This window comes from Struthio camelus, chromosome 13, assembly GCF_040807025.1.
Source record: "Struthio camelus isolate bStrCam1 chromosome 13, bStrCam1.hap1, whole genome shotgun sequence".
Lineage (NCBI taxonomy): Eukaryota > Metazoa > Chordata > Aves > Struthioniformes > Struthionidae > Struthio > Struthio camelus.
The window spans coordinates 1,350,272-1,493,997 of record NC_090954.1 but is presented as its reverse complement, the minus strand read 5'-3'; the positions used below and the strand labels follow the sequence as shown (position 1 = coordinate 1,493,997).

Genomic DNA, 143,726 nt, shown 5'->3' with positions numbered 1-143,726 from the left:
ATGCCCTTAGTCTTCCAAGCACTGGTTTAAGTAAAGCATACAAAAAATACTGGACTTACTCGAACCTACTCCAACTTGGCAGAAAAGCTAATCTTTTTCCCCTCCCACAGCTGTCTATAGACATCCTGTCTTTTTTGCAAGTCTAACATCTAATTTAATGCTTATTAAGCATTCCCAATGAGATATCATTTCTTTCATTTTAGGGGGAAAAAAGTGATATTACAAAAGCATAACTTGCTCACACTACAAAAGAATATATAGAGATATCCATTAGAAGATATTAACAGAAAATCAGTTCCCAAAGAATTTTTTTTTTTTTTTTAAATAAAGCAACCTCATATGCCATTCAGAAACATTTCAAAAGCTAAAAATAAAGCTGATGGAGGGAATCCCCATATTGAGATTAAGCAATGAACTGCTAGAAGTCCTGGAGCACTCAGTGTTTGCTCTCCAGTTCAAGAAATGCTATAGTACATACAAAACTTTATAAAGGTCTTTGATGGACTCATCTCATCTTAAAAACGGGGGACAGCAGAATGTCTTCCCTCACTGACATTACAGAACAAGCTGCCAGCTGACCTGCGGTTTCTCGCATACAGAGCCCATCTGTAAATATCGCACCCGCGGTTTCTGTTCACACGCGCCCAAGAGGAGCGAGCGAGCACGCACACAGACCTGCCGAGGAGGAGGCGCTTTACCCAAGGACCTCACGCTTCTTTATAAGCGAGCCTCTAAAATGACTTTTGCAAAGGGCAAGTAAATGGTTAAATATAATGTATAGCGCCACTACAAAGATAGCCCACTTTTCCCTGATGGATAGACTAATGGTAACTCACCAAAATGTCTCATTAGAGGCATTTAAAATGTTTCACTTCAGTTTAAATCCTTTAATTGTAACCTTTTTCCAGTCTAAATTAACTAATATTTCAAACTACATGTTACTCCCAGCATAACAGGTCATTCTGGAAAAGGTCCTTTTTTTAAAAAAAGAGGAAAAAAACTTAAATTAGAAGATTTGGGAGAGATGTATCATCTTTATGAAGAGTTCTGTTTTATAAATGAATATTTTTGAATGGAAAAGATGTCTCCAGAAGTTTTCCACGTGCTGCCATACACAAGGTAAATGTCATGATTACCGTGGTAATTAGAAACAATGACTCCTATCATACATTCCTTCAAATTCTGGTAACTGCATGCTGCTTTTCTGTATTCTCCCAATAATATTAAAGCCTGGAAGTGGGTTTTTTTTCTGCCTATTCTAAACAGCTGAGCATATATGTAAAAATATCAGAACTTCTCTCCCAAAGCGCCATAGGCAAAATCCACTATCGTGTACAAAATTTAAGTCTTGCTAGGTCCCTCAATATCAGACACAAATATAAGGCCAACATCTTTCTAGTATAACAATAGTAAGCTTGGGCTGCTTGTTATCTTACAGGACTGGAGCAGATTTAGGGAATACCTTTGCCTCCCACAACTTGGCTGAAGGCAATTCCTTGTCTGGACAAACATGGACCTCAATTCTGGCTTTGCCAGAACTCGCACTGACCAGTTTTCCTCTAGTTTTGTCCTTCCCAATTCTGCCACAATTCACACCAAGAAAGATGATAATGGCTCTTCTTAAGCAAGATTTATCTATGGCAAAAGATTTGGCCAACAGATACAACCCAGGCCTGAAATCATTCAGCCGTACCTTGCAGCTTTATTTATTAGTACTGTCTGACAGGGTAGTGATGTGATTCAGAACATTTTCTCACATCCTTCCTGCAAAGAGGTCTCTTCAGACTGCACAGTTGAACCTCAGATACCACAGTCCAACCATTCCTCCTTTGCCAACCTCTAAGATTACTGTGGTTTTATTTAGGCAGATGAATTTGTCTCATTTTCTCTCCAAAGTCTTGGGCATGCAGTGCTGTTTATTCCTGCATCTTCCCACAGGTAGCTTTGGTTTAGTGAGGTGCAACGTCATTTCTAGGTGTATTTGTTTTGGATAAAGACTTCAAATAAGTTTAAGTCATTATCATCTGAACAAGTAATTGTGTTTCCATTACTTATGGGTCATCTTTCTCCCCTGTGGAATCAAATTGGATATTTGGGTACCTTCCTGCTAGGTATGTCCAGGGCCTTAATTTCTCATTTCCTCTCCTAGAAAGGCCTCCAACTAGACTTGACTTGTTTCCTTAGAGACATCTGTGGGAGAGCTTGGGTCTCTGTTCTTTTTGCTTCAGGTATTGGTTAATTATTTTATTTACATAGCAATCTCAGCAAAAACATCTAGTAAGAGGCTAAAATTGATGGGGGCATCATACAATTACATGAAGCAAAACTTACAAGGTACATGTATACATTCATATTAACACATACTATGCAGAGATGCATAGTATGCTACAGAACATATTAGTGTAGCCTACTTAAGACATGATTGATTATAAATGCTGCTGTTGTGCTTTTCTAGTCCTCTCCACATTATCATTTTACTGTGATTAATATTGATACCAATACAGCAGCTAGTTGCAACAGCTGGATAGCTGACTTTTTTCTGAGGAAAAAACCTTCTGCACATTTCAATAGTTCTAGCTTTGCAAGCAGATATGCTGCATCTTTAGCACCACATAAAGTCTTCCCTGACAGTTCTAACAACACCCTTGTTAGTTAAATTTTGCGATGGCATTACATTCATCAGGCAGTTGGTTTTCAAAATAGTCCTAGAGGTAATATTTTCACTAAATGTTCATTTTAAATCAAGCTGATTCTCTACATTTCAATATCCATATTAGTGTCCAGCAAGTGCAATTGAGGAAAGATAGGTCATCATGCAGAGACAAGTCTTGTTCCAGAGAGCTTATACACTCTTAATAGAAAAGACTGATAGCGTAAACAGGGCAATAGTTCAAGTGGCCTCTTGGTTCAAATCTTTGGTTAGAGCATCACACTGGCTTAAATGTGTGGCGCTCTGCCATTTCCTTGGCTGTTTCTATAGCTATCCAGGACTGCAAGGTAGAGACCACTACATTATCAACCTTCTCTTGGTGCACTGAGCCCCCATACCTTATGCTGTTTTCTGTTAAAGTTAACTCTAGACAATTCTGTAAGCTAGAGGTTAGCATTTATTATCAGAATGTTTTAACAGACTAATAAATTAATAGAGAAAAATCATCTTATAGTTGAGACACAAAGCTAGTATCTCTGAAAAGTAGGTTGCATTACAAATCAGGCCACATTTTCCTTGTCATCTTTACACGACGACAAGACCCTTCTGGACAGACTTTTCAAGTGATGCTACAAATTCCCGCATTGCCACAAATGGTTGCAAAAGCTTTGGTATGTTCAGATAGAAAATGTTGAATGACTGCTTTGCAGCATGCTGTGGATACCCCAGGCTTTAAGCACTTAAAATATGAGACAGAGGATCATTCCCTTTTCTAATACAGGGAAATAAATATGGTCATTCCCCAGGCTGTTGTCAAGCAACCCAGCAAGGAGGCATTTGGGGCATCTGGAAGTTTAACAGCATAAGGCCTGGAGTCTTCCTCAGACACTTCCAGAGTCCCCGGGGGGGGGGGTTCAGATGTTTAGTTTAGCAGCACTCCTGAAAGGCCAGGAGCTCTTCCTCCCATCATGGGCTCCCAGAGCCCTCCAGCCCTAACTCAAGCTTCAGTAGCCTTGAGGAAAGGAGGTGGAAAAAACCACTTACAACCATTTACAACAAACCCTTTACTAAACAATTCATTGTAGTTTAGATTATAATATGGCTATATAGAAGGGGTAATAGGCAAACATACATCTACGTGCAGGTTTGCCAGAGTTTATGCAAACTACTTTCCTTAATGACCTGTAATTTGTGTCTTTTATCCTTAGCAAAGGAAACACTGTAAATGCATTGCCTGCTGCTCTAGCTCACCTTTACCTGAGGAGTCAACAGGTTTGAGTGTGTCTATGCCCATCCCACCTTACAGGGCTCCTTCCACAAGCAACTTCAGTTCAGGTTGTCAACAACAACCTACTCCTGCACCTCTAAAACAGGTCAGATACATGAGCTCTGTCTTGTAGCTTTCTGCCTGCTGGGCTACGGACTCCTCAGTCTGTTTCTCATCAGATGTTTTCTGAACATCCACCGCCAGGAAGGCCTTCCTCCAGACAGCCCCAGCCCTTGGACGGGGGCAGGCTACCTTGTCTGGAGTAGCATTCTGGAGGGAGAACTCCCTCTAGCTAACAATCTTTGGCTGTTAGAGGCACATATGACTGCCTTTCATCCCAAAAGAGTGATGAAAAGCAAAAAAAATGAGATAAGGGATAAAGACAGTCAATTAGAGCAGTGCTATATCTGTGGAGATGTCATCAATAGATTTCAAAACCTCATGAAGAAATCACAAGTTTTACTGTCTATTACCCCAGAATCCCAAATCCCACTATAATGAACAAAATGACTATGGAACATAAAAGGCAATTTGCTGCAGTCTCTAAAGAACAACAGAACAGATAAGATAGCGCTGGTGATGGCTCAAATGCTCATTAACAGAACCCCAAAAAAGTCCAAATCCAGAGGGGGTTCCTCATCGGGACAAACCATACAAGACAACTGCTCAGAGAGGATGAAAAAAGCAAGTTCTGCAAGCACAGCTTGACGCTACAGCACCACTGTCAGAGACTTACTTCTCTGGATTTAAAGCACTTCATACTGGGAGCAACCTCTCTCCTCCATATTTGCAGTTTTCCCACACTGTTGCAATACAAACAGCAATGACTACGGGTAGATGTTAGCTTTCAACGGCAACCACCATACACACAGATCTTAGAGTTTACTTTTAGCGTTTTGGTTAAAAGGTCAGAGTAGTGCTCAAATATTTAGAGGAGGCATGAAATTTATAGTGCCTGAAAAAAATGCGGTCTGTAGTAAACACACATGCACCCTATTTATATGTCTATATATATATATATATATATATATATATATATATAAAAAGAGAAACAGCATGACTTTGGCAGTTAATTAGTTCCTGCTGGAATGCAGGATACAAAAAATTAAACGCTCATATGCGCTGCTTCATCCTTTAATGCTCTTTGTAAGTGCCCTCATTTTGTGGCACAGGTTAAGCTAATGGATATTTCTATTTACATTATGTTTATTTAATTAAATGGCGCTTTTCATACACACATACTATTTAGTTGACACTCACAGTTCTCCCTCTGAATTGACAAAAATTTCCTTTCTGTGGCCCCTTCTCCAGATGTTTTCCTCTTACAGCAACCATGCAGGATTAATCCAGCTGTAAGAGAAGCAAGCAGTCTGCCTGAAACAAGTTACTGCATAAACCCCGAACACATCCCAAAGCATGCAAGACATGCTCCAACTCTGCACATCCCAGGCAGTGAAGGAGGCAGCAGCCCAGGCCCAGCTCTGCCCTTGGGCCAGTCCCTTCCCCCTCTTGCCAACACAGGCACTGGACACAGGCATTGCTGACCCCAAGCTGCAGAGTCGACCCTCGTGCCCCTCGCCATGCTTCGCTATCAGCAGCGAAGCCACAGGCTTTCCCCATGCTCACGTAGACCACGAGCACAGGAAGAGCAACCATTGCTTCCCAAATGGGTGCTCACTGCAGAAGAGGAGAGACCCAGCCACGAGGAAGAGCCCAGCGAGTCTCCCCTTAACTGCCAAACTTCAGAACCTCATATTATATTTCATTAGGGCAGTAAAAGTCAAGACACCTCAGCAGCGAGGGGCAGCAGGTAACCCCTCTCTCCTTGTGACCTGCACAGCCAGGGAGCTTAATCACCCAGAAATAGCAGATGTGAAACCCAGACAAATCAGGAATTTCAGTTAAGGGGGCCCCAGGAGATGTGCTGCCACCAAGTTCCATAGCAAGAGTCCCCCCCAGAACAAGAGTCGGGGACAGGCGACCGAGACCTACGGCAGGGTGCCTTGGAGCTCCACAACTAGGACTGTCAGTACTAACTGAGGGATTTCTGTCTGGGTCACTTCACAGTCCACTTAGACAAGGAAGGAAACCCTGTTCTTCAAGGGCAAGTTAATTTTCTGTTCTAGGAATATTATAGTCTAATGTCCTCCCTGTACCCTGTCTTCCTAGCAAGGGCTTTATTGCTCAGTCACACAGATATAGCTGAGGGGAACTGATTTGCCTTGCCTCGCTAGCACATTCATGAGTAACTCCATGAAAGTTTAATTATGATTAATAAAAGGATTGCAGCTGCAGCTTGGATTTGACATAATAAAACTCATTTCTCCAGTCATTCCAAGAATGACTGAAGTTCACTGTTCTTTGAAATTCAAAGTTTAGTTCAAAAGCAGCACCAAGCGGTAAGCAGTGTTCTGTTGCATCTCTTTTTCTGATAGAGCACAACATTAAGATTTTGCAATATAAAAGTGCTATAGCCAATTAGTCCACCAAAGCAAGAATGTGCTTATTATTATTACTAAGAGGAACCAATATACTCTGTTTCAAGAATCTTCTTTCACTACAGAGAGCGAGTGAAAAAGCAAAAAAGTAGAAGTTTCTGATCTCTGTTGCTATGAAATGGGGAAGGCAGCCAATTCTGGACAAACATAGCACATAAGAATAACGCAAATGGATGAAGATTACCTACAATATCACTGTGTTCATAACTACAATATATGATTTTGGGGGATTAGCCCAGTTATCTTTACTATTTGTCTATACAACAACTAGCCCAGAGGCCATATCCTTTTTAGTGTTTATAGATATAATCTTAAAACAGCTATTGCTGCTGCCCTGATTGGTACCACAAAGTATAGTTTTTAGATCTTTGCTCAGACAGATGTTTAAATTACCCTAAAGACACAGCTCCAACTGCTTTTTCCTCAAATAGGCTTTATGGATGTGCACTCAGATATGCAGCACAGACTCTCAACAGACTTAGCTGCTATTCTTTAAGCTCCAGTATGGCAGCTGCCACCATGGCTGAGCTGCCTAGGACAGAAGAGCTTTGGAGCTTCCATTGGGCAGTCTCCTCCAAATCTTGTAAAGTGCCTGACTTCTTCTAGGTTGTAATTCAAAGATAATGAAACCTTAAAAAATAAGCTTAAAAATTCTTTGTATAGAAAGCAAAGAAATTATGCATCACTGTGGCCATTTTGGCATAAATCATCTCTTGTTCTTTGCTTTATTTTTAACATTTTAGTTGCCATAACAACATAATGCATTTTTACTATATAGTATATATCAAAACAATTTTGTTCTTTCTTCTAGTGCCCAGCAGACCCCTGACTACTGTCAGGGCATCAGAGGGGATGGGTGCTCTCCGTGCTCTGCAATACTCCCGGGGTGCCCACAGCACCACTGCAGAAAGGGGACGTCCCACACACCATCAGCAAGAAGGAGAACTAAAGCTACCATAACTTGGGTATACAAAGATGCAGCTGTGCCAAAAAAGTGAATAGCTGAAGAGAAACATCAGAGTTCTCAAAACTCTGCATCACCACGTGAAAGCAAGGGACCAGTTCAAGCAGCACTTGGGAGGCAGCAGCCACCCAGACCCTCGTTTGCTGCAAGGGCTGCAGAAGGTGCGTTTAGAGGTTGTGGCACAAGCCTGCACCTGAGGCGCAGCAGGATCCTGCACCAGCCACAACAGCAGCGTATGTTTCCCCACTCCTTATCCTTAAAGCCTGCACCTCACAGGCTAGGCTTTCTAGAAACACTCAGCGGAAGAGTAGCTGGCTTTACTTGTTTTTTTTTTTTTTTTTTTTCCCTCTTTCCCTTTAAGCATCTCAGGACAACACACGCTAGACCTAGAAAGTGTTTCTAAACAAGCTCTTACCTCATCCTAATACCAGTTGCATCCTTCAGGTTTGCTCTCAGGCCAACAACCTCAGTCCAGCTGTATTCTGCATTATAGCAGTTATCACACAGGCCCAGTTCTCCAAGAAGGCCCTCTAACACACACCCCTGCTCCCCAGACAGCCCCCTACCCCAGCTCCACCAGGGAGCCCCTTACCTGCATCCAGGCCCTCCCAGCAAGCACAAAACAACTCTCAGAAAGAGGCAAAGGCCAGGATGGCTGCATGCATAAGGCACACCTGCGTGCATAAGGCACACCTGCGTGCATAAGGCACACCTGCGTGCATAAGGCACACCTGCAGCCCCTCCACCCCTTTTAAGCAACACACTGCCCAACCTTTATTTGAAGCTTCTTGGTTTGCCTCCTGCTGCTTAGAAAGCCTATGACCTGCAGGGGTTGGGGGGACAGCATAGGAGAAGAGGTGTAACCAGCCTGCTCTTCCATTCACCCTCCTTCCTCAGTTTATTTCACTCCTGGTTCTACAAATTTGGAAGTAGCCAGGAGCAGAGGAGCTCACGTGGGGTCCTCTCTGTTTGCTTGCTGACAGACCACAGCAGCCTGACAGCCAGACCCAGCAGCCATGGCAGAGCCTCCTAAGGATTAGTCATGTATACAAACTTTTCATTGTTTCAAAACATGTTTTATCTGAAACACGTTTCTTCTGCTTAAATGGTATTTTGCTTCCTAAGAGCTGCCTGGTCACCAGGTAAGTGAGAGAACAGAGCTGTGGAACAATTTTTAAATACCTGTTTCCAAACACTTACTCTCTTCTGTATATCTTTTGCACAACAAAAATGACAATACTATTTTCTAATAAAAAAAATAAACAGTAAAGGCAGTGACAGCAGGTTAATGCTTGGGGATATTCCTGCCATCTCAAATCAGCAGGCAAAAGCTTTACCAATAGCAACTCTCACAATAAAGCAGCCTTCCTCGAGGAGTCCTTGCAGGAATCAAATCCACTTAAACACAGTGTGCAGCTGAAGTAAACACATTCCATTCTCGGGCAACTGAAAGACTTTAATTAAAACCAGTGAAAAGAGTTTTAAGCATAGAAAATACTGATCTTCTCAGAAATTGTTTGCTCTGCTTGAAAGCTAACACTTTGCTCTAAGTCTATTTTTATATGTCTCTTGGACCTGAATTGTGGCATATTAATTAGGGCCAGAGGCAATGAAGAAGTGTTATTCCTTTTCAAAGAAGATGGTGAAACTCAGTTAAAAATAGATTATAAAACAGTCAGGCACAGGCCTTCTCTTGCCTCCACTGGTTTTCTACTTTTTCATAGAACAAAGTGGATTTTGCTTACAGAGCATGTATGCTTTTTATATTACTCAGCGTAATTAAGTGTAACTAGTTCAATGAGTGCAGTGACTATGAAGGTCAATAGAGCAGCCATTAACTTTTCACTGATAAGTCAGTCACTGGTCCTATAAAGAGGAAGTTGGCCAAAACATCGTTATTCTCCCTCCACCCTTTCTTTCGTGTCGTATGGAATTTTTGTCATTTGTTGGAAAGGAAGAGAAGAAGCTGTATACACATAATCACACCTGAAACACCAGAGTTAGGTGTAGGGCTGCATTAGCAATGCTGGGCAAAGCTTGTTGCAAGATCTGAATTCAAATCGAGAGCGCCACAGCCAAGTGATCCATTTATTCTTGTAGGACCTAATGTCATCTGGAGACTTTGCTGAGCTCTGTTCTATAGTAAAAGAATATAGAAACAATAAATGCCTACCACTTCCTTTGGAAGAAGAACAGTATTTCCTTTAAAAATTTAATTTAAGTCATACAACAAAGGGAAACTTTTGATATTTGTTTTGACAGAACAAAGTGAAATTTTTCTTCCTTATGCTCTGACATGATAGAGAGTATTCTCGATATAGTGTCACTACTTCAAATATCTATTTGTTGGACCCACAGTGTCACCCAACACTGCTGAAGAGGACATTGGCCTGTTGTCCCCCACCTACTTTCTCGGTCCCTCCTTGGGCCTGCACTAGTAATCGTGTGGCTCTACGGCAAGCCTAAGACCAGGAAACTGATTCAACGGAATATAACCCGACCTAGAATCTGTCCTTAGCAGGATCAGTTCCCTGGTCCAGCTCGCTGCGCCATCACACACATTCCAGAGAAGAAACAAAGGAGGAGAAAGACCCCAGAGAAAGACCAAGCAGTGGCCAAAAGTGTCAGCCAGGCTAAGGTCAGCTTTGAGCAACTATGAAATGTTGGTATGCGTGTCAGCGTGCCAGCTGGAGATTGCCACAGAAGTACAAAATACGTATTCCCTGCAGCAGGGCTCAATCCTGAAAGGAGGAAAATGCCTTTCGGCTATGCCGGTACAAGTGCTCAGTGCCCTCCCACAGCGGGACGCTCAGCGGCTGGCGTAGGGAGTCCTGTGCACCAAGTTTGATATCTGCCAGCCAGTATTAGCATTTTCTAGGAGAACCTATTCGGCAGCCTCAGGAGCAGATACCATGCTCTATCGAATATTAGAGCGTCAGGAGAAGTTGGTATATAAAGGTTGCCATCTAGTGGCAAATGGAAATGGGCATTCATAACTCCGAAGGCTCAGACAAGTTCTGCTGTGCTTTTAAGCTCTTAAAATGGTTTTACGTTTGGCAGTGACGGAGGATTTCATGAGAAGAACTGTGAGAATGGAGAACACTGACCATATCCAGAGGTTGCTGCAAGGCTGTTCTAAAATCGTCTTCCAGTTCCTTTCACCGCGTGTAATCGTGCTCCTGCCACTGTGACCAGGAGGTCAGGTTATATTTGCTCTGCTGTCTTCCTTTGTTAGTCCTGTGATTTAAATTTTCAAGATATTTGGGTTAAAGGGTAAGGCCAGAGTGACTTTGGCAATAAGTTTCTGAGCAATCTGGTAAAGGTTAATTATTGGCGCTACTTCCCCAGAGAGAAATACAGATTTGAGGTCAGGGATGCTCTGACCCTCCTCTCACCTTATTCATGGAGGAAACTCCCGCAAAGACCTCGCCAAAACCTTCCTCAGTATTGCCAGTGTGCACAAATCTGTAGGACACTGTGCTTTCTCTAGCAGTCAGCTTGAATATAGCGATGGCACTGGATCAATACCTTGCAGCCCTTGCTACCGAGCGTGACATTCCTTCTCACCTTCGACTGTCAGGCATCTCTCTGAAGGGGTCCTACCACGACAGGGTTCCCCTCCTGCAAGGAAAATTGGACGTCATGTCGCTACGTGAGCCTAGCTTGTTAAGCAGCTGATGTTCATACATCCTCCTATCAAGGGAAGAATTCATCTCACAAGTACAGAGGTCTTGTGTGTGCATCTGAATCACCCTAGCTTGCCTTTATGACCAATAAATGGTATGATTCATCTGACTTATTATAGTTGTCTACTTTAAGAAAAGTGCCTTATAGAGTCTATTTTTTCCATTGCCTATAGGGCCTCGTATCATTTGCTCATATGTCTGTATCTGTGTTACAGATATCCATGTCTGATCGGATGAACCCCACACTAGATGAGTTAAAATAAAAGCTAAGAACAGTGAGAAATATTGAGAAACCACAGCAATACAATTATGACAGAAAAAAGTGTACTGGTTGAGAAAACTATGCAGGTAATTTGTTGATAAGGATATAGGTTACTGAGCATAGAGGTAAAGATATACCCTTTTCATTCTGGTTTTGTTTTCTCAGCAGAGCAGTGGTTGCTATGACAGAGGGAACTAGACCTTAACTCTGCCTTGCCTGCTTAGTGTCCTTAAGACAAATCATTACAGTTCTCAGTATCTCAATCTCCCCCTTTGTGATATACAGATAATAATAATTAACCAACAACCTTGTACATTGGATTGACTGAGACTGGTAAAAAGGGAAAAAAAACAATTTAAAGTAAGAAAAAACTGGAGCAGATTAATAGAATTATAATCTATGAAGTTTTGTTGGCTTTCTAAGCTTTATCAAGCTACGCGTTTATGGGTTACTCTTGTGCTTGAAAGGCAACACTCTTGCCAAAATATACCATCTGAAGATTTGCTGCCTTGCTCCGCTACAGGCTGTAAATAAAAGAAACTTGATGATAATACCTGCGAGGGCCCAAGATGGGTAACTACGTCAGCTTTTTGCTTTGGATGGCCTGGGTCTGAGCCTGCCATTTGTCGGTTGCGTAAGCCACCCGTATCAAGTGATTAGAGCCGTTAATCTTCGTCTGAGCGCGGCTGGGGCCGGGGAGAGCAGGATGTGCTGTAAGCCGTGGGGAACCTGGCTGAGCTGTGTGCAGGCTCAGGCACCGAGTAATGGAGTGGGGATGACGGGGGAAAAAAATCTGCAATGAGAAATCTTGGCAGTGGTGTGGAGGCAACTGGGATACTATATAAGCTCAGGCCAACACTGTTTATACTGCCAGCGTTTCTTGGAAGAAACGAGCAGAGCATTTGCATCTAGTAAGCTCATCTCTACCCAGTGTGCTCCATATGGCATTTTCATATACCAGTTACCCAACTTCTTTCAACTGTTAGCATATTAATCAAAGGTTATATGAAAAAGAAAACAGGGGCCATAGCAACCAGACTAACATAGCTGGGTGGTATCTAAACATCAAGCCTATATACATTAGAGCGCAGTGAGTTGTTTGGGGGATTACAGTGCAGGTTTCCATGGAAAAAAACTCCCATAGAACATACTTCCAGCTGAATTACTATGTAAACCGAAGAGATGTTTCAGAGCTTCAGCTTGATGTTTTTAATGGGTATTATCAAGCTGCTGCCAGCACTTTAACTATTTAAAAAGAAGTCTTACAATTTCAAAATTTAGCTTAGCTGTATTTTCTCCAGGGTCTAGAATTATGCTATATTTGCTTTGAAAAATAATGAAGGAACAAGAAATGGCCTCTGTGATTATTCAATCATCTGCTTGGCAATCTAGAGTAAAAACAAGCAAACAAATGCTCTGGAGGTAGAAACAGGGAGAGAGCTGAATGCGAACACTTCAGAGCCACTTACAGCATGAAAACATTAGTATCTTCTCAAAAATGCTGCACCCACACACAGAGTTTGCCCACTCATATATACGAAAAAATTAGTAGCAAAGACATACGAGCAAAAATCCCCACAAGTCAATGAAGACATTTAATTTACCGGTTGTGGAAGAAAGACGGCTGTATTTTTCTTATAGATGTTTAAGATGCTTTTGAAGTGCTATAGTGGAAGAGGAATTCGTGATTAGTTAAGGCAGATGCCCTCTCTACTTAGGGATGCGTTGTCTCCTTTCACATGCTACCGGAAAGTCGTTAGCATGTTTAAAAGTAGCCTGGACTATTCACAGAAAGGAATAACTCTGCATTGGCAGGGAAATGGGCCATACGATTTTAAAGACTTCTTATTTTTTCACCCCCAGTGTATCAAACACTTCTGAGTTTCAGCTGATGAGATTCTCCAGGTCAGTAAAACGACTGTTCCCATGCAAAGCTCGATTCCAGGATAACACGGTATCGTGCTGCAGAATTGCTGTACCATTGAGAAACAATATTTTTCATATCAACTTGACACATATTTCTGGCTATGAATTGCATGTACTGTACAGCATTGCTAGGTTATGTTTTAATGACAAAATAGGAAAGTCTTCCTTGCCTTTAAAAACACGATCTGAAATAATCTAATTTGAATAGAATATTGTCATGCTGCTCAGAATTGGAGAATTTTTAATAGATTATGAATACTTACCCCATTCATACATAACTCATGATGGACGAGAGATTTTTGTAATAACATTTGTTACTTGAGAACGAAAGCGTTATGAGTGTTTGGTACGGCTACCTAACGGCTGCACAAGGTTGATAATGTTTGTTACAGCTTTTGTATTGCTTCAGCTGGAAATAACAACCCGACACAACCCGGCATGGTCTGGCGGGACCGGGGGGAGCGGACGGTGACGACGCCGGCGGAGCGCCCCGGGCCTCCGTCTGCGGGGGCGACGCCGAGGGGCCCCGACGAGACCCCAGAGCTGCGGCGTGCCCCCCGAGGCTTAGCCGCTCGGCGGGACGGGAGCTGTGAGATACGGGGGCACTCGAACACGAAACCGTCACCGGACACAAGGAAACCGCCTCCAGCGCCCACCGCTCCGCAGCAGACACGGGCGCAGGCCAGCGACCAGCTGGAGCTGCTGACGTTCAAGCCCGACACGACAGGCGGGCAGGTGAGAGAACGGCGAATTAAGAAAACGCTTTGGATTTGGGTCGTCAGCACCCAGCGGCCGGTCTTACAAACGGGAGCTGCTCTCCGGGACGGGGCCCGGAGGTCGGCGGCTGAGGGGAGGCCGCGCCGCCGCCCCGCTGGGGCCTCGCCGGCCGAGGCGAAGCGCTGCGGCGGGCGATGGCGGCGGCGGCCCGGGGGGCGTCGGGGCCGGCGGCTGGGCGCCACGCCGGGCCGAGGCGGGCGGGAGGGCGGCGCGGGGCCCGGGCGGCGCGAGGGAGCCCCGGCTGCCGGCGGCCCGGACGCGCTCGGCCCCCCTCGGCCGCGGAGACGGCGCCGACGCGGCCCCGACGGGAAGGGGGAGACGAGTCAGACCTGGCTGCAGCATGACTTCGAGTGCTCCGGTTTACAGACGCGCTCGTAGCGTGTGTGTGCGTGTATATGTATGTGCATGTATACGTATACACACGCACACACATATACAAGCGCTCTGGTTTACAAATGTGCTGATAGTGTGTGTGTGTGTGTATATGTGGTTGTATATATATTTATACACATGCATGCATATATGAGTGCTCTGGTTTACATACGTGCTGGTTGTGTGTATGTGCATGTATGTGCGTGTATATATATGTGTCTGTATATATATGTATAGACATGCACGCACGCATACATGAGCGCTCTGGATTACGGATGTCCTGGTAGTGTGTATATACACCTATATGTATATACATATAAGTATGTGTGTGTGTATGTATATACATATAGGTGTATATACATATATAGTGTGCATATATGTATACACACACACAAACCTGTGCGTCACTATACTGTGTTTTCCCTCCCCGTAGGCCATAAAGGGGCTAATAAAAATACATCCTTTCTGTATGAAACGTTGCCCTATGGTAGAATAACACAGTTCAACTGCAAAGTAAAGACCGACATCCAGCACAAACCGCACAAAGCCAGATTTCATCCGAGGCCTGTAACGGACCGTGTAGCAAGTCCGCTAACTTTTATCTGTCCACCTCTCCCTGATTGCGTCCTCCCCTTTCTCGTTTGTGACCGGCAGGAGGTAACCGCTCCACCACCCCAGCTCGATTTTAACGGCAAATGAGCGTTCTGCTCTGCTAGGCAGCGCTGCGTCGCTGCGGCTGGCGAGGCTCTGCTGCGCGAACTAACGACGGACTCTTCTTTTTTTATCCTCCGGGGTGGATGAGCACCGGAGCGGGCTGGGCACCACGTGAATCCCTGCACAGGTATTCCCCGGACTTCGGTGTGAACAAACCCGTCTGCTCACGCACCAGGGAACTCGCTACAAAACCCTCGTGCTGGCCTAAAAAATAAAATAAAATAAAAAAACTAATTAACCACATTAGAGCTAGCTTTGAAGCTAAAATGTGTCACTGCTGTAGTTCTGCCTGTAGGAAGAATTTCTCATAATTTACAGGAAAACTGCTTGAACTGGGCTGTGCAGCAGCCCGGAGCTGGCCCCGGCCCCGAGGGATGCCCTGCGTCCAGCCCTTGGCGACTCCCACGCGCGACACTCGCCGAGGGGTTCAGCTCCCTGCTGCTCTCAGGGAGACGCCGTAACTCTTCCTTCTCCGTTATCTGCTTCTCACTCCCAAATAAAAGCAACCTGCGCAAAAACTACTTGTTTTGCGTTTGTGTACATGAAAACAGAAAAGGCAGTGTTACTCTTTTAGTCCTCCATTTCTTAATTAAACCAGTTTTTTCTTTAAAAAGCAAACTTTTAAAGATATATAACTATCTGAAATAAAGCCAATACAAAGAAGAACAAGTTTTTTTCTTAACCATTTATCCTCTGTGTCTCCTTTATAGGTGTAGGCAGATGCTGGGCAGGTATGAGGCAGAAGTCTGCCTCGGACACAGTGATTCACGAATGCAAAAGGAAAGTCTTGTTATTTCTCAAGGTAAGGCTGTGCACGTTCTTAGTTTTGTCTGACTGCCCAGGCTTTGCGGTAGTGGCGGGGTCCTCTCTTTCTGTGGACACTGGGGACCGTGTCCCATTTCATTGCTCGGCCACCAAGCCTGAAAACACTTACATGTGTAACCTTATGCATAAATGTGGTCCCCGTGAGCTCAATGAAGCTATTTGTGCATACAAAACCGAGAAGGATTAAGCTCTAAAAAGCACATTCTGTAACTCTGGACAGTCATGCCGGGCTCTGTACCACAATAACTGCATTGTCTTAGCTATAGGTGAGGGGTGGAGAATGGGGCCAAGTATCTTCAGGGCAGAATTTACCACGTATCATCACATTCACTATGTACACAGTAATGATTTATTTGTACAGGGCAAAGCCAAGAAAATATTCCCGACTGAACAGTGTTCCTTGACTCTTACACTTAAACAACTTCATAGCCAGGGAATGTATTTTTCCTTTCTCTCTCTTCCTGTGTTTTTCATGATCATTTGTTAAATATATTATAACCTATTATTTACCTCACTCTGAAGCTTTGAGACCTTTTGTGGCTTATTCCCTACTGGAATTCTTTAAATAAATCACTGTATATTTGCAACAAATCTTATGAGAAATGATAGGACTAACATATGGAAAATGTAATCTTATTCCATGCATGCATATGTTTAAATGATCTGCCATAAAACTATCTTAGCAGCTAAAGCAGTACATTAGAATGGCTATACTATATCCTAAATCCTTTCATAAAAGTTTGATCCTATTAATGGAAGAATTTACTGGGTGGGAAATCTATCACTAGCTAATACGTAGACAGGAGGATCGTTTTCAAATTTAAGCAGTATATTCACTCCAGGTCTGAAACAAAAATAAGAATAGATTTGAGGCAGAATTTGGCCTTTTAAGTTCAAGTAAAGCTCAGGCAGAACATTATATATTCCTATATATCACACTTATCACATGAGTGAAAAATCACTTGATTGCAGTAAATTTATTCCAAATTAACAGCGGTGCGAAGGAGTGAAGAATTAATCCAACGGTGTGGGCTTGGACTAGTCAATCATTTATAATTGTGATCACCTTGTCTTTTGTCAATATGCATATTTAAAGTCTAATTGTAATGCTTTATTCAGGTATGACAGTGAAATCGCCAGAGATTAAGGAGTAAAATGAGAGAGGCCTGTTTAATTTTAAAAAAAAAAAAAAAACCAACAACATGCAAATCTTGACATTTAAAACAGATAATGTTATATCTATTAAATTATTTAGCATTTAAATAAACTAGCCTATGTTCTCAGAATTGTTGTCTTGATTGTGTAAACATGTGAATAAATAACGAATAATGAATAAATAAATTTCAGTATCTCAATCTAAGAGATACTGAAATTAAGTTAATATGAAACATCTGCATAGCTCAGAAAGCTGTTACTGAATATAAAGTTATACATTCTTAACCACCAGCTCAAATCTACTATAACATAATGGTAAAGTGCATCCAGTTTAGATGAAAGGATTTCAATTATAAGAATTCCAGGGGAATATAAGATAGCCAGAGATCATGTTAAAGCCAATTGTAGCTAATCAAGCCGATGTTATTGAATCGTTTCCACTAAAATCCATACTCAGGGCATTCTTTTTCCATGTAAGAGTATATTCATAGATTCTTTTTATTCTTTAAGAACACAACAATTGTTGCAACCTTTTATTTAAATGAAAGGTACTTAAATGACTTGACCCATTATTTTATTGAAGTGCATATTTTTTATGTGAAAAGCACTTAAACAATAACTTGCACAAGCAGATTCCATTCATACCAGCATACTTGCCTTGAGCCTCACGGCGTTAAAAACGTCATTACTCTGCTTTGCTTCTACTGGTTTGGTCTGCTTCAGATAAATCCTCCATACTTCTCTAAAGATTGCTCTAGCTCCAGAATTAGCAAACCCATTTTATAATTAAGGAACTGAACTCAGGCCAATTAATTCCCAGATTTGTTTAACTTAAAGTTGGCCGCTAAAATCAGCGACCTGATTTTCAGCACATTGAGCAAATATTCCCCCAAACAAAGAACAAATCAAAGTGGAACAAGGACCCTCTTCCAGTAGTTTGCATAATCCAAAAGCATTTAAAGGCACCATTTTGCGTGTATTTAAAGACTGAAGTCAATCCAAAATATTCAGTGGTGAAATTGTATGTCTGAAAGGCAATGAGAAGGTTAAAATATAGAGTATTATTTTTATAATATTTTAGTCTGATTATTTCTGCTTCTTCTATAAATAGCATCTCAAGGGCTGACGACAGAAAATGAGTCAATCAAAAAAAAATTTGATGCGTTTTCTTCTTGTAAGAAGATGAAAAACATAAGCAACCTGCCCTGCCGAGGTAAGAGGCAGGAAGAGTTAATAAGAGATCAATAAACACACTGGAAACAAGACTAACAAAAGTTTCCATGAATACATTAAAAGTAAAAACAAAGCATAAGACCATTACTTATTAGGGAAGGAAAACCACTACCACATGATGATACGGAGGTTAATGTGCCCCTTTTTACGTTAGCCCTCAAAAAAAGGCTGGCTGAGACCAGATGCTTAAACCCATAAAAGGTTAAGAATATTTTGGTAAATTGTGCATCCATGGAAGCTTATTAAATGATAGTAGGGCATTCTCAGGGAACTGGATAGAGCTATTTCTCAGCTACTTGCAGTCATCTTGAGGATGTTTATAGCAGGTAGGGGGACAGGGTTACAAACTCTGCAGTTACGGAGGTACAAATAAAGTACTTACCTTTGAAAAGGAGGACCTGAGGAACAAATGTTAATGCCTACATGGAGGCTGGAACAATGATTAAAATAATCAGCCTGTTAATACCTAGGAAAAATGAGGTGATAAGAAACAGCCAATATGGGATTGTAAGGGAGAAATCAGGTTAAGCAAATCTAGTTACCTTCTTCCACAGGTACGTAGTCTTAGTAATGAATGGGAAGCAGCAGATGTGATATCTTGACTTACAGGTTTTGGCACAGCTGTGCATGACATTTTCATAAGCCACCTTAAAGAAACAGTTCAGAAAAAATTACTATGAAGGTGAAAGATGAATGTAAATTATGAATGCTTCACTATTAAATAGGGATGATATATCCAGAGGACTACCCCATCCTCAGACTGGTACTATTGAATATTTTAATCAGGAGCTTGGATAATGAACTTTAAAGATGATACCAAAGTGGAAGACATTGCAATCACTTTAAAGAAAGGGTTAGAATTCAAATTGATATACATAAATTGGAGAAATGACCTGAATTGTTAAGATGGAATTCAGTAAAGTGCAAAATGCTATATTAAAGAAGAAAAAAATCAATGCATATAAACAAGATGGGCAACCATGGGCTCAGTAGCATTTCTTTAGAAGAGGATTTGGGGATTGCAGTGGATAGTCAAACAGGTTTTTTGCAAGAAAAGAGAAGAATGATAGGGGAAATTAGAATGAGTTCACCATTATGTAAGAGGTTGCTGCTAAAAGGAAGAGAATAAGCTGTCTTTCATGTCTATTGTGGATAGAATAGTAATAATAAAGTGCATTAAAGGGAGGAAGAAAGAAATAGGACTGACATCATGGACTATTTTCTAATCATAAAGTTAGCAAAGAACTGACAAAGTATTCAATGGAGATTGTGTCCTTTCCCTCCCATTGGCATTTTAAAGAACAGGTCAGTAATAGCTACCAGAAATGAGTTAATCTCGCCTTTATACCAGGCAATGGACTTCTCTGGGGTCCACCCAGCCTGACTTTCTACAGCTTATGGCAGTGCATTGCCCTGAAGAGGCAGCCTTCATGGGGGAAGCGACCGAGGTCACTGGGGAGGTGGCCAGAAGAAAACACTGACAGGAATCCCACAGGTGGCATTTGTACGCTGCTTTAACATCCGGAAGGGGGGTGCATTCAGCCCCACACGCCGGGTCCAGCCTGCTCTCACATGGTGGAGAAATGGTGCTGCAGGCTGGACTGCGCATGCCCCCCAGTCACAGGGTGCCTGGAGGAAGCGGCTTCCCCGATGAACTGAATCAAGTGCTCACAAAGGGTGATCAGACTAGGGGCATCCATATGATCTTCAGAGATCGGTTTTGAGGCCTGGCTTCACAACATCTGGATCCAAATTCCATTTAGTGTGGCCCCTAGACTGATCTTAGGTTACACTGAGCACAACGAGATGGAGGCTAACTAGCCAGAAGTTTGTGATTTTCACTGTGTATCCACTCTATAGAGAACCCCCATTGGCTTTCCTGGAGCAGTCTATTCCAAAAGATAAAAAACACTCTCTGTTTCCTCAAGGGAAACACTAACATTTCTCAAATCCCATATACGGTGCTTGCAGTTTATTCTGTATCTTGCAGGCTCAGGGCTTTTAAAACAGAACTAAATGGATATTTGGTAGAATTTGGCTAAGTGAGCTGGCAAGAAAGGAGAGTGGCAAGTAATTGACATCTGTTGTTGGCATTAGTGAAGTGCAGACACTGCCTTCTTTAGATCTCTTAACCTTATCTGAACTAATAATATTTAATTGGGACAACACACTGGAATGAGAAAATCATCCTGAATTTAAATGTTTCCGTCTGCAATTCAGTAAAGCAGCCACACTACCGGCAGAGCCTTGCCAAGATGCTAGATTATCTTTTCGTATTGACAATTAACATTTGAACCATCTGCTAAAACAATCAGAAGATTGACTCATATTAATAAAAGCAAAGATTAAATAAATGAAGCAAAAGGCACTAAACTCATTAAAATTCTCCGTAACTTGTTGTGAGTGCGTGGTGATGCTATTAGGACAATTTGAGCTTCAAAATTCTTAGGTGATTGACCATGAACAGGTTAATACAATACGTTTTTAAGATGTATTTTCAATCCTGCAGCTGGTACCATTTACTAATACAAAAGTCCTTTGTGAACACACTTTTCAAACTCTGTGCATTTCTGAGGTAAGAGCTGGCATCAAGCTATCAGTATTAAAATTCTTTTCTCTGTAGATGTGGCTAGCCCGGAGTGCAGAACTGGGAGGCTGGGCATTGTTTGAGCCTGACATTGATTGAAATATAGGTACTAGCCAAATGACCTAACCTGTCTGATTAGGTTTTCCTATTTGTAAATGAGAAATTTGTCCTGATTTCCCTGACGTAATTATTGGCCAAGTACTCATGTTGTTGATTCAGCTAAGTCCCCCGTTGAGCTAAATGGGAATTTTGCCTGACAAAAAGAAGCTGACACCCACCGGAGTGAATGGAATAAATCACGCCCTAAGTCAGAACCTCTGGATTTTACCTGAGGCTCAAATGGCCTTGAATTTGAATTCATAAAAACTGCTGAAGACAAGCCTTTGCTGGTGCATGCAGCTAAAGGCCTGCTGTCAACGGGCCTGGAAAGAACATGCCAAAAAATTGTAGGACCAGCATTCAGCTGAACCATTAAATTGTGTATCTCTCGTGACCTCCCTCTGAAAGCCCTACTAGTGGACAAGGAGTGTAGGAGGGAGCCATACGCAGGTCTCAGACAGAGGTGGAATATCCTCTCATCACACATTTAGCAATGAGAGATGCAAACCACACAAACTCAGACAGGAAAACACACCCCTTGCCTCAGGAACTACCGAACGCTTCGTGCAGGGGAAGAGAGAGGTTAGAGGTAGGGAATTTTCCCGACTTCTCTTTAGCGGTAAATCATTATTCTTTGGACTTGAGAAAACATGGGTAGGTAAAGAGCGTCTTTGGCAGGGTCTGGTTCGAAGCCTGATAACTTCAGGTCACTGCAGTGGTTTCCACAGTGAAAGAGAGAGGATGACGGGAAGCAGGGTACTCTGATGAGAGCACAAAATGCTTCTGCCTTTGGCTTCAGCTGCTGCATGAAGGCGGCAGAGGTACGCTCCATGACTGAAAAGCAAATAGGTCTGGTAGATCAGTAGATACGGCAGGTATCCAAGAAGACTAGATTTTCCTATGCCAAGAGCAACGGAGAAGGAATATTGGGAAAAACATCATATAAATGTATATAGTAAGAGCATTGTAATTCCAAGAATGATTTGGTGGTTTAGTGTGTAAAGAAATAGAGCAACGCCTTTCTTCTTAGAGCCATGTAATTGTAGTACAATTTTTGAAAGAGGCCAATTCCAAGACTAGTGTCTAATTTTAGACAATCTTCCACTTCATCATTTCCTGATGAGAACCAGAAAATCCTTGCTTTTTTAATCTCAGTACTTCCTGCAATAAAGCAAAAAATCATAGGGGAGGAAAAAAAACCACCTCTTAAGAGCACAATAGTTACAATTTTTCCCAAGGTATGGACTGCTGTTTGGCTAATGGCCTGCTGACTTTGATTAGGAAAGCACAAAGCTGGCAAATGGAATTGACAGACTTAACAATTACAAAATCTCCTCCCACTTTCACAGTGTGTCTCAGAGAGCCAGACAGAGAATTCATCCCCGAAGAGCCACCCCACTATGTTTTGCTGGGATAAAGACGATCAAACGCAGCTGGACTTCCCATGGGACTTTAGACAAATTACATACATCTCTTTACTTCAGTTCCTCATCTACAAAACAGGACAATGGAACTTCCCCATCTGACAGGGTGCTCAAGGATAACTGCATTAAATATCCTGAGGTCCTCACATCTTCAGGAAAGGCTTCCTGCCGCTGAGCTGTGCCAGCCCCGAGCTTGGCCTTGCAGTGCATCAGGTATGTTGCAGGCCCACCCAGTGGAGAAGCAGCAAATAGCAAGACCCTGTTACTCCATTGCTTCCTGTTTTGTTAAAGCTGCAGTGTGTAACATTAACAGAATACTCTGTGAAGCGTGTCCAGGTAAATCAACTGGCACAATGAAAAGATGCTACCTGTTTCACAAACTCTGCTTCCGTATTTGCTACCATACTCACAAGCACCAGCTGTTCTTTTAGCTAAAATGATTCCAAAAATCATAAACTTTTTAATAACGGTATTAATATGAACTAATGTTTTGTTAGTGCAGTAGTGAGCGAAGCTGTCTTATCGCTTCTTCCCACTGACTTTCTATGAGGCTGTGATCCAGCCCAGCCTCCGTGCATTACAGAGTATGTTGAGAGGAATGAGAGCCCGAGTTCCTTCACCCTTCCACTGAAAACATCCTGGTGCTGCAAACCGGAGACAACTAGCCATAAAAGCATTCCAGCTTCTTATTACAAACCCAAATGAACGGCCCCTGCAGTAACGGAGCGCAAACCTGCAAGTCTGTGGATAGTAAGATAATCACTTTGGAGAGAACCCAGTGCAGAGCACGAGGTACTGCAATTACACAGCCAGGTCGGTTCTCCGCATACAAATCCAGGAGGCGCCTCCACTCAGCAGCGACCCCTGAGAAAATCTGTCTTCTCACAAAATCCCAGATCAATTCCTGCATTCTGTTCGTTCCGGAGGTATTCATCCATCGCTAAACAAGTAATAGTCCATCAAGAACAGATGCCAATACTAGTGTAAAGATTAAAAGCATAAAAGTACAGAAAAGCATGTTTTTTAATCATGGATGCATCATAGAATCCACTGAGACTTACCGAGATGTTGCCTATAGGAACAAACTGAACTGCAGGCAACAGCTGCCTCATAACAAAACAAATGACCTGAAAAACAAAGTTGCTGTCAAAATATCACTTTTGAATGGACAAACTGGGAAAGGTAATTTTTAATTCAACTTTTGTAGAGGGGAAGTAATTTGAAGAGTGGGTGTGACAATGAAATTGATTTTAAAAAAGCAGCACCAGCATTCACGTTTGAATGCTTTAAGCTGAGTAGCATGAAAATGTCATGAGATAATGCAGGATAAGAAATGTTAATACTCATCTGAAAACTAGATGAGAATACTGATTTTCACAGACTGTGGAGGAGATTTTAGATTTAGAAGGTAAAAAAATACGTCTAACTAAATACTAAAGGTAAATGTGGGAGTAAAAGATTAAAGCATACAATCCTGTCATCCTATGGGATGGTAAGATTAAAATAGCGTGAAATGTAACTAATAGAGCTAGGACAAGACAATATTATGGAAAATTGCTGGATTTGATTTTGGAAAGACAATGAACAGAGTCAATGGAATCACATTAACTAATTTACTAGACATTTGGGATATTTAAGACTATCAGTTTAGGTATAATATTAATTTTGCTTTTATAAAGCCCTCTATAAATGTTTGACCTCTTACTCCCATCCACTTCTTTCCCCTGCTCCAAAAATTGTTCAGTTAAAAATCCACTGCTAAGCTCTCCACAATGTGAGCCGAAGAACACACAAGTACTCCTGAAACTAACTCGTCTAACTAACTTTGTTGCTCGAGTATGTAATACATGCTACTGTCAAAACAGGGACTTTGTGAACATCTGGAAGTCCCTTTAGGTATGTTCATTCCAAACTCAGTAGTTGCACTGCCAATGTAACACTAGAGCAACTTCTAAAAAACTAACCACATTTATATATATGCAAGGTAAGCTTAATTAGCATACTTCACAAAAATATAGTACTTGAGTATTAGAACGTGATGTACTAAAGAAAGTATGTGAGCTTTTATAGTTGTTATAACAATTCTGTATTTAATTAGGCCTCATTAGTAAAGGTAATCGCTGTAATTCATTTGCACAAATACAGGACGTTGTGCTCCATCAGCAGATAATGTTCTTCATTAAAAAGAGTAAGAACTTTGTGCACCAGGGCAGATGGGGCCTGCTTATGCAAATAAAATCAGAACTACAAAGTAGAGAGTAAAAATATTATACTAAATCAAGTCAACTCACCAATTTTATTTAGATGGTAATTTGCAATAAGGTATTACAGTGGAAAATTACGTCGGCTTTCAAATTCACTTCTGGAAGGAAACTGAAGTGTCTCTTTTTTTTATATATATGCATTTTAAAATTAATTATAACAGCCAGCTGTAGTATATAATGCAATTGAGATCAGTTTTGTGCATCAGTGTTTGATTCTTAAAGGCTTTACACTCATATCACACTTCCTACAACTCCAAGTGACTCAAGCAGAAGTTGGCTCTGGCCAATAAATTCGGACCTCATTGGTAACTCCTAGTGACACTAGAAAGATGTATTTTTAGGGGAAAGTGCAGAACTAAGAGAAGAGTGAACAAAAATATCTGTACTGTCCCTTCCAAATTACCACCACATATAACTTTGATGAAAGCTTACAGTGATGCAGTTTTCCAGTGAGTTTTTTTTTTTTTTAAAAAGATCTGTTCTGAACATCTAAAGGTTACCCTCTCCTTGCCCTGTACTCATGATTATCTGTCTGCATGCAGGCCGCTTCCTTAGTGTTTTCTAACATTGCACAAGGAGTCTTACCAGAAGGTGTTACCATAATGTACTTGGTCAGTGATTCAACTCTAGAAGGGATGAATAGAGAACGCCATGAATGTGACAGATGAATGCTAGACTAACTAAAGTCTGCAGTAAATTCAATGAAATGAAATCCTTCAGATTATCCTTCAGGTCTACATGTGTGACCTCTCTCCCCATTATGAGTTAAAACACTGTGTCCTTTTCTTGTGTACTAGAATTAGCAAGAGCTTATGCGGAGACCAACCATTTTTGCTTTCCCACTTCATGTTACACTTTGTTACGCTTTGTAAATCTCCTTACAACAAATTACTTTATACTTCTAACATAAGATTAAATGTTTGTGATTGAAGGAAATATCAAATTGAATTATAGTTTTAATTACTATTTTGCTCCCCTATGGAAATTTCTATTTTAAAAACTGAAGTCAATTCAAAAGAAGAATGATCAGGAAAATCAAACACCATTTTCAAAATTTAAGGAAAATTTAATCAATATGCCTTAAATTATCCTTACACTACCTGCAATTCTGGCAAGCATGACATTTTCAAAATGGTGTTTTTCTTGGGAGTATGCAAAAAATTCTACTCTTCATCTACTAATATGTGCATCATTAAGAAAAGTAACTCTAGATGAAGTCAACTTCATCAATCCAAGTTAACACATAGCTAGTTAGACATCCAAATGTATTCATGTTTCAAGTGTGACAGAATTACAGATCCCTTTGACTTCTAAGCATCTGTTTTCTAATTCATAATTTAAATATCTTAAATCCTGAAATACTATCACATCAAATGAACATGTAAGAGACCAAAGAGCTTAAGAGTGTATTTGTTACAATATAGAAAATATTCTAATTGCTTGAGTTCTTTTGTGCATTTTTTTTTTGTAAGAGGGGACAGGAAATAGGTTATTACTGCAGATTTATTCAAAGAGAGCCCAAATTTACATCTGTGGTTTTATTTACTTTTGCTGATAAAAATCTATCAAGTATATTCTAACTGCAACCCTTTTCCCTCCCGTACTCCTCCCCCTCCCCCCCGCCAAATCCTCAAATAAACAAAAGTGACTTTTCCAAAGATTTAGGAATGGGAAAGAAATTGCATTAACTTTATAAGCATGAATACTTATTAAAGCTATAGACAACTTAGGTCAATTGAAAACAGTATTCAAAGTCCTAAAAAAGTGAACACAAGACATTTGTTTCCATTGTTTCAGATAATTCAAAACAGGTCTAAGTTTCATGATAGCAATATTATATAGCTGTTTGCAGCGGTTTCTGGTCCAACTAAATGTTCCAAGTTGATGTTTTCATTTTGGCCCACTGGAGTCCAATAATTCAGACAGTCTATTCAAAACACAGAAATGAGAGCAAAGACTCCATACAATAAAGCACAGGGGTATGCTACTAGGAGTTGTTGTCCTTCCATTGCTAAGGCAGATATAAAGATTTTGGAAGCAGAAAAACTGCACCAGCCAATGATTCCAGCAGTGAGAATAATTCCTATCATTCCCCTGTAAAGATAAAAAAAAAAGTTTGTGTACATGCTTACAGGAGTCATAACTGGACTCAGTTTCTAATACCTTTTACAACTTCCAAGATAAAATTCAGCTTTGAGGATTTTACTTTTTAAATGAAATAGAATTCCAGTAAAGATTTCAAAACTATGTTATTCAATTATGCAAAAAAGTCAAAATTAGGTTTTATATTCACAAAAAGTTAAGTGCTGAATATAGAAACTGTAGTGAGTTATTCCATGTTGCTTTCCAATTCTTAACTTCATATAGCTATGAAGAATCAAACTGATTTTCTTATTTGACAAATTCGTGTCTCAACTTATAATCATTTTTTAGACTTTACAGGTACTGAGATTTGTCAGATTAAAAGCTAACTAAAAACATAACTTGACATTGTTATTTGAGTCCATGTATTCAAAAGCTGTTAATTAGCTTATAAATAAAAACAATTCATCCAGTTAAGTGTCGAAACACTGTCGATATTTGTATTTTTCCAATTACTATACATTCCTATCACACTCAAATTACAAGCAGTTTCTTCACTGAACGTGATACCAAATTATAAAGTTTATGTACTTACTGCAATGAAAACACAACTGCGAAAGTGGAAAGTAGGATCATAGGAAGAAGACAGTATCCAAGTACACTGGCAACGCAGCCAAATGAGACACCCGTCATGCTCATTAAGTTCAGGAGACAAAACATCCCTAAACATCCGATTGCACTTATTCCATATACATAACCAAACTGAATTTTACCAGCCTAAAAACAAAACAAAACACACAAGCAGATGAATTCAAGTTAGTGCCTTTGACAAACAAAAGGAATGTTTACAGATTTTTTTCTCCTTCTTTTGCCTTTTCCCCTCACAAATTCCTACGTTCAAATTCAACACACAACCTGAATTTCAGAACACTTGTACGTTCTAGACACCCAACAGGCACATTCATCCTAAGTTTACGTATTCTGATAAACGGATTATTGATCAAAGTATTCTTACTCTTTGATTTGGGCTGCAAAAGCATATTCTTTAGGTTTACTCAATTAGCTCTGCTAGCTGATATTTCTCTGAAGATTAGCTGCAGGGTTTTGTATTAGTACAATAATAGTCTTTACAGAAGTAATATTTAAAGATCAAAAAACTGTAAGTCAGGAACTTCTTGACAAATTCTGACCTAACATATTTTATTTGCAAATGGCTCCATGGAGTTATAGCACAACGTGAACTAAGAATTCCTAGAAACAGATTAAGCTGAGCTGGAAAGCACCATGCATGAACCACAGAAAACACACGTATTCTACAATCAGATCCATGCTTCCCTTATAGCAATTTTCAAAATTCACACAATGCAGTTGTATCCATCTCCACAGACACATGACTGTGAGGAGTCCAGCTACTGCAAGATATGATGGTATATAGCTTTTGAGGTCTGTCACCCAAAACTAACTTGCAAACTAAGTTTATTTATGGCCCATCTCTTCCTCGAGTGCTAGAGGAAACAATCGTATCGGCTCCAAACTTTCCTTTTCGTTAGGCTGAGCCTTTTTTCTCTCACAAAACAGGCCTGTTATTTCCTTGATCATAGTTCAGTGATTATTTAAAAGAACCTGTTTTACTTTACATGGCAAGTGACAGGGAGCACACACACTAAGTAAGGAGGTCTCACAGGGGGGAAAAAAAAACCCTAAAAGCTAGGGAAGGTAACATCTTAAAGCATTCTCTTCATAGCATGACATTTCTTAAGTACCCAGTTACATTCTTATTCAATGCTTTTCTTTAAAATAAAATACAAAAAAAATTACAGGAGAAGGTAGGAACTTCTTAGTAAGTGAACATTCAAATGTATCTATTATAAAAAAGAACATGTTCATCAATTCTACCGGCCCAGTTTCCATAATTAAAGGTCACTTACAAAAGTAGGCTTACAGTTCCCTTGGTACCAAAACACTCTTTCAAGTGTTGTGGTACTGTGAGATTTTTAGACAAAAATTAAATGCAATGCCTGAAGACATTTACAGATGAAAACTGATTAAAAATACTGACGTTTTCAGTGACAACGAAGCCTGTCTGTTCCTGTCATTTACTAATTGACACTTTTGAGTCATTAAAGCACAATCTTATTTCAATTAAGCTCAACAGAAAAAAAAGAAACAGGCTTCAGCACGTGCTGACCTATTAAGAAATACAAGCAATTTGAAAGGAGGATTACATTATAAAAAGTTTTATCAAATTGGCTCTTAACACTGAAAATCAAGCCTAATATATTAACTGTATTAGTACTTATTAAATCACTTTTTACACACTAATTTTGAACTTCCGTGCCTAGTAAGTCCTCTGGAATATCAGTCAAGGGAACAATATACAAAGAGTATAGAGCAAATAAATACAGTGAAACAAAACAGAGAGATAATCTCAAATACTAAAAAAAAATAAAAGTTAAAAAAGAAACTCCTCCTAAAGGAAGATACGGATTAAATATACAGAATGTTTAATCAGTCCATTGTTCGGATTCCTGATAATGCAGAAGCTAACAAAGACACTTGAAAAAAACAATGTGTGATTCTGAAAGTAAGACATCCCAACGTATACAAAAAGAAAAAAAAATACGGAAAAAACTTGAGAATGGGGGTGTTGCACTCAAACATTTGTGTGACAAAAAAGAGCCTTGTTCCTCAAAAGCAAAGCATAAAAAATGTACTCCACAGAAATAATCAGCACGCAAAAACCAAGCACTAAAGCTCTGATTCAAAACCCTCTGAAGAAAAGAGATAGTGACCTCACTAATTTCAATGGCTTTGTATCAAGCCCCAATGCCTCTCTCCCACTGAGCTAAAAATTCTTAGCCAGGATTTGTTTTTTATGGTCATGCTAAGAAGTTTCTTAAGATAAACCTAGAAGGTAATCTGGCTTCTTTCCAGTGTTTTTTGTAGTATTAAAAGCACAAATAGTAATATTTTGCAATCAATATCTTACCAGTAATAATGTGGCTCCAAAAGCTAGACAGAAGACCATTGGCCCAGCCAAATCAGTCTCATTCATGATGCTTCCATCTGCTACTTTTAAAGGGTGTAGCACTGTTAATGTCTTCTGCCAGATGTGGTCGAAATTGATCCCTAATTCTACAAGTTAGATGAAAAGGATTATGTCTATTTATTTCATTTTTTCCTTTCCCATTGCCCCCATTTGCTGCTTCTCTGTTACTTTTCCCTGCCCCTCCACTTGAAAACCTCCTCCAAGTACCATTCCTATGGGGACCAGAGAATTGAGTCATTCCATCTTTCCTCAAGGAGCTGAGTGTGTTGCCTCCACAGATTCCAGGTATCAAATGCTCTGAAGTGACAGGCTGATTTCTACAGGACCAGGTAAGAGCATAAGCACAGTATTCTGGGTCAGACCAAAAGTCCATTTAGCCCAGCATCCTGTCTCTGTAAGTGGCCAAAAGCAGATATGCAGGAAAGAGCGTAAGAACAAATCATGCGTATTCCCCAAGTATTCTCCAAGTCTCCACTGACTGGTGGCTCAAGGACTTCTAATTCAGACTAGTCTCTCTGTACTTAATTGCCCTCTGTGGATTTCTTTTTCATAAACTACCCATCCTCCTATTAAGTCCATTAAAAAACAAACAAACCCACCCCACACTTTTAACATCTGCAACATCTCATGACAAGGGGTTTCACAGCTCCTTGTGAGTAGATATGATTTCATGCATCCATCCATCCATACAGTTTGGCCACAGTTCTGTGTGAAAGCCTGGTCATGAATGCAGCTGCTATTTGCTCAATTCAAACATTGAGATTTTTGATGGGCATCAATAAGCAAATTAATTTTGTGAATAACACCAACAACAAAAGTGCAGCTGGGTGGAGGGAAACCATGCATACCTCTCTGTCTAACCAGTAACAGTACAGGGTTTTTTCAGTCGTTTGGTACAGAACATTGATGTATATAAGCTGCAAACTCAAACAATCAGAACATACACTCTTACTATATATCGATGCCGGCATCCCACATCGGCTGTATTCTACATAAGAATTTCTGAAGTGTTTAGCATTCCTCTTTAGCAATAAGGATTTCAGTTTCAATTGAGTACATGGTTAGAAGATCGCCAATTTATTTTATAAAAAAGGGCAGCCTTAAGCATTGCTTGCAGCAATAAAAAGATTAAGTGTTGTATGAAGTCAGGTTACTGACTTAATTCATCATCTCCTCCAACTGCTCATTGGAAGTAATAAACTACAATTCTAAAACTGCGAAAGTTCACAGGGAAACGTGTATTTCACATACAGTATACATACAGAAATACAGTATACGAAATACAATTAAATAAGAAAAGTTGAAGTAGAGAATATGTTGCCTACTACTCAACAGAAGCAGGCAATATATACCCTACTAGAGAATACATACCCATATTACTCAATTTATTGCCGAGTTGTGAGGAGTTTTGGATTTGGACTATAAAGAACAAGTTATACCTTCTAATAGAGGAGGTTCATCCTCAAAACTACTTCCATAAAAAGACTGCGCTGAAGTTGGAGTATATGTCTGCGTTGGCTGATAAATCTGCCCTGTGTAAGGCTGCTGCTGTTGCATCATTTCTGGAGGTATAAATCCACTTTGCTGAGAATATTCATAGCCTCCATATTGCCTATAAAGAATGACATCGTATTACGGACAGATACAGAATTTGTTTTAAACACCTCCCTCCCCCATAAAAACAAAGCTTATTTTTCATATAAAAGCAGGACAGCATACAGCGAACAATCCTGTCTCTCCCATACTCAGGTACAAACCTTTCAGGTGCACAACTACGTTCATCAACTAAAAACCTCACAGACAATACAGATATAACATAAACAAGAGAATTTTAGTCGCAAATACGCTAATATTTGGGGAGCAAAGGGGTATTAAGGTAAAGGCCTTCAGAAACAACAGTCTTATCAATTGACTGAATTACTGCTACAGGCTGTAGACTTGTAAAATAGTAGCAAAAATTTACATCTCAAGCCTATTCAAATATTGTCCCTTAATTAGCACTGCTGCCTTATTTGATGCCAGCATTAATTTGCTATTTAGAATATTTGCAAACTTACTATTCAAGGACAAAAGGTCTGCTTTTGTTCCCCTCCATATTTTTTTAAACTAAGCTTGTTTTTGAAAACAAAAACAACACAAAAGCCTGTTTCCCTCTTCCCTCCTGAAATACTTATGTCAGGTAGTATTACAGCCTATAACGTATAAGAAAGAATTATGACCCAGACATGAAACACATTATGACGTCTACCTCCAAGACACGCTGCGTGGGAGAAAAAAATATATATAAGAATAGATAATTTTTCAGTTTCTATTTCACATTTTCTGAATTATTTACTATCTACTTACACTATATCTAGAATACTTCCTATTATAGATTTGACATATAGAAAAAATAGTTATAGTGCATCTTTAAAAACAATTCCTCAATAGACCTATCTACTCCCATTCCTAAAGTTATTCTTGCCACTAACCATTTCCAAGCCTGACTAGAGAAATTTCAGTAAACACCTCTGCAATAATTTACCCGCAAAAGTAAGAACATAAGGAAGGAAAACCCAAAATTCACTTCTCCCTTCTTTTCATCTGTAAGTAGAGCTCAACCACATCGCAGCACTGCAATCCTTACACACATCTACCTTTTTCATATAGCATTAGGATCACACGTGGATCATATAACTTACAGAAAAATTCTCAGCCTGAGACTAGATGGGCTGAGGAGGACACAAAGGAGTCCTAAGAGCTCCCATGACCTAACAAGCCTGCCATGATGTCTTACAAACACCTAGAAATCACCATTGGCCTTGCAGGCTTGTTTATTTGGCACCGGGACTGATCTGTACTCCCTGAGCGAGTGACCGGGGAAGGACTTGTGCAACAACGCGGTTTCCTCTCTTAAGGCTTTTCTTTTCTTTCCTTTCCTCTAAGTCTTTAAAACTGAACACACCTCAGCTATGACTACGAACACAGAATCTCTATTTCAAGCTTCTAAGCTTTACCTTAAAAGGCGGGGAAAGGGGCATTCAACGCATTACTGCTTTATACCGTAAAATATCGGGTATACGCTAAGCTGTTGGTAGAACAGCTCGGCGCCGGGCCGCGCCGCCGGCCGCAGCGCCCAGCCCGGCCCGGGGCAGCGCGCCGCCTCCAAGAGAGGCCGGGCGAGGCCTGGCCCCGCCGGACGCGCGGCCGGGCCCCCGCGAGCGCCCCCGAGTTACTTGCTGTAGGGCCCCCCGCTCCCGCCGTAGTCATAGGGCTGCGCCGGGTCGTCGATGCTGTAACTCGTCTGGAAGAAGTCCGCGTTGAAGCTCTCAAACCCGGACATGGTAAGCGATCTGCAAGAGAACCGAGCAGCGGCTTTACACCTCCGCGACCCTCGCGGCTCGCCACAGAGCGGGGGGGGAGGGAACCGCCTGCGGCCTCCGCCCTTCCCGGCGCTGCGCGGCGACCCAGCCGCCGTCGGGAAGGCCCGGCCCGCCCGCTCGCCGGCCTGCGGCGAGGCTTCCGCCTGCCCCAGCCCTCTAGCCGCGGGGCCCCCGCCCGGGAGCGGCCCGGACCCACCTGGCGCCGCGGGCCCGACCCGGCCCGGCCGCTGCGACGTGTCACGGCGCGGCCGCCCCGCTTCCGGGCCACGGCGCCGCGCATGCGCCGCCACCGCCCCGCGCATGCGCCGCCGCCGCGCCAGCGCGTTGCCAGGGAGACCCGCGGGGGCTTGGGGGGACGCGAGATGGCCGCCGGCGGCCGCGCGCGCGCGGGGCCCTGACAGGGTTTCGTGACGTGGCGCTGAGGCGGTCGCTCACCCCTCGCTAACCGCCGCCGGTGCTGCAGGTGCCCGCGATTTTGCCCTGTCTTGCTGTTTTCCTCGTATTTTTTAAGCCCCGCGCTTAGAACTGGGCCTTTTGGTATTTCGTTACAGTCACCTCTCGCTGTTCTGCTTAAACTCTGAAGAGACGCAAAACAGTTGCTCGTTAATAAGTACACGTGAGGAATATAGTTTTGCCCAGGTTTCACGGTCTTCAGGGAGTGCTTCCTGAGGCAGGTTTTACAACCCGCTAAATCATCAAAATGCTCATAAAGAAAGATTTCCTGCTGCTTTCTGCTGTGTGATGCGTACTGCAGTGCATTTCTATCTCTCACCTCACCCGTTGTATGACCTGTTTAAATTTGCTTTTGGCCAGAGGAGAATGAATCCGAATTTGCAGGTGTCTGATTCATGTGTTAGTGAATTCTGATCTTTCCTGTGCTTCACTGTCAATAAAACATTGGATCAGTTAAAATCAGCATCACTGAAACTGATGCATCTTTCCAAGTTCTGTTATTTTCAAATGTAGCATGAAATTTTGTTCCTTGAGGTTATGAAAAATACAGTAAGTAGCCCAGTGCCTCAATATCTAGTAAAAGCATAGAAAATCGCAATAAAAGTACGTCTAGGGTTGATAGAGCATTTGGAAAGTATGCTTACACTGAGTTTATAAAATGTCACACACAGATTAATACCACGTCATACGTTTGTAGTGCTTCGCCCTTGAGGGAATCTCTGATGTGGGTTACTGTTTTCTGTGTTGCCTTTTAGATCCCTGCACGCTCATCCCTGCCGGAGTGAGGCTTACCCACTACTGATGCGCTGAGCTGAGAGGGGTCTCAGCCCTCACCTACTGGTACGTATCTCATCCGTAAACCTGCAAAACTCACATGAGTATCATATGTCCCTGAGAAGACAACTTCTTTTTATATTCTTACATGTTACAAAATGCTTGACCAACATGAATGAAGTTCTGCTTCGTTTGTGCACTGTTTGCATAATATGCAAACATGCTGTGTAGAAGGAGTAAAGTCTTAATAATCAGTGCCTCCTTTACTGCTTTGCATGCTAGGACAATCAGATATCCCCACTGTAAAACAGGAAGAATAATACTGATTTATCTTCAGGTGGAGCTGTAATGCACTGTGTAATTGCTAATTGTTATTTATTAATTTTACTGTTAATTTTACTATTAATTTACCTGATGCAGCCACCAAGGAAATGTAAAGATTTGAATACTGGTTTTACATTCTTCTGTCAGTAGTACCCTGTCCAAAAAACCCGCAGAAACCCAGTATGCAAATCTTGCTGTGGTCATGCAAAGCAGACATGATGGTGTAAAAAAATTGCCAGAAAACTGTTCTTTCTTTATTCAGGAAGCAAAGAAATGGAAGCAGGTGTCTGGTGATGAAAGTAATAGTTGCACATTCCTCCGGTCTCTCGTTCACTGTTGCATTTGCAATTAGTCCTTAATCAGTCTGGAAGAGCTTTTGGACAAGTCAAAGAGAGAGACTGTGGGACCTGATTTTAATGGGTAGAAATAGAGTAGAAACACAGAAATTGCTGTACTGCTCGCTGTGCTGGTACTGTGGCTATGGGAGGCAGTGGTTGAATGCATGTGCTACAGGTTCATATACTGGTTCTGGGTGAAGGGCTGATTTTACCTCCTTTGCCTTTCTCCCACTCCATTTCACTTTAGTAGAACCAGATTGTTTAGGTGAATGAGGTGAATTTCCTCCTTAGTGAGCAATATACTTGCTTTTAATTTAACTTCCTAAAAGTAAAAAAAAAAAAAAAAAAAGGCTATCAAGTTTATAGCATTTGCCTGGTTCAGTGCATCTATTTATTTATTTATGCTCACCACTGTCATCTGTTTCAGCCAGAAGCAAAATTTTGTTTTCGCTACAATTAATGTGCATAGATAACATCAGAAGGTTTTTAGAAAAGGTTTAATATTAAAGCATTTGAGGTCACAGTGGAAGTCACAGGCTGGACAAAAAATTTGCTAGAGCTATGGATGTTCTTGTCTTTAATGAAGACTAGCTGTTAGCCTGTCCCTCACAAATAAACTGCTAGAGCTGGCAATACTATAGGATGGAAGGGTGCAGTGAGGCTGACAAAAGGATGTGGATTGAGAAGGAATGACTGGGACAGACGGGGATCCATATGAAATGACTATGGACTAGGAGAGGCCTGAGGGAAAGATCTGCAAATGGCTTAGGGGCTGAACAGGAGTGAGAGGGAGACATGCCTGAAGGGGCAGGAGGGACTAACTTTGAAGAGGATGCTCTAATGTGAAGAAACAGCAGTCTAACTAGGGACTGTCTCAGGATGCAGAACACCATGGAGTTAAAGTTGCACAGGCTTTATTTGCCAGCATTACCTAGCTTTTGTGCGCCTGTTTTTTCAGTCTGATAATCTTCTGTAGCTTTGTGTGTTGATAAACATAATCAACAGAGAATATTTCTGTACATCTCCAGTGTTTGCTCAGGTTATACTGAGAGAAGTTACAGTTCCGCTCACTATGCTCAGGAACCTCCTTTCCTTTGCATTCCTTGGTCAGTCACTCCATTTATCCTTCTAGCTTCATCACTTTGCTCCCCTTTTTTCATGTAGGGCCAGGGGAAAAGGCTGTACTCAGACACTGTTAATTAGACAGGGTATTGGCATGCAGTGCAGGAAGGAGTGAGCGTTCACTGCTGACTTAGATGGGCTTTGTTGCGGACAGAGTCAGAGAAAACCCCGGCTGCGGTGGTTTAGCTGAAACTTCAAAATGAAATGAACCATAATTGCCACTTTATTGTTGCTGAATAGGTACATGGTAATGAGGTTTAGAAATGTGTTACTTGTGCACTTATAAACAGTTGCAGTCCCATGCTTGATGTAGCCTGACTCATTATATGCCTGCTGGAACTGAACACTTGCCTCTTGGGCATACATGCTTCTGCACGAGTCCCTGTTTTGAAATACGTGTACATTTTTCTTCTTTTTTTTTTCATTTTGGCTTTCATTTTTTGGGACACAGTCACAGTTACTTTATTACAAAATTCCCATGTATGTAATCTTCTTCTAGTGAGATGATTGTACTTAAATTACAGTCCTGCTGTAAGCCTTTCCTGCAAAGCATAGCTTGTGGTGCAGTGTATACTCTGACTCCTGAGAACAGCCTTCCAGAAAATACGCATGTTTGTAGAACTGAATGAAATAACAGTGGAGGAATTACAGCCACAGATAATACAGAGATCAGTAACTGTGTTACAAGCTGCTTCTTGCAAATTTATCCTTCAGGTAAATGAGCATTTGAGAGCTGAAAAGATACAGCTTTCCTGGAAGACCTGCGGAGCATGCAGACTACATCTGATGCTGATGACTTCTGCCACTTTGCTGAGCTGTGTTACCTTGCTGCAGTTCACTGGACAGTAAAATGAGACCCGTGCCCCAGTCTCGCATCCCAGCCAGTGTGCTATTTAATTGTGATTTGCTAGTGAAAAATCACAATATCTTTGGCTAGAAGTCTATTCAGATTTGCTTAGAAGTTACTGACAGCTTAAGTTTGAGCTTTCATTAATTAGCTCTCTCTATTTGCACTAGGCATCTCGCCATTACTGTAGGATATCAGTTTTCTGCTTCAGGACAGCAGGCCCAGCTCACTCTGCAGCAGCATGTAGTTCGATACAGGCCTGTGGGGACAAGGGAAGGCGAGAGTTTGCAGCTACACCACTGCTTCTTTCTTGCATGACTTAGCGAGTGCATCAAACTGAGCAGTACTATTGGGACCATCCTTTTTACACCTACTCCAGCAAATTCCTTCTGGAGCTAGGTACGTCGGAGAACCCTTCACTTTCCAGTGAAGCACCAAAGACCTGCCCACTGCCATAAGCAAGGCTAGAAGTCACCAGCTGAGGATACAAGGACTTCGAATAAGTATAAGACTTCTGCCTGGCCTTGGTCGCCAGTAACAAGGACCAGGTGCACTTTTTAGGAGTCACAAGCTCAAGTCCTTACCCAGAGGAAAATTAAATGTCCCTTATCCAGGGAAAACTAAATCAATGGTGCTCGAGGAGCTACACTTCTCCACTCGCAATGAGTCAACCAGCTTATCAAAGTGGTATCTAATTGTGGGGGAAAAGGAATGATATATAATAGACAACAGCCAACTTGTCTATTCCTGAACTGTAACAACAGTCACTTAACATCTTTTTCTCTAATTTCTTCATGAGGCAACTGCTAGGGCGGATGATCGCTGCTTCATGCTTCCTGTACCTGTTCCTCAGTAACGATTTATGGTGATTATGTCCTAGAGCATAATCTTGTCTAGGCTACGGCAGACCCGTTAATGTGCCTAGCTCACTTTAGCCAGGTGCTTCTACTTTCCTAGGCACGTCTCTTCTTTAACGATTTCTATTGCCTAGCAAATGCTCAACTAGCATACAAGACTACACAGATAACTTATTACAACAATTTTTTCTTTAACAAACTCTCCCGCCCCATTTAGAGTTTTCCTTTTGCACCTGAGAGCTGAAGTTATTGCCTTAGGATAGGGTAAGTCCTTGCTCCAGGTATGTGCAGGTATAGTTTTCACACAGCTCTTTCCCTTCTGTCTGGTGCTGATAGGGGGCTCTCCCTATTTTCCCTTGGGACACACTCATATTTGAAGCTCCTTGTGCACACCATGACTTCCAAAATCAGGATGACAGCCACTGAAGCGTGAGACAGCTCCATTTTTTTTTCATGCTAGAGAAGAGAGTCGGAACCCCCCCAAAACCTCTGCGTATAAACTGGGCTGCATATAAACAGCCTGTCTCACCGTGTTTAGTGGCATAACCTGGTCGCATGGTAAGCCACCAAACACTCTGTGGCCTCCACAAGCCCTTTATTGAGGGACCAGCTCTAGCTGCACGTGAACTTCTGGACAGGGGATGTGCTTTTGCAAGACGCCTTGAAATGGATCCAAGATGGAAGAACAAAAATGCTAAGAAAATTAGTGTATGGATTATACAGTGCCTACATTATACAAAGATACTACCCAGTGAGGAGCAAACTTTCTTTTAGCTGCAACATTAAAAACCACACTACATTGACACCAGTGTAAATAATAAGAATTTGAAAAGGACTTTTTGAAACGTGGGAAGAAGGGAAAAAGGAGGAAAAGTCTGCTGAAGCAGGGTTTGTTCCATCAAAACTTGCAAGAGAGAAAGAAAGTCCCTTACAAAAAGGGTAATAGAAAACAATTTGGCGGGGGGGGGTTAACTAATCCTAGGATTCTTATGTGAGTGCCGTTGAGGTCTCTGTCTGCCTATACATGCTAGGATGTACTGAAGTGTCATAGACCCACAGGATTGTGCTGCCGACTGTTTTGTGGAACAGCGTCCATAAAGTCCTAGAAGATTTGTCAATGTTGGATATATCAATTCCTGGTCAAAATATTATCCGATTGTTATTATTCAAATCAGTGGAACGTGACTCCACTTACTGTAAGTTTTTGAAAATCTAGGGCCCTGTGCAGTGAGTTTGCTTTGCATTTGGTGTTTGAGAATAGAAGCATATAGTTTTCTTTGCAGAAGCAGTGCCCACACCCTGTATGTTACATAATGGGAAAAAAAAATGTTTTCACGTGTCTTCTATTTGAATTGTCTGCCTTACACCATGCCCACATGCTGAGCAGCTGTAAAAGCCATTCTTCTTTGCCTTTTCTGATGAAAACTGTATAATGCTTTACTATCTATTTTTTAATAAGCCCCTACCTATGGCATTCGTTCTTTTTTTGCTAGCAGATCCTCTTTGGGGGGAGATTCTGCCATTTAGGGTTTCTGTATGCTTTTTCTTCAAAGTGAAAGATTTGTTAAGGACTTCTTATTCATACATACTGCTGGATTTCAACAGATGAATTTTCGCTCTGTGTAATTCACACTGCTGCATCAATGGATAATGTGTTAGTTTTACTCAATATCATACTTTTTCTTGCCTGGCTCAGTTCTTGGGTACAGAGTTTCCAGGGCTACCTTAGAGATGCAAGAACACGCTTCTCTAGGAGTTGGATACAACTTTTACAAAAATGTCTAGATTAAAGGGCTGCTATTCAGCAACAGCCTGGAAATTGTTCCTTCCAGGGCTCTTCTGCCATTCTGTGGTACAGATTTAGAGTGGATTGGAAGTCTGACTGGAAGTGCCAGCAAATGCCTACGGGGCTTGGTGTCTGATTCTCAGGGAAACCAATATCCCTTTGCAGTGCTCTGACAATCAGCAAGAATCGGGCCTCATACATCTTAACTCAGATATGTTGTGTTCTCTTTCTTTACCTTGCTACCTTTCGCAGTAATTGCACAGTTCTCTGTGGTTTGATGCCGTCATGTCCTGAAAACAGTGCATGAAAACGTTGGCTCAGTATTGAGATATGAGACTGCTGAGGAACGTTGCAACATTGCAGCATCTGTGGCTGAAGACTCCTTCGGTGGCACCTTGAAGTCATTTCTGAATCAAAGTGTAAGGCTAGGACTGGAAGTACTATTTTTCTTTCTTTTTCATTTTAACTATTGTGTGTAAAAATCTGTAGAGATCAAGTTCCCACTGGCCTTTAGCTGAAACCTGTCCAAAGTCCAACTTAGAATTTTTTTCTTCCCAGAATTACTCCTTCAGTTTCTGCTCAAAATTATTTCCTGCTTCTCAGAGTGCCTTAAAGTTCTGTATAGTGTGGCTAAATGCTGATAAACAGCTTCTACATTTCTCATTATATGTGGGTGACTTGCTTCATATTTATAGCCTGTGTATTTGCACTGTGAGATGCAAAGGTGATATGTATACATATCGTTGCTACTATAGACTTAGCTAAATACTACCCTTCTTTCTCATATTCATTGCTGCTTCTTTTTAGAGAGACCTTTTTTTAGCACCCACAAAATTTGATGAAGTCAGTTGTCCCATGATTTCCTGAAAGCCTGAGTGCTAATATATCACTTTGTCATAAGGAATGACCTCAAATCTGTGACTGATGTCACAGCATTAGTATATTGGATTTAAGCATAGCTCTGCTGTGATTTTTGGAACGTAAACTTTAAGCTTGGGCTAAATTTTCCTCTAGCTGCATTGAAGGTTATGCTGGCATCTGTTAAAAGTGGAACATACTTCGTCTTCCGCCTTTTGATAGATGCTGCTTTTCTTTTCCATCAGAGAACTATAGCTGGATTTCAGATGAGCTACTTTAGTTTTGCAGCTGAGTAGGTAAGATCCTTAATGTGGTCCTGACACATATTTTACATTTAGGTCACCAGTGTATTTGGCCCAGATTTTGAAGTTTCACTCTTTTCAGGCTGCATTTTGATGAATTTGGCCAATGTCTTGTATTTAGCAGGGAAGCATTTTGTGATGCTTATACTACGGAAGTCACTGCATCAAAGGAAATTATGTTATATTATGGTAAAACAGTTGGAACCTCCTGTGTAAAGAAATAAGAGTATGACTTGAATTTCTTTCATTTATTATTTGAAAAGTGCAGATGCATTTCTAAAGCTGTTGTGATTAAAATTCTGAGGTATTCGTTCTCTTCAAAGGGCAAATCTGATTATAATTTTTCAAAAAGACTTAGAGCTTAAATGCCTCAGTATTTGCTAATCACATGGTATCCATGTCACAGTGCTTCACAGAACTTTGTCAGGAATCACGATTTTTTTTACAAGACTCTCTTATCACCAAGCCATTCTGTAAGCAGCCTGAACATTAGACTTACTGTGTTGTTTCCTCTGTGCCCCCTAAACGTCTATCCCAGGTAATCTGTAATGTCCATCTTGGTGATTCAGATTTTAATCATACTATGTAATCACAAATGGCTTTCTTTGGTCCTTGTTTGTATAGGAGCAATTTTTACTGACCAGAGTGAACTGATCTAACGCTTCAGTCCTGCCAAAAAAACATTGCTGGTCTTATGAAAACTGGTCTAAATATTATTACAGCATATTAACTAGTATTAATAACTAAAATATTTGAAATTTTTCATGCAAGACTCCTTCCTCTGAATAGGGGCAGTACTAATGAGATTAAATCCCAAGGGAGGCCTATCTTTTAATCTGAGTGGTCATGGAGATGTTCAAGTCTGTTTGTCTGGACTGTACCAGACTTTTAAAAATGTACCGCAAACATCTAAATTAACATGTTCTCACATCACACCTTTAAACCCTCATTCTAGGGGTTATGGAGCACCTGTCAAGTACTTCTTCAGCTGGTCTGCAGAAACTGCAACCAAAGATGTGCAGACTTTGTCATATCTCTTTCCAAGATACAATTTGCAGCCTCTATAGTATTCCCAGCTTCTGTTGGTTTGAGAATTTTAAGTCACATCCAGACGTCAGATACAGAACCTTGACTCGGGAGCCTAGCCATTGCTTCTGAATTAATGAACTAGGTAAAAATCAAGGATTTGATTAACTGTTTAACTGTCAGGTTTGAGTTCGAAAATCTCTTACGTATACAAATTACGATTCCTCCTTTAGCCTTTAAACACTGTACTTTTAAAATTACCATGTTGCATTTTTAAAATATTTATTGTTTAATTATGCCTATGTTTTCAGAAGAATCTCACTGAAGTATGTACAACTCAAGTGCAATCAGCAAAAATTAACTGGGCATGGTAATTCCTGCACAAAAAAAAAATCACTCTTAAAACTTTGCTTTCCGGTTTTGGTTAATGTTTGAATAGAAGACTTTATTTTATCATACACTTATCACTCTGAGGAACATATTTCTGCCTAAAATTGATGTGTGCAAAACACAAAACTGGACTTTTCCAATACAAATACATTGCACCTTCACCTGGTCAGTGCAAGACGTCATCTTGTGTCGGAGGGATATTTAATCGGTTTTTATGACTTAATTTTAGCTGATGTTTTGTGTCGCGCTTATTTAACGCGAGGCATACGCCTAACGCTCTGCGGAGCAGAACCGGGCCGGGGTGCTGGGTTTAGCGGGCTGGAGCCTCACCGCCCCCGGTGCTCCCCGAGCCGCGGCTTCCCGGTTATTTTTCAGCTCCTTTTTGCGCGCAGCGCTTGGCCTGGTCAGAGCAGCTGGGAAAACCCGAGGAGGAGCCGGCGCGGACGCGAGGTGGCAGTGCCGGCGCGTCCAGGGCGCCCGGGTTGCGCGGGCGGGAGCGCGGTGCGGAGCTTCTGCCGCTGTCCCGTCCGTTCCCCCCCCCCCCCCCCGGCACAGAGCGGGACGAGGACAGAGGGGGCGCGGAGCGGGTCCGCTGCGCGCCGCGTCCGCCTGTCCGTGCCGGCGCCGCGGGCTGTTGCTGGCGGTGGGGGGCAGCGCCCCGGGCGAGCCCCTCCGCGGCGCTCCGCGGCTCTTCCGCAGCGCCCGCCGGCGCAGCCACCACCGCCGCCGGCGCGGGCGCCGTGCGCAGGCTGCGCGCAGAAGCGACGCGGCAGAAACTTGTCCGAACTTCGGGGCCGGCGCGAGGCGCTGCCGCGGGGCCGCCCCGGCCGCCGGCCCGCGCCAAGCTGCGCGCGGCCGCGCAGCGCCTCCCGCGCGACTTGCGCGGGCGGAGCGAGGCGGCGGCGGCGGCCGGGCGCGCCCCGCGGCGCCGGCCCTACTCCTTTAAGATGATGTAATCGGCGCTTCCCCGCACTGCCGGGGCCGCGCAGCGGCAGCGGCGGCCGGCGCGGGGCGCAGCGCAGCGCAGCTCGGCGGGGCGGAGCGGAGCGGAGCGGAGCGGAGCGCGGCCCTGCTCTGCCCTGCCCTGCCCTGCTCTGCTCTGCCCGCCGCCGGCATGGGCGCGCCGCCCGTCCGCCGGCCCCGCGCTTTCTGCAAGTCATCCGCGCCGGTGCCCGCCGGAGCGCCTGCCCGCGCTCGCCCCTGCCCCTCTCCTCGGGAGCCCGGCTGGATTGATCTGGGGTTCTGTGCCTTTTTTTTTTTTCCCTCCCCCATCTTGCTGTGTGTGTTGGTTTCTCTCATCACCTGCTATGGTTAACTTTCCTGTGACTCGGTTTAACTCTTCAGAGCTACATGGATGTTGCTAGAGCGCTTTCCTTGCCTTCGCTGTCCCTTGCTGGGGTTGGATTTGATACTAACTGGACTGTGTGAGCCCCTGTTTGTGTTCTGAGTGTTTTGAAATGTTGCTTTCCTTTCCAAGAGCTATGCGTTGCTTGTAACCCAGGTAAGACCCGATGCTCCCGTTCCGTCATCTGCATGTCTAAATTAGATGTTTGTTTAGAGATGAAGTAGGTATTTTCTTTAAAACTGGAGGTTTGTAGGTAGTCCCCGCATGGATTAGTACTTGTGAGAAAGAAAAAGAGAACTTGCCAAACCAGATCTATTTAGCAGGAGATCTAACTTAGGTTTCTAAACTAATCTGCTTTTTTCTGTTACAACTTTTACGATGCCTTGAAAATTAATGTATGTCTTATTTTGTTTTCCCTTTTAACAGATCTGTGAATGATCATAGGCTTGGCGTGACCTTGATTTTGATGGCTTTATTGGAAGATCTAATGATATGATTGCATTTCATGAACTGATTGCTCTCCAGCCTCTATGGCTTAGGGTGTAAGCCACTTCTGCCACTCAGTCACTCATGGACAATTCAGATTTTTTTTTAAACGAACCTTTTGGCTTTTTTTCTTTCCTCACTTCTCCTTTTCCCCCCATTTCTCCTTAATGTCAGGAGCCTTATTCTGTGCTCTGATGTGATTGATCATCCTCCTGCTCGCTGCTGCTAATTTCTTTTTTAAAGTGCAATGGCTCTAAGTGGCAACTGCAGGACTTACCTCCCTCCGAGAGAGCAGGGGACTGGTCTGCTCTCCTTCCCGGAGGTAGTGGAGCTGAATGTGGGTGGCCAGGTTTACTTCACTCGCCATTCCACCTTGGTTGGCACCCCTCACTCCCTGCTCTGGAAAATGTTCACCCCAAAGAGAGACACAGCCAACGATCTAGCCAAGGACTCCAAAGGAAGATTCTTCATCGACAGAGATGGTTTCCTTTTCCGCTATATTCTGGACTATCTCAGGGACAAGCAGGTGGTTCTGCCTGACCACTTCCCAGAGAAGGGAAGGCTCAAGAGGGAGGCTGAGTATTTCCAGCTCCCGGACTTGGTCAAACTCTTGACTCCTGATGACATCAAGCAAAGCCCTGATGATTATTACCACAGTGACTACGAAGAGGTCTCCCAAAGCAGTGACACGAGAATCTGCCCACCCTCCTCGCTCCTACCATCTGATCGGAAGTGGGGATTCATTACCATTGGGTACCGGGGGTCGTGCACTATTGGCAGGGAGAGTCAAGCAGATGCCAAATTCAGGAGGGTCCCAAGGATTTTGGTTTGTGGAAGGATTGCTCTGGTCAAAGAGGTCTTTGGAGAAAGTTTGAATGAGAGCAGAGACCCAGATAGGGCTCCGGAAAGGTACACCTCCAGGTTTTATCTCAAGTTCAAGCACCTGGAGAGGGCTTTCGACATGCTGTCCGAATGTGGATTCCACATGGTGGCCTGTAACTCCTCTGTGACGGCTTCCTTTGTCAATCAGTACACAGACGACAAGGTCTGGTCCAGCTACACTGAATACGTCTTCTACCGTAAGTACAAGAAATTTCTCAGGGAAAAATAGTTACGTGTTCCCAGTCTGTCTCCTCTGCTGTCTGAATGATTCTCAAAGCACAAACAGCCCAGATTACCTTATATCTGTGCGGACTGGAGCCTTGTTTTGATCCAGGGGGATATACTTTGGTTTAAGCTTTCAAATTGTAAACTTATGCTGAACTCAATGGCATGGTCTTGGCTAGGTGGCAGCACAGACTGCCAAAACACCCCATCCCTGAGCTGAAGGATGCCGCTGTCTTTGGCTGTGTAAATCGGCCATCTGACTGCCTTGCACGCTTCCTGAGTATGTGCTGGATGCAATGTAAGCCTTGCAAACACACTGCGGATTTAATTACAGAAAACCTTCAAATGAGATTCAATTTACAAAGGTAATGGCTGCTTGATAATAGTCAAGCACAGTCAGCCAAGCCATCTGTCAGCAAACCTGACACACTTCCACGCAGGGAAGGGAAAACAAAATCCCGTCCCCCGGCTGCTTTTCAACAGGGAGCATTCTCGGAGCCAGCCGATGTGCTCTGAAATGAAGGCTCAGTGCAGAGAGAGGCAAGTTGCTGTATCTTGTTATGCAACACGCCTATGAAAAACAAACTATCCTCATAATGTGAAGTATCTGCGCTGCTTACTGCAATCACATCAGATCACATACTGTTGTAGCAATTTTAGCTGATAGCTCTAGCAGGTTCATTAACTTTCTAAGTTGATATTCAGGTAGAGGCACTGTTACCAGTGGTAACACGAGGGTAATTTTAATTCTACAATTCTGTATCAGAAAATCATTCCACAACTGCTGTGCTTAAAGTGCTTAAATATTCAAGAGGTTTGTGAGGTTGTGTTCATCTGTTTTCATTTCAAAAGGGTGAAGGATGGAACATTTCCCAGGTCCATTTGTACAAATGGGCTTTAGCCAGCTGCTGCTTTGGACAGAGGGATTTAAAGAAGGATAATAACTGCTTTGCCTGCAGACCTGCTATGCTGTGTGCGATGGTTGCAGTTAGTATGCTCAGTAACGTGGAGAGCTGACACGAGTTTTAGATAAAAGATGTATCAGAAAATGAATAGTTTGTACGCCATCTACTTTTATGCTTAGGCTCAACAGGCAGACCTAATCTACTTATGTAATGATGCTTGAGTTAGCGTTCTGAAAAGCCATCTGTATTTTTGACATGCATAGGTTTACTTAAAATTAGTTTTCTAGCTGGACTTCTCAGCACAATAGTTCAAAGGTCTTGGATCCACAGCACAATAGTTCAAAAGTCTTGGATCCACTTATATTCACACTAAGGTGGATGATTCCTATAATTAGGCATCTTTGCAATTGTACACAAGGTATAGGGGGAGGGGAGAATTAATATATTTAAAGGAATGGACTGGAGCAAGTTGTATTTAAATTAAAATCAGAAAAAATATAAATTATTTATAGAAACAAGGGTTTAATAATTGAAGAGAGGCCCAAAATAGATGTTACATGCATGAATTAACAAGCACAGACTACTGATGTTCAAATGACTTCTTTACCATCAAGGATTGCTAGTTGCTTCCATATCATTTCAGTTAGGGTTAGATACTGAGATGAAAGGTACCTTTGAAATTTTGGAAAGAGAAAGTCTGTAGTAGGGGTCATGCAGTCTTCCTTCACCAATACAGAAAAAGCCCAATCCAATTAAAGTTCCTGGAAGGACTCTTGTCTCATTCAACAGGCTTTGAATTTGGCTTAAATCGATCTTGTGGATTTTTGACATTGATGGAGTGTCAAAGGGTCCTTCCTTAGGTAAAAACTAAACTAGTGACCGTGATGCCAGATCACTCTCCTTTATCCAGATCCAAATCTTACTGTTATGTTTTGTTCCATTTGCTCTTTGCTGTGACAGAGTCGTTGGGTTGCAGAGCTGCTACAGCTGCTTATCTGTAGCCTGGTTGCAGCCAGGCTTGATATAAAAGCAGGCACAAGACCTATCGAATTCACCAAGAGTGGAAGCAGCCCTTCTTATCAAAGCTCCAAAAGTCATTTCATTTTAAATTTTGAGGACCAGTAGAGTTGACACCTGGCTTTCTAGTGGAACATTACAACTTCTCCACAGCTGCTTAGCCATAATTTTTTGATTAGAAGCTGCTAACTGCACCTGTATAAGCATTAATTCATCAAGCTGTTGTGGTCAGGTTAATGGGCGTAGATATGAGAGGTGACTAACACAACTGGTTAGATATATGTAAAGGTGTTCTTTGTAGAGCAGCTTGGTATCTTCTGTGAAATGGATAGCTGAGGTGCTCTTCAGAGCTGGGAAAAGATAATTATTTTCAGAAAGAGGTAGGACAGAGGGAGGCAGATTTCACTGTTACACCAAATATATGGTATGCTCCAAATACTACCCAGAAGCTAAATGCCTATTGTTGGCATGAAGATAAGGAATATTCGGCGTGTGCAATCCATTTGAAAGAAGATCGAATGGACTGAAGGGAATATAATCTGTGCAGCTACTCACATGGGTACAGTGTATGCTGTTAACAAAATAGTGTGATTAATACTGTATGGCATGTTCTCCCCTTGTTCAGATGGAGGTGCTATTAAGGCTAATGGGAGATTCGTGTTCTCTGTGGAGGAAATTTTCCCGAAATGCAGGGCTCGCAGAAAGCATCCAGTACATCCCGTACAACCTGCAGCTGTTCTGCTGAGGGGGTGGTGAGATGGGCTGCAAGGCAGGTACACAGCGTGACAGTGCAGTCCTCAGCGCAGCTGGGCTCTACTCCCGTTTCAGATAGGCCAATGCAAAGGAGAGTTTGGAGACAGTCTGTGTTGATACATTAGGGCCTTAATTAAATGGTTCTGTGAAATGCAATTTCTGTATAGGGAGTAGGTGGAGTCACAGCCTATGTTCCTGCTCACAGGTAGAGTGTGAGTTGAGGTTGTGCTCATCCATTTTCTTTATTCCCTCCAGTTTCTCTTACGTCAAGGAAGATTGCTTAGATTTTATATTGGCTAAGGCTGGCTTTCTGACTTCAATATTTCTGTTTTTTTCTCTTTCCTGTTTTGATGATCTTGAAGGAGAAGCTCATCTCCAAACATTTTCGTTTTTTGAAGAGGGTGATAGCCTGTGCTTGGATCATCATTTTAAAATATTTTCAATCTTTACAATGGGATGAATCAGCATCTGTTAAATGTTGGGCTGTTTAAAGCATAAGGGCTGGATCAGCCTTTTGTCGCCTGACCCCATTTCTGACTTCACAGTGGCGGATGCATCTCCTCCACCACCTTCTGTAAGTCCAAGCCAGCGCTTTACCTTGGCTCCAGCTTTGCAGCATTGCCAGTACTGTGGGCTACAGTCTCACCCATGGACGTTGTGAGTGCCAGAGCGAGTAGTACTAAACAACAGGCTGGGAACAGAGAAGGCTTCCAAAAGTAGGTCAGCCACACCTGCTGTGTGCATGCGTCTCTTCAGAGTAGCTAGAAATTCAGGTGCAGAGGCACAGCAAAGTGGGATGGGATGCAGAAAAACAGCATCTCAACCCCTGTCTACATATTGCTATTGCCACAGAGAGCCCTGGTGTCACATTCCTCCTCTCTGCTTGTCCGTGGCTGATACTGTAATTGGCTCTCAAAACAGTTCCTAGTACAGTGGGGAGAAAATCTTGACTGTAATGTATTGTGTCAAACCCCCTTCCTTTACTCTCATGGCTCCCTGCACAGCTGTGGGTAGCACCAATACGTAGTGCAGGCAGCTTGCACCACAAGAGCAGGTTGCCCTCTGCTCAACTGGAGCAATGAAAACTAGGGGGGAGAAGAGAGCTACTGTGCAGAAAGGAACAAATATGTAAAAAGTACAGATATGAGGAAAGTTACACATGCCTTGGTGAGAAAGAGCTGGGAAAAAGGCGGAGGGAAAGACTGACAACCACACTAAGGCGCAGTGGGGGAGAATTTGTTAGGTATGTCAAGCGTTCGATTTATCCCAAATATTTTCCCACAACAACCGGGTTGAGAGGGGTTGACAAAGCACCTTCAAGTTCACTAACAGAAAAGAATACAGAGATTTGGACAGGCAGCTGTCCCTACAACTGTCCCTACTGGTCCTAAAGTCATGTTTCAAAGTTTGGGCAAGTGTAGGAAAATCAGGCGAATTTCCTTAAGCTTTGCCATGTGCCAGCCACTTCGTAGCTGCACGCTTGGAGCTGCTCAAGCGCCTAAAGTTCAGAGGAAACTTTGAGGCAGTCCTGGCACTGTATGTCTGTAAGCCGAAAATTAAGTGACCAGCTTCTTGCTCCTGACGGACGTGCTCTGCCTCCACTCACTGTAGTGACGGCTGTAAATTCTGGCCATGTTCTCACCTTACTCTTTCAAGAAAATGCTGGTTGACTGTGGTTTTCACTTGCTGGTAGGAGCCTGATCTGCCGAGGTGGTTGAGAAGTAGACTTCAGATTATCCTGGGGAAAACAGAGTGGGGCTATGCAGGAGAAAAGATAAATCCCAAATGATGCCTTCTACGAATGCACGCTTGATGGCCTTTCATGGGAAATGCATATCTGGGATCATCCCTGTGTCTCTCGTACAGCATGTTCTACCTGAGATCACTGTAACCTGCTGAAGCCTGACACTTCGTACTTGTGAACAGAGCTAAAAGATCCCATACTAATGTACATAGCGCTGACTCATAAGTGAATTGTATGGTAGAAGTTTGACTAGGAAAATGGAATGTTCTTGCTCGGTGACACCTACAGCTGTGCTGTCAAACGAGTTAGATGATACAGAAGATAAATTTTACCTATTTTTTTCTCCCTTTATACTGATACTGTTGTATTTTCTAATAGTTTCTCCTGTCTGATTTTAAATCAGTGAAGATCAGAATGACCCAAAAGATTAAAAAAAAATCAAATCCAAAGAATAATACAGTATTCGGTTCCTGTTGACGCGAGATGTTCTTGTTTACAGCGAGTTTTTGTCATCACCAATGAATCTGGTCCATCATGCTGAATAAAAATCTCCCTAAACTCTCTAAAGTTTCTCTCCTGCACTTAGTCAGGGTGGAGAGTAATTAGCCCTGTCTGTTAGCATACTCATGCGAGTCACGAGGACCTTGCTCATAGGTCTTTTGATCAGACTTGGGTGATGGTTGAATTTTTTTCCAGTTCGTCATGCCACACTGAAAAGCTTGCAGAGGTTGATTAGAGGCATTCCGCAGATGACCAAAGCTATTGTTGATTAGAAACCAATAGTGTCAAATCTGATTATTATTACCAGTCTAAAAATCTTCAGCTCAAAGATTAACTGAAGCAAAACTTGGCAAAAAGGGTAGTTTACTCTCCTTCCTTAAAAAAGGATATAGGACTCGGAGTTGATTCCACCAATGTATAGATAAAGTTGTTGGGGAACTGGTAAGGATGGCCTTTGGGTGCTGGCCTTTGTCTCTAGCCAGTATTCACTGCATGGATGGTTTTTCTATATGTCTGTTCGGATATGGTCTTCTTTGACTTGAAAGTTTGGTAGAGATGTTTGGCATGAATACATAGATCTAATACCTTGCTGCTCTAGAGTACCACTTAACAGTGCAAATCCTCCAGCTGCCACAATATCTGTTCAACATCTCCACAGATTTATTGCAGTGGAAAACATGTAATAGCATGGCCTGAGTTCATGTAGGCCTCTGCTGTGGGAGGGGGTTTGTAAGCTGTTGTGTCAGTTTTGGTCTGGTTAGCTTGCTGTGTGTACGAACACACGAACACACGGGACTTGCCGGGCCTTTCATATGGCCTCTCCGTGAGGCTCTCTGCATTTTAGCAGAAGTTGCTTCATCATGCAGGGTCATATGCTGCCATCAGTTTTAAACAAATCTTCATAAAAAGTGGATTCTAGGACCTTTGTGGAGAACTCCTTCAGAATTCAACCGAGATGAAGTCAACAGGAGATCTAGACTCTTCTAGGATTTAACACTGAAGGCCTGTAAAAATCAATAAAGGGCTAGCTCCATGTCTGTTCAGTCGTCCTAGAGAACATGGAAAACGTATAGTTCTTAATCTTTATAGCAGCGCTGACAAAAAATAAGTTGATAATCTATACTTTTCCATATAAACATTGTGTCTTTTTGTTTGAAAAAGGTTAAAAATGGTAACTACTTGGCACTGCACATCTGCTGTGTGCCTCAGCTCACGCTGCTTATCTTGATGACAGGAGCTTTACTGGTATATTTTTTTCCTTGTCAGCAATTCAGAGAAACCCAAACTTCAGGAAGGTGAGATCGTTTATTTTTGGAATGGGAGTCTCCAGCAGAATTTTGGACAATTTTTTTTAATGACATGAAAGTCGGGTACCGGGGAGTTAATGGGAGGATTCCCACTGAATTCAGTGAACTGAGTGCCTGCCCCTAGGAGCAGAGAGGATTCACGGCCTTACTGCTCCTGGCAGCCACATTTGTTGCTCTAGAATTAACAGGTATTAAACTGAAGGCAGAATCTCATCTGTGAAGTTTTTATTGGGGCTGCTTTGTAATCCAGAAGGCGACTCTAATGACTGAATGATTAGCCAAGGAGGGCTGGCGTTCAGAAAAAAATCTGCATATTTTAAATTGCAATCCAATCACTTCTGAACTGGATGTTATCCAGGGACACCGCATGAGATCCCCCAATATCATTTTGGTAGACTGACTGATCAGAAGAGAATCTTACTGTAATAAAAATAGATAGCTATCTGTGAGCTATTTTTCCTCAGTGTCCTGGGAAGATCTGGGGACAAGGAGCCCCATGCTGTGCGCTCTGAATCCCTGCAGAGGGAGAATTCCAGGTGCAGGGCTCCTCCGAGCGCACCAGATGACAGGCGGAACGGTGACAGTCGCTTAGTGCCGTTTGGGTTGTTCTCTGCAGACCAGTGTACAACTGCTCCCAACAGCCAGATTTCTAGAGCTTTATGCAGTCTGATTAGTTCAGATGTTTTTTGAAATTTGCTGAAATTTGTCATTGTGTTTCTTATGAAAAACAAAATCAGAAAGAGCAAAGGAGTATAAACAAGAAAACATAACACATATTTGTGGTTCAGTGAAAAATGAGCAACATATTGTATATACAGACAAACATTTCATTGCAGCATTTTTTTTAACCATCCTGGGTTAGTTTAAATTTATAGCCACTACATTTTCTCAGTTTCTTCCTTTTTTGGCTTTTCAAGTTCAGAGCTAACATATAGTAAATATGGAGACAAGAAACCAATCTTGAATTACATCTTTGCAAAGAATAAGAGTATTCTTTTATGAATCTCACTCAAAAACATATTTTTGTAAAGGAAGGAAATAGACTTCCAGTGAGTTAGAGTTGGTGGAATTGCTTAAATTATCTCTAAAATGGACTGGCGGATGAGTAGGCCGTGCCAAAGAGTACTGCTTTAGTGAGTTTACCCTGCTACTTTCAGAGGATGTGCTCAAGTTAATACTGGAATAAAATAAAACCTCTCTGCCATTATTTTGCCTTCTTAATTTTAAGCCAAATGCTTAAATTACATACATTTCAGCTATACTATGTTAGAGTAACTCTTAAGGAACAATAGAGGTTGAGCTGCAAATGTGATCATGTGATAAAGCCTATTACTGTGCTGATTTGGGGAGTGCTGAACACCCATAATACCTCTTAAGTCCATAAAGATTCAGTTCTGATGACTAATAGGTAATATAAAAGCTTAATGCCTAAGATAAAGTCTGCCTTTAATGTTCAAGTGTAGGAGGCCTCCTATTTATTTCGGTGCTAATGGCCCTTACTAAAGCCTTACTAGGAACTCTGGACTTTTCTTTTGGAATGGATGTCCTTTGTTTTTTTTTTCTCTGCTAATAGGAGAATGAAGAATGAAGAATAAACTGCAGCATGCTGGGCATCAGAGAACTGCGTTGTATTAGTCTAATAATGCTTAAAAGACAGCTAGTATTTTAGCATTGTGCTAATCCTTTTTACGTTTTGATAGCTAGCTATGAACATTGTTGAAATACCCATAGATATAAACTGTTCAATTACACTGTGATCCTGTTGACCACTTCTTACTGAATATCGGTCACGCAAAGTGCCGTGCTGTGCGTGAGCCGAGCACTGGTGGGAGCACTCTACAGCTGGGGCAACTGAGCAGGCTTAGGAAGAAGGTTCATAAATTCCCGACGTTAATAATTTGCTAGTGCTTCTTCTGAATCTACTAGCAAAGCGATTAGCAATTTGTAGGAGCTGATTGATTAGCTGCTAAGGCAGCTAAAAAAATCTCCTAACAAAAATATAATGAGGAAAAAACCCTGGCCATCTTGGTTTCTAATCCATCCTGAAACCCTTGTCTACAAAGAACTGTGTTTAGTGAGTACTGCGTCTCAGCCGTCAGTGGAGTGCCCTGCTTGCTTTCTTTTTGCCCCCAAGACTGTCCAAGCGTTGTGAGCCTGGCCGGGGAGAAGGGACAGTGCCAGGGTGGTGTGCCGGCTGCCCTCGGAGCGGGGCTGCGGCGAGAAGCTCCTCGGGGCAGCGCTGGGTCTGCCCAAAGGGATGGGACGGGAGGGCGGCATCGTTTCCCCTCAGCAACAGCACTTCGGTCCCTGTTACTGGGGATTTTTCTCTAGAGCGAGCATAGGAATTTCTTCAGTGTATAGGGGGAGCTTAAGGAAAAGTGACTGCTGTTCAAGCTGTAACCGTTCTTAAAACGTTCTTAAAACGTTTGTTCCCTTTATAGGATGAAAGCATTCGTAGGCACATTCGCCTTACGCCTTCGCTTCTGACGACTCCCGGCTCTCAGTGTGCTTTAGCAGTAGCCTTTTATAACTGTGGAGATATGTGGTAATTCGAAAGCTTCAAAAACCAAACTTTTTTATGTCATAATTTGAAAATCTGTATAGCTGTGCTCCAGACGCAGGGATCAGGAGTTTGATTCTTTTCCATGCTTGAAATCAGAGATTCTGAGGGAACAGCAGCGTGTCGAGTGCTCTCATGCTAGCTCTGAACTCAGATCATGTTTGGGAATGGAGTTCTGGCATTTCCCAGCGTGCCTTAATCTTTGGCCAGGTCCTATAAGCCAAATTTAAAGAAAAATTCTCCTCTTTGCATATTTTGGCAGAGCCTTATTCTTGTTTTAGGAACTTCAGACTGAGTTTACATCAAACTAAATCAAAGTATATTTTTACAGCAGAATTAAATCCGGGTGAAACAGAACCCAGTGAAACATGCTGATTTTGACTAAATATTGCACTTTTAATATTCTCAGTGCCAAAAACTCAGAGCAAAACTTGAGTGAGCAAAAATGTGCCATCGGAGAGCTTGCAGAAATGTTTATTTGTGCTCCTGTGAGGGAAATTTTACTGACCTTTTCTAAGCTCAGAGCTTTCATTGCTAACTTAGGAAAATTCAACATTTTGTTCCACATTTCAAAGGCTAATCCCAACACTGGAAAGTAAAGGTGGCTTTTTGCAAATTTACTATTTGTATACTCATACAAAAATGGGATTACTGATCATCAGCTAAGCTAAATCTAACACGTGTATCCAGAATGCATGCATTCAGATCAAATTTGAACAGATTTTTGTCTTGCAGTGTCATTATCTTAGGAGCTGCCGTGGCAAATGAGCCAGTTGTTGATCATTTCTCAAAAGATGGGTTCCTTCTATCTTACTAATTCCATGATTACATACCGTAGTCTGAGTACATTTTTCCATCTGATTTACCCCTCTGTCACTCCTGCAGTTTTTGGATAGAATGACTCTCTCTGGACCCTGCCATCACTAGACTGTAGGTGAGAGAGGTTTTGTATCCGTGATGTGACTGAATTCTTTCATTCCCTTGGACACTGTTTAACCTAAACCACTTGCAGCCCAAGAGTGTCTTTACTTTCCATGGTGGAGCCACAGTTATCAAGATGGGAAGGCATGTGTTTTCTAACTTTAGGGGGGAGGGGTGTAGTTTCTAGGTGCTCTTGATTTCTTTCGTTTGTTCTCATTTCAGGAGAAAAAATCCTCTATTCTCTGAAGTCAATGCATTTATATTATGTGAGGAATAATTCATTCCTTTCCTTAAACGCAGAGTTTGCAGATAGAAAGCTGGTTTGCTTTCCCTTGAGTAGGCAAAGAATATTTAAATGCGGATGCTGATAAAAATGCTTTTGTCAATAAAGATTTGATTAAAGAATCTGTTGCTATAAAGAGTCCCATAGGTGAAGGCAGAAATCAGAAGATCATTTTTTGCAAAGAGACTGAAAAGCTAGTTCGTGCTTGCGCTGTGAGAATTTCCACAGCTCAGTGACATCCCCGCTGGTGCGGAGTCCTGGGGGGGAGGCCAGACTCCTCCTCCTGATCATTAGGTTCCTTCATGCAATCTCCAGGGTGGCTTTTTGCTAAGATCAGCGCGCCACTGCCTCCCAAGAGAAAGATGTTTCTGATTTCAGAAGTCCAATGAACATTTTCCCGTGTTATCGTGAAGATGGGGGATTTAGTAGCAATATTTATTCTATACACTCGGCAAGGGTTTTGATGCCCTTCATGATGGAAATAAATAAATAAATATAATAAATTCCTTCCCTTGAGAACAATATTTTCACACTATTTGTACGTAAAATGGAAATGGATGTTACAGCTTGTTTTTTCCTGTTTTATATGTGTTCCATTTTTTTCTGTTCGTAGGCTGGGTGATGAATACAACTGAATGTACGTCACATTTTTAAGATGAAACCAAACTGCTCGGGTGTGGAATTAGGCAGACCGTTTTTATCATACCATGGTAATGTGCTATCCATGGAGCCTGGCAGATCTTCTGGAGATGGTTAATGGAGAGAATCAAACTCAACTCTAATGCTCATCTGCTTTTAAATCTCTGAACTACTTCATTTGTAACTAGGAAATGTCAGTATTTACTTTATAAAGATTTCCTAGCATTGAAAAGCCAGAATAACCTTTCCTGTGCAGAAAATGAACTTGAAAGACTAGAGAAGGTGATGCCTTTTAAGCTCTAAAAATTGTATCCTCTTTTCTCAAACAGCGGCTCCGGGTTTCTAGTCACGCTCGTACAAAAGAGGTGGCACATTGGCAGCCAAGTCGGTGCAGGGAGAACAACTGGTTCTTCAGCTTCTCTTAGGTCTCTTTAATTTCTAAAGCTAAACTAAATGGTTCAGACCTCCTATCTGAGAGGGCCCCATTACTTAGTAGTGAGGCGTTTTCCTTCCCTTTTGACCACATGTTGCATACTATTGCATTGCTTTCCATTCCAGAATTAACTCCGCTGCAGTAGAGCTTGTTTGTGTATTTGCTATACAGTAATAACAGGCTTGGGATCAAACAGTCTGGATGCGAACAGGTAAAAGCTGTGGTCCCCACAGGATTTGCTGTTGATACCAGGCGTGAGTTTTCTTCAAGTTCTAGATTTCTTTCCCAAACAACACTTTAAATTTGATATCTTTTGTTTTGGGCTTAGTGGTACAGGTGAAACCAATGGAACTGATGCAGCGATACAGATTTGCATCCTACCAGGAGATGAGGTTGTGGAAACCCAATCTGAGCTGATAGATTCAATTCCCGATGGGGTTTGAAACCAATCCCTGGATCTAAACATCTTCTCTGTTGGGAAAATTTATTGGATCAAAACATAACAATTCAAATATGGGTTTCCACCTCTGCAAAACAAAAAGAAGAAAGCAGAAGATAGAAAATGCTCATCTGCCCTGTCTTGAAGAACATGGCATCCACAACTCTTTGGATTTTGAAAATCTCAGCCTTGAAGGATCATAGTGAAACTCCTCATCCCCTTAATGTTACTTATAGATTAAAAATGAGAGAAGTTGCGTTTGAATGAGATCTCCTGATTCACGTGTAAATGCATCCAACATTTGAGAGAAGTCATCGTCTTTCTGGGTGCCTCTGGTGTTGCTGCTAGTAACAATATGTGTGGTTCTTCTGTAGCTCCATTAGCGGTCTGTAGTGCACGATAAATCCTATTCTCATGAGACAGCCTGGAGACATTTCTGCAGCCACTTCCATATGCAAACAAACACGTTTTGCTGTTTTTTTTTGCTTTTGATGTGTTTTGCTTTTTTTTTGTCTTGCTTATTCAGTTTGTGATCTCTGTGGGGTAAGGACTACCTTTTCCTGTACAGGTACAGTGTATAAACAGCAGGCTCCAAATCCTTCTAGGCATTCACTACTAGAATAACAATAATTTGCAACAGATAACTCATCCCTAATGGCATAAAAATTATTTGAATGCTCGCAGGAATTCCACGGAGGTCTCGGGGATTCCTACCACTGTGCAGAGCACTTTTCGGGGGTGCTTCAAAGTCCTCCCTGGGCTGGGCACAGCCCGTCCTTGGGCAGAAGCTGTTTTCTTCACAGCTTGTCAAGTACAGTCACACTCGGGCCTTGCACAGCCGCTCAGGTTGGGGGTGGGAAGGGGGAGGCCTGACTTTGCACATTTTACTGAGGCAAGATGCGTCAAAGATTTTTGTGGCTTTAGTGGCATTTCATGTCAACATAGTTCAGGCTATAAAGCTGGATAAGTCCAAATTTAGAAAGGTTTTGCTAGTGGCTTCAGTACAAATGGCATCATACTTGAAATGCGTCTAAAAACATTAATAGATTTTCTTTGCAAGACGGCAGTCAATATACCGACTGAGAAATGAGAACAAGCCTTTCCACAAGCCATTTTAAAAGAAGCCTCTTTACAATGTGTCTGCTAATGAAAATGCAGCAGTAACCAATCATTTTCTGGATGAAAGCTAAAAGCTGCATGACAGTAAATAAATAATTGCAGGCGAGCATTGCACATAGATTTTTTGAGGCACAGAACTTAATTAAATTTCATGAATATGCCTATGTACTTCCATTGATTAGGAAAAAATGTATTTGTACTGCGTCTTTAAGATTTACTTATCTGACAGTCTTTTGCCTTCCTCCCCTCTCCTTCCTCAGTTTCATTCACTTTATAGCCTCATGCAGTGGAAAGAGGACAATTTTCTATTTTTCTTTCTTGAAGAAATCAATTCTAAGATGTATAGGAAGTGATGTGTGGTTTGTAACTGTACAATGTACCTAAACAAAAAAATCACGGAAAATATTGACAGCTATTGTATTCGTTTCATTTTTACAATAGATTTTTTTCCCACCAGCACCAATGAAAACTATGCGAAGGCTTTCAACAGCCTCTCTGGTTTTAATTAGTTTAAGGATGGTATAAATCTTTCTAGGCTAATTTATCAAGGTACATTTTTTTAGACACTCCACAATTTTTTTTCCCCATTGAATTCAAAGTCATCCCTGATTTCACAGCACCAACCAATCTGAGTCTCACTGGGATCTCAGCATCTGCTCTTTGGTCCGTCTCAGAAGCAGACAAAATAGCGGTAGCGGCGACTGATGCCTGGCCTGGTAGAAAAGGACCAAGCAGACAATCGCAGCGCCCCAGTGACGCCACGACCGGCTGCGGGGTGACGCTAAGTGACTTTATGCCTTATCCCAGCAGCGATGGCTCTCTCTCTCTCTTCTGGAGGGGTCACCAAATTTGCAGGATGCCAGACGTGCTCTGGTTGTTGAGAACAAAATAGGTTCCACAAGAATCCAGCGTGTCTTGCTGTTTGCTTTGTAGTCTCCCTATGCCCTACCCAAATCATCATCTTGCGTTGCGAGGGTGAGGGTGGCTCCCTGACGTCCAGCGACGGCCTGGGTCTGGTTATTCCCCACCAGGGTCAGCAGCAAGCAGACTGATTCATTTTGCTCTGAGCTGGCTCCTTTAGTTCCCCATCTCATTAAAGTATGGTAGCAAGTTGTTTTGTAAATGAGGAGGCTGCTGTCCTTGCTAACATAATTGTGATTTGGCATATTGGTACAGTATTAAAATTCCAATTGAACAGATGGTGTCAGGATTTTAACTTATGCTTATGAGATGCAAATGGTCCAAGTAGTGAACTTGCACGCTAGTTATTTTAATTTTGAACAGGTTAAGCACAAATTACTTTTTGACTGTTGTTATTATTGCTGTACTTGCCATTTTTGTCTTTTAGGGTGTGTGTGCAAGTGTAAGCACGTGTATGCAAGTGTTCTCCTAATTTCTTTTCCCTGCAACTTCAGATTGAAAACACCCCTATTTCTACCTAAAAATTCCTCTCTCTGTGTTTACGCTTTCCTTGCTGGTGGCCCTTTTATTTCACCTTAGACCTGTTGCTGTTCTCCTTGAACTGTGTGCAGGGGAGGACCTGACTGGAGCGATTGCAGTTCAGAGCTCTCCAGAGATGTTAGTGCTGTGTGCTCAGCTTATTCTCCTCCAGGGGAAAATTGCCCTCTTTGTTACCAAGGAGAATAAATCCCAAGCCAGGCTCATGGAAACCAGGCACTGAAACGTCTCCATGGCTCTGAATCCCAAGGCAGGGTTTGTGCAACCAGGTACTGCTGAGTGGAAAATGTAAATCTGGTGTCACTGGAAATGGTAGGGCCGGTTTCAAATCTTGGTTACGCTGGAATAAATCCAGATTGACTCCACATTTATGCCAGTAAAGATCTGATGCTTATTATCTAATACTGTCTTGAAACACAGGGTTATTTTTTGTCACAATTTGTAAGCTTCTTTCTTCATTTACAGAAACAAAAAAACAACTGTTACAGATTATTAAAGCCTACCCGAATATTTTACATCTGCTACATAGTCTGAATTTTCATGCAAAGATATCAGTGTTTTCATAAAGCACCTGCATGCATTTTCCATCCTGTTTTTCCTGCCTGTGTCAAGCACCCGGGCAGGACCCCTGGACTGTGCGCCTGGCACCGAGCCCTCCCCACAGGGTGTAGCGCGGGGGACAGAGTGGCGCAACGGTGTCTTCCCAGGCTCTAAACAGACATGAGGAATTACGTGGGCCCCTGCTAGAACCCACATTTACATCCCTATTTTTTCAGATTGATTAGTGCTCAAGCTCCTTCCCCCTCGGGATTGTTCATGTGGTGGTTTCATCCTCCCTTCTCTGCAATGAGCCTTTTCCTCTTTAGGTGATTTTCGAGCTCGGGGACAACCACCACTGTACTGGTGGCACTTTAAAGGGAGATAGTGCCCTCAGGCTGGTTTTCATAAAAATGCACGTGATGCTTGCCTTAGCAGAGGCAGCAGGGCAATGACTCCAAATCCAGCCTGAAGGGAGACGTTTTGTTGCCCCAGATTTGGTTTAGTTGTAGCATCAGCCTCATGCCCTGCCCCAGGAAGCTTGCGCTGGTCTGGATGCCGGTGTTTCATTTAGAGCACAGGAGACCTCCAGTACCTCCTGTATTTTAAATGAACTGTAGATATTTGAGATCTTTGGATTGAGGAGAGGATGTTTCCCAGGAGTTAATTCATTGAGTAAGTGTCTACCTGGCTCACCTGTGACAAGGAAGTGTATACTGACTGGACCAGCAGAAATAAATCTTAGTCTGTTGCGCGTCCTTTATGCATTTCACGTGTACATCCTGGCGATAAAGGCTGGAGAGAAGGTTTCCACGAAAGATGGCACAAATGTATGGCATAAGGGCAAAGAAGAGAGTTGCAGGTGTAGGTATAATCAGGTTCATTTATTCCTCCCTCATGCCTGCTGCCATTACTCATTCTTCTCACATGTAAATGTAAAAATCTCCCTACCACTTATTAAAGCCCACACTGTTTTAAAAGGCACTGTGCCAGCCCTCCCAGCTCCTGAGCATTTTAAGAACGGCTCTGTAGAAGTGCATGGGATGCACTTTCCCATGGCTGGTGACCTGGCGTCCAAGGAGCTGATCAGAAGTCCCAGCTCAGAGCCCTTTTTCTCCCTTTTTTCCTGCTTCCTGTGAAGCTGCAGTGGAAGATGCAGACCCCCCTCGGGCTGGAGCCGGTGTCACCTCGCCGGCCACAGGAGGTGGCGTTCGGCCGGCAGGGAGGAGTTCCCTGCTGTCCCTCGTGGCCCCGCAGCGGAGGCTGAAGCAGAGGAGGTGGGTGCTCTGTGGAGCATGCCGTGGCGCCGGCTCCCCTCCGTGCTTGCCCCGTGCAGAGGTGGCTGCAGCTCCCTGACACGTAAAGGGTTCCTGGGAGCTGGTGGAGTGCACAGAAACTGTAACTTCCCACCTATTAGTGACAATTAGTATTTTCCATAATTATCTTGGTTAAGACTGACATTGACTGAGAAGCCTGTGCAATAGCCAGAGGTACTTTAGCTAATTGTTTTTTCTCGGAATACCCCAGGAGAGTAAGTTTTGTGTAGCACCTGAACTGCCTGGTCACGGCGCATCATGGAAGGGCACAATTCAACCTTTATTCTGCTCTCAGCAGCTTCTGTGGATATTTAAGTATTAATGGGGACAGAGTAAGTGGGGGATGAATAATGAATATTTCATGAAAAACCATTACAACATTGTATATGAAAGCAACTTCTGTCATCACCTCCTTGCAGCTGCTGCTTTACCTTAGACGATGTATTTTTGCTTTCTGGTTACCTGAGCTGGAGTGAGTCATGAGTCAGTGACAGCGTAAAAGGCACAATGCACTAATTCAATCTGCCATGTTTTCCCTCAGAAGCATAAATATTTGAAAGTTTGCATTGCTATTTCTGAATGAATGGATTAAAGAGCTCTGAAACATTAACTTATTGCACTTCATGCTACATTTGAAATATTACCTTCAAAATCAAAACCACTCTGGTCTGTGAAACGTGAAAGGTATCTCCCTCTTCCCCCTCTTCTAAATCCTACAGGGTTTGCAAAAACTAAATATTCCTACAGTAAAGGAAGGCAGGAAGAGAGGGAATAATAACTCAGGACTAATGCATTTGCTGGACTGTAATTCACTCTAGATCCTGTTGAAAAAACAGAGCAGCCAGGAGATTTTTCTTTGAGAAAAACCTTTCTCAAAGACCGTCCTCCCTGCAGATACCTCCCAGCAACCCCTCTCCGTGGCACGGCGATGCCAGAGGGAGATCAGGGTGCCAGTGGCGCCAGGGCCGGCATGGCAAGCCGGCCTGGCGACGCTGCCTCCGGCGGGCTCGGCATCCCGCAGCCTCCACTCCGAGAGGCAGAGGGCGAGGGCGGCTCGCCGCGCTGGCCTTCGGGAGGCTGCGTGCATCTCCTGCCTCTCCCGAGGCTGGCAGTGCTGCAGGTTAACAGGGAGAGAGAAATGAGGGGACCATGAAGCAGAAACGAAATTGCATTGCACACCAGGAGACTGTGGGAAGCCACAGGCAGCAGCGCCCCAGCCCCGAGCGCCCGGCTGGCCGTGGCGGCCAGGGTGCTGTGGCTTCGAGCTGTGCTCCCTGACGTCCGTGTGGCCCTGCTGCTCCAGAAGCGCTGTCTCTGTCCAAGTTAGCGTTGCTGTTGGAAAGACAGATTCCTTTTGACCAAACTGCAGGAAACTAAGTTTTTCTCAGCTCCTGCTCCCCCTGCTCAGAGCTTATTTTCTTTCTGTGCTAAAACTGCCTGAAGCCCAAGCCACGCAGGGGGCAGCTCTGCGGGGCAGCGGGTGCTGGTTTGGAGCATCGCTCCCTTGTGATCGTGCCATGTCAGACCCGAGCAATACTACCACACTGTTTGTGAAGGTTGTGAGCAACGTTGCCTGCCTTCACAGGCAGGAGGAATCTCTCTCACTTTTGCTTTTAACCGTTGAGGCTTTTGCTTCTGGACCAGGGTCCTTCTGCCTGGAAGAAGAGCCCTTGCCGCCCTTGCGGGTAGCAGGGGCTGGGTTGATTGGTGATGGCATATCTCTCTTCAGACCCCAAGACTGAAAACGTGTCCAGTGGTGAAACATTAACATAAAGGCTGCTGGCATATACCACTTGGTTCTTCAAACCTAGAATCTGCAATATGAGAGCAATCTGCATTTCAGACGTGAGCAGGGAGCAGGACGGCTGGCTGCAGTGAGTGCTGCAGGGACTTTGTGCTGCCTGGGGGTGCTGGGACGTGTCTCCCAATAGAGAAATGTGACTGTGGCTTTGGAGAGACACACTTAGTGCTGAAGCTTTGCTCTCCCAGCTTTATTAGTCCTGTCCTGTTGGCCGGTGCAGTCGCAGCTGGAGTGTGAGCTATTACACTAAACTGTAAGTGCAAAATCATCACTGCATGTTTGCACGCTGCTTTCAGCACTGAGCGTTGGAGCCCGACCACGGTGCGGCTGCCCCTTCTACTTTGCCCAGCCTCGCAAAGCTGGCGCCTGGAAGGGCTCTGCTGGCATCTGCACATTTTTGGCCAGTGGACGTTTCACGTTGTCCCGCTTCCGCGCGACATGTGTGCACCAATCCTGCTTCCCATTTAATGCTGGCAGCATTCCCCGGTGCATCGTCCTGCGCGGATCTGCTCTCGCCTCATTCATCTGCCACTTGGTAACTTGAAATTAAACAAGTCCGTGAAGTCAGTGTCCATAATTGCCTTAGGCCACGCCTAGGTTCAGCGTGAGGCGTTAAGTAAATCTTCAAAATAACTCCAATGTTACATTAAATAGCCAAAAATTAAAAAAAAAAGCTGAATTCAAATATCGTAATCCACGTCTGCCATGCTGGCTCGTGACACAAACCACCACCTCCTTGGGGAGAGAGGAATTCTCCCGCATTCAGATTGCATCAGTCTGAGTCGCAGTCTTCCAGGGTCAGGCTTTTGTTCTGTGTTTGTGAGCTGTTCACACAGGAAAACATTGCATGGAGAAATCCAGAAAAAATCAGTGATGAAGACATTTGCAAGTTCTGTGACCTGGTTTTGAATATATTCCAAAAGCAAGAAAAAGTGAAATTTAATAAATAAAATATAGCTGGAATTTATTTGCCCAGCTGCAGTGATACCTTCAGTTACATAATGTATTTTTTGTTTGTAGATGCAGCTTTTACGGAACCGTGGCTACAGAACAGATTAAACATTGTTTGAAAAAGTGATCAGAGGTTTTTTTTGCAATCATGCTCTAGTTCTTCTCTAAATATTGGAAGCATTTTAAATTGGTTTGTATTGATAATGGCATTGTAATGCCTTTTCTTGCTTGTAGAGATCCTCATTGTTTTAATGTGCTCATTCCCAAGGGATGAAGGAACTGAAGAGAACAGATTAAGTTAAACCTGAAAGAATGTTTCGTTATGGAAAATCATATTTCCTTAAAAGAGCTTTGCACAGGATTATTAGATGTTTGATTGTGTTTCTAACTGTGTAGGTAAACAGTGCTCCTGGCTAGAGCACACTTGCCAGTTTTCTGGCTGCAATGCCGTAGGTCCGGATTCATAAATAGGCATGCCCTAAGGCAGGGATAGTTAAGCAGCCTTTCAAAACAAGAAAGAAAGGGCTATCTCCTGGTGAACAGTAGGAGCAAAGTAGGAGAACTTGTCTGAAGGGGAGGCGAGGTTTACCAGCGTGAGGGAGAGCTGCTTGGGGTGATGCCGAGGCAGCCGACCTGTGCCGTCCGTGCCCGAGCGTGCCTCCTCCTGCGTGCCGGCAGGGTCGCAGGAGCCGCGTCAGGTTATTTCCAGGGCTGCAAGGAGGCAGGCTGGAGCGGCCAGCGCTCTGCAGGTGGTGTTTAGCTGTGCCCCTGCATAAGTGAGGCTTTAGTCGATGGACCTTAATATGCACCGGATTTTGAATCCAAAGCATTTTCTTTTCCTCCTGTCTGAAATTGCAAACCAAGAGACACGTGCGAGTCAGGTGAAATGCTCATCTGTATTTTTGCCTGTCATAATATGCTCCATAATGTTCTGCACCAACTTAACATACATTGACACAGCCGCTTCTGAGAGATATGTCAGGTTTGATAAATTTATAAAGACAAAGTTTGCCAAGAGCTGTTTGAGTGTACAGGATTCACATTTTGACGGAACTGTTCTGAACATGTCCACATCTATCCTCCTGTAAAACAGTTCCCTCTTGTAGGAAAGGGGCACATGCCGCGTGTCCCAGAAGGAAACTGAATCCCTGTGATTATCCCTTGCTCATCAATGGTTTGACCTTACATGTACTAACTAGAAGGCCCTGGGTAAAAAATGCATGATTTTGGAGTCAGAATGATTGTTAGGCTCATTCGCTCATACCGTTAAATACAGAACTATCTTCTAGAACAAGAAACAAGGAAAGGTTACCTTGTGCTTGACTGTAGGATGATGCAAAATCTTTCTTGTCACCATGCTTTCTACTCAGAAATGTACTATTGGACATTAAAGACAATCCTATGTGTTTACCTCAGCAATGTGTCACCAGCCCCTGGAAGAAATCGGATATGGATCAGGCAGATCTTTGGATAGATGCAGTATGGCCACTTCTGTGCTATGGTCCTGTGGGATTTGCTCACAGCAGCGAGCAGTATGCCCTCCTGTGCTGGAGGCGACAGCGTTTCCTGCTCTGGACTTACTTGGGCAGCCTGGGAGAATAGTAGGAGCTGTGAGAATCGGTTTGCAAAATCATGCCTGCGCTTATAAAAGTGAAGGCCTGCTTGTAAAATAGCAGTATTGTCTGCCATGATTTCCAAAATCCTAACCTGGCCCCGAGACTGTAAGTTTACAGGCTTTTCCTGCAACCACAGGGTCAAAATTTGGTCTCAAAAAAAGGCAACAAAAAACCCATAACCACCTTGTCTTTAGGCAGGTGGATGAGGATAAGCATCAGCTGTCTTGAAAAGCTCAGAAAAATTACAAGAGTTGGCAGTGTTGATGCATATGTTATACTCTGTTTATGTTTATTGCGATGAAGAATATGATAGAAAACCCACATAACCAATATTTCAGCTAATCAAAAACTGGCTTATTTGTTCATTTTTATTGACTCTGTGATCTCTAGTGAGAAAATAATTGGCTTAAGAATCGCAAGCCTACTCCACTTAAAATCACTGACAGTTTTGTTCGGTGGAAGCATGACCCCATGCAGAGTAAACAAACAAATATTCTTACTTATGTACCAATTATGTGTTAGATAATTTAAACTCCAAAGTGTCTAGTTTTCTCTTCACTAATTATTGTGCTGTCTTCTTGCTTATGTCTCTACTTGGCTAATTGCAGTTTTTTAAACTTCTGATTGCACTGCAAAATGTCTGCGGGTTTGTAATGCTGTGATGGTTCCGTTGCAGGCTCTGCTGGGAAAGTGTACTTGTTTGAAAGCAAAGTATGATGTATATATTAAAATTAAAAATATCTCGTTTGTGCACAGTGTAGGAACGTTCTACGTTTTAGCTGACCTCAGACTGGGCGGGGAGGACAAAGGAGGCTGAATCTGAGCTCTCTAGTTTCTCTTTCAGCTCAAAATAAGTTTGTGCTTGATGCAGTCGCAGTGCAACAGGTTAGCAGTGGTAGGCGCAGAGAGCAGCTGTCGCTCTCGTGTGCTCGCATCCGCCGCGGGAGATGATTAAACAACATGAGTCATTGGGTACAAGTGAAGTTATGTGAATTGAAGGCAACATTGTCAGAGAATGACTCGTCCTCTAAAAATAAGTATCTTCCTTTCCTAAAGTCATTTATTTTTGATAAATGCCTCAACCTTGCACTTGTTTAGTAGCAGGACAGTGTTCCTCTTTTCCCTGGCATTATATTAACTGCAACGAACTTCTGAAGCCCAAGAGAAATGATTTGAATCATACGGTAGTCTTCAAAGTCCTCTATCTGTTCTGTTGGTGAGCTCAACTTTATCTATTTCTTGGGTATGCCCCGAATCACCACTTGTAGCCCAACTTCTTCTGTTTGATAAATCTGTTATTTAGATGTCAAGCATATTCATCTTGAAGGGTTAACTCCAGCTAGGTAATGCCAAGTAGACCATCTGTGATTCGCATGCAGAAGGGCATAAGAGGTGAAGGTAAGACGGGAATTGTGACCACAATTCAGATTTCTCCGTTGCATCGAGTGTTTATACATGAACTTCTGGGCTGGTCTATTTTAAAGATAAATCTAACTTGAGCGTTTTGAAAGGGACTAGATCTGATGTCCACATTCTCATAACCTACATACACACAGGCTGACACTGATTAAGACTCCTTAGGTCTCAGTGCTTGGTTTAACTGTATGATCAGCTGAATCATTCTGTATACAGAATATATTCCCTGCTTAAGTGAAAACATAATAGCATGGTTTCCATTTTTTAGAAGAACCTGAACAGCATTGAAGACTAATTTTCTATTAAGATTATCTCTCTACGACCACATACAAATATTTCTTAAGAAAACCAAAGCTGAAAAAGCAGTGACTTTGCTGCTATTACAGATAGAGAAAAAAATATGTTTTTATATCAGCTTAGAATTTGGTTCTACTTAGGAACAAGTACGCGATCAGACTGGTAATCAGAGGAGAAGGTTATTTTTCTCTGATTTTTAAAACCATGCTGCATGCTAATGATTAACATGATAAAGGTATGCACTAATATTCCACTGCTTTATGGAAAAATGTCAAATAGGAATCTTAAGACATCCGCAGTGCTGCTAGCAGACAACTGGTCCTCGAAACCTGGTGGTCAACTGAAATCTTTTATGCTGCAGTATGCTCTACGCGTTATGCATCTTTGTCCCTTTGTCGTGTAATAAGTAAATAGGTGAGAGGACGGAGATGGGCCAGGAGGAGCAAGGTGGTTCCAAGCTGTAACCATGCAAACTGGGGAGTGCCGTGAGTGTGATTTTTTGTCTGGCTGGGGGAGTACTGGTGGTCTGTGTGTTTTCTTTGCTTCCTTTTTTGTTTTATCTTGTCTTTATTATGAGCTTTCATGAAGCTTTATTCTATTTTTTGGTCTCAGGAATTTTCTCTCCACTTTCCTTTCCCAGTAATTTGCTTGGTATCAATGTATTGGATAGATTGATTAGAAGATGGAAGGGTCACCTCGTAGCTCCAGAGCACAAATGTACCAGTACTGCTTAAGTGTTGCAACATGCTTTGAAGAGATGATAGGCAAAGAGGCTAAGAGTAACAAGGAGGTTTAAATTTGCATTTTACGGAGGAGGACAGTAGAGGAATTAACCTTTTGTCTGTTTTCACTTGTAACTTACAAGATGAGTTGGTGGTTCTTTAAGTTACAGCGTGGCTCGAGGGAGACATTGCCCACCTCAATTATTTATAAAGCTGGAGCAAACTGCCAACTCCAGAAAACAGCCTTTTAAAGCTCCGGATCCATCCGCGTGTTTTGCCCACTAGGCTCAGTCCTCCCCCAGGGCTCCCATGCATCTCAGTCGGAAGGAGGGATGAATCCTCTATTTCCTGTCCAAGTTTGGCCTAGCGGGAAGCTCAGACTGGGCCTGGGCATGGCTTCTTCCACTGCTGCATTTCCAGTGCTCTTGGCTTTTCCTGTAAACCTCATCTTCTGCAAGATGTTGTTTTTTTTTTTAAACAAAGTCCAACAAAGCTGGGCTGTCTCCAAAAAGTAGTTTTGTTTGGGTTGTACGTAGTAAATCAACAGCTCTCATTCCCGTCGAATGTGAACATTACTCAGATAACACTGTATTCACATGAAAAGATTTCTTGAAATTCTTTAAGTGCACATTAAAATGCAAATCGGTCTTCTTATTAAAGATTTCTGGAAGTTCTCTGACAACACATTTAAATGCAAATCACTGAAATGTAGACTCAATATTAAAATCCAAACAATTATTTGATCCACTTACTGAAATTAAAATGGGAACACATTATATATCACTGTAAGACCAGTGCTATTCTGGCAGCTCTGCAGTGGCCTGCTGGGCGCTCGGGACCCGCGTCGCGCCCCAGCTCCGGCTACAGCGTGGCCAGGGTGGCAGCACCTCTTGGGGGCTGGCAGCCCCCCGCTACCAGATTTTGAGTGATAGAGTGAATACCTTCGCCTTGAATTTAAAAACGTGTCCCCGTCCTGTTTGTCCAGTTTGGAGACTGAGATGTTGTCAACATGTAAATACAGGTGCAAGGATAAAAGCTGGCGCACTTGGATGCTGCCTGTACGGATTCAAGAATTTATGAATATCCAGGAAATGCAAGTGGGGACATGTGAGGAAGTAGAAAAGACTGTTAAGACAGTCTTAATAACTAAGAAACCACATTTAGATTTTTCAATTTTTCCCCAAATTACACATAAAATTCTACCACCAATTAAATTGTTAGTAAGGATTTGATGGAATTTTAAGGGTGTGCTCTGAGGCCGGCACTAAAACTGTTGGCATCGTGGAGCGCAGTTTAACCAAATGCATTTTAGTTGATTTTATTTTAGGCATGGTAATCTATTAGGAACAACATGATTTAAATATCTTTAAAACTGAATTAGGTCCTTTTTCGTTTGCTCTGCTGCACATATGAAGTTCCTACAGAATGGCTCAAAAGGAGCAAAAGGTGCTTTTCCACCACTCGTTTTCTTCCCTCTCTGAATATATTTAGCTATTTCCCCTTAGCATGAGAGGCAGGTGGACTTGGTGCCTTGATCAGAAAGTACTATCTAATACACTAAAAAAACAGGGGTTTTTCCTCCTAATTTCCTTCAATCCTTAGAATAGCTGTGGAATAATAATAGACACAACATTTCCAAATGGAAATGCTGAGAATTAAGGGAATCCATGAAAACAGCAAGCGCTCAGCACTTCTCCCAACCAACCCCACTATTTCATGTATGCAATTCCTGTGTCCAGCGTTCGCATCCAGACTGCCCTGCTAATCTTCTGAAAGGAGGCGCTTGTTTGCCCGCGCTTGTGCCTAAACGCCGCATCCTGAGGCCCCGTTGCTGCCGGCCGTGTCGGAGGGCTGTCGGCATGCGGCTGCTGGCCCCGTCGTCTTTCTGCCCGCGGTGCAAACGAGCAATCGGGTGGAAGGACGAGCATGAATACAGGATAAACCACATAAGGATAGAGTGTGAAGGCGTGGGTGCAAATGCTTTTATTAAACCTTGTGGCGTAGCATTTGACAAATCCCAGGTGCAACTTTTGGCTTATAAGCTCACTGCTCTTGATTTGCTCCAAACGCGGCCTTATTAATTGCCGCGGTGCAGTTTGCATGCCTGACGCAGGCTGCGCGCCCTCCCAGCGCGGTGCGGTTCACGAGCCGCTCGCTGCAGCTGTGCACGCGCAGAATACTGTGATTTCTCACGTGGCGTCCGTTCGGCTCCTGGGCTGCAGGCAGCTCCTTCCAGCAGCAGACGTACAAAAATGAATGCCGAAAGGAGATGAAAGATGAGCCGTCTTCTAGCGCGGAAGTTTCACAGGTGTTTTCACGAGCCCTGGCAATGGCTCACGCACTCCCAGCTGCCCCTCTGCAGTGATGAAAAGGGACAGAAGCGGGGTGGCTTTTGAGCTGTTTATTCACAAATAGTTGGAATCCTGGGTTTGCATTATTCCACTGGCTTTGGCCAGGGTGAAGCAAGTGACAGAGGTCAGGGCACCTTCACTCACGTGTTGATTTGTCCCGTCGGGTTTCAGTAATGGCTGCTGCACAGCTGACATGTCAAATTTCTCTCCAGAGCAAAACAGGTGGTTTCTTCTCTCTCAGGAGCAGATATCCCACAAACAAGCGACACTAAGGTTTTATTTGGCATATTCATATTTGAGAAATTTGAAGCTCTGCCTATGTTTGGATGTTTTATGTTATTTCATGTGCTAATCAGGCTTTTTAACTCAACTCTGTACCGCTCAAATGCTTCCTGATGATGCTGAGCAAAGCTAAGCTATTTTACTGCTGAGCGTGTATCATCAGTGAATTTTAATTTTAAAGGAAGAAGTGTTCTTTTCATATTTTCAAGTATGATTATTAAAAAAACAGGATAGTGATATTGGACAGATATTCTTGTAAACAAAATTGAATCCAAAGTACAAAATGAATCTAGTTATTTCCCCCTCCTCCATGCGCTGTTTGTGTTACATGAAAAATAAATGTCATTCCCCAGTAATTCTGAGTGATATGCAAGGACAAAATGTACTGTAAGCTGCTGCTGATTGCTAGCTGGTATCTGTGGGTATTTGAAAAAGTTAAAGAACGGGGACCTTTTCAGCTCTTGATATTCATGTGTTACTTGCCTCTACCCCACCTTTTATTGCAAAGACTTTTGTGTTGGGAAAAGTGAAAATCAGATAATAAATTGTAAATGACAGAAGAAGAATTTTATTTGTAAGTGCATGGGAGCCTTAGGAAAAGGAAATATTTTCTGTAGTCTCCAAAGCGAAATTCTGAGTTTCTCATGTGAAACCAAAGCAACACCATCTGCCTCAGAGTGGATTTACACAAGCGTAACAGGGAGGAAGACCTGGCAGTCGATCTCCCCAGGCTTCACTCGGGCTTGTGGCCTGGAGCTCCACTGCGACTTTCACGTGCACACGTGGCATTTTTCTTTTTGAGATTCAAGAAAGAGGAAATATTTTTGCAGGCCAAACTCTCCTTGTTCCCAACCAAGGAGCAAACACGGGAGAAGAGGAACTGTCACTGAGTAAGGGCAGTGACATCTCTGACACGTGTCCTTATTATTTTTAAGAAGTTTAAGAAGGGTTTAAGAAGCCTGGAAAATCAAGGAAACAAATATTTCAGCAATCCCTCAACATGATACACGATAGCTGTAGCATATAGTGCAAGTTATATTGGAAAAATGCATTATTTCTGAGCTATTTGACCACAGGTTTTGTTGCGAAGTTGGTACGTTCTCATTTGGAAAGAAAAAAGCTCCATTGTCTGGTGCCTGGGTTGGTACAGTCAGGGCGGGTGTGCCCAGGTTTGCTGTATTCACACCTTCCCTGGAGGGAGCTGGCATGTGCGCTCGCCACGTCCAAAACTGCCCCGCATCCCACTCTGGGAGCTGACCGCACACTAGAGCCATTTCAGGCAGCATTTTGGTTTTTCAGATCTCTTTTTAGTGCCTTTCTGATTTTTTTTAAATACATGAAGGAAAATTGAAATGCAAGGTGGTGAGCTCTTCTGCCATTCGAGGACTGGAGAGCCAAGCGCCTCTGTCCTGGGAGACTGTGTCTCATGGGCCCATCGCTCCTGCTCCTTCACCTCGGTGTTTCCAGGCCCCAACATCACATCTGCAAACATCTGCTCCCCCTCTCAGCTCTGGCTCTCACCTAGAGCAGAGTGGAGGATATTTCCATTTGCTATTGAATGCACGCTCTCTGTTTGACCCAGCTGAGGAAACTGCTGCACTCAGCATTCACTTTAGATTTCTAGGTTTGAAAAAGAACCCCCCCAAACCCAAATCAACCACAAGCAGTTCAATCTGGCCCACTTCCCCCTTTCCAGGGTACAGGAATCACCCAGCCCACCCAACCTACCCTAGAAAATAATGCCCCCACACACTTTCTTTTATGATCCCAGAGTAGTATTCACTATTTAACAGTAGCTCTTGAAAGGTGCTTTTCTGGGGAAAATTCCTGAAGAAACAGCTTGTAGGAAATGTCTTGGAAAATTAACTTGATGTTCACCAACGTATCATTAACAATTTTCTCACCCAAACAGTCAAAAAGTCCTTGATTGTTTCCATCTCGGAAAAAGGTGAACACTGGCACCAGGCAGAATGTTCACTCATCATTTGCTTATGACAGTGATGTTCCCAGTGGGTTGCAGCCTTCCTTATGAGTGGGGACAGCAGAGGAAAAGGCATCTGGCTCAGTACGTCTTCATTTATGAGCCTGTTTACAGGCACTGAGTCCAAAAATATTCAGCCTTTTAAAAGTGATTTTTTTCATTTTTATGAGAAACAGCAACGTATGTTGTGGATCCCTTTTCCCTTTGAGCCATTCTCAGGATTTTCATTCCTCCTTCTCCTTCCCCTCCTTTGCCATCTAGTGCAGCTTGCTTTTTTTCCCCACATTTTCTGATATCTCTTTTCTTTCTGTGTCAGCTTTCAGTGCTGCCTGAAGAGCAGCCTTTGTTTGGGTGCTGGTCTCTAAGTGCATGCTTACTTAAAGATGCAAAAGCTTAATTTTCCTTCTGCTTGCATGGGATAAATGTGAAGACAAAAAAGCCCGCTATTTTTGAAGAGTGAGTTGTCTTATTGCCTGCCGTTCTCCTTGTTCCCTCCCATGAATAGTGACAACTACAATTACCAGCTAGCTTGGCTGATGCCCCCCTAGGGCAAAGCTTTTGAAGGATGGCAGGCTGGGTATTTGCACGGATAAATGTGCGCTGTGGAATTCCTTTTGAAAATAGGTCACTGCTTTCAGGTGTCAGTGTAAGAACCTACTTTGCAGGCCATTCCTCCAGTAGCTCTGGATAGATTAGCCTTTAGCTTCTGGATAGATTAGCCTTTAGCTTCCTGCACCAAGCTAGCCTTTAGCTTCCTGCGCCAAGCTCCTGGAAGACAGCCATGAGCATGGTTTCGCACATGAGAGGCACTAGGCGCTGTTCCTCAGAAGGAACAGATTTCATATCGGGGAAGAGAGTTGAGATGCCCTGGAAATGGATTCGGTAGAGATATCCTGTCAAACAGGTCTACCCAAGCTGTTCCCTCCTGGAAACAAGCCTTGAGGACCTGGAGCTTGGACAGGCCAACGAGGATACAGGAGAGTGCTGAGACCCTGCACTTCAGCTGAGGAGCTGTACCTAGAATGGGCACTGCCTCCACTCCTACAGCTACCACAGCTACCCGTGACTGCTCTTTTGGGAAAAGCAATGGAAAGTTAAGGCAAGCAGCTTGCCTTATAGAGAAAGAGGAGCCAGAAGCCAGATAAATGATTTGCTGGGTGACGTAGCTGAAGGGGAATCTAGGGGTATTACCTTTCCTGGGATAATCTGGTAGGACATGAACAACAGAAAGAAAAAACCGCCAGAGCCAGAGAGCAGAATTTTGCAGTTAGGGAAATGAGAATTTTGTTTACATGGAAATAGGAGAGAGAGTATCTTTAAACATTGTAGTAAAGAATTGGCAAGATTTAGATATAGCCTGGCTATGGGGACAGAGAGGGAAATCCAAGCTGAAGATGATCCCACAATATGAACCTGAGCTGCTAGCAAGATCACGATGTTGACCACAGTGACTGAGAGGAGCGTGGTGAATACATGGAGAGAGAGAGGGAATTTTTCACAGTGTTTAGCTATAGCTAAACCTGAGGGACAGCTATCCCCGGGGTTGGGGAGAGAGAGAGAGACTGAAATTTTGTTGGAATTGAAGGAAATGCATCTAGTGCTGAAAGGTGATTCTGTGAATCATCAACAGAGAATTGTTAATTAAAGATGTGTTGGTGGATGAAATTATGCAGAAACAAATGAGAAGCAAAGACAAAACTGGCATTTTTCTGAGAACGGCAGAGAAAATTGAAGAAGGTGTTGAAGAGGATTCTCCAAATGACAAGCTGCAGGAGTGATTTAATAAACATGAGGAATTTAGGAGAGAGGGGAGTCACAAAAAGCAAGGGAAGAGGAGAAAAGAAGAATTATCTGAATGATTGTGTCAAAAAAGGATGACAGATCAGAGATAAGTCGCCTCTTCTGTCGGCACCGGACGAGTCAGGATAGTCTCTGGTGGAATATGGTGGCTGGGATAGAGATTGATGAGAGTTGAAGGTGGAATTGAAGGAAAAGGTTTTTTACAATTTAGACAACAACAGTAAACTGTACTTTTAATGCTCTTGCAGAAAAAAGGATAACGGAATAGCCATTGAAAAGGTGAGTGGGGTCACGAGTGTATTGTTTCCTTGGCAATGGGCTCGAAGGTGACTGCAGTGGCAAAGCAGAGCTGCCTTGGGAGGTGATACCAATGAACGAGACAACGCCAAGGTCAAGCAAGGAATTCAGTCTGGCCATGGGATTTCAAACGGGAGACACCCAATTTACCTGGTTATACTGAAAAGGCAAGAGTAAGTAAGATGAAAGATGCAGTCATTTGAATTTAAACAGCATTTTCTCTTGTGGATGATCATCACTAAGTTATCTCTTGTTTTGCTTATTCTCGCGTTGAAGTGGAAATAACAGTAGGGGAACAAAAATTAATTTTAAGCAGTTGTTGACTTTCTGTTGATATCAGGGTACATTGACAACTCCCTAGCACCTTCCAGTTACAATATTAATATTAATTTTAGTATATCTTTAATTTGCCTCAGTTGCTGCAGCTCCAAGTCAGTGACAAGATCTGCAGTGTCACTCATTAGTTTACCCCTATTCCCCCTTGCTTGTTGGGAAAGCAAGTGTGAAAATTGATTTGTCTTGAACAGATCTCTGATCTGCAGTAGTTGTTACCAGCATCATTTCTGCTGGCTGCAGGCAGCGGTCCAGAAAAGGGGCTGAGGGGCATTGCTACGAGGTGCGGCGGCAGCAGTGGAAGCTAGGGTCCCTGCGCGTGCCTCGACGGGGACCCGCTGCAAGAAGCTCTGCCCTCCTCCAGGACAGCCGTGCCACAGGGGGCTTCCTGGGCTGGTCGTGCAGACACAGCCAGGGTTCCTGACGTTTTGCACTTAACCACTCGCTCTGAAAATCCAAATGTGGATTGTCTTCCCCCATGCGAAGGACTTTCCACACAAGGAAAGCTGGCAGGAAACATACAGTGCCCATGGCTGAAATATGCCTGGCTAATCTAATTTTGACTGCTGAAAATAAGTAGTAAGGTTTTGTTCTAGAAAAGTTTTAATGTTGCCTTCTATTTCCTTTAATCAGGTTTTCCATGGGTTGTTGTAGGGTATTGCTCTTCTAATTACCTGCAATACTGAATTGGCTTTGTTTATAATCTTTATTTAATGCTTGATAACATGAGCTACCTCACTGGCAGTATTGCCTGCTCCTTTTAAACACTGTGAGGAGTACATCCATGGTCATGATGAAAGGAATTTGCTAGGTGCATTTTAAACATGCTAGCACTGACGGGCTAACATCGAGGGTGTTTAGGGACCCCCTGGGACCCCCTGGTTGGATGGATTCCCAGAGCTCGGGGTCTCTGAGGACAGAGTGCCTATCTCAACGGGTAGAATGCACTTTTTGATCACTAGTTAAGCCTTGTGGCTGGGAAATAGTATTATTATACCTTTTCAAAAACTCAGCCCTCAAAAGGGATATTGTAGACGTACACAGGATTGTCAGATGTGTTGCCCTAGATGGGACAGTCCTGGAGTTTAGACCCTTGTCTGATATCTCCAAGGAAAGACCGGAGATGTTACATTATGCCTCTGTTCAGAAATGGGATATCAGACAAGTCCAGGTCAAGACAGTCAAGGTGAACATGCCCTCTGGTGAACAGTCAGGGAACTGTTTTTCCATTTATTTCTGGTTTTATTTGCATTTATAATATTAGCAAGTGTTCAGGACAAATAAATATAAAAAGAAACCCATGCCTTTAAGCTGTTATTTTAGAAAGCATCACAATAGACCTTACGCTTAAAAAGCCTTCGAGGACCTTGACAGCCTTGTAATAATGGTTCTTTAAAACTTTTGGCTTCTTGTCTGCCTGCATGCATCAGTCTGTCAGTCAGTCACCTGTTCCCAACATGGATTATTTTCTAGAACTGGGTGAACATTTTCTGTCAACATTTTTTTGTTAAAACAGATTTTTTTTTCTACAGAAAAATAGATTTTTTTGGCAATATTTGAAGAAAATGTAAAGTGTACAAAGGGAAGATAATGACAAAAGCTAGTCTATTTATCTCCTTCATCCTGTTATTAGTAGGATTTAAAATTTAATAATAAAAGAAAAATAATTTAAATGATAAATATATATATCATAAGTATATATGTGTGCATATATATATATATATATATATATACACACACACACATATAAATTCCTCTGAAATGGAATAGTAATGATAGTGTAAAATAAGTTATTTTAGTACTTAGTTGTTTATACAGTTCAGAACAAACGGTATTCGTGATAACTAATGTTATCTTCACTGAAGTTGCCAGTAAAGAGACATATAGAAATGCAGAAGTAATATACGAACAAAAAAATAACAGGATACATAATCAAGGGAGCAAGAGAGCAAAGAATTGCTTAGGCCAGAGTCTGCAGTTGTGGTTGTAGGACGTCAGCTTAACCCCCGGGGGAGGGTCCTTCACTTTAAGTGGGATCAGATGTCTAATGGGGAGCTAAGAGAAGTCAGTAATTGTATTTCAACGATCTAGAAGCAGATTCTGGACAAATTACACTAATGACTGCAAGTGGAATTACTTTGCATTTGTATCTGTGTAACTGAGAGCAGAACCTGACCGAATTTAGGGCACTATATACAGTATAATATGCCTACAATTTACGTGTGTAATTGGCATGTTTGCAGAATCACCATGAGGGCCCTGAGCATGCTAACGGGCCATGATGGCCCTGACCAGCACAATAGCTCTGTGTGAAGATGGCCAATTAGGTAGATGAGCTCATTTCAATATGCAGTTATTGCAGTTATCTTTATGACTGCCATAATTACATGCATGAATTGTCTGTTCACATAGCATCGATAATCTAGATCTAAAACGAGAACAGATTTTCTTAAGTTTATTTCCTGTTTAAATGAAGTGGTAATTCTTGTCCTTACTTGTGGAAATTGATAATATATACCTGATAAGCATGAATGATATATTCAATGCATTGCCTGTGGGAAATGCTGTCGGTTACGGTAGCATTGCGTTGTGTGTGAGAGGGCTGAAAGAAGCTGAAGAGATGTAGAAGTACACTTTGTCAAGTGTAATCCATTCCAAGATATCTAAGTACATGCATATAATACAATTCTCGGGCTCCTCTGCTCAGTCTCCTTTGTTACAGAATGACGGTCGCCTTATTATGCTGCTATTCGCGAACGCATTACAGCCACCACGGCGGAAGTCTGATCATACCATCTTTTCTGGTTGCCTTTCCTCCATAAAGTCATTTCCCTGAGATCATCTTTCAGCTTGCAATTTATCTGACTTTCAGGCTAGGTGCTTTGTATGCTGCAGTTCTGCACTTGAAGACATTTCAAGTATGCTCGCAGTTGTATATCTCCCAATTTCCACCAGCCTTTTAGTGTCTCAGTTGTTATGAATGCTAATACCTGCCTGCTCATGGGAAAAAATAATGTTTCTAGGGAAAGAAAAAAGGATGGAGGACCTTGGGCGGCAGGCTTATACGTTTGGATTTCCACTAGCTGTATGCAATTGCTGCTTTTCTACAGCTCTGTCATTTGGAGCCAAAAGATCCCATCACGGGCTAATGTTTCTGCATCAATAACAGAAGTTCATTTCCTCCCTATATTTTTGAATGATTTTGCTGAGTAAAATAGAGCAGTTTTGAAAATCTCATAATACAGCTCACGCTGTGACAGTTGTCACCACCACCCTTTTAATCTCCACAGGTAACTTTAACAAACACACAGGTCTTTTATTTTCAAGCAAAGAAGGTGTGGAGAGCTGGATGAAAGTGAATGAGAAAAATGACGAGCCGCCCAGGAATCCCAGAGGAAGTTTCTATAAATCAGAGCATGGCAGAACAGCAGTAGGTTGCTCCTGTCCCTCACAGGAACAGGGCCGATGGACGTGAAGCAGTTAGAGGCTCATTTGAATGCTAAGGTGGCACAAAGCTCCTGTCACTTCCATCACCTCCACTGTATATCAGCTGCCTCCACTGTATCTTGCCTTTCATCGCACGAACAGACACGTGCGAGGGGCCGTGCACATGTCTGAGGAGCCTTGCTGGTGCTTCTGCTGGGCACGCGATGTGTCGTGCCCCTGCTTTGTGCCACACAAGGATGTCCAGGAGCCAGGGCACAGCGACGTGATGCTCCATGGCGTGGTCAGGGAGCAGGAACTGGGGAGAACCTGTCCTCTCTGCAAAGCGGGTACGTGCCGGGCTCCACAGCTGAGGACAAGCAGTGCACACACTTGAGTCTGGAGCGTGCTTGCTGAAGGCATTTAGGGAGCGGAAGGGAACGCTCTTGTATGGACCTTACATCAGGAAGCCATGGGTAAAGAAGGAGCCGTACAAGTGGCTTTACAAGCAAACCCAAAGGCAGATAAAAGTAGTCTTTTAAGGAAGAGATGGATTTGGTGTTTCTGGTCTGCATTCATATATTGCTTTCATCCACCCCCTGGCTTTATTGCAGTGAGATGCTTGCTTTTCCTTGTAAACAAGCACTGATATAGATTTACACTTGCAGAGGTAAAATTGGAAGTATTTTAAAAGCTGCATTTTAGTTATATCTAGGTGATCAGACACCACCACCAAAATGTGCTATTACTAGCAGCCAGCCCCCTTGGGTGAGCATTTTTACATGTGAAGGGGGCCACGAAGCAGATGTTTGTGGAGGCTGAGTGGGAGTCGCTTGTGTCTGGGAGAAGAGGAGAAAGGTGCATGAGCAGAGAGGGGCTTCAGAGCCTCCAGCAGCCCCCAAGGGAGCCCCTGGGCTCCGGCACAGCTCCTCCCTCTGCACAGGGGCTGGCCTGGAAGCGGGTGCGCAGAGTCGTCAAGCACAAGTGTTGCTGTACAGCCCAGCACCATCCTAGCTGTAAAAGTCTCCACATCCGGGGTGCTGGTCAGCTGCTGCTTGCCTTGCTTGCAGGCACCCTCAGTGAAACATGCAGAAATAGATTTGATGTTGGATGAATGAAGTCTAAGGCACTGGAGTTAATATCCATGCATGGAGCGTTGTCAGTCACACTGCATGCATGCAAAAATGGCCCTGCAGACCCGTGTGAGTTCCTGCCTCGCATCTGGGAGACTCCTCAGCGGCACGTGCCCATCGTCTCCAAAGCCCTGTCTGCTTCCTCTTTCACTCTGTCTGTCTTTTGGAGCAAAAGCAAGATAGTCCTTTTCCCATACATGAGCGATGAAAAGCAGGAGCTTGGGAACTGTAGATAGAAAATAGGAGGTTGTATTGCGATTCTGCTCTCAGTGTGATTGCTGGGATTGTGGCGATGAGCCTGCAAACTGCTTCAAATTTGTACATTCTCTACAAGCCCTTTCTCAGTAAGATGGCAGGAAATAACCAGTACAATAACAGGTATAAGGTGTGGGAAATGCAGCCGCTCAATAAATGCAAACCTTTACAGTGAAGGCAAATTAAAGAATTCTTCTCCACTTTTTCATGTCCAGGACAGCCATGTGGCTCTGCTACAGTCCATCTGTCCCTGGACATGGAACAGTAGATTTTTAGGTTTATTTTTCGCTAGAATATACAAAAATACAAGCGTGGGGCATGCTTGGGAAGTGCAGCTCTTCCGCCATTCCCTGTTCATGTGCTCAGGATCTATTTACATTCTCGCTTTGTGCAATGTCCTTTCTAAAGAAGTTCCAATATAGCATGTCCTAAGACAGCAGCAATTCTTCCCGACCGGTACTGCAGCGACAGCTAATATCAGTCCAGCTCCTGCTAGCTCTGCTTCACTGCTCCCTAATGAGGAAAACAAATGGGATGTAGGTGTACATTTGTGTCAAGGAGAAAATGTATAAGAGTAGGACTAAGTGACCGTGGCTTTGGCTCTCTGTAGTCAGGCTAATATGTCTGCTGGAGTCAGTAACACTGGAATTATCATCCTTTCTATCTAGTCCTGCATATATGAATTTTTCTGAACGCCAACTACAGTATAAATAATTATTTGATTACACAGTCTTCATTAACTGCTTCATTCTCCATCTTGTCTTTGATCGTTCAGAAGTGTTATAGGGTGAAATAATTGCATGTTCAGGGAATCTTCTTAAAAGCTGGTGATTGTTAATTTCCTTGTCGATTCATTTTCCGTATGCATGTGCTGCGCGCTGGCTTCTGAGAAGAGCAGGCCATCCCGGAGCGGGGATAATGGGGATCACAGGCCACTTCTTTTCTAATGCACGCTCCAATTACAAATAGTAACTTTTCCGCCACCGCAGAGGAAGAACGGCTGCATTTGCTTTGTGTTACCACAATTACATCATCATAGTTCCATCAGCCTAATGAACTGTTAATCTTAATTCATTTTCCATATATTTTCTGTGCTTTTTCAGCTGTATAGTTATGTAATATAATTATCTTGTATTTTGATTTGATGACCCTATTTTATTAGTTATGATATGTTAATTACTCCAGTTCTGTGCATGTTGATAATTACTTCATACTCTGATAATAGTTTCAAGATTGTGAATAATATGTAGCACCTCATCTTACGAGCTCATATCGACTAGTGCTGTAGCCTGCTGAAGACTTTAAACTTGTTTCAAAGCTCCCGTTGCCCAAGTAGAGATAATATTGGAGCTATCATAAATGTGATAAAACCCTCATCTCTATTCCCCTTCGGATTTCACTGCAAATGCCTAATTATTCTTTCCCACAATTAGACCCATTCTGAATGGGTCTGGATGTGATCCTGGGCAATATGCTCTAGAGGTCCCTGCTTGAGCAGGGAGGTTGGACTAGATGATCTCCAGAGGTCCCTTCCAACCTAAATGATTCTGTGATTCTGTGATTCTGTGAACTGGCTACATGTGACATAAAAATCCAGTTTCTTATTTGTGTTTTTAAAAAAGGGTGATGAACCGTTCGTAAAAGTTAAAACCAGCTACATGATGGAGGTAACAGGCGGCTGTGACGGTCCTGCCTGACCCCGAGGCTGTGTCCCGCCACCGAGCTGCCGCTGCCACCCCTGGAAATCACAGCCGCAGCCTGCAGCCCGTTCTCGCAGGACCTGGTGTGAAACCAAAACTTTACACTGTGCTGCAAAACAACGAGGTTAGCCTTACCTCTGTTTTCAATTGGAACGTTATCCATAACGCACCGAAGTCAACAAACCTTGGAGAAGTTGTGCTCTGTAAGAGCAGCGACCAATCCATCTTGGAGGAGCGGCATTACTGAGAGAAAAGGCTCTTTGCACTTTATATGCTTGCACACGTTCGCGTACACCTCCACAGTTTTCAGAAGCAGGTTCCTGATGGGAGAAAGAACTAAATTTGTCCTTATAGCCATCGTGAGGTCACTCTCATGGTAATATCATGCCAAACATTTTCTGATGGCTTCTCTGACTGTCAAAAATGGAGCAAGGGAAAGTTACAGAGTCTAGGTTACACAGTCTAGGTTACTTTCCAGATTCAGTGTTCATAACTAAGTCTGTGAATTTCACTAAGTTTGGTTTAAGAAAAACAAGATAAGGCAGCATCACTATTGTTTATATTTAGTCTCTTCTTGCATCTCCTCGTTAGCAAACACAGCTACTGAATTTCCGTAACAGTTGGGCCAAACTTAAATTTTAAAGAAAATCTCATTTTGATTTAAGCATTTTACAGGAAGAGAAATAGTTCTGTTATTAGTAGGTAGAAATACATGAGTTTCTGGAGCAGAAGCTCTAGTGGAGCCTAATCTAGCTCATTTCTCTGACAATACCAGACACTTTAGAGGAAGCTGTAAGTAGTCTTTCTATAGATAGCTGTGGAATTATCTATTCACAGAGAATATTTTCTATTAATTAGAGACTCTTCTGTGCTCTGAAACATGGAGTTTTATGTGCTTATCTTTTACATTTAAATTCTTTCTCTAGTAAGTGCCATACGTTCATAAATCTTCAGTCTTCACTGCTGATTCCTGCTAAGGTCTGAGCCTCAGTGATAGCCCGTGGCAGTGAGTTCCACAGGTGATGCACAGATTTGCGTGGAGAATTACTTTAGTCTCTTGCAGAACTTAAAATTTTGTACTTACATTGTTTTTTTTTCTTTTAAACCAGACTAAATATCTGATCTTCTGAAAGATATATATGGAAACATTTATTTCCTCCTTCCTGTACTTTGCAGGAGTTTAAAAAGACTAAAACAAGATATATGACATATGAGAAAGCAAAACAATTATCAAAATGCACGTATAATTACTGACTATGTAGCACTGGGGAAGCTTTGCAAAGTATTAGATAACAAATAGGAAACAAAAAAAGAAAAATGGAAGTGGTTAAGAATTGCTTGAGAAGGAGTTAATGAAACAGAATGAATTTAGTTAAGCAGGCATTAAACATTTTAACCGCAGTATCCTCTGCCTTATTTTTCTTTTCTCTGTGAAATCTTTCCTTGCTGTATTTGTGAATGCTACTTTGAGATTTTTATTAACTTCAGTGTTTTCATTACCTACCTACAATTAAATCTTTATGCAGTACAGCACATTGACGTTTCTGTAAGATATTGAAAATGGGACGCAAATATGTTTTTAGGATATGAAGAATCAGGTTAATATAGCATGTATAGCTGAGTGCAATACTGGACCAGGTTGCTTTTCTTTGGGTCACATAATAAAGAGTTATGCGATGTTAATGCATAACACGATTGTTATGCATTAACAAAGTGCAGTGTTATGCATTTGCAAAATGCAAATGTTAACGCAGGCACGCTCCGAGGCCTAGCCAGGCCGGCGGAGCTACCAGCCAGCCCCATGCAGCAGCGTTGTCGTGGCTGTGGCCGGGTCAGGGCTTCCTCCGAATTCCCTGTGGCGTTTGCTCAGGACCGCGGTGGGATGGGGACATGGCCCCGAGCCCGGCGTATGGTCACGTTGCTCAAGGGCCGTGTTCAGCAGTGTCCACGTGGAGCTCCAGGCAGGAAGCATTGGGCTCTGCTAAAACCAGCATTTATAGTCAAAACGGGGGCTTTGTCCAATGTGAGCCTATGACCAACGTGGTCATGAGAGTTAAGAACAGAAAATGCGGCCGCCACGAAAGTCAAACAGCTGTCTTTCACAGCAGCAAACGCATCTGCCTAAGCATTGCTATTTTTCTTAAATTAGTATCTTCTGTCAAGATATGCACTAGTTTGTTGTGAGTAGCATACCGTTTAGTATTTGCCCTCTTAAATGTCATTGTTAGTGCTTGTAATTCAGGCTAGTAAAATAGGCATGAAATACTTGTGTGATAGACCTCACAGAGCCGTAAAATTTGAGAAGTTTAGTAAGAATTAATTAATGTTGTAAAATAGTTTTGTCAGACTCTTTCCTTATAGACCTCCGTCTGTCTTCATTTTGCTGCTTTTGCTAACATAACATCATCCTTAGAGAAGAGGCTCCTTTTGCTGAGACTGATTTCCATCTCTGAGGGTGCAAATTAGTTAGAAAAGAGACTGCTTGACAAAAAATGAAACTTCATATTTTACTGTGAAAGCCTTCCCAAGAAAAAATAAAGCCCTCAACGCTCCTTGGCAGCCTTTCACAAAGAATCTGGGGAACCCTGACATATTTTGCTTACAGAAGCACCTTTCATTTCTTCCTGCTGCTGCACAATGTCAGGCAAAATACCTATCCCCATGGAAGAGAAAAAAATGGTTATTTAAAAATCTCAATATTTAGTTAATTCAAAAACATAGCTTTGAATTTCTGAGAAGAAAGGAAAATTGACCAGAGACCAAAATGGGACAGATTTTGCCTGAGGGTGCTTTTCGACTGATTTCATTAAGGTTATATCAAGTGTAGTTGACATGATGTACAGGCAAAGAATTCAAGCAACAGTTTTGTTTTGTTGACAAAAAAAAAGAGAGAGAGAGAGAGAAATTGCTTAATAGTCTAAATACCATCCTTTCCAGGTAAATAAGATGACCGTATGCATATAAATCAGGGTATGTCCAGCATCTGGATTACGCCACGCTGCCTCTTGTGCATATTGGGGAAATATGAGCTGCTTTTCATGGGACTACGACTGCTACCAGGGCTGCTGCTTGGACATTCATCTCTTCAAGAGCTACTGAGAGTGTCATTAATTCCAGCTATATGTTAGCTTGCGACTCAGTGGCTGAAAGAAATAGGAGGAAAAAAGAAAAGACAAGAAGGGAAGTGTGTCAGATCACTGCTCATTGACAGTATTTAGTCTTAAACTGTAAATTCAGTGGCGTATGTAAAATATTCAGTCTCTGGCATCAGTAAATTGTTCTTTAAGTAATTGCATTATGTACTTCAGCGCTTCTTTGATAAGATATAATTTATGTGAGGTGATAGCAACCCATGAATCCCTGGTGCTTCGATCGCTTTACAGGGAAAGCTTCTGCTGATGGAGATCCGTTGGCTGAGAGCTGCTGGGGAGAAATCTGCTTATTTCAAGGGGGAAGATGTTACTTGCAGCTTCACTAAGGTGACCCTTACCTTAAAAACCAGATGCACCAAGCTGGTTTGAAACGCTCGTGGGTGTCTGCCCCTGCCCTGTGGAGAGGGCTGAGGGAGCGATCCTGCCTCGGGAGCGAGGAGCGGCCTTCCGTGGTCACCGAGAAACCCGTCAGCCTGCCGCAGGCTTTCCGGAAGAGAAAATACCCGCTTCCTCTTGGCCTTTTTTCCCCTGAATTTGGGCATTCCGGATTTCCAGCACACGGGGGTGAGCAGACAGACGCCTGTGGCTGTGCCCGGGGTCGCCCGGGGCGCTTCTCGGCCGTGGCGTGTCCCGCGGCCCTTGGCTGCCGAGCGACCGCTGCCCTGAGGCGCGAACGAGCCCAGACGGCCGCGGGGCCACGGGAGAGCAGGGCACCGGCCTGCGATTCTCCCAGGGGTAGTGCCAGGCTTTGTCCAGCACCTTTCTTCTGAGTAATTGCATTGGTAAAAGAAAAAGTCGCAGCAGACAGGCAGCGTTTTTGTTGGGTAAGTCCATTATACAAAGCGAGCGCTGAGACAAACATGGTGCCGGAAGGCTTGGACACCACGGCAGCACTCGCCACGCTGCACCCCTGCCCGTTATTCGCCAGGATAGGCGGCCCGGTACTGCTGGGGGGGCTGATATTTCCCTTGAGCTTAGGAACTTCATAGCAGAAATAACAAAGCTGGGCATTTACAGGTGGATGTTGGTATTATTTTCCCTTTTATTGCTACTGTATTAAATGTTGCTACTTTAGAAACAAATGCGTTGTGCAATAATTTGGTTAAGAGCCAAGAAGAGCATCTGCATTTGCATTCTGTGATTTAGAAAGCAATCTGTTGCTACAGGGGAACTTGTGTATCCATTTCTAGCTTAAAATGCTCTTGAGATGTTTCACTGAAAATACTGTATGTCTAAGGCCATTCCTTCCTCATGTCTCTCATAAAATGACCACACAGGTGCTTTCTGAAAAGAATGATTTACAGCTTTTTGTGTTACTTGCCTCATTTTGCAACAACTGTCCTAAGAGGGTTCCCAAGAAAAAACAGGCATAGTTTTCTGTGTGAAGTTTTTCTTAGTAAAACTAAAGGCTTGGGTTGTTTTCTCATCCTGTTCAGAAAATGGCAAAAGTTTGCCTAGATTCTTACTAACACGTATAATACACCAAGCAGTACAAGAAAGTCAGACCTGTGCTATTTGCAGCAGGCCTAAGAGTTGTACTTTGACTGAGTTTGGCTTAATGCTAGTCTTTCATTTTTTTAATCTGTGCTGGCGGATACCATGAAAGTTTTAAATTAATTAGGATTGAACTGAATTCCTAGCCCACTGTAAAACTGTGTGTCACTTTGCTATTGTAGAAGAATGAATTTTGGGTGAAGTTATTACACAGCTCTAGCATGGCCTGGATTAACTCTAACGGTTGAGCCTTATCAGTCGCTTTCCCAAAGTCTGGTCTAGATTTTATATTGTAGAATGACATAAAATTGATTATGTTCTTCTGAGGGTGGGGGGGTTGTGTTTCTCTGAGATGGTCTGCAGGGGAAATTATGCTGTGACATCTAGCTATACACCCAAGGGTGATGTTGGCCAATTGGTAAAATAAACTGCAGCAGCATTTCAAGGTATATAGTACTTTCAACAGGTAGGAAATAAGATGCAATAGCAATATGCCAGTAGCATACTTGTCTTTTCCATATGGGTCCTTCAGAATGCCAAGAGGTCAACTGCCAAGAGATCAAACTCTGCTCAATTTCTGTGCAAGCATATACACTTTCTAAAATAAAAATAAGTGTCTGAACCTGTAAGTACTAGTGGGGACAGTATGTGCTGTTTTGGTGGGCTATATAGATAACTCTCTGCTGGCATAATACCATATATGACCTAGATATGCGTGTGGCAACTGTGGCTTTTAAAATGATGCCCATTGTCGTTCTGTCCTGGAATAAAACCAGCCTCAATGACTTTTTCCCAGTCAGCCTTCCGACGACCGCGGTTGTAGCTGATGGCCTTGCTAGCTGTGTTGCCCCCAAGGGGCAATTGGGGCAGCCCCGACACAAAGTCCTAGAGCGTCTGGCAGCTGCCGCTCCAGTCTGGTCTAACCAGCCCTCAGACCTGTATATAGTTTTTCCTCCCACTTCTTCAAATAAAATAAGCAAACCACCATGAGAGAGCAAACGCACTAAACCAGAAAGGAACTGAATAACAAAAGAGAACTATACCTAGGGAGAGCAAGCCTAAGGCAGTCGGCACCTTTTAAATCATTTGTCTCTTCTGTGTCCTCTTTGCTGTACCAAAAGATGAAAGCTTTCTATCTCAGTTCAGTTTTACTAATTAAACTGATCTGTTCAGCTCCCACAGTGACTGCTGGATCAGCCCCACCTCTGCTTTTAGCCTCTCTGACATACTGCTTTTTAAGATAATATGGACTCTGGGAAGGATTTTTGAAAGCACACTGCATTAACTTATTCTGCTTCCCTTGAAGCTAGGGATTAGAGCTAGCCCAGGCCTGGATGCCTTTGAAAAATCTCCCTCTGAGCCTGTATGACCTTCAGACAATTGCAGGGTTAAAACAAAGGGCGAAAGCCTTCGTTTGTGTAAATTGTCGTAGCGAGGCTGGAGTCAGTGGAGCTCAGGCAGTTCAGACCAGGAGAGAATTTGGCCCAGAACGAGGAGGCAATAAAGGGAACAGCCCTCTTGAAAAACATAAAAGTTAATCGTTATGCAAAAGTGATACATATTTTTCAGCTCTTAGAGATCAGGGCTCATAACTTCCCCATAAAAATTGCAGCTTGACAATATTTTTTGCTTTTTCCTGTGTGTATTGAAAATAAGAGGGCATTTTTCTTGGTCTCAGGTGAAACTCTGAGAGCGAGCTTCTTTGAATAAAACTGTTGGGCTCAATGAGAGCCTAGCTCTACTATTACTGGTTACAAGCCTCCCATTAGCTGTATTTACAGGCTCATCCCTTCCCTCTGCTTTCCATGCAGTTCTCCATGGTATGTGGAAAAGCTGGAGGCTGACCCACATGGCACCTTCCAGGCACTAGGAGCTTGATTCGCCTCTGCTCTACCTGTTCCCTGAATCATTTACCCCAAACCGTCAAGTAGGGACTTAGGCTCTCATCCTTACCCTATCAGTGGGTAAGTAAGGGAGCTCGGCAGTGAGGAATCAGAGTGGTACTAGGGTCTTTGACCTGGGTGAAAATGTAGCCTGACTAGTCTTCAGCAACGGGGACTCGGGTCGCTAGAGCTTTTGGGTACGTTCCAAAGCCTCCTGAAGCTGATGGAAGGACTTTGGTGAACTTCTGATCGTACTTTTAAGTGCTGGTTTTCCTTCATTGTTAAAAACCAGATCCTGATTTTAATGCCTTTTTTTGTCAGCATCCCTGGAGGTTTTATTTACTTCAGCTGTTCTCTTTGCAAACTGTGCCGATTCATTTAGCTTGAATCCTTGTCAAGTTGCTTGAGCTAAAATTGAGATGCAAATGTACAGCAGCTATTCCTCCTCCTTTTTTTTTTCAGATGTAGAAATCAGGCATTGGAAGGATACATTACTGTAGTGCCCTTTAAGCACATTGCTGAGAAGTAAACGCTAAAGCATCAAAATAAAGTCTTTTTTTCCTTCACTCTTTTTAAAGCAAGAATGTAATTATGCTCCATGAATCTCACAAGAGCACAGATCAAAGCAATTAAGCACTTGCTTTTGGCACCTTGGCTGCGGTGTTGAGTGGCGGCGTGCCGTGTTGCTGGTGATGTCACGGGACGTCGCTGTCACCGCAGGGAGCTTCCCGGGCGCCCAGGGAGCAGTCGGGCCAGCCTGGCACAACGCGGCACAACGCGGCACAACGCGGCACAGTGGCACCTCTGCGCCAGCCGCCCAGGGCAGCAAAGGCACCAGGAGCAGCGACAGGCCCAGAGAGAGGAGGAGGAGGGAGGGACCTGTCCTTAGCTGCAAACTGTGGTTTCCAGGACACAGCGGCATTTGCTTGGAGGAAATGCCTGCAGACTGAAGGTGAAATGGATGTTCATATCAAAAGTCTCCTGTAGCTTCAGCAGTTGCTTGGCTTATTTCTCATTCAGGCATAGATCCTTTCTCTGAATCTTGGGGATGTCTGAACTGCAGATTGAGATGACTCATACTTTCCAGGAGGCCAAGTCAGATCCTAAATTCAAGTCCTCACGACCCTCACGGTTTGGAATTTGGCAATGGGTTTGGTGTCATTTTATACTAGCAAAACAAGGAGACTAAACAGAGATTAGGGCCAACTGTAATTTTGCACATAGGAGAATTTTTTCACTCTTGGCAAAAAATTGACATTTCAAAGCTGAAAGCATTTTGTAATATATTTCCCTGCAGAAATGCTCCCCTATTTTAAAAATAAAATCGTCCCCTTCTCAACTTGCTCCTGAGTGCCTGACCCTCTTGCACCGGTGGTTAGAGCACCATTATCAGAGCACCGTTGCATTACTCAGAGCACCATTTTGCTTCTAACTGTAGGGAGAATTCCTATGTCTGATCCACACTCCGGCATTCGGTGCACTTTGTGCAATTGTTCCTTTCACGGTGCTCCCAGTACAATCAGTATACGGAACGAATTGCAGAGAATTTATGACAGCAGATGAGAGTGGTATAATGTGGTTTGGAGAGGAAAATTCTGCAGTAGGTGTTCAACTGCAATTGCAGAAAACCGTCTGCCAGCTCCTAGTGCTGCTTTGTGGGTCAGACGCCTGAGCCCGCTTCGCCGGCGCGCGGGCAGAGCTCCCTGGGCTGCCTCTCACCTCTTTTGCATTAGAAGGCGAAAGGAGGAAGGGGGAAGAAAACTGTGAGCTGCGGAAAGGAGAAATGAAAAGAAAGGATTAGAAAGAAAGGGAATAGTCCAAGTGGGGAAAAATTCAGATTCTGAGAAATCCACCTGCAGCTAGGTTTATTTAGCAGGGTGTTTGGCCATGGCCAAACCAGGCCCCAGACCTGTGCTGTGGGTCCACAGGAATACACTGACCATTGTGCCACATAATTGGAAAATAAGCTTAAAGCATGCTTCATGGTGTAGTGACTATGATGGCAATAGGTCTGCAATTTCACTCAAAACATTGTCTTTGAAAAATGACTTCCGATTGTTGTCATGGTGACCTCACTGAAAAAGTGCAATGTAAATTTTTTGCACTGCAGAAGAGGAGCCTTTTACAAAAATAAAAGAAAAATAGATCCCTATTTCTCTTGGCTTAAATTTAGAATTTTCATTTGAGAAAAAAAAGGAAAATTTTTCATGAACAATATTCTTTATCATTTGTACTTTTCCCAGGACGTAGCAGGAAAGCTCTCAAACCATGGTATGGATGCAATTTGATTGCTAAACATGTAGATATAAACCTGAAATTTCTCTGAAATGAACAAGAATATTAATTAAAATATGTAATTGTGGATCTCCCTTAGACACTGAAGACAGAATGCATAATTGTTCCTCTGTGATTCTTGTTAATCAAGAAAAGAGCCAACGAAACAATATATTAATCACAAAGGTGACGTTTTTTGAGGCATAATGGTTCATAAGGACCCAAGTGTCCATGATTTTCACTGGGAGTTATGCACACAACAGTCTTTTGTGTCTTTAAAAATCTCCCTGAAATGAAAAAAAACACATGAATCCTTTCTAAGTCTGGGCAATGAGAAAAGGATAGTAATTTGTATGCCATAATTGCATGGAGGTTTAGTAATAGGCGGAGGATTTGAGCTTCTGTCTGGGCACCTGCAAATCTTGACTTCCTGCCATAGCTGCTGGTTTGCTAAAATAAAAAATGTTTGCCAGACAGACTGGCTGTAAACAGTTTTACCTTAACTAATTTAGGCTATCCTCTGTCTAATTTAATCAAAAATCTCTTCAATGGAGCTGGCAGTTGTGGTTCAGGAGAGTACACGTAAAACAAAGTACACTTCCTATTGCTCCTGGAGGGGCACCTACCTAGCACTTGCTATGACCCTAGAAGGGATAGGATTGAACTGAAGGACTTGCACCTTATTATTGAGTTTTAAATAACTACCTGTGTCCTTATTAATACGTAGTTGCACAGTCTTTACATATATATACTCTGCCAGTTGTATAACTGGAGCAACAACAAGTAAAGTGTATCATTTGTCACAGCAGTTTGGCACGCTCAGAGAACCATGCACTTAATTACATCCTAATTTACATGCTTTGAGTAAAAGTAGTAACCAGTAAAATGAAAATCAACAAGTAATTGCTTTATAATTATTTTGAGGAAAAACTGTCTCGACAAGAGCAACTGGCAATAAAGAGATGAATCTTTAATTTGATAGGGCAAACCTCAGCTGAAATCCCTCTGTGGTGCATAATATCATTGGCTGGGATCCCCCAGCCTGTTTGGGGTTGGGGAGGGTTGTTGGGTTTTTTTTAGCTTTTGGGATTGCTCAGTTGAGCAACCGCACCGCCACAGCAAAGCTGTAGAGCAGCATTATCTCTTCAGAGCAATTCTTCCCTCCAAGGGACTAAAGAGCTGTAAAATGAATTGGCTGACCCAGCTATGTAGCAGCTTCTCATTTCTGTGGAGACTAGTAGATCCTTTCCTATATTGTCTGACACTCTCCTTATCTCTCCGTTAATTCTCTAATCCTAATTTTACTTCTGATTTGAAATATGTTTGTTGAGTATTCAGTAAAAGTCGTCATTCCAGCAAACGCTTAATCGAGCTATTCAGTCCTGGGAAGTCTTTTTCCCTTTCAGGAAATAAATAAATACCATCTCCTGACATATTTTTTCTTCCTTTCCACTTCCATTCATCCCTTTTTAAAACTAAAGATTTCCAGGCCATTACGTTTTTCATCCATTTTGCATCCTTTCTCTGGTGTGTAAAGGTTTCCCGAAAGAGTGCGCACCAGAGATGAATCCCCATGCCCCTGCTGCCTGCAGCGCAGTGAGTTTCTGAAGGTTGCAGAGCTGGTGTCTCTCCAGTGGAGAACGCAAGGAAGATTTAGTGGCCACGTGGGAGTGGGGGGATAGGCCTGCGGCGGCTCGCGTCGCTGCTCCCTGCCCTGCGCCTGCCAGGGCTCCCCGCAGGGCCGCAGAGGGTTCCTCTCAGTGGCCTGAATTAGAGCAGCCCTAGGTGTTATTTGACGATGTGCTCTACTAAGAAACACAGGAGTGGGCATAAATACTTCTGTCTCCGCTGGTGGTTGTGTTCAGCTCAGTTACAGCCTGAAACCGGGGCCAAGGTCATTAAATAAGACAGTTTCCAGAGGAGGAATCACCTTGCAGAGTCCCATGAATTGCCCTTTTTGGGCACACTAAGGTGTGCTCTTTCAAAGCTCTTGGCTGTATCATATTCTGAAATCTCTCAAACCACCTGACTGTGAAGGATGCAAATGCTCAGCCTCTGGGGCCAGCCTTCCCAGCTGCCCATACATGGGACCTACTGGAGCTCTTTATCTAGAAACTGGAAGCTGCCAACAGCCCTAAAAAAAAGCAGAATTTTCTTCTCTTACTGCTAATTAGATCAATAGGGATCTTATTCACCAGTTATTGAAAGAGACAGTTGTAAACTAATTAGGCATGTACTGGCTGAGCAATAATACTTTCTCTCTCGTCCCTCCATCTCCTTAGTCTAGGTAAAATCAGCCCAAATTGCTGCAAGACCAGCACAGAACATTTGCTGCAGGAGGGTATTTTCTCTTTGCAAGCTTAATTCCTGTAAAATCCTCATGCTCCCTGTGATGTTACAGAGGGGAGATATGGAAGGTGATAAGGTTACAGCCTGCTAGGTAATATTTTGCTGTATTTAGATCTTGGCTCTGAGTTAGCCTGTGGATAACATTATAAAGAAGTGAGAGCTATCTGGACAGAGTCAGTTCATCCGGGCCCCCTTACTGCACATGCAATGCTCTACTGTCTGCACTTAAAGGCAATATAAAATAACCTGGATATGCACATCCCAATGAGTGCCTGCTGGGATGCTTGCCCATACAGTGATCTATTGCATTAAGCTAATTGGAGAACAACGCTATTTGCTGTTACGATAATTTTCAGTGTCAAATATTTTACCGTTAATTTGAGCACATGAGGCTTCCTTTAATACTGTTTAGGGCTTTGAAGTTAAATTGCAGTTTCATCAGTTGCATGATAAAACACTTAATGGAATTTCCCAGATGTTTTTAAATTAAGTTTATATTTTCCTAAAAGAATGTCAGTCTCGTTGCTGTGATGGAAGTGATGGGAGGGAGCTAGGGGATCTTTTACAGTTTACTAGAAATTTCAACTTCTTTCTCTATATCCCTTTCTAAGTTCAGTTCCTGCTCTTTGTGAGCCTTTCACTGAGTGGGGATGAGCAAGGTTTTGAATGAACTGCATGCGGTGCCTACATAAGCATTAAGCAGCTCTCCGTAGCTGTTCCTAGAGATGGGCTGATGCTCGCGGCTCAAATCATAACTGATTTAAATTTCAAAGGAGCTTAGACTGCTAATGTGGAGTTGGGACCCACTTCTAGGGAGTTTTTTCTTCTGAGAAGAGACCTCTTCTTTGACCCTTCTGGTTTGACTGTGGCTGAAATTTCCCATTCCCGCAGAATAGCATTGCACAAAATGACATCATTACCTAGAATATTCAGTTATCTTCTGAAGAGTCATTGGGGTGATTTTAGAGGCACATTCAATCATTAAAGTGTGAACCTAAGAGATAAAAATCTTGCTCTAAATGAAAATCTCAGTGTTGCCAACAAACTGGTAATGGAGAAATAAAAATAAATGAAATAATAAATACCACTGTGAGCTTGTGGGAACAAGGGGACAGCAGTTTGTGCTGGTTTTCATTTTGCTTGAATGCAAATTAAGCACACCGTGCAACTTCCAGGCGTGCATAGCCAATACTAGTTCATGGTGGGCAGCACTTTCCGAGGCTCTTGCTCAGGGACCGAGGCAGCCTTCAGCCCTCAGGCTCCTGGGGACTAGATGTGACCTGGAGGTGCCTTCCTCACCCATGGGAGAAGGAGAAGGTGATGCATCTAAACCTCTGAGCTAATGAAAGGGAGACATCGAGATCACATACACCTTTCATCCATGTCAAATGAAAGCCACTGCAATGACAGTGCCTGAGAGCAGCAGGGATGGGAGGGTGAGTGAAGTATTGGGCCCCAGAGAAATTGGTACTTCATACCGCAGGCTCCCACTTGCCATGCAGAGAGCAGGGCAGCTAAAACAACAGAGCCTGATGGCTCTTAATTCAATCATCATGTTGCTTTGATTTGTTTAAAAATTGCCCGTCGGCTCTGAATGCCTCAAAACACGATTCTGCGTAGACAAGATGTCAGGATTCAGACGGAGGTTTTCCAGGAGATCAGTCAGGGTGGCAGTACTAACTGGCTTGAGCGGGCACGTAACTGAGATCTGCTTATGCATGTGGATGTCTGCTTGATTTGCCCTTGACTTTCTGCCTGGAAGCACGACTTGGGTAGGGGAAGCAGGGGTTGCTGCAGCAGCCCTGTTTCAGGGTGCCAGTCTTACTTTTCAGGTTTGATATATTTGACAGAGTTTTTGTCTCCCGTATAATCCTTAGCTGGAGTAAGCAGCTGCAGCCATGACTGAGCTAGCTGACAAGGTGGGCACTAGAAAAACTGGTCTTCAGCTACTGAAGTGATAATCACAGTGTAAATTTGTTGGTGGACATGCAGTAATAGTACAGGGACCCATTTTAGGGTCATTAAAACGGTCATTAAAAGACTGTGCTGGACCTAGCCCACAAGGTGCAAATTACAGTAATTCTGACTCTGCAGGTGCTTCTCAGAGTCACGAGAGGATGCATACAATAACTGACCTGCCCTTTTTGCCCGACGAAGCTCTTAATTCTGTTCCTTCTACTAAATGAACAGATCTGCCTCCAAATCACATGGTAGCAGCACACAACCTGGAGTCTTTAATTAAACCCTTTATTAATGATGGACTGGAAGAGGGCTAGATAATACACTGGGCCAGCTCATTAGCATGGTACTTCTGATGGTCTGAATTCAACTCCTGGCTCAGGTTAATCAGGCAATGTCGGTTGTGTTGCCTTTTTCTGATCCTCTTTTGTGCGTATCATAAAATTATCAAATGTGGTTATGCGGTTAATAATTGCAAGGCAGTGGGATATGAGAAGGAGGAAGCCCAGTCTATGCTGAGGACTTGCTTTCCACGTGAGTTTTCCATGTGAATTTTGTCTGCCTGAAAGATACCCAGCTGTGTGCTTTCAGATGCACATGGAGACACACATGTGTAATGGTGTACACAAGGACGTTATTTGCTTTTAGCTGCTTGCACAAGCCATTTCCATCAAAAGACCGAACACTAGTCCCTTTGGTCCTGTCTACGTGACAATTCAGGCGTGCTGCTAGCTCGGGTAGACTTACTCAAGCTACTCTTAAGCTAGCCCGCTCAGACTCTGATAGCATAACCGAGACACGAGTTCGGCTGTGTTTTCTCTTCCCAGAGTGTTAATGATTATCTGAATCCCATAGCTTTTCCTCTCATCCACAATCAAAATTTTTTAAAGCAGGGTACTTCCAAGCGAGGACTAACAAACAACAGGAAGCGAGTAGCGCACTTCTGGTCTGACTAATGTTTCCCTGAAATCCTGGGGAACTCTCAGGCTATGCAGCGTGAATATGCTGTCGGCTGAACGTCTGTGGATGAGACCTTACATGGTCCCATGTAAAGCAGCAAGACACAGCCTGACTGAAAATCACCCTGGCGTTGGCGCTCGCAGTGCAGTGAGGTTGCAGTGACTGCGCTGGTTGAAGGGAACAGCAAGTTGCGTGCTGCCCCTGGCAGAAAAGTGCTCAATAATGTGTCAGAACACAGTCGTCCCAGCAAAAACACTATAAACTCTCCCAAGGTTAGGGAGAACCACTATTAGGGACCTGCTTGCTGTCACGGAAGTGTTTTGTGCCACCAGGTATGTCTTACACATATAGAGACATATTCTTGGGAGACTGAAAGTTGGTTGGAGGCCAGATATCTTTTGCTATATTTATGCATACGCACTCCTCCCCCATTTTGATTTCCACTCCGCTTTTTTGAATGTAGGCCAGGAGAAGAGATTAAGGAAGACAAGAGGGACTTTTTGTTGGAGCTAAGTGAAAGGGCCCTTGTTGCCTATGGGGAAGGGTGAGCTGAAGCTCGTGGGATGGCAGGAGCCTGTACCACACGCGCTTGCCGTGAGTCCGGCATCCTCTCTGCTTTTCTATGTATTGAATTTTTTGCATTAGTTCCAGTACTGTATCCAGTGCTTTCATAACAGTTCCAGCAAAGCAATCAATATTTTAAGAGACTACAACTGCTCATTTTTGGAACTTAATCTATGCAGGCAGCAACATTTCTCCAAGCATATGTTTCCACCCTGCATTATAAAACTTTTGCTGGGCTTTCCTTCCCCTCTTTTCCCAGGGATGGATTTAACTCATATATTTCCTGAAATAAGTATACTAGAAAACATATATTAGATCAATAACCATATCATAAATATGTATGTGCATTAAAGTGGACAAATATATCTGCTGAATGATTTTTTTTAACAAAATAAATTCATGGACCAAATTATCCAATGAATAATATTTGACCAGTTGCAACGTATGCAGGGATATCTTAATATGTTTGTAGACCAAAACTGACTCAGTAATGCATAGTGTGTGTGCAATATTTTTAGAGATATTAAATATTAAGGGCCTGACAGTCATGTGCACTGAGGCCCCATAAATTACTTTGACTCTGTAAAGGGGCCTTGAAGCGGAAGTAAATTACATTGGTGCTTATTTTATGGCCCTCCTATGAAGTAGGAGAGGTTTTAAAAGGTTTAATGCATAAATGAGAATCTGACTTCATTGTTTTTGGATTTCTGAAGCTTTCCAGCGACAACCTTACGGCAATAAACGGGAGTTGGGCCAGAGGCGGCGCGTGCCGGTGCTGGGCTGCTCGCCGGCGGCGGGGCTGCTGGGCTCCGTCAGGGCGAGCAGCCGCCCGGCCGGGCTGCCTCCCGCTCCGTTTCCCCGGGGGAAGCGCGGGGCGTGCAGCCGGGTGCCGTGGAGGCGACTGACGGCCCGCCGAGCCCGATGGCGCGTGCCGAGAGCGGGGGGACAGGGTGGCCTTGGGACAGCTCTTGCAGTGGCAGTGTGTCTTAGGTCAGCTCATCTGCTAAACCTGAAACCATGCCTTGAAAATCAGTAGAATTTGGAATATTTTTCACAGGCGGAAAGTCATTAGCCCGTGCTCTTTACAGCCATTTTCACCCCCTTTTTAAGAACTGAACATCCGTTTTATAGAACGATCTCAAATGAGGGAAATGTTGCCCCCCTAAGTGTGCTTTACTACAGAGATGTAGCACTTCAGTCCGTTTTACAAATGTTTAAAATGATGTCTACTGAATAGGCGTACAGTGCCTGTCTCGAATCTGAGCTCTGTCAGATTTTTCCAAAAGGGTCTGGTTAACTCTCCCAGGCAGAAGGCTAAGACGAGTGCCTTTAACAATGTGTGAGATGCAGTAATTCCCTCGAAACGCGCTCCCCAGTGGCACCCGTCGGTGTGTTATCGCAAGGAAATCTATGCCCACGCCTTTCCCGGGTTCACGCTCGGAGGACTAGTGGTGGGACGAGACTTTACAAGAGACTGGTCAAAGGCCAGGTGCCAGCAGAGGTGCAGAGCGAGCCTGGCCGTGCCTTTCCCCTGCTTCCTGCTTGGCTCCCCGTCGGGGTCGGGAAGGGCACGTCGTTCCTGCTCCGCCGAGCCCCGGAAACGGCACCCTGCCACCCTTCACCCCCGCCTTAGCGCAGAGGGAATGAGCCTCCTCCTCCTCTATGTGTGAGCGCCAAAGCGCCTCCTGGTTACAGTTGAATAACTGTAGTAAAATGTATATGTCTTTCCCAGATACCCAGCACTGGTAATATTTGTTTTAATTTTTTAATACATATGCTGACAAGGTGAAAAATGTCTCACCCAAGATGTCCCTGTGATATCATAACTAGTGCAAACCACTTTGGATTTGGTAATGGCCGTGAGACAAGACCTTTAGCTGTAAATTATTCATGTAAAGGGCTAATGCACCAAACATTACAGAGCTATGGCAAAATATTACTTGGTTATTTGTTATGCTCGACCGCAATATAGATGAATGATTGCTTTGTCTTAGGCAGTATTTGGTAATATACTGATCCTCAGCTAATGCTCATCATAGCACAAACGCAAGTACCCATGAAATGAAATTTCACTGTATTAATTAAATATTTTGTGCTAGAGATTAATCTTCCATATTGAATCCTAGTTTGTTTTATTTTTAAGACAACGGTTGAACTCTGAGAGCGTGGAGCGCAGTATTAAGCCCCAGACAGTGCTAACCCAGCTAGCCAGGCACAAATACCCCATTGGCAGCAGTGCGGTGCAGGGCGGTGCAGGGCAGTGCTGTGCGGGGATCCTGTGACTTTATGCATAGAAACTGTGCCCCTTCTCTCAGCTCAAAGCTGCTGGGCTTTCCCCCTGCTTTTTGTGAAGAGGAGAGCCAGCCCCAGCGACTGCACCCAGAGCGCAGCTGCTTCAAGCAGCACGTCGCAAGCCGCGCTCCCACCCACGCCTGCCGCTGCGCCTCGGAAACGGCCTGTGCCCTGTCGTTCCAGTCCTGGGATCACCGCCTGCCTCTTCAGCCCCCCGGGCTCCTGGTCTGCGTCTCCGGCCCGTCCCAAGCGCTGCCCCAGGCTGGCAGCTGGGCCGAGCTGTGCGCGCAGCACACTGTGACATGCGTGCGCTAGTTCTCATCAACTCAGAGTTAACTGCTCCCTTTAGAAATTACTCACTGGTTTTGTAGTTTATTCTGATCACTGCAGAGCAAAGCTGTCAGAAATGCCAAGTCCCCCCCAGAAGGAGAAGATGCATTTGGCCAGATTCACGCTCCTGACAGCGGTTTTATGAGGGTGCAATGCTGCCGACTTCTGCGGAGACAGGCCAGAATACGGCAGGTCTGGCACCGGGGGAATCGGGCCTGGCAAGCTCGCAGGGAAGATGCGAACAGCGTAAGCAGGAGTTTTTCTTACACTGCAGTGTACTGAGATTAAGCTGAAACATTTAGACTCTTTAAATTATAGTTTGGCCTTCTTTTTCAGTTTGACCCTCATGTTTCTGTTTGTTTGCACCATTTAAAAACTGGATTCACTACTTGCTTCATCTTATTTTTGGCTGGAGCAGCTGAAATCAGACTGGTGTAATGCACTGGGGAACCAGACCCATGGCGTCTACTGCTGTGAAGGGATATTGTCAGCAAGATTCTCATATTAGCTTCTGTTTGCTGTTGAGCCAATATTCCTATTAACTCCAAATCCAGTCCAAACAGTTCAGAGTACCAGATCTGAATCTCCTGGCTGATCGATAAAGGCTATAAATCACTAAAACAAGCATATCTTCAACAGCAGGTCATGGATGCAGTTAGAATATAATTTATCTTTCCTGAAAAAGATACCTCGACTGCAGCATTTGGTTTTCAGCAATTAAAGCTGAAGTAAAACAGTAAGACCTGAGCAACAGATCCAATGATCAATTCAAAAGAAAGTGACTCTGAAAACTAGCTCTAAACTCTTCCCTTATATCTGGGAACTAAGCTGAGAAAGAAGAGAGGCGAAGGAGATTTTTAAACCATGAAATACTTAAGTATCAAGAAGTAAGGAGAAAAAATGTATTTAGGGGTATGGAGAGGCATCTAAATTTGGTATCTCTTCTAGTACCAAGCCCTCCCCCATACCAACATAGCTGGTCATCTAGACAGTAGTCTTTGGTTTTTGAAAGGTAGCGCAGCTTGGACCCGAGTGGAGCAGTACATTATCCTGCACCCTTCCCAGGTCCCCGTCATCAGAGCTTGCTGAGGGCGCAGCAGGCCACCGAGCTGCAGAGTCAGCACTTCAGGGACAAACCCCTGATTTTATGAGGCACTCACAATGTTGAACAAAACTCCTGCTGAATTTCCAGCTCTGCAAAACTTGGATAGCAGTGCTCACTTGCTCTGCCCCAAACAGGTGTTCTCAGCACTGATCTATTTTAATAAATGCTTTGACTTTGTAGGTGCTAAGTAATGTTTTATTACAAGTTCAACCTTCAGTTATGTGCTTCTTGGATACTTGATTTCCTACTACTTAAAAAGTAACTCCTGGATACCAATATATAGGTTACAGATTAATCTGAAAACTCATCTTAACATTTCATGCAGTTTTCCATCAGAGCAGTGACAGCTATTGCACAGCCAGACATTATCTCCTTTGGGAATAATGGCTGTGATCACATTTCCCACAGAAATACTCTTTATGGCTTTGTGCTCCAGCCTGATAGTGGCGTGATTAACTGGTGCCCTCTCTGCGCTGAAGGGTTACGCAGGATGAGCTGATTTTCTTGGGGCAGCGCAGTGAAGAGTGACCACGGGTCAGTTGTGGGGCCACAGCGTCTGGCCGAGCATCTGGCAGCGCACGCTCTGCATGCCTGCGCTGGCCAGAATTGCTCCCGGCACAGCTCCCCATGGATTATTCCTGTTCAAAGTAGGTGGGAACAGCAGATGGACGGGCTGTTTAATGTCCGTTGCTGGATTGTGCCATACACGTATCAATTTGCTGACTGTAAGTCTTTGGCCCCATCCTAAATTGGCCTCCTGGGACCCCTGCTATAAAGGGCTGTGGAAAGCTTCCGCTTTGGTACCATGGAGAGTTAACAGGATAATGTCGCAGCCTCCCCATCTGCTTTGGGTTTATCTTGGCTTAGCAGAATATGGCTCTGTATATTCACTACCAGTTACTACGGATGATGGAATATTGTGCTAACTTTTTGTTTTGGTGCAAAGCCTTGGCATAGGCTGAGCAAGGAGAGTAATTGGCTGACCTAGCCTAAGCCTGAGCCGGCATGTCTCTGCACAGCCTGCAGCACCGCCACCTCCCGCACAGAATTCACCTTAGTTAACTCTGGTTCCAAGTGCCTAAAATCTTACTTAATGTACCCCCAACAGACTGATTGTAAAAGGTGTTTTAGAAAGTGTTAATGTGAAGGGACATGTTTGCTTTACTTCAAACACCTTTTCCTAAGACAGGGTTGCTATTGCTCCTGCTGTCCTTGGAATCCTGAAATCCCTCTTTTGTGTATAGATGGAAAATACTTGCTGAAGTTGGTGAGTAAAAACTTGATTTGGGGTACTTTCATGAAATCTAGTATGTTGCCAAAGCAAATTTACCCCTATTTTGCATCTGCGTTAACATAGAGCAGAATCTAGAAATTGATTTCTTTAAGTAATGGCAACCTAAGAACTGAACAACTTCTGTCAGGATTTGGTCCAAATTTTTTTTTTTCGTAGTTCAGATTAGACCTAGAATAAGTTCAACTCCTTTATCAGAAGAGAGCCAGATGTCTTAGCTCAGGCACTTAAGCTGCCTCCTGTCCACTGATGGGTAGGTGGGACTATTCCTGGATGCTTGGGCAGCACGAGGTCCTCAGAAGATGATAAGACACCTGAGGCCTGCCTTGACTGGTAGGTCAGTGGTTGGAAAGTCCCTGCTCTGGCTGTGGCTCCCAGCTGGACAAGATGCCTGAGGCAGAGCTGGACTCTCAGCTGCATGCATCGCGCCGTCCTCCACGTCTGGCCTGCCGTCTCTGTGCTCACGGCGTCACCCCGCACCCGAGAGGGCCCTGTTGTAACATCCAGGTCTGTCTGCTTAGGAGCTGGGAGGGACAGACCTTTCTGTTTTTCTGAATTTTCTTCCACCACTGAACTGCATCATGTGTAGCTTCTTACTTGACCAAATTACTTTGTTTTTGTAGCTGATCTGAAGGCGAAAGGTCCCAAGAGGAGGCAGGAGGAAGGGGAGAAAGGAGACAGTCTCAAGTAATTAGTATGATTAGAGCAGCTAAAAACTCTACTTCACTAAACCTGCACTATTTTCTCAGGAGATTTTACTGTATAATCGCCTGCATGGCTTTATTATGAATGCCTTCCAATCAAGCGGAGGCTGGGAGTCCTTCTTTAGAAAATGGTGTGAGCTATGTGCAGTGGAAATCTGAGAAAGCATTAACATTACCAGCCCTAGGCTCAGTACAGTCATCTCCTTGTCCTAACTGGCTTTTTTGTTTTCCTGATTCCCAGAAGACAAAGTGATTAGCACTGAGTTTGGAGCAATGAGCTAATAAGGGATGTTAAGATAAATAGTCAAAAACACACTGTAAAATGCTGGATGCACTGAGTGGTTGAGTGAGACATGCTGACAATTGCCACTCGTCCAAATGATCCATCGCAATGATGGATTTTTTGTGTTTTGTTGATATGAGATGTTTCAGTTAACCTGGAAATCATTACTCTGGTTGAAGCTCTTCTCTGCAATCCACACTGAATTGGGAAGGCATATTTGGGGCTTGTTCTGTGTGTTACTCTATAATCAAGACTGATGACATGACCGTACTAGCCCAAATGGTACCCCATTTCCCACTCACTTGCTTTGGGAGGTTCAGGTCCCTTTCAGATAGGATGTGCATTCACAGTTAATGGGGATTAATTAATTCTGAAGCACTGGCCATATTACTTAGCTACCCCAAATACTGTCCTTTGAGCCTGGGAAAAGAGGCTGTACTTGCAAATGTGCTAGCCAGATACAGCCAGTCCAGAGGGAGACCTGCTAGTTGACTGCGATCATCTAAAATGTTTTGCTGCCCACACCAGTGCTTATAAATGGATTAGCTGAGAGGCTCTAGCTGAGATGTTTTTCAGCATGACCTCCTTTCCTTAGACATTATTAGATGCTACCCATGAAACCGTATTTTGTCATTTCTTTTCATTCTAATTGTATGTAAGAGAATCCCTTTGCAAATGGTATGTTGTGAGGTATTTCAGGCTAGGACAGGAGAATGCTTAACATCACTGGTGAGCTCTTCACTTCACTTGCAGGGAGTGCATTTATGCTACTTCGTTTCCTGAATAAATATGCTTGTTTTCCACACAGAAAATGTAAAACACATCAGAAAAAAATTGGCAGTACTGAGGCAGGTCTGAGTTATTGCTTCTCACGCTGCAGCAGTGGCTGCAGGCCCAAGGAATCACGTCCTCAGGACATACATGTGCAACCGAGGCAGAGTGCATGCAAAGAGTTAACATGTGAACGCTTGCACTAAAGCAGAACTGATGGGAAGTGCAGAAATGGCAAAAAACAATCTTTGGTAAAGTTCCAATTTGGTCACAGGCCAATGCGGGGTCAGAAACGGCTCGAGTTTTTATATGTTCTTGCTAGCACATCCAGCAGCTTCACAGCTGGCGGAGGGCTCAGGAGCCAGAAGTCCAGCTTATCTGGGCTGCGTCCCTGGCCAACCTTCCCGACGCCTGGTGCTGCGAGTGAGCTCCCTCCGCCCCGGCAAACGGCCGTTCCTCGTGCTGCAGCAGCTGGCAAGGGAAAGGACAGGATTTACAGAGCTCCTTTCCTTTTTTATATCGCCACATTACTGCCACTCAGCTCCATCTAGAAAATGAGTACACCTCCAGGTATGGGGAAAGCTCACTTGAGAATCACATTTCTTCCCAATATTAAACAACTATATTGAACAAAGCAAAGGAATCCATCTCCATTCTTGAAAGAAAAAATACATTCTTAGGTATTATAACTCCAGAATGTTTCTTACTGTTCCACAGTCAATCTTTTCTCGTTGGCAATAATACGGCTGTAGTGCACAGAGAGATCTCCTCAGCCCCAAGTGGCCCGGGTTCTTAATTGCCCTGTGCAGAATAAAAATGGGAAGTGTGCAAGTGTAAATCACATCCAAAGGAATTGAGTAGAAGAATATACTGTTAGTTTCTTCCTCATCATATCTGCTAAAGTAATTTTCATCTGAACCAAATGGAGACAACTGAAAGAATAACTTTAATCAAGATGGAATTTTCTAAGTGCTTTCTGTTTTGCTGTTGAAAGCCACACGTGAAAGTCCTGGTGGCATTTTTTCCCAGCCTGCTGGTCAGATAAATGCTTTTGCCCCTATAGCAAAAAACAAAAGCCAAAAAAAGAAAAAAGCCCTATGTGAATTAATGAATGACATATTTTCAAATACTAACAGCAGATGAACCGATTTTCACAGTGCCAGAAGTAAAGATATATATATATATATATATAAATGGCTTTAGAAACCCAGAGTGAGCCTGTTTTATCCTGATCTTTCTGGCACATGTGGGAAAATATGCTTTCCTCCAGTATAAAATATTTTAAAAACATTGAAAGATCTTCACGGGAATTCAAAATGAAATAGCTAGTCCATTGTGGTAGCCATAAGGTAGTATCTGATTCTTGCCGAAATAACTATACTGCCACTCTATCACTTCAGCTAAGCAGTTATGTGTCTTCTAATATTTCATAAAGCCTTTGTATACGTGACTGTGGCGATCCCTCAGTCAGAAAGCACTGTGTCTCTATGAGTGCAAAGTTCCCCTTGGCGGCACAGAAGGGCCCATGCTGCACCCAGCTCCCCGGCACCCTGCGCGCCTGGTTTAGCAGCCACTTATGACACCCAGTGGCCCAGGGATAGCTCATAGGGAAGTGCGTGACAGCGTGTCAGGCCTCGGAAACCCCAGAGAACGGGGACCGTAGAAACATCCCCCATAAAGAGCAAAATGAAGCAGGTGCCATGGCTCTTCTCAGGAATTTTACCCGCTTTGAGCACGTTTTCTTTTCTCACAAAATGTTTCTGCTAAAGTGTGTCACTCTTACGAAGGTTCCTCGTGGACCTGCATGCAGCCTCCCATGATTTTATTAATTAATATTTTATTAATTAAAGGAGGGATGTGCCAGTCAAGTGAATGCCTTCCCGTATCTAAGTGACGTGGCCGGTGGTGCCAGGGGAGGGACCAGCCTGCTCCCCCACTGCTCCTCACTAGCTCCAAGACACCCTCTGGTCTTGCGCCCGTTCCAGCATCGCTGACCCCAGGTCAGTGCAGCAGGCACACTCACACCATTTACCTAACATCAAAATACTATTTTTTTCCAGAACCTGACCCACAAAGAAGGCCACAGCCTTTCCCTCTCCGATAAGCCAGCTAGACTGGGTTAATTCATTGCCTTTTCCTGGCCGTTGTCACGGCCGGTAAGGCCAGAGCACATTCAGGCAGTGAGAGATAACAGCAATCTGTGCTGCCCCGACCTTTGCAGTATCTCTGTAACTTTACTCGTTGTCCGTTCCCTGCAACGAGCAGCCAGTCAAAATCCAGTCTAATGAAAAAGGTCACAGTTACGAGGTGTTTGAATACTTACATCTAATTATTCTTCTAGTTATTTGGACGTTGTAAGCAATTCTGTGGTTATGGCTGGGACAGCTGAAAACCCTTTTTAAGTACAAAACGCAGTGAGAGCACAGACTGAGCAAATTCCCTTCCAGCACATCTTGGGGCTTATCTCTAGTAATAGAGTCCGTTCTTGCACCCGATTCCTTATCGCCCGCGCTCTGGGCGCACATCCGTGTGCAAGTATATCCACGGGTCCCGCTGCTGCTAGCGTAAACTAGATGGGTGCACGAGAAGAACAATGTCTCTTCCTTCCTCAAAAATGCAAAGGACTCTTGGACCATTGGACCCATTAAGAGTTACAGGAAAAATTGCTGTTTCTTTGTTCATGGGAATATTTTCACTGAGGTCATTTTCTCTCTGAATCTCTTTTGAACATCGCTGCCCCAGAAGCTGTGGCGGCTAGGGCGGGTGTTTTGTGGCTTGCCCTAGCACCCTGTCTCGGTGTAGCTCACGGTGGGACCAACGCCAGACTGTCGCCCTCAGGGAAGCAGATGGGTGCCAATGGTCTTGCACAGCCGCAACTGAGCTGGTTGCGGGACACTCTCGAGGGGCTGGGGGGTGCAGAGTGCCTCCAACTGGGCTCCCCCCTCTCCGAGGCTGCGGAGAGGCTCCCAAGATGGCCAGACTGTGGGTCAACCTCCTCCCAGACCCACTGGAACGAGAGAAGCAACCACAGCCGACCGGTTTGTGCCTCAGTACACCGTGCTGCCAAGTCATTTTGTGGGAATTAGTGGAAACACTTTGTTTCCTCAGCTCATCCAGTTTTGGAGTCTCTGCCTGAGAGGCACGTCCAGCGGGCAGTTTCTGAGCACTTCTTGCAGCTCTTGTGGTGTTTAAATTCTCAGTGATGGGAGGGAAGGAAGAGTTAACTGGCTGCTTTATTTTATTGGAAAATGTAGCTTTCATTTCATATTAATTTTCTGCGTTCTCTTTGCCAATTTGTGACAGCTTGTTTCTCATCCACACATTTGTTTAAAGCTCCGTTAACAGAGTGATTCATTTTTTCATGCTGTTTTTTAAGTTAAAAGAACATGACTTTGCACGTGGCCGGGAACCTCGATGAGGCTCCTCTGGAGAGGGTGACTGGCAGCTGTGCAGTGGGCAACGCGGGGTTTCCGGCCTGGCTCTCCAGTTGCCCTTCCTTGCTGTCATTGTACACGGGTGCTTGTTAAAGCCATCTCCTTGCCAGGCGGAGCTGTGCTTGCTTCCGGGGCGCCCGTACTCTGCCCGTACGTCGGATGGTATGCCAGTGCGCTCCCTCCATACCCTTTCCGTGCTGGCTGGATTGGTGACATGATGTAAAATTTCTGCCACCAGTAGGGCACCTTCTTGGATGTAATTTATAGAAAGTGGGCGTCCGCAGGGGACAGTATGTCTGCAGTCCTCAGACTGCAGTTGCCCGTAATATAGATTGAGATAGATGACAAGTTGCAGCACCAATGAATCATTTTGTGGCCACGGATGACTAGCTAAAGTGAGTGGGAACAGTGAATGACCCATGGGAACAGCACGGGACCTCCAGGCACCGATCTCTGAACTGCTGGAACAAGTGAATCACTTGCCTGAGCCGGGTGGCAGCGGCAGCCGGGCGGCGGGTCGGCGTCGCAGCCCCCCGGCCCCGGCGACGGCGGAGCGGTCAGGTTCGCAGGGCCGCCCTGCGCCCTGCCCAGCCTGAGCTCTCGGCCGTGGACGGGGAGGAACGAGCCCGGAGGAAACGGTCCCGCCGGGTTTCCAGTTTGTTCCTGCTAAGTTCTCATTTGGTGCTCAGTGCTGCACAAAGCAGAAAATAAAGGCATTCCCAAAGAGACACATAGCAAATAGGACCCAGTGGGAAGCACAGTGGAAGGAATGACTAATGCTTTCCTCTTTTATGACTGTATTTATTATTAGCATTGTCTACAAAACCAGTGTGAAATAAATTTCTACTTTGTAGAAACTGCATTTCTCCTTCTATTTTTTTTTCCATTTGTGGAAATTGCTGGGGAAAAAAATCACTCTCAATCATAATGCAAACAACTATTTCTTAATTATGCCATGAATGGCAGCTTATATATTACATGCAAAACTAACCCAGGAGAACTTTTTTTTCCCCTCCAGATACAAGTTTAGAACATTCATTTTCTTTGAAATGTCATGGCAAACGAATATATTTTTAGACAAAGTTCTTCAACAAAGTGAAAGTTTTGTGTTGATAAAAATATATTTTTATCAATGACTTGTGATCCCAGTGCTAGGGTATTATAAAGAGTAACCTGTCTAGAAACAGGAGACAAAAACCTGTCTACAATTCTGCCTGAATTTTGGCGTACCAGGTCACTATCTGCCTCAGTTTTCCATCTTTTAAATATTCCTTTTCAGAATATGAGGTCCATGGATTTAATTAGAAAAAGAAACTGAAGCATTACTATTTGTTGTATCACAGAAGGAAATACTTATACAAGGGAGGTGAATGCCGAGGTGTTAGTTTGGCAGGTAGGGAGGATGGCGCGTGCGTCAGAGCAGTGTGGGCAGAGGCGCAGCAGTGATTGAAAGCAAAAGAAAACAGGAGCCCCAGGCAGCTGGAACATGAGAAAAATATTTTTGAGAATTTTGTAAGGTCTTGAATCTAGTTTAGTAAATTAGTTCCCTTCTTTCTGGAAAAAAAAGTGCCAAGGGAAACTAGCTTGGAACACAGTGGTGAACAAGATACCCCCAAATGTCTCCACACTTCAGGAAGAGCGTGGGTTTGAAAATTGGCAAAAGTTAGGCTTGTTTCTCTCTCTATCAGAACATTTCAGTGAGTTCTGCTGTAGATCATCGATTTTCCTCTGAGTCGGGCCGTGTCGAGTGGTGCATCTGAGGGCTGCCAGGGCACCGCGCTCGGGTCCGAGACAAACGTGGTGCGTTGGGTCTGCCCTGGCATTTACTGCGCTGAGGGCTCTGTTTCGGAAAGCGTACGGGAAAGGTAGCTGTGATTGCTGATTTCAGATCGCCTACTGGAAGTATTACAGTCACTCCAGACATGCATTACAAACACTTCTGATCAAATCTGAAACGAATAACGGGAAATCAAGACAGCGCAAACAGTAGGTTCAGTCACAGCTTGGCTCCAGCACCTCACACCAACTGGGGCAGCGTAGGCTGCTGATGCAGGACCTCGCAAATACCTCCTTCCTGTCACTTTAGCATGATGACAGTAAACCTGATTGTAATATATTACTATCTAGGTCTTGTTTCCCACAGATCAAGGTTTCCTTTGCAACATCCGTAGGTTAGATTGTGCAAACAAGGTGGTTAGCTAAGTGACCACAGTTGGGCTGCTCTTACCGTGGCCTTCCCCTGCTACGTAGCATACCTCCCAGGTGCTACTGTGCTCACTAATTCCTGAAGTAGCCCTGGAAGCCTGACACATGAATCCTGAAATTAACTTTGTATGTATTTTTTTTTCCCCTGAAGATTTCTTTAGATGCAGCCTACCTTCACGTTCTACCTTAATAACTTTTGGATACCTGCAAGTTTTAGTGGTTTCTAAAGAAAGGAAGTGTCTATAGGTAAAGAATACAAAAGTACCGTACAACTGTGGCTGGTGTACTCTTTGAGAAGATTCATGAAGCCTTTTCTAGATAGTAGAAATGTTCACATTATTTTCAGAGGGATTAGGATCAGGTCTTTACATAGCTGAGAGTTTACTTAAATTTGCAACATTTCTTCTAGGTCAACAGACAGTTCTTCCAATTTCTCCATTGTTTGATGCATTTCCAGGTTACAGCTTGTAGAACATTCCTTCCATTGTTATTATTTTGAATACATCTGTAATGCTCTGCACTTTTGAATATATTTTTCATCCGCATAGATACAGAGATGCTGGACTCATGATCTTTCAGATTTTCTGCATTCTTATGGAAAAGTTATGTGGTATTTAAAAATGTTGACACCGGTAAGGGTCTATATAAATGACACTAAAACCCCATAGAGTTTAGTAGGAACACTAACATCTTTAAAGAGTTTTTGTACCATTCTGTAGAAATGTATGGAAGAAAATATCTGGTAATCTGTTAGATTCTGCAGAAAAAATGTATTTTCTTCTCTAATTTCAGAGCAAGGTAAGTTAACGGAAAGAAACTTAGTTTCCCAAAACTGATCCAACCCAGTGTGGCCAACTAAAAAAAATTATCTTCTAGGCCCATTAAGGAAAAACCCTGTAGAATCTGGTAGAAAAGCCTCTCTGTAGGATATGTATATATCTGCCACTATTTAATACAAAGTGATATCACTGCTTTAAGATTTACTGGATGGCTGTAGAGGCTGTGGAAAGCAAAGGACAGCACCCCGACACGTTGCTTGTGCCCATCTCTACCTCACTTCCCAGTAAGAAGTTTCTCAGATTCACTGGGTCCCAGTGCATCCTTTACATCACCCGGGCATGGGTGCTTTGCTTAGTTTCATTTTTCTTCTCTAAATGTCATTTACTCCAGATTCCACTTGGATTTACTCTCACAGAGCAGGTTCACCAATGCTACTGATTCGTTTTATGGAAATAATGGTCTGAAGAGCTCTGTTCCCATCTGCACAGTGCCTTTGAGTCGGAAGTGATGGGGTAGGTGAGGAGTAGTAGGTTGGTTCTTACATATATGCTTTGCAAAAGTAGAAACAGTCAGGTATTTCATTCATGCTAGCACTATGTGTTCGAGAGCTTCTGCAAGCTGCTCGGAGACCTGCCTGGCGGCAGGGAGGGGAGGAGGCGGCTGCACTCGCTGTCCCGCAGGGGCTGCAGCTGCCCCACTGCCGCCCTCAGGGCCTCTGCTCCATGGAAGAGGAGAGCTCACAACCTCTGGGTGTGGAGGGTGTCCAGGCATGGAAAGCATAACTGGTCTTGAAGCTGGTACTGAAAACATTTTGAAAGCACTGCTAGATTTTTTTTTTTAAGCAGTGTCTGGTGGGTCTTCCATTACATGCACTTATTTGATGCAAAACTGCTTTGGTCTAGATGCTAACACTGATAAATCAAACCATTCCTTTCTTAGAGTTCAGTTCACCACTTACAGGATGGAAAATAAACCAAACTAACCCACAGCAACATTAAACAGCAAGATACAGAATTTAAGGCAAAGCCCACTGTGGCTGGGAATGTTTCTCTTAACATAAACCAAATTTATCTCTATACAGCAGAAGGCTATTATATGAGGTTCACACAGGAAAAAAAAAAAAAAGCTTCCAGAAGAGTGTCTAAAATAGCTCATAAAAAACAAGCATCTGTCCCTATAGAAAGGGATATCTGAAACTCTGAGAAATACAGAAGCCCAGATACTGATACCTGAGTACCATCCCTTGCCCCAGCCGAGAACTGGGACTTTCCTCGTCTGGTCTGGGAGAAGATGCAGTTTGTCAGAGTCATGCTCAAAATAATTAATAAACAATAGCCCTGCAGGGCTCCTTCCTCTTGCTTCATCCGCTCACTTTTTGGGTTTCTTTGTAGCTGCAATGTTTATCTCGATACTGTTGAACTGAAGCAGATGGAGAACAAAAGCGGGGATCCAGCGGCACGGCACAGCACGGCGCTGCGCAGTGGGCCAGCGCGGTGCGAACGGATGAGCCACCGCCTCCGCCGGGCTTGCTGGAGTGCCGCTCCCGAGGGGCATCCACGCGCCCAGCACTGCCGCTGCTCGCGATCAGTCGCCTGATCTGCCAGTGCCACACAGTGTTGTTCTTAAGAAGCCATTTATGAAAAATGAGGCTTGGCTCAATGCTATTGAAAATGCACTATTACAGCAAAGAACATGAGTTATTTATTAGTGCCTGTTGTCAGAATGAAATACCACAAAGAGTTTTCTGTGATCCTAAGCCATAAATAAGCAGGGAGCGCATTGCAAACAAGGCTGGCCAGGTACTGCAGTAAATTATGCTTCTGTTGCAACATTAATTCCTGATAACTAGGAAAGTAATTCATAACATCATTCAAGGATGCCTCCTTACTAGAGGAGAACGAAGCCTTGGATCAGTTGGTGAAAACGAGGTAAAACGCAACCTGTTTGGTCAGGAGATGCTATAGCCACAAGCCAGGCTTCTAGCTTTGCAGCTGAGGTTTCCCCACGTGGGGTTTTTTTTGTGCAATACTACCAAATGGTGAGTGAAGGACATTAGATTATTTAAAATAAATCTAGGAGAAGAAGAAAACCATATCATGGCAATTTAGAGATTAATAATTGCTTTAAGCAGGAAAGAAGAGAGTGATTTTCAAAGCAATTTTTCGTCAGTAAGCAACATTTTCAGTTGCATCTCTTAGTAGGAGAACTGTTTCTGGCTGGTTAGCTGGTCTTCACCCCTCTTATTGCAGCCTGGTCCAGGTGCACAGGCCATGGTTCGTCTCTCTCCATAATGACAACATACATCATGTCGCTGCGCACAATCAAGAAAGCACCTGTTTCTCTCCACTCTGCCAGCGGCATCGAGGCTGCAGGATGGAAACTTTAGAAAATGGGGCTAAGCGAGGCAGAAAAGAAGAGCCACTAATGAACTTATTGCAAGTTGGTAACTACATGCTGTTCCTACAGTCGTCTTCTCTGCCTGTACAGGTAGCAGTGCTTAACAAATGGCTACAGCACATCTGAATTTTAACACCACCCCTCCAGAAATGTGTTTACCACTGTAAGACTTGTAGGAGCACACATTAAAATGGCTAGTTTTCTCAGCCTCCTTCCCTTAGGACAGACGTCCAATCCACGCACGCTACCATCTCAGAGAGCGTTAACTGTTGCCTGGGCTCAGCAGAATCGAGCTATTTTTGCATCCTGCTGGCAGAAAGAAACAGAAATGAGGATAGAGGAATCACAGTGTTTCAGCCCAGCCTCAGGGCCAGCTTTGAGCCTGAGCAGCCGCCCAGAGCCACAGAGCGCTGGGGGCAGCAGAGGGCTTTCTCCTCGGCTATGTCCCCGTCTCCTCCCTGCAGCCCCTCGGCTTGCTGGAGAGGCAGGAAACGGAAACGTGGCAACGGGAGCAACGCGCTATTGCACTAAGTAACGCAAACTCCGCCAAGTTCATTGCACCCCAAAGCAAAGCCAGGGAGGAAGATGGGAGGAGACAGATAGCCTGAGCGGGTGCTAGTCACCTTCGTATTTGGAGAAGGGGTGAGTGCTGGCCCTGGGCGTAGGAGAAGGTCTGTGAAAGCCTAGCAGGGAATGGGGGCTCCCTGGGGCTGTTCTGGAGAGAGGGAGGGAGATGGGCACTGAGGCGCTCCATCCCTGGGAAGTGATTTTGTCCTCTTGTGTCTCGAGGATGCAGGGAGAGAGGGGAGAGCAGCTTTAGCAATCAGCCAGCCGGGCTCTGGGCAGGATGGACGTCATGGTTGTCTTACTAACATCCAGTAACCATAATTTTAAATGCAAAGAACCTGCCCTCCAAACCTCCCTTTTTCTGCTGATTGTGAGTTACAGCAGCTCACTGCTTATTATTATTACTGCTTGATTATTAATTTATAGTCTCATAAAACTCCATGCTGTATGTGTAAAGTGAAACAAAAGAAACAGCAGAGACAAGAAGTCAACAGATCCAAGGAAAAAAGGAGGACAGCAGAGTCCAGAGGGAGACCTGGCTGAGGAGCTCCCCTAATCTGACTTTTCAGAGAAGAACTGAAGTAGAGGCAAAGACGCAACAAGAAGATACTCCAAGAATAGCAAATCACTTGCTACTAACAGAAAGAGATGAGAGAGAAGAAACTAGAGCAACAGAGAGACCGCAAAAGCAGACCAAAAAAAAACCTGAGGGGTGAAAAGAGGGTGAATTTATCCATGTGAGGATGACAAGCATAATTGTCCACAGAAGCTGCTGACAGGCTCCAGGGCTATGCCTGTGTGGGAACCAGGTGGCAAATGAAAGCAAACGGTCTATGTGATTAAGTGGTCAGGTGAAAAAAGTTTAACTCAATTTTGGCCTTTTGGAAAAGATAGATGAGTTTGCCCTCACCATAAGCATAATAAACTGCAGTGGAAAGACAGCGGAAGTGCAGATCGATTTAAAAAAAAATCTTACTAGCTGGTTGAGACCAGCACTGTGAGGAGAAATTCTTCATTTAAGAATTAGTTATCTCTTTGCCTGAGGATTTTTCTACTTGGCATCATGAAATAAATTACCAAGCTAGTGTGCTCCTGAATATAGATGTTAGGTGACAGACTTGCTGCAGTTGAGCGCGCTGGTCCTGCCAGGAACCGTCTCTGGCCCCGACAGCAGTCCCTGCTGGACTCGCCTGCCACACCAGCTTCGCAACGAGCGTCTAGCCTGTTGCCGAGCGCTGTATAGTTATTTAGGTCACTTGAGTTTTGTGTCAAACATAACCCTGTCAGGGTTTTGGGGCCTTTGTTGCAAAGCCAGTCAAGTTACATACGCAGCCCAACCCAACCCAGCGGGCTGCACGGTAAACCACTTCCAAGCAGGACTTCCTTTGTATGTACCGCTTTGTGAAACCCCACGTAGGGCTGCGGCAGAGGCGCGAGGAGGGAGGCCGCGGGCAGGCCGGCGGGAGGGGGCCGCGCGGCGCCTGCCCTCGCTGGCCCGGCAGGCTCGCCTTGACCTTGCTCCTCTCCTTGTTCTCGCCGTCGCACAGCAAAGTCCCACCAGCCTTTTTACGCAGGTCAGAGCGGCGTCCGGGCTGCTGCGCGTAGCTGGGCCGGCCCTGCCTGGCGCGAGCAGGAACCCCCCTCCCTGCTAAACCAGACCTGCCTTCAGCTCCCGCACTCGCACTCGTGCCATCTGGGTACTTGGAAAGTGCTAACTCGTTAATGACATGTTTGTTGCAGGTGGCTGTTTCCAGGAATGCACCTTTCTTGTGCCTGATGTGGACAACAGGAGGAAGTCCTAAGCCTTTCGGGGGGGCCGGCCGGGGCCAGCTCTTCTGCCAGCCTGCATTTCTGCTGCCAAGCGCCCGGCCTCCTGCCTGCCTTCCCCGAGAAGAGCAGAGGCTCCATGTTGTCAGCTCTCTATGGTGCCAGGCCCTATACAAATGGAGCCATTGCAAAATATTTTAATCTTGTCTTTTCTCTGCCTGTAAAAGCAAAATGGTTTCTAATTTCCCTCCAGATTCTGTGACAGATCTTTGGACGGCACCTTTCCAAAGTATAGCAGGAAAACGCAGGCTCTGCTGTTCCTTCTGCCTTTGATTCCTTTCCACCATTACGGCTCAGATCTGAGATGCAATGTTCTTTGAAGACATTGGCTTTGACTAACAGCAGACATTTGTGTTCTCTGGAAATTCAGTGTGTAGGCAGGTGTATTTATTCAGTAATATTAGAGCTGCCATTTGGAAAGTTTTAAAAGCAGAGTCCCAACAGGTGACAGAGACCCCTCATCTCTCAAGTGTATAAGAGTCACAGCTCCTGATTTTACAGTACCTGCCAAAACAGGGAGATGCAAGAAATCAGGCTTCCTTTTACTCTTTTTTATTCGGTTTCCTGCAAGTTCTTTGCCCTGAGGTCATGTGTGGTGGTGGTGGTGAAGGGGAACACAGAAATTATTTTATATTATGTTCAGAGCAATGACAAGTCTTAAAATAGCTCTCAATTAGCAATTGATTGCAATTAATTGGAACAACATAGGCTAGCATGATGTCTTCATATCTCTAGAGGATTTTTGAGTTCATGAGTCCTCATTTTTAAAAATTCAAAAATTGTGGCTCCCATATTATCATAACCATCTGTCAGCAACTTATAATGTATTTCTTCAAGCAGGATTTCTAGTAACAGACACTTGGCCTTTCTCCATAAAAACAGGTGTCCACAAAGAATGCTCAAAGTTGAATGTAAAGTTTAAAGGGCACAATAAAGTAAAACCAGTAGTGTTTACATGTACATATAAAACCTGTGATTGCTAAAAGAAGGTGTTTCACATTGGATTGGAACAGTGCGCAGTCACGGATCTAAAGCAAACAGAAAACAACTTAGAGTAGAGACTAGAAATCAAGTGTTTTGCTCACGGTCCCGTTTCTCCTGAATCCGACCGTGTGACTGCGATTCAGCCCCTCTGCTCCGCGACGGAGCTGCGCCGTGCCGGCCGTGCCAGCGCCCAGGGCCGCAGAGCTGGGCCCGGGAACCCGGCCCCACTTTCCCTTGAGGCTTTAATGCTTTGTTGATACTAGTCTAATCCTGAATGTCCCAGAATTAGCGGCTGAGGAATCTGCAGAAATACTCAAGCAGATAATTCTGGAATTAGGGCACTGGGAGGGGGCATGCTTTCCGATTGTTCTGCTTAATTTGGTTTTACTTGTGTTAGTTTTAATTAATAGAGGATTTGAATTTCCTTCTTCATACACATCTGGAGTACATCAGTGAAAAATGACTGTGAGGGTTCAAGCCGCAGTCCATCTGCATTTGCTTCATTGGTTTCTGACTGGTTGACTGAATGTCCTATTGGAGTATTTCACATCCTTTGCATAACAGAAAGACAGTGCCGGTCGCAGCTTGTTCTTTGGTTAATTCCAAGAGATTGTTCAGCAAATACAAGGAAAGCCCTCCGTCTTTAACCCAGACTGACTTAATTAAAATCAAACTTCATTTTCAAGTTCTTGAGTATAAATTTAATGTAACATAAAGTAAAAGGAAAGACTGTATTAAATAGGACTCAGATAAGGTATTAAAATAGCAATAATCAATCAAAAAAAAGATACAGAAGAGTCTTAAATTGGAGGAGGATTCAAGGCTGGATTTGAAAAGGAAGACGACGGTAGTGGCAGCTCATAATTCGCTCTGCACAGAACTTTAAAGAGCTAGCCATATGTGTGTTTGAAGGAAGGAAAGAAAGAGCAAATGCAATTGGCAGAAGTAGATTTTTGCATCGTTTTTCATATCAACATGATTTTCTCAGAGAAAGATATACTTAAATACCATAGTCCTGGTGGCTGAATATGGTTTCCAACCACATTACTTGGAAAGGAAAGTACAAAGCATAGAAGCCAACAGCACTGAATTACTCCTTGAATTACTCCTTGTTATATCAGAGAACAGTCTGTTATATCTGAACAGTCAGACCACATCAGCTCTTCCCACAAAATAGGCTGTTCTTTTTACTTTTCTTTTTCAAGCCAATACTACTAAACTATCAATGAAAAATGCAGGTAAGAATTGAAAAAGTGTTGCTTAGCTATGCTCCTGCTTTGGTCTGGCCAAAGTTTTTACTTGGTGGATGAGGAAAGAAAAGGTAGAAGCAGGTAAATCTAGGCTGTATGAGCCTGATTTCTAAAGTGCTACCAGAAAAAGGATTTGGTTAAGCAGACAGGTGTGGTTAAGCAGATGAAGAGATTTCTTAGAAAGGATTGGCTTGAAGCGACCATCATCAGAACCAATTAAGAGTTGGCATGTGACCCAAATTAATGATGGAAACATTTGCTGAGATATCAACATACATCTTTATAACAAGTTAGAACAGAGTTTTCCTGAATGCAGAAGTAACTTATGTAGTCAGTGGTCACGCATGCTGTGCGGTAGGGCTCTCGGCCACTGCCCGAGACCAGCGTAAAAGCTACAGCCGTGTCACCGGAGAGGCTGTCAAGGAGATCACGCGAAGGCATCCTCTGCGCCCGTTCTCTGCAAGTCACATCGCTAATCAGAAGCTGGACAGCAGCACGATCTCCCGGCCCTCGCAGGGCCTGCTGGTGTCCTCTGCTTCCAGGCTCAAGTTGCTAGTGGGAGCCTTGGCCAAGCTTCTTGCAATTAGTTTCTGGAAGAAGAAGAAAAGAAAAAAAAAAGTAAACTGAAAAATTCTGCTAGGGAACATTTACCATTTTAGGTGAGTGCTGAGTAGCCCCTCTACAGCCAGGCTGCATTTACAGGCAAGCCAGCATGAGCTTTGAAGTTTCTTTGCAATAGGCTCAGCTGCTGAATGGCTGAGGCAAAACACCTGTGGGTTTGAGCTGACGGGAAGCAAAAGGCCTGGTCAAGTCTGTTCCCCTGTTGCCACTAAAACACACAGCTGAACTTGAGGTGTGGGTATTGTGTGTTGTGTTTTGCTTGTTTACAGCTGGGGGTACTTCACAGCTTTCAGAACAGTTCTCACAATGGCAACGACCATGTTTGCGTAATTTCTCCGTTACTGCCATTTTTAACATTTTGCACTTCTCCTTTCCCATTCAGCATACCCTAGACCTCCCCAGCCTAAGAGAACACAGGCAATCACTGCAGGGTTTTAGGGTGAGTGGACAAGTGCAGAGAATTTAAACGCGCAGGGTTGTGGAACGGACACGGGAAGCAGCAGCTTTCCTGGAGAGCTGTTCACGCCCTGGCGGTGCGCTCAGCTCGTCGTGGGTTGTGGAAGAGAGGAGAAAATTTAGGAGAGCCTGGACAGATGGCATTGCTGCCACAGCACCCAGGCACCGCAGCTGCACGCAGAGGGGCAGAAAGCTGTATTAACTTACACACTGGCCATTACGTTTGCACGAGTCCATTCCTGGCCTTTTCACTACAGTCTTTGCATATACGGGAGTTCAAGCTACTAACATTACTGCCATCCTTCCCTAGTTTTGTTTGCTCGCTGAAATTTTGCTCAAGATACTTGATCCTAAATGCAAATAAATCTACTGCATGTCGTACTGCTGCCAACACTGATACCAGAGCCAATTACTTACATGGCATTTGTCATTGTTCCTAAGCTTTACTTTAGTAATTTTATTTAGACAGGGGCATTTTCTGCTGATAAATCTAGCTAGATTACCAAGTCAGAAGGTATTTATTAAAACACCAATTAGACCTTGGTCTCTCATCAATCACAACACCTTTAATTCATGCATGGATGCAGAAACTCTTTGAGGCATTGTGCATGCATGAATGAGTGATCTAAATCAAATTGTCACTTTACCAGCCTTACCTTATCTTCAGACCTAGAGGCAATCAATGTTTTGTTTACCATATGAGTAATGTGTGGTATTTTTAAAAGTCTCAACCCTTCATTTTTTGATGTTGAAAGGAGAACTCCTGCTTCACAAGGTTGAAAGCAAAGGTTACTGCGGAGGTGAGGGACGCAGCCCGTGGGACACCCAGGCTGCGAGGCCCATGTTAGATGGGACGAGTTGGTGTTGGGAGCACCTGAGTGCCTGGGCAGCGGGAAGGGTTCGTCCACCCCACCCATCCTGGACCTGGGTGGGCCTCCCCGTGCTGCCTGCTTAGTGTTATTTTGTCTCAAATGGGGATCAGCTGCTGTAATGATGCCCAACGGAAGAGATGAGGCTTGGAGGAAACAGCAAAAAGTGAGGACAGAAGGGGCTTCAGAGCAGAAGTTGTTGAGAGGTCAGAAAGCCATGGGGACAAGGGAGACAAAAGGAATATAACATAGAAAACTGCAGAGTCTGAAACTCAGTTATGCAGGAGACTGTCCTCTGCTTGGGGAATAGTGCCCAGCCGTGCCCCCGGCAGCCCGTTCCCTGCTGCAGCCGCTCCAGGAGCCAAACTGCTCCACTGCCGCTGAGGTTTGTTTTCTGAGCAAGAAAACTCACTGATGTCTTTTGATTGCCAGTTCACTTCTGTCTCCGTGTTTGTAGCAACAAACCTGTCATTCACTATTTTGTAAGACAGGCTCAGCCTTCCCCCTTCCTCTAAAGACTCCCCCAAACCTCAGAAGAAATGGCTATGAAGAATGCAGTAGCTGAATAAATGGAACATAATTCAGAAAGCAATGAGCTTTCCATGTGTAAGGTCAGGCTGCATCAGAAAGGAGAATCTCCATCTCACTGCGCGTTCTCACACCTCAAAACGTAGTTTTGTTCCAGATCCAGTGGGGGGAAAAAAAAATCAAAATTTAAAACATTCTTGTAGAACAGTAATTTAGAACAGTTTGATTCTGAAATATCAAAACATTTCATTTTTTGTAAATCTGAAACATTATAACAGAAGATTAGCTATATCAAATATGATATTAAAGTTAATAGTATAGTATAGATGTGAAAATTAAAGGATGTGTGGAAATGATTTAGTTGAGTGCTTTCCCAGTGCAAATGTCATGAAAATCACCATGTTCTCTCAGATTATTTCAGTTTCAAGAAAGCAGTATTTCCCAGTGAAAAATTACCCACAAAAACGTTCATCCAGTTCTCCTGGGATCTATCAGAGGTTTCCACACATTTGATTATGCTCCCTCTGCATTCCCAGGTGGGCTTGGAGAGCAAGAGGTGAAGATTTCTTTCCGATGCAGCAGTTAAGTAGCTGGATAATTTGTTAAAGAGATTAAATCTGTGTGATTAGTTGAGCCACCTGGAGACACTCTGCTTAAATACCGAGTCCAGGGCCTACTGCTTGCAGAGCAACTGCAAAAAAGATTTCAGCTTTTTGTCAAGGTGTGTTTCTGTAAGGGCAAAGCTGTGTTTTACAATTGTAAGTTATGCGATAATTGTATTATCTGTAGGCTTGTCAGTCAACAAACTGTATTTTTCTTGTAGTTAGATGAAGGGGTCATCATGGGGCTAAGAAATGTGTTGTCATGTATCTCTACTGCAAAGTATTCTTCAAGTTAATTAAATTGCAATTATGGTCACACAGAGAGTTACCTGTGATCAGCAGAAATATCCCCCAGAATCTCAGAGCTAAATCCAGCTGTGTATTTTCCTCCCAGTTCTAAATTCTTGTATGTTTTATTGTGCTTTGTTAGACAGCGCCTGTGTTCAGCCCCAGAAGTGGATGCACGTCTCTAAATGGTGAAGTGACTCATTTGGGTGTTAGTTATGGATAACGTTTAAATGTGAATAACAGGAAACCTGACTTCTTGTCAGCCTCTTTCTGGGGGAACTAATGCAAGAACGTACTTCTCGCAGTCCCTAGAAGCCCAGGAACGGGGGTGTCCCAGCCTGCCGCAGCAGTGGTGGCAGTTCTGGGTGGTTCTAGGTGCTTCTGCAAGATCCTGGCTGCTGAGGGCCGTTGCTGGCCCCAGGGGTTTTGGGGTGGCTGGTGAGGGAAGGGTAAGTAGGGTGCTGCAAAACCTGGATCTGTCGCCACCTGCTTGTTTACCCAGTGCGTAGCACCACTGAATCCAAACGCCTTCAACTCTGAGATGGCCTTAGCGACAGCTAGCGCTGGCGTCTATAAGCTGTTTCTCGCAAAAAAAACACTGTACTGATTTGGGATTTAAAGGTTTTGTGCTTTTACTTATTTCTTCCCTTAAATCACAACTGCTCTCTCCTCACTCGGTTTCCCCCCGCTAGCTCCTCTCCGAAGGGATTTCGTGTTCGGCTGCTTGCAGCGTGTTCGTTGTAAGGGAAGGAGAGGAGAAGGGAAACTGGGTGACGGATGTTTTCTGTGTCAGTTATACATCAGAGGCTTACTGCTTCTTCAGGAGCTTCTGATAATAATAATTAGGGCAGTGGGAGAGAAATGTGCTGAGTTCAGGGAGAAAGGCAAGAGAGCCAGGCCAGAATTAATTAGCCCCTTTTATCTAAGAATCTCAAAGCATTTAAACATTAATTAATGAAGCCTGCGGTTAAGTTAGTGTCATCCCTGGTTAACCGCTAGGGAGAGCGGCCCGTCTGGGGCACGGGCTCAGCCGCGGGGCGGTGCGGGAGGCTTTCCTCTGGGCCCGGCGCTGCCAGGGCCTGCGCGACTCTACCAGTCTGTGCAATGGGCTTCGCTGCATGCCGCAAGCCAACGGCTTTCCACCAGCAGTGAGTAAGGGGTCGCCACTGATCTGGACCCGAGCCCTGGCTCCTGCCACAGGTGAGCAAGTTCATTACGGCTAGGACTCCAGCAGAAGTGTTTATTGCACAGCAAGGTGATACCCAAAAGAATAAACTGACTGTGGAAGTAGTTTTCCTCTAATAAAAAGGCTTTTGTTACAAAGTGCAAGGAAGTAGCCCAGCTTGTAGGGTTTAAGTCCTTCCTGGCCTTTCAGATATGTTTTTACTTCTTATATAGGATGTAATAAGAGAGTTAACTGTCTTTTCATTTGCGACTCGTTGCCTCTGCATCAGATACCGTGGTTGTGCTACAAACGCTGTGCAAGTTCGCAGCCCTTGGAACGGGGCTGTTTCAGTAAGTTAGACTAATCCTGTTAAGGAACAGGAGGGAATACAGATTGCCTCTCTGAGGGTTGTGTATCATCTCATTTATTTATCCCCCACTTTCAATCACTTGTGATGGGATATTATGCCTTTTGTTGTGCTCTCAGGGCTTTGAACGCGGCAGCACAGATCTGACCGTGCGAAAGGCTCCTCCAGAGCATCTGCTCGGTTCTCGGTGCGATGATCCGCGCGTCTCCTTCAGCGGCCGTGAGCCGCTGCGCCGCTGACGGCAGCGTCATGAGAGTGTTCGGTTTTATCCTGGAGTGTGCGTTTTATATATTTTTAAAAAAGCTTCGCTTCACCCCGTGGCGGAGCATCGCTTGCGGGAGGGAGCGGCGCCAGCTGGAGCCTGGCCGGGGCAGGGGGCCGCGCGCGCCGCAGAGCGTCCTGCCGAGGGCAGGCCGTGCCGCCGGGCGAGACGTTCCCTCCCGCGGCAGCTGCTTCCCCGGGGACGGGCAGGATCCAAGCAACACGTGTGGCGGGGAATTTGGGCTGAAAGCCGGTAACTTCTCCCCAAAAGTGATTGCTGGTCGTCCCCGTAACCCTAGGCAGCTCTAGGCGAGTTACGCTCGTATCCAGCAGAATAACGTTGAAGGTGTGCGCTGAAAGGAGGGCAGCGCGCTGCTGTGCTCGCCTCATCGCAGCGTGAGGCAGGATCGTTGTTCTGCTGTAACCTGAAGTTGTTCTGCAGCTTCTAGTGTGGCCGGATGTGGGAGGGTTTACGTGGCCTGGGCTCCGCACCCCTCCCTCCCTCCCGTTCCCCTCTCCGTGCTCCAAAGAGCCACGAGAGGGAGAGTGACTTTTTTATTAGCCAAACAACTTCCCCTGCCCCGCTTCATTTTGCTTAATTAGTAGGGGGTGGCTGAAGTGATTTGATTTAGGATTTCCAGGAGGAGGGGGAGCCTGAGGCCAGCCCTGAGAGCCCTTGCGGGAGCAGAGCTCTGCTTCGTGTGCCCCTTCTCCCGGCCAGGAGAGGCGTGGAGCGATAGACCTGGCTCCCTTCCTGACGGACCTCAGCTCCTCCTTACCTTTGACCGCCTTGACATCATAGCTGCTGTTTTCTTGACTGATACCCTCTCTACAAAATCCGTGCGTTTTGTTTCTGCTTCCCCACTGAAGTTGCCCTCTTCCTTCTCTCTCCCCTTCTTTACCTCTGTATTTGTGATCAGTAGAAATATCTTCTACTCTATTTTAATCTTATTTTTCTTCCTCGCGCATTCTCGATGCTGCCGCGGTGGCATCGCTCCGATTCCTCCCTTCTCTTGGCTATTGCAGTGTTCTCGGAGCGCTTTGCAGCGGGCACTGGCCCTGCCTGGAGGAGGTTTGTACAGCTACTCGCTGCAAGGCCTGTGGCAGGTCCCTGCGCAGCGCGGGCCGGGCCGTCCCGCGGCGCCTGTGCGTGCCAGCGCCCTGACGCTGAATCTGAATACGGAAAGGGGAAAAACCACAGCAGTAACGACACTGAAAAAAAAGTCGATTCCTATTTTAAGACTAAAGAAGCCTGTGTTTTACTTTGAAATTTTGCTTTGAGCCTAATGAATCAGGCTAAAGATTTAATTAGTAAAACTTGACACTGGAATGATGTTATAAAACGTTCCCTTCGAAGATGGATTATCTCGGTGGCTGTGGAGAGCATCATTCCCATCACACGCTTATGATTAAAGCTTGTTGTCTTTTTCCTGTAATAAGGCTCTGTCCAGGTCATTTTAGCCTTTTAATGTTTCGTCCTTTCCTCAGCCTTCTTGAACTTGTTTTCAAGTACTTGTCGTCCCCTTTCTTTTAAGTTACAAAGTCGCCATAGGGAGTGGGATTGCTCAGAGCCAGCACGGCGGCGGCTCCGGGCGCCAGCTCGCCGGCGGGATCGCCGAGCCCTCCGATCCGGGCCGCAGGCAGCGTTCCTGCCGGCGCGCGGCTGGGGATCGGGGCTGAGCTCGCCGGGCTGGCGGCGCGACGGCTCCGTAAGCCGGCTGCAGTCCCGCGCGCGATGCCCTCCTCCCCGGCTAGCGGCAGTGCTGGCGGTTATTGCCCCAGGCTGCGCGTTGCCGCTGTGCTGCCGTTACCTGCGACTCCCGAGCGCCCACCCCGTCTCTCCCAGCCCCACTGGTCATCTTCCCCGGCTTTAATGCCCGCCATTTGATGGACTGGGAGAGCAATTTAGTTACTTAAAATGATAAATTTTTTCATTTAAGTCTAAAATCTCAAATTTCCTTTTCCTGCCAAAATTTCTTTTTTAAATGTATTTCCTTATCTCGTAGCCGGTGGAACACTATTGGCGTTCTGGGCGAAGAGAGACGTTATGGGTGCAGCGCCCTTGGCTGCGTTACAGCCGTGCGGCTGGCGTGCGCCCTTGCAAAAGGGCAGGGTGGGATTTTCAAAGTCAAGCATAAGAGACCTTGACAAATTGCAACCCATCTCGCACCCCGAGCGTCGGGTCGGATAAAGCGTCTTGAAGCCCGCCTCTGCCTGGGCCACAGTCGGGCAAAGTGAGTTTGCAAAATAGTGAGTGGGACAACTGTGCCGGCACCCGCACAAAGCGGAGCTCCGCTTGCTTGGCTTGAGACCAGAGAATTTTACAGTACTCTTGACTAACAGGCCGAACATCACTAGCATAGTAATTACTTTGATTCCAGTTGGCACAGATGTATTTTTTCATGTATTATTGCTTGATATTGGAAACTTCTCTTTTCTTTTACTTTTTTTAAGTTATAATCCTGGTACCTGAAGATAGATAGTCTTGTGAAGGGGAGGAAAAAAAAAAATTCCCCCCCAACTTCATTAAATGCTAAAGGGCAATTCAATTTTCTCCGTAGCTTTCCCTCTCTCTAGGTTTTCTCGTTGGACTGGCTAGCCTGGTGTGTTGTGCTTACGATGATTATATCAAGGTCTTTCCAATATGTTACTCGCACACCAGACTGGGACTCTCATTCAGTTGATACTAGAATAAAGCCAGTAAGTGCAGTAGTGGTGGTAGGGTTTGAAGCCAGCAGACTGGCTAAATGGTTTTTAAGGGCCTGTTTAACTCTATATACTGAATTCCCCACCTTTATAAAGATCAAAAAAGCACGTATCAAAAAGAAGCCTATTCACCTTTGCCTCCTCTTTTTCAGCAAAGTGGAGCAATTGTCCAGGTCGCGATAAGATCACGGGTTTTCACTCTCCCAGTTGATTCTTTAAGGACCATATGTGCGATATGCTGATTCAGCCCTACTTTTGCCTTGGACTGGGGGCATTTGGAAATCTCCGTTGTGCCTGGGAGGAGCCTGGAGCGCTTGCTGCTGGACGCTGCTGTCGGAGCTGGGGAAAGCGAGTGGGAAACCTGGAGGAGCTGGCTTGTCCCTGCAGTCCTTGTCCTTTTGCAGTGGCCTCCTGGTCCGCTTCTCTTTGGCACCGTGGATCCGGTAGGAAACTCTGGAGGGGGAAGTCATGCCCGCGCTCACTCATGAGCGCTGCCCAGAGCCGCTCCTGCAGCCGCAGCGCTGGCTGCCCCGAGGCTGCTGCCGAGGAACCTGTCCAAGCCTCGCAGCTGCCTCTCGCATCCGAGTCTGGCCTGTTTTTTCACTATTTTGCCTCATGAATAGATGAATTTCTGCCTCCTGGCTTGCCTGTGGTATGCCCATAGCTGCTGAATATTCATTAAGTGTAACTAGCATTTATTAGCTCTTAATTAACACAGTATATGCCTTTTATAAGTTAATGAAATATATACTCAAGCACGTGTGATTGCAGCCGGTCATGGCCCTGCACGTCGCTGGGGTCGTCCCGAGCACAGGAACAGCGACGATGGCAGGCACAGGGCGAGCGGCCTCTCCGCGGCCGTGCTGCACGCAGGCGGCGTTTTCCTGGGAAGCTGTTTGCATCCCCGTCTCTGGCTCGAGGAAAGGAGGCTGCCTGGAGGATGCCATCCCTCGGACCTCGTGCCGTCGCCCTGGGACGGTGCCGTGGGAAGGCGACGGCCCAGCCGTGCTGCTTCGGTTTGCCAGGTGCTCCCAGCTCCCCTAAGAACAGAAGGTGCTGTACGTGCACGATGAACATTCAGTTCAGAAATAGTCCATGTTCAGCTCAGAAATCCCTAACAAGTTTGCTGAGGAACCGTGTGTGGAAAAAGCATTTCATAAGGAGACGGAGAGACAGAAGAGCCAGGGAGTTAATGAGCTCTTAAATGGAAGAGAAATAATTGGAACGAGAGTCTTCCGTGTCCCACCTCCAGGGACGAAAGCCCAACCGCTTCCGTTTCGCAGCGCCTTCGCTGGCTCCGATCCGGAGCAGATGCAAAGCGGCGCCGCTCCGCCTCCGTCGGAGGGACTCGCCCCCGCTCTGCCCGCGAGGAATCGCCAGGATAAGCCCTTCCCAGGTGAAGCTCATATGGGTTTTTTAATCCAATTTCTTAGTGGAGTGAAGTCTTGTAATAAAGCCTAGAAAGAAAGGATTCCAGCTGTACCCCGGAGCTGCATGACCTCTTCACGCTAATTTATTGGCGACATTTCATCTCTCTTCGTTAGCTCTAGCTTTGGATAGAATTGCCATTTGTTAACTAAGTAATTTAATGAGGCAATTGTAGCAGTATCTCGCCAGCGCCGCTGCGGCGGTCTGCTACTTGATAGCCAAGGTGCTTTGACACACTGGCTGCTTGCTGGAGCTGCTTCCTTGGCTGGTGAGCGTGGCCTGTTGAGTCCGGCTTCGCTGGCTGTCTCGCTGTTATGGGCCATGTGTGCGTTATCTGAATATCCCGCGGGATTTGTTTAGAATTGGTCAGGGAGGCTAACAGCAAATTGCCGTGCTAGGAGTTAGCTGCAGGACGTCGGAGGAAATCGCCCGGCGTGCCAGCGGGGTCTGGCCCGTGCAGTAGCCTCTTCCCCGTTGACTCGTTTTTCAGCAGCGGACTTCAGCGGGTTCAGCGTGCGGCTGGAAAGCAGCAGAGCCCTTCAACAGCACCAGCGGACGGGGCGCACTGTCCGGCCAAGGGTGGCGAGGAGAAAGCCCTGGTGCTGGCCTGGCTGCTCTGCCCACCGTCCCCTCCCAGCTGCCGTCACCCGGCGTCACCACGCCACGGTGGGAAGGGGTTACCTTCAAGGGAGGAGAGAAGAGAGACAGATATATGTCACTTCAGAGGTAGGTGTCAGCAGAAGCTGTGGTGCTAGCGCAACAGATTCCCCCCTTTGGGGTTCGCTTTCATCCTTCGACGCACGCAGGCAGCAGGGGAAAATGACCTCACAGGTGAGGAAAGTGATTATAGCCACGTGCGGAGAAAACGCTGAAGAAGAGAGCGAGAGCCTCCCGCGAGCTTCCTCGGTCGCGACGAGCCTCCTCCGCAGCCGGGCGAGCGCTGGCGGCACCGCTCCTTCGAGGAGCCCCGTTGCCCGCTCCGTCCCACCGGAGAAATTCTCGTGTGTCGGCGCGGGCAGGCGCCTGCTGAACGGGCTCCGTTTCCCCTTACGGAAGGCGGCGCGCTGAACGCGTCCCGCTTAGCAGGACGCGGCGAGGCGGGAGAAGCTCGCCGGGCCGTAACCTCAACGGCGCTGAGGAGCTGCCGATCAGCACGGCTCGCGGATGCGCTTGTCGGACGCTCGCGTCGTCAGCTTTTTACGGAGGCTCAATACATAATGCCTTTGCCACAGCCGACTGAGTTATAAAAAATTTCAGTTTAGCCGTTATTGACTCTTTTCAGACAAGATACAGATCAAGTCTTGAAGCAAGTCTATAAATTAAATTTAGCCACACAGCTCGCAGACTGGAAGGCTCCTTCCTCCTTGACAAGGAAAAGCGAGGAGCAGACGGGGAGGAGTTTCTCCTTTCTGGTTTCCCGCCTGTTTCCGCAAAGCGTGCGCATTGTGTTCGTGGCTGCTAACAAGATGGAGAAACGGTTACTATCCTGTTCTCCTGTCGGCCAGCAAGACTTTTAAAAAATTTGCCTTGGTGAGACTGCAAAACGGCTCCCTGCAGCTCCTCCTCTCCCAGGGAAGAGAAAGACTTGATGTTTTGAAGCCAGCAGCAACGTTTTCCCTGCGTCTGGCAGGGACCAGTTTCCTGAGCAGCGGCATCGAATTTCCAGCCTGGATCCCGGCGCGAGGAGCAGACTGCCCAATTCCCCCTTGTACCGGCACTCGCCCCTTCCCCCCTCGGCCTCCGTCGTTGCAGCCCGTGCGACTGCTGCCAGCCTGCCGGCAGCGAGCCGGCCTCGCGCGCAGCCTGGCCGTCCCCGAGCCCTGGGAGAAGGCTGCCCCTCGGGCACCCGCGGCTGCCAGCAACTTCCTGGGACGGACTGAAAATAGGGTGTCTCAGGTGTGCAATGCGGGCAGCAGGGCCCCCATTTCCCCTTTATGCATGAAAGGAAGGGCTGTATTGCTGATACAAAGTTGCTAAGCTAAATTACACTTTTTTTTGATCTGAGTAATGTGACCAATCTGCACAAGTTGGAAATGATAAGTACATGTTAGTGGGAAGATAGATCCTTCCAAATGACACTTAAATCCATGACTTCCTCGGTAGTTCAATCAGGGAACCGCTTTCCTCAGTGGCAGCTCTTGCCCTTTGTCATGGGTTATTGCTTTTGGGCAGATCCCCATCGGGACGGCGGCAGGGATTAAGCTGTGTGCTATATGAACCAGGGAAGAAGTTAAGTAGTGTCCAGGGGCTCCCCCCCACCATGGATTAGGCAGATGAAGAGCCATATTTCCACGAAGCCTCTGGTTTGTGCGAGCCCAGGGCCTCGTGCAGGGGAGGCCGCGGCAGGAGCGAGTCCGTCCGGGGCCGCGGGGCCCCTGGCGGGAGGCAGCCTGCCCCCTCGCACCGGCTTGCGGCCAAAGCCGAAGGCGTCCTCGGTGCCTGGTAAAGAAAAATGGTTGGAGAAATGGGAGTTGCTGTAGGTATCCGCAAGTGAAAAGTCTCCGGAGCGCTGCCGCCGGGGGCTGGGGAAGCGCGGTGTCTCCTGATGCCCCCTTGGGATTTTAGAATGGGCTGGATGCGTCTCTCTCACTGCACCAGAGATGCTCGTCGACGTAAATGGCCGGTGAGCCCCCAGATCGTTGTTACTGTCTTGGTTTCTTTACTTTTTTTAAAAAAAAAAAAAAAAAAAAAAGAGCAACCGGCTATATTTAATTCAGTGAAAGTATAAAGATCACGACGACTAAAGAACAACATAATAATAAGCATTTTTCTGAGCAGTGGGAGCAGCGCAGCCTGAGTGCGTTGTGTAGACACGAGAACAGTGTGCTTTATTGTTTTGTTTTAGGCCTCTGGGAAACCGTGTGATTTCCACGGTGGCATGTTTGAGCATCTCTCAGCGCTAACGCCCGTAGATCGATGTTGGCTCAGCTCTCCCAGGGCTCGGCCGCGTGCGCAGCATCTGCGGTCCCGCGTGCTCAGCGTCCGCGCGGGGAAGTGCTGCCCTGGGCCGGGGCTTTCTGCCGGCTGTTGGCACCGGCATACAGAAATTCCTGCAGTCTCATCGGGGCCAGACTGAAACCCATAACCCTGAATTTCTTCGTGACTGCCAGGTTTTCTCCCTTAAGATCCTGAAAAAGATCAGTGCAGCATTGCTTGCACCCAGAATCTGTGTATGTCGCTTTTCGTACGCGTTTCCCTGCCGTTTACTTGTATTTAGTTTGCTGTGCCACTTCAGGCTGCAGAGCGCCGGCGATGAGCTACACGTAACGCGTTTTCCCTCTGACGGACCCGCGCCATCTGGCAGCATATGTCGTGCTAGAAGGAGACGGGGAGAGCGATCGCCAGCTCGTCTGCCCACAAAACGACTCTGTGGAGCATCTCTGAGCTCGGCGCCCGGTGCCACGGCTCCCCATGCAGCGTGCGGTTTCAGCCGTGCCGGGGCTGGCGAACGCCGTGCGGGGCTGCAGCGGGGCCTCGTCCCGCTGCGGGCCGGCGTTTCCCCCCCGTCTGCCCGGGGGAGGCACCTTTCCACGCCACGCTGCTGGCTCTGGTCTCGTGGCAGAGCCCGTGGCGTGGCGTTTGTGTACGCTGAGTCGTTTGCTTTGGTTGCTAACGAGAGCTGGGCCTCTGTATTCGTTTGCAGTTGGGCAGGAAAGATCGTTGCAGAATCCCCGGGTCCTTGGCTTTAACCTGGACACAGCGAAAGCATGGAAAAAAAACTAGACAGGTTGGCTTTAATAGCATATTATATACTGTCCTTTTAGAAGGCAGGAAAAAATGAGTTGGATCTGGAGTATCTGACCCAAACGGAAGCGGTCCGGGGTCCCTGCGCAAGAGGCCGTGCTGCCCTGCGCGGCCGTCTCGGGCGTAGCGCGACTCCCCTTCGGCAGCGCTGCCCGGGAAGAATCCTTCCTAATCCAGCAACTTCCATTCCCTTCTCTCTAGGCTTTTGTTTACTGAATGGAAACCCACTGAAGAGTCGGTGCCAAACTGAGGTGCTGGACCCTTCGCGTTTAGTGGAGACGGCGATTTTGATGTGAATAGGCAGTAACATAATCGCTGGGTTTTTGCTGAAGTCAAGTCTCTTGGATATTGGCTTGCTCTAGCAGCCAGTAATGTTACTTTTTTGTTTCTGTTTTGAATTAGTAAACTTGGCCTTGATCCTATAACCTCTATTCCCACCTGTGAGCTTGTTGGTTTCAAAGAAATGATGCGTATGAGTAAAACTTGGAGGAATGGCTCTGTAATGGCAAAAACTGAAGTTTGTACTCTGCTCTTTCTCTATCCTTCCTCAGGCAAAAATTCTACAGACTTTATGAGGAATTCTGTTAAAGGAGAAAAAGCCTTGTGTGATCCCTCCAGGATTTGGCCTGGGGTGGATGTGTGGAGTCAGCAGCAAATCATCAACACTGGAAAAATAGCTAGGGATTTCTGAAGCAATGATTGCTCACTCTGGGGGGAAAAAGCGAACCGGATCCTTACATGAATCTGGTGCCCCTCACTGAGGGTCTCGGAAACCTTTCAGACGTTATTTGATGCTTAGGGTGAGCCACAGGGGACCTGAGCAGTGGCTGCATGCGCAGTGGAGGAAGAAGCTCCCACATTAATGGAAATCAGGCCTGGAGGGCTTAAGGGCCTGACCCAGCAGAGCCTGCGTGTGAATGTCAGGCGCTGCCGACTTCCTGGAGATTTTTCCTGACAATTTGTGGTGAAATTCAGAAAAGGACCCAGAGAGTCGTCTTGCTGCTCCAGCTAAGCTCCTTCTCTCCCCGCTAGCCAGCAGTGAGCCTGATGCCGTGCACGTGCGGCCCAACAGGCGAGAGCGCGCGCCTGGGTGCGCAGGACGGTCTGGGTTTCGGTGCCTCGTGTAACGCCAGGGCACTCTCTGTTCCTCTTGCAGGTGAGCCCTCCCGCTGGTCGTCCTCCCACTGCGACTGCTGCTGCAAGAACGGCAAGGGAGACAAGGAGGGAGAAAGCGGCACGTCGTGCAACGAGCTGTCGACGTCCAGCTGCGACAGCCAGTCGGAGGCCAGCTCCCCGCAGGAGACCGTCATCTGCGGCCCTGTCACCCGCCAGCCCAACATACAGACTCTGGACCGGCCAGCCAAGAAGGGCCCCGTGCAGCTCCTGCAGCAGTCGGAGATCCGGAGGAAGAGCGACCTGCTCCGAACTCTCACCTCGGGCTCCCGGGAGTCCAACTCCAGCAAGAAAAAGGCAGTGAAAGAAAAGCTTTCTATTGAGGAGGAGTTAGAGAAATGTATCCAGGATTTCCTCAAAATCAAAATCCCAGACAGGTTTCCAGAAAGGAAACATCCCTGGCAATCTGAACTGCTGCGAAAGTATCACCTATAGGATCAGGGCAGGGAAACACGTAACCCTGTTACCACTTAGAGCAAGATTCTAAGCGATCTGAAAATAATTCGTAATAATAATAATTTGTTAGGTCACAAAAAAAAAATCCATCTCTATAGTACTGCCTAATTTGCCTATTTCACTTTAACATTTATAGTCCTAGGGTAACAATATTTTTCCGGTTGTGGAAGCACAATGACAAATGCTTTTATTTGTGGACTCTTACACAAGCTGAATACCTGAAAGGCACAACACTATCGACAACAGAAGCTACTCGAGCGCAGGTGCTGCTGCTGGCGGTGGGAGGTGGCGCGTGTGGTCCGGCAGCGGCCGGAGGTTTGGGGACCTACATGCCTCCGAGTTCTCCTTTTAGTCCGCTTACGTGGAGGGATGTACGCAACTCAAACAAGCTATGCCATGACCGCTTACGCGTTTACATTAAGCATGTGTGTGTATATATATATGTGTATATATATCGTTGTGTATATATATGTGTATATATATCAATATGTATTGCTTAACGATTTTTCTGGCTCTCTCCTTATAACTGCACTTTTTCAGAAAAGAGCAATTTTGGCAGTCTGTGGATGTTCAACCCTCAAAGATCTGAGGAAGAAATGGAATAGTAGAAAACCTTCTCTCTTGCCCTCCCTCCTTTTTTCCTGTTTTTTTTTTTCCCTCTCTCCCTCCTGAGACACTGTAAGCTCGTTTCAGTGGAGACCAGGGAAAAGCGTGTGGCTCTTTGTTGCTGACAGCAAAATATTCCAGTTGTTTTTGTTCTGTTTTGATCTTCCCTCTGATTCTTTCCCAAGCCTTTTTTGTATTTCTTGAGGCTTTCTGGTGACAATGGGTTAAACACGTAATGGTTCTAGCTGGAAGGATGCAGGAGTTTTTCCTGGCGCAAGCGCGGTGGCAGGTCGGGCTGCGGAGCCGGCGAGGCTGGCTGGTTCCTGCGGGCTTGCCAGGCGCGTTTGCCAGAAGTCTTTGGCCCGAGCTAGCAGGGAGAGCAGACGCTTGGTCCCCTCCGACCCAGAAGCAAATATAAGAAATTATCAGCCTAACAACCTACATTTAGTGCTTTGACTGGCAGGGAATTGATTGTTAAACAATAGGGACAGCGCTGTTCCAGCTACATGCGTTTCAAGAGAAATTAAAAATTGAAAACAAACTGGCTGTATTCTGTAAGGGAGAGGACTATCGCCGTGTCGCTCCTTTCTCTGGCCAGTAGCGCGGCAGCGGTCAGCAAGGCTGGGCTGGCGCCGGGGCGCGAGACCCCGGGCCCGTTGAGCAGGCAGGACTTGCAAGCCCTGGCGTGGGTAAGGCGCAGCGGGGAGCCCGTTTGAGGTTTGCGCCTGAGCTGCTGGAGGGCCAGGCTGGAGAGAGGTACTGAAAACTGAATTGCTCCATCTAACTTCAGGCTGCAGCTGGGAACAAGGCAGCCAGAGTATTTGGTGCAAATCATTTGTGGTCTGACAGTACAAAACAAAGGATATATGTAGAAGGGACGTGCTAGTGCTGGTAACGCACAAGGTTTTGACGTTGACTTATTGAGCGGCCTCCAGGTTCCAGGGCTTCATTTCCTCCCGAGTTTCAGGCTGCTGTGGAAGACGAGGCCGCGTGCGCGCAGGTTAGTTCTGTCCGTCTTGATGCAATTTCAGTAAGATGATTTATTCATGCCCTGAAGGGCCCCTTTGCTCCCACAAAACTGGCTAACGTGTTTCCCTTTGCCAGAAGAGTCGCGCGGTCTGCCCGAGCAAAGAGGCAGAGGCCCGCGCTCGTCTCGTCGGGCAGCGGCGGGCGGGAGCCGCGCCGGCAGCGAGGAAGCGGTGCTCGTCCAGCGGATCCCAAGGGCGGGCGGGGGTCCGGGAGCGCCTCGGGCGGCCCCTCCGGCCGGGGCTGCGGAGGGCAGGGCAGCCGCTCTGCTGAGGCTCTACCCGTGAGAAAGGCGCTGTTTCTCACGCTTACCGCGCGCTGTTATTCTGCGTAGACCGAGCACAGCGAAACAGGGCCTGGCCGAGGAAACGGTGGGCTAAGCGAGCGGACTCAGCGTCTCCCAGGGTGAGGCTCTAGCACCAATTCAGGTTTCAATACAGTCGCTCTCGCTCAAATTCAGTGCAGTCACCTCCGTTTACATGCCAAAGGCACACGTTCTCGCAGCGAAATTCATCACCTTTCATACACGTGGGCACCCAAGTTGCTCGCTTGTTCTGCGGTGCCCGTGTGTGCGGCGCCCGCGGTCCCGCGTGGGCTGGCCCCGCGCCGGCAGCCGCGCAGCGCCGCCTCCTGCTCCCTGGGAATGGCCCTCCGGCACTTTGGCTATGTTTTTTTCTTTTCCTTTTAAATTCCCGGCTAGTCAGGGTCCGTTGGACCGTTCGGCCGGCGCCCGTGGGCTCTCCTGCGGCGCCCCGACAGCAAGCGCCGTCTTAGCAAAAACGGAGGGAAAAATAGGGCGCTCTCCCGGTTCGACGTCCGGCTGAGCGCGTGGTCAGGACGGGTCAGGTCTCTTCCTCAACGGTGTACTGCAGGCGAAACGCTGCAGTTTCCCCCTGGCTCCTTCCCGGTCCCTTTGTAATACCACAGCTCTTTGGGCTCTACGACATGAGGGGCGGAGCGACGGAGCGGGCACGGTGCGCGTGCCCGCGGTGGTGCGGGGCCTGCCCGGGGCTGCGCGATGATTAATAACTGTAGAAAAATGAGACCAAATGAAATGCTCCAGAATGGGCTTGATTTATGTGGCCTTCATGTCTGCAGTTTCAGATGAAAGGGTTATTACTCTCCACCGCTGCAGAAATAAGAGTCTTAAACTTTAATAATTGCAGGCAGCTCAAACCGCCTGGAAAACGGACTGTTGCGGTGCTGCTTGGGGTGGCAGGGTGAGAGCAGGGGCCGCGGCCTCTGGGCCGGGCTCCAGCGGCCCGTGTCGAACAGGAGCCCTGGGGCCGGGGGGCCGCCCGGCCAGCTCTGGATGGGATCTCGCCTCAAGGCCGGACGCAGCCGACGCCGGCCGGGTCCCACCGGTCACTGTTGCCGCCGAGGTCCCCGCTCGCCCTCCTTGACAGGCGGGAGGCAGGTACGGCCGGGCACGCCGTGCCTCGCGTGGCGGGACGCCCACCTGCGGCAGCTGCGCTCGGCGCTGAGCCAGGCTGTTTCTCTGGGCGCCCTGGGGCAGGACTGGGCCTCCAGGTACAGGCGGGACGAGGGAGCGGGGCCGCAGGAGGCCTCGCGCCCTGCATGGCTGTGCCGGGATTTTGCCAGGGGAAGCCCCGTGTCCCTCTCCCTTTAGGGGTGAAAGGTGACATGCGTCTTTGCCCCCCCCCCCCCCCCCCCCCCCCCCGGAGCAGGAGGGTGTTGCCTCCGTCACAGCCTGGCTGTGACGCTGCCTCAGCAGCACCTGTGGCCGAGCTCCTTGGGGAGCCCCAGCCGGGCTGCGCGCAGCAGCAGGGCCCCAGCACCAGCCTGGCCTGGGCCCACCACGGCAGAGATCGCTGTGCGGGAACCGGCCAGGCCACGGGCTGCGGCTGTGCGGGAACCAGCTGGGCCACAGGCCACGGCTCTGCAGGAACTGGCTGGGCCATGGGCTGCGGCTGTGTGGGAACTGTCCAGGCTGTGCGGGAACCGGCTGGGCCATGGGCTGTGGCTGTGCAGGAACTGGCCAGGCTGTGCGGGAACTGGCTGGGCCACAGGCCACGGCTGTGCAGGAACTGGCTGGGCCATGGGCTGTGGCTGTGTGGGAACTGGCCAGGCTGTGCGGGAACTGGCTGGGCCATGGGCTGCGGCTGTGCGGGAACCGGCTGGGCCATGGGCTGCGGCTGTGCGGGAACTGGCCCGGCCATGGGCTGCGGCTGTGCAGGAACTGGCTGGGCCACAGGCCACGGCTGTGCAGGAACTGGCTGGGCCATGGGCTGTGGCTGTGTGGGAACTGGCCAGGCTGTGTGGGAACTGGCTGGGCCATGGGCTGCGGCTGTGCGGGAACCGGCTGGGCCATGGGCTGTGGCTGTGCGGGAACTGGCCCAGCCATGGGCTGCGGCTGTGCGGGAACCGGCTGGGCCATGGGCTGCGGCTGTGCGGGAACTGGCCCGGCCATGGGCTGCGGCTGTGCGGGAACCGGCCGAGCTGCGGGTGGCTGTGCTGCGCCTGCCCTCCCCGGTCTCCAAGGCCCCTGCTGTTAGGTGGCCGAGGAGGGGGGCAGAGGCGCTGCAGTTAGGCGCTGGTAAGGGGATTGTCCTGCCTGGGTGGACAGTCCCCTTCGCTGTGGCAGCAGCTTTGTTCTTATGGCACAGTAACAGCGCGTCCCACTTGCAGAGTCTCGGTCTTCCTCTCGCCTGTGCTCCATGATGGTTTTTTTAGTTCAGTTATGTGCGACAGAGGCTCAGAAAAGAGGGACTGAACAGTCACTCGCTGATACTGTCCTTGCAGTAAACACAAAGCATAGCGAAAGGCACCGAGGAGGTGAGTTTTCTTATCACAGAAAGTTACATTAACTTTGGAAGACCTCTTCCCTAAAACAGTGTTCGCACATACATACGTATATAGCTATATACACGCACCTGGCATGTGTTCACGCCTTCAGGCGAGGGCTGCCCTCAGTTCCCGGCTGCAGCAGCGCTCGCTGCGGGGGCCCAGGGGCAGCTGCAGGCGGCCCCCCCAGCCCGCCGGGCGCCCGCCGCCGGCTCTGCTTCCCCCGGGCCCTCGCGGCTCCCTCCCGCTCCCGCTCCCGCAGCGAAATGAGGCAACGAGGGGAAAAACGAATGTAACGCAGCGTGGGAAAAATGGAATTGGACTAACAAATTGTCTGAAAAGTGGCTTTTTAAAGCTCCAAAAATATTCAGCTCCATTTGGTTTGTTTGGGCGACAGGACCTGTGTGTATCCCCAGGATGGCTCTGGCCGGTCGGAGGTAGCAGCCCAAACGCAGTTCAGTGACCAGCGCGCCGCCTTCTTTCTGCACTAGCTGGGGAGCAAGCTGGCGGCGGCGCGCCTGCCCACACCTACCGCAGGCCAAGCAGAAGCGCTGCTGAAAGTAATTTTAAAATGTGCGTTGCCTTCAATGGGACTGAGACACTAATAAAACACCTTTTAGCAAGCCGAACGGGCAGTTCTGTCAGTGAGGATGAGAGGAAGCCATTGAACTTTAGTAAAATTCACATCCACTTAGGTTGCGTAAAATGTTCAGTACTTCTGCGTCTGGCAAACAAGCAGCTCTCGCCGGTTTTTTGGATGGTGTTGCCTAGTCCATCTTCAGTTACCGTGCGCTGTTTAGTTATCCCGCTTTAGCTGCTGCTGAGCGCGTGCTTAAGCGAGGCGGTTACCGAAGGCGGTGTAAAGAGAGCGCCGCACAGCCCGGCCCAAGCGCCCCGTGGCAGGGACGCGGGGGGCTCCGCGCCCCGGGGCCGCGGCCGCTCCCGCAGCCTGGCGGCTGCCTTCCCTGTCCCAGGACACCGGTTTTTGGAGGAAGGTTGGATACGAGTTCGAGACGCCCCTCGGCAGCCCACGCAGCTCGGCGGGGGCCGACGGGAGAGCACGAGTTGACGCCGCCCGCGGCGCCCCGGCTCGGTGGGCCTCGCTCGCCTGCGGGCGCAGCGCTCTGGGGGGACGCGTGCGGGGTTTTTAGTCTAGTTTTGTGAGTCCGTTTGCTTTGCAGAGGGGTGGGCTCAAGCAGCACACGAGTCGGGTCTTCCCTGGCAATGACCAAGCTGTGCCCTTCAGCCACGTCTCAGGTTGCTCTGGCAGCCCGGGAGGCTGCGGCGCCCCGTCCCGCCGCCCGGCCGCCACTGTCGGGGAACTTAACGCATAAGGCCCCATGTATAGCATGGTACAAAATAACTGTCCAGTCTTATGGATAGCTTATGCCCCAACGGGGCTTTGTAGATTAAAAGAACAAAAAAGCACTTTTAAATGATTTATATTATAAAAAGACATTATTTTTCTTGGCATCAGTATCACTCCGCTAAAAATCAGTTTTAAGTATGATTTTTAAAGTATAGCACTGAACAAACGTGGAAAGGTGAAAGTCAGCCTTGAGCAGAGACAAAACTTCGCGATGCTCAGCAGGACGGCCGGGCCCAACCCCTCCCGGGGATTCTTCGGCCCGTTCTTGCGGGGCCTTCGCCGGGCGGCTCCTCGGGCGCGGGGCGGCAGCCGGCCCCGCCGCGCTCTGGCTCTCGCAGGCGCCCCTGCCGGGGGGGATCCCCGCGGGGCCGCGCGCCCGTTCTGCTTTCTGACCCGCGCGAGCGCCTGACGACCTTGCCGAGGCCACGCAGGCGCGGCGACGCCGAGCGCGCGGCACCGCTGAATTACCTCGTCGGCTTTCCAACACGGTTCACTTGTATATAAGTGTAATGTCAAATTGTTTACAGGTTATTTTGTGCGTAATTGTGGGGAAAAAACAGTTTTAACTACAAATTTAAGGGAATCAATTTTACTGGAAGGTGTTTTAAAAAATGAATATGCTTAATACAGTATCGACATCATTGATTATGGTCTCACATGAATGCATGTATCTCCGTGTCGTCAGTCCCCACCAGTGAGGTTATTGGCAATATTCTGCGGTCTGTGAATAGCAAATATGCATAAAGTACTGTGACGCTGACAAATATAACTCAGTAACTGTTTCTACTGTGGTATGTTAAAAAAAAAAATGTAGCTTTTAGCCTGCTGTATTTCCCTGGTACAAATAAGACCCTGAAAGAAAGAGACACTTTGGAAAGCACAAACAAGTGGCACCCGGGAGCTGAGCGCGGTCCGTCGCCGAAGGGCACCGCCAGCTAGCCGTGCCCGGCTGCTAAGACAAAACCGCCTATTTAGGGAGGCGCTGAGGTGGGAAATGCAACTCCCGCTAGTGCCGTTCTGCTCTAGCTTCACTGCGGGCGCAAGAACTGACCTTTGGTTTAGAATCACGATAAATGGAGAGCAACTACATGTGCAGAGTTTGTGTGTCTGGTTTGGGCGTTAGACGCGGCTCTAGCGTGACGCACAGCCATCAGTAGCGTGGCACTGGCTGGCTGAAAAGTGCAACAACTAATGTGTGTCTCACCAGTCAAAAAAAAAAAAAAAAACCAGGGCATATACACTGTAAGAGCACAGACAAGAATAAATAAGTTGATATCCTTCAACTGTCATATATATACACACATAAATACATGTATAGACACATACAGGCTTACTCGCCCACTGAGGCTTAGCTTCAGTTCATGTTAACCAGTTCCTTGCAGACTAGAGGTAATTCTCCCTTGAAGTTTTTTCCCCTCATTTATTTCTGAGATGGGCTGAAAATAACAGTTTAGTGGTTGCAGGATGTGATTTTTCTGCCTCCCGGTCTTGAACAGAGAAGTTTTCCCGCACCAGCGCGTGCAAGGGCTGTCACAAGCTGCAGTACTCCTGGAAAAGCCATCGCTGCATTGGAGGTACCTGCCAGAGTAGTTCCCAGAACAGTACTGCTGAAATGGCGAGGGGATAGGAAAGAAGGGAGCACGGTGTTTATTTTTCCTGTCCGTTTAACATGCCTTGGCAAGAGAAGTCTTCATTACAGCCAGTGGCTGAATTACAGCAGGAAAAGCGAGTGCAGGAAAAAGCGGCGATGGGAGGGGAGGCAGGGAGCCTCCTCTGGCCGCGGCTGCGGTGCCCGGCCCGCGTCGTGCGGCCGCTGCTGCTGCGCAGCTGCCAAACCTGGGGCTCCTGCGGTGGCTCCTGCAGAGGCAAAAAGAGAGAAAGGCTGCTGGGGTCGGGGCAGACGCTATTTGTACTCCTCTCCCCCAGCAGTGCTGCTCTTTGAATGACAGGCTCATAATTTGGGTTTACTGTCATATTTTCTTCCTTCCAGCACAGCTGTTTAGGGGATAATCAGGGCTTGGTACTGCTGTAATCACAGCTCTCCGTGGCCCCGGTCTCATCTCCCTTCCAGGCCGCGTGCTCACACGACTCCGATTCGAACCAGGAAGCATAGCTGCAGGCAAACTAGGGCTGAAAGAGCCAGAAAACCAGGCAATTGCTCACTTGTGTTACTGAATATCCTAGGCTGACTTTTTCCCCCCTTTTTTGTTTTAATCTTTGCTACTTGGCTGTTCTTCAAAGGAAGCGCTGTCTGAGGTGCCCTTCCTGCGAGGAGGTGACAGATCCTGTCCTTGCAGCGAGCCCTGCATATGGTGCTCCACCGGGGCAGGGAGTTGGATGCTACAGAAGCTGCACAAGCATATGGAAAGCAAAGCACTTCTGGAAGTTAAGTCTCAGATGGTGCAGCATGATGCTGGTAGAAAGCAATACGGCAGTTACAGCATATCCTACCAGACCATTGCACTGGCCGCCTACAGACGACAGCGTACTGCAAGGGACGCAGGCCAGGCGCTGTAACGCCTTCGCCAACATCTCAGCGCTGCTTTATACACTGTTTGGTGACAGCACGTCTCAGCCTTAGCACCTGCGAGGGGTCGCTGTGGGCTGTAAACTGTTACTGCAGCCCCCGGCGAGCCCCGGTCCACGCTGCCGGGCCCTTGCCTGCAGCCTCGGCGCTGGCGGAAAGGACAGAGCTGAAAACCTGCGCGGAAATGGTTCTGCTGGAGTCGCACCATGTTTTTAAACAAACCCGTGTCTGTCAGGCAGAAGGCGAGCGTGAGGCCGGCCACTGCGCGCCCACATAAGCCAGGCGCCCGGCCGCCCGCCGGGCCTCCAAGGCACCGAACTAGAGGCGCAGCGTTCGCCAGCGCTGCTGCGGGGCAAGGCTGGCAGCGCTGAGCGGCGCGGGCCTGGCCGTGCTGGAGCGGAGGGGCGCAGCCGCAGCTCGCTGCCGTCGCATGCGGGCACAAGCTCGCGCGCTCGCTCTCTGTGCAGGCTGGTCCCTGCCGCGGCGGCTCCCGGGGTAACTGTTAGCGCGGCTCCTGCCAGGGCTGCTCACAGGAGCCCGAGCGGCGCGGCCCGGCCCCGGGCGCGGGCTGCCTCCGCCGGGCGTCCGGCACGGCCGCGTCGCCGGCTGCCACCGAGCCTGCACTGGCTTCCTGCACTGGACAGAAACAAGCCGTAGCGATGCTGCTATTGCCAAATTCGCATTAGAAACAACACAGGTTACTTCGCTGTGTAGATTTTTTTTTTTTTCCTAATGCCATATATCTGAATTACTGTGTGTGTTCAGTGCGGGTATCAGGAGCCAGTACATGAAAACAGCTGGGCTCCAGACGTCTGTGGAGATCTTGCACTTGCGTATGAAAAAGATCTTTGTGACTAATGGATTTTGTCTTTGCTGGTCAAATTTTTAAAAAAAGGCAGTTTGGAATAAACAAAAAAGGTAGTTTTTTTTTTTTTTTCCTCTCTCTTCTTTTTTTATATGAAACCACAAGTCTCATTTTTGGCTCACCTGAAAGGAAAGAAATGTTTCACTGCCCGTGACAAAAAATGCATGTTTTGTTATACCCATTTTTATTCTTTTTAAATTAGGTCAATTTTGAACAAAAGAATGCTTTTCAGAGAACAAAAACTGAAATCTTTCTATTTAAAAAAGGTAAATTATGTGTATTTGCACAGTTCAAAATGTCCCCTTCCACACATCTTTTTTCAGCCAAATCTGTTCCCACACTTGCTGTGACGATGGGCTTGATTTCAGGTCTCTCAGCTGCCTTCCCCGCCAGCCCCGCGCGGCAGCACCCTGCCCTCCGCGTCCTCGGGGCCCCGCGCGGCAGCACCCTGCCCTCCGCGTCCTCGGGGCCCCACGCGGCGGCACCCTGCCCTCCGCGTCCTCGGGGCCCCGCACGCCACCACCCTGCCCTCCGCGTCCTTGGGGCCCCGCGCGGCGGCACCCTGCCCTCCGCGTCCTCGGGGCCCCGCGCGCCATCACCCTGCCCTCCGCGTCCTCGGGGCCCCGCGCGCCATCACCCTGCCCTCCGCGTCCTCGGGGCCCCGCGCGCCATCACCCTGCCCTCCGCATCCTCGGGGCCCCGCGCGCCATCACCCTGCCCTCCGCGTCCTCGGGGCCCCGCGCGGCGGCACCCTGCCCTCCGCGTCTCGGCTCAGTGGGCAGCGCTGGCCGCCGCTACCCCGTGCACTTTGCTGGCGGCTGCTCAGGAAACCAAATACGCGGTTCCCAGGGGCGCTGGCTCCTGCACCCTCAACACCAACTCTGTTTGACATGTCTCGTGAGCAGACACTATTTAAGCTATTAAAAGAAAATCCCAGTACTTTAGCTGATTAAATGCAAAACTCAGAAATGCCGCGTGTCCTTCCCAGGACACCGGGCGCTTGGGAAGCCGACACGGCTTCGGAGAGCGGAGCCAGAGCCCCGCGAGCCCTCTGAGGCGGCTGCCCTGGGGGGACCGGCGAGAGCTGACCACGGCAGCACCGGTGGGGGCACCACCACGTCCTTCACAAGCACCCGGCCTTCTCAAAGTAGCACATTCACCTAAAGTGGTTTTAGCAGCTCTACTTACTCGCTCCCGCCAGCTGTAAGCAGTGCTGAGGTTCAGAGAGGGCTATTTTTAGGGTGCATGCAGATGTGTGACGCTGTGCACGAGATGGCCTCCAGCAGCAGTGCATTTCGTCTGCGACATGTAAGGAGGAGCAAACGCGTTTGTTCCATGGCTTTTTTGAGCTTTCAGGAGATGTAGTTAGATTTTTCTAGAGTGTTTTCCTTGCCTGCAAAGTCAAACAAAAAAAAAATTAAAGAAACCGATTCAGGATGAAAGTGTGTTTTCTAAAAATGATTTATTGTCCATTGATGGCTAAAGAGATCACAAGCAGATCTTGTGATCACAGTAGGACTGAACCTGCTTTTTGACTTATTTCAACATTATTTAACTATACTATTACTTTTTTTCTGTCTTAGGCAATGTTTCCAGTAGTTCTTCAGCAACAGCACTAAGGACATGCCTGATTACAGCTGGGTCGTTCCTGCAGAGTCCCAGGGAAGAGGGGTGACAGCAGCCCGCTTCAGCTTGAGCATGCATGGTGCTGCATAGCCAAATGCCAGTTAGCGAGGGTCCATCTTGCTAATGATAAATCTTAGAAAAAGCCAAACCGTTCTGGAATATATTATTGTCCTAATTCCTTTTCATGTGCAAAGAAAAAAAAAAAAGCCGCTCTTCTCTACTGGCCATGGAAGTAAGGGCAAGTTTCAGCAATCACAAGGGAAAGAAATATTTTGAAGTTCTCTTTCATGACGCTCAGCTCTGCAGGCTCCCACACGTTTTTGTGCAGGAATTTTTTTTTTCCCTACACATTTATGCGGGAAATTGAATTTTGATACTCCCAGCACTACTAAGTACTGCCTTGTCTTGTTTTCATCTAAGGGCAGGTGCAAAAGAGCAATGACTGTTCAGGTCAGAATAGCTGTATGATAATGTCTGAAGATTTAATTACCTCCCCAGTGCAATACCGAATAATGTGCCCGGGAAGTTGAAGTGATTTTCTTTGCTACCAGGTGGTATTAGAAAATAATTTAAATATGCCTTACAAATACGTAATTAAAGGCGCTCATATACGTATCACCTTTTACTTTCTGATTCCTTTAGAGTTGTTCTAGACTGTAAGAACTAACAGGGTAAGTAGCATCAGGTGAGTTTAGGACTTGCTCTGTAGTTGGAGGTTAAGGAGCTGGGCTGCTGTAAGCCACAGGTAAGCAGCAGCGGTAAGAACAGCAATCCTAACTCATGCCTTGTTCAAACCCTTGTCACAGCAAAGGACACCTCTCCGTGGATGTAACCCCTACCTCCCCCCACCCCCAAATGACAAGTTGTCCAAGTGCCTAACATATGGAGAGGCAGGTCTGACTGGAAGGCTGCAGACTAATACTTCTGGTACCCTTTCTGCTCTCTAATATTAGCAATTATCACAAGACGCAATGTTCAGGCAAGGGAAAAAAAAGAAAAACAGTGTAAACCGTCTATAGCCTGGACGTAAATTGGAAGGGATTATTATTGTGCCTAAGAGCTTAACAAAAGTAGAGTGAATTAGGAGCCCAGCAGTTTGCTTGATACACAGTGGAAAAGGAAGATCCCTCCTAAAGGCGCAGACCCAGGGGTGGCACTGCCGTGGCTTGTGGAGCAGGCGGTGCCATCTCCACCCTGCAGCAAAAGCCTCGTCCGCTTTACAGAGGGCAGCAGTATGGCAAAGACAGAACCCGCTGCAGGGCCCCGAGACGGGGCGACTGTGTCGCAAGCTAGAGCAGAAAGCAACAGACACCTGCTCCAAGCTCTGTTTTCTATGCCCATGGCTTCTGCAGCGTGCTGAGGCGGTGGTGCCTGCACAGCCCCTCAGCTGGTGACAACCCTCTGGGCTCCTTCTGGTCCAAAATTAATGAGGGGAGAACTCTGTAAATACAGCAGGTTAAAAACTGGCAAGTAACTGCAGATCCATATCTAATGCAGTTGTTCCTCATGTTTTGTAGTATTGTTTTATTGATAAATAAAACTCAACCAAAGACAAAAAGGCATTTGGCATTGTATATGTGACTGGGAACAAGCCGCTTGCTTGTTCTTCGTTAGAGTAAGGCAGATGCTAACTATCACGCTAGCTGCTGGACAGCACAACCTCGTTCTCTGAGCTTCAACCTCTCCTCCAGGGCTATGGACAGCTGGAGGAGGTGGGACCACAGGAAACCCCATCCTCTACCTGCTGCCCGCTCTGAGGAATGCGGCAGCAGCCCAAATTAGATCGCTAAGAAAGCTGGGACCAGGCAAAGCAGCGATTTCTTCACCCTTCTGCACTATAATATAAAAGGCCACAGCACCCCTTCCACCAGGTGCCTTCCCT

General features: G+C 45.3%; 2 protein-coding genes across 5 annotated transcripts; one reads left to right on the top strand and one right to left on the bottom strand.

The window, feature by feature from the left end:
- Positions 1–24,721: 24,721 nt before the first annotated feature.
- Positions 24,722–33,519, bottom strand: YIPF5 (Yip1 domain family member 5). Its single transcript, XM_068960021.1, has 6 exons — positions 33,393–33,519; positions 33,050–33,166; positions 31,274–31,446; positions 29,775–29,920; positions 27,381–27,562; positions 24,722–26,797 (listed from the first exon to the last, which is right to left on the bottom strand). Exons 2-6 carry the CDS (start codon positions 33,154–33,156, stop codon positions 26,635–26,637), a joined length of 771 nt encoding a protein of 256 aa, XP_068816122.1. The 5' UTR covers positions 33,157–33,166; positions 33,393–33,519; the 3' UTR covers positions 24,722–26,634.
- An 18-nt stretch (positions 33,520–33,537) lies between these two features.
- On the top strand, positions 33,538–140,284 carry KCTD16 (potassium channel tetramerization domain containing 16). Of its 4 annotated transcripts, none has more exons than XM_068960019.1 (4): positions 33,538–33,659; positions 34,405–34,489; positions 44,045–45,183; positions 130,548–134,321. In XM_068960019.1, exons 3-4 carry the CDS (start codon positions 44,352–44,354, stop codon positions 130,997–130,999), a joined length of 1,284 nt encoding a protein of 427 aa, XP_068816120.1. In that variant the 5' UTR covers positions 33,538–33,659; positions 34,405–34,489; positions 44,045–44,351; the 3' UTR covers positions 131,000–134,321. The 4 variants fall into 4 exon arrangements, 3 of the variants coding, with proteins under 3 accessions (XP_068816120.1, XP_009677009.2, XP_068816121.1); XR_011143997.1 differs by lacking the exons at positions 33,538–33,659; positions 34,405–34,489 and adding exons at positions 43,277–43,774; positions 139,068–140,284 and having other exon boundaries at positions 130,548–131,283; XM_009678714.2 differs by lacking the exons at positions 33,538–33,659; positions 34,405–34,489 and adding an exon at positions 43,277–43,774.
- The last annotated feature ends 3,442 nt before the right edge of the window (positions 140,285–143,726 follow it).

Excerpts from the sequence above, each read along its gene's own strand:
- KCTD16 (XM_068960019.1), top strand. The coding sequence starts at position 44,352 with ATGGCTCTAAGTGGCAACTGCAGGACTTACCTCCCTCCGAGAGAGCAG. Across the intron at positions 45,184-130,547 it reads CACTGAATACGTCTTCTACC|GTGAGCCCTCCCGCTGGTCG; the intron begins GTAAGTACAAGA and ends TTCCTCTTGCAG.
- YIPF5 (XM_068960021.1), bottom strand. The coding sequence starts at position 33,156 with ATGTCCGGGTTTGAGAGCTTCAACGCGGACTTCTTCCAGACGAGTTAC. Across the intron at positions 27,563-29,774 it reads TTGGAGCCACATTATTACTG|GCTGGTAAAATTCAGTTTGG; the intron begins GTAAGATATTGA and ends TTTTGTTTTTAG. Across the intron at positions 26,798-27,380 it reads GCAGTTGTGTTTTCATTGCA|GGGAATGATAGGAATTATTC; the intron begins GTAAGTACATAA and ends TTATCTTTACAG.